General features: G+C 36.8%; 4 protein-coding genes across 5 annotated transcripts; 2 read left to right on the top strand and 2 right to left on the bottom strand.

The window, feature by feature from the left end:
- Positions 1-9,111: 9,111 nt before the first annotated feature.
- Positions 9,112-18,628, bottom strand: LOC140143698 (FAS-associated death domain protein-like). Its single transcript, XM_072165513.1, has 5 exons — positions 18,522-18,628; positions 15,658-15,947; positions 12,817-12,923; positions 11,921-11,947; positions 9,112-10,325 (listed from the first exon to the last, which is right to left on the bottom strand). Exons 2-5 carry the CDS (start codon positions 15,921-15,923, stop codon positions 10,096-10,098), a joined length of 630 nt encoding a protein of 209 aa, XP_072021614.1. The 5' UTR covers positions 15,924-15,947; positions 18,522-18,628; the 3' UTR covers positions 9,112-10,095.
- An 18-nt stretch (positions 18,629-18,646) lies between these two features.
- LOC140143699 (S-phase kinase-associated protein 1) lies at positions 18,647-32,629 on the top strand. The gene is made up of 5 exons (XM_072165514.1): positions 18,647-18,771; positions 23,585-23,681; positions 24,424-24,638; positions 25,602-25,742; positions 27,149-32,629. The coding sequence occupies exons 2-5, from the start codon at positions 23,585-23,587 to the stop codon at positions 27,182-27,184; spliced, it is 489 nt and encodes a 162-aa protein (XP_072021615.1). The 5' UTR covers positions 18,647-18,771; the 3' UTR covers positions 27,185-32,629.
- Positions 32,630-35,412: 2,783 nt separating this feature from the next.
- Positions 35,413-92,319, top strand: LOC140143668 (glutamine--fructose-6-phosphate aminotransferase [isomerizing] 1-like). 2 transcript variants are annotated; one of them, XM_072165485.1, is made up of 20 exons: positions 35,413-35,559; positions 52,196-52,303; positions 54,672-54,776; positions 55,359-55,484; positions 56,081-56,274; positions 60,597-60,747; positions 62,622-62,645; positions 69,888-70,058; positions 72,778-72,873; positions 73,469-73,564; positions 74,106-74,203; positions 75,505-75,625; positions 76,100-76,257; positions 77,426-77,540; positions 78,115-78,242; positions 78,497-78,625; positions 79,426-79,464; positions 79,982-80,143; positions 84,593-91,561; positions 92,165-92,319. In XM_072165485.1, the coding sequence occupies exons 1-19, from the start codon at positions 35,553-35,555 to the stop codon at positions 84,635-84,637; spliced, it is 2,073 nt and encodes a 690-aa protein (XP_072021586.1). In that variant the 5' UTR covers positions 35,413-35,552; the 3' UTR covers positions 84,638-91,561; positions 92,165-92,319. The 2 variants fall into 2 exon arrangements, with proteins under 2 accessions (XP_072021586.1, XP_072021587.1); XM_072165486.1 differs by lacking the exon at positions 62,622-62,645.
- A 12,043-nt stretch (positions 92,320-104,362) lies between these two features.
- LOC140143675 (uncharacterized) lies at positions 104,363-110,621 on the bottom strand. The gene is made up of 2 exons (XM_072165495.1): positions 110,339-110,621; positions 104,363-106,297 (listed from the first exon to the last, which is right to left on the bottom strand). The coding sequence occupies exons 1-2, from the start codon at positions 110,405-110,407 to the stop codon at positions 104,474-104,476; spliced, it is 1,893 nt and encodes a 630-aa protein (XP_072021596.1). The 5' UTR covers positions 110,408-110,621; the 3' UTR covers positions 104,363-104,473.
- Between the last annotated feature and the right edge of the window lie 1,660 nt (positions 110,622-112,281).

Here is a 112,281-nt window from a genome sequence, read left to right as displayed (position 1 = left end):
GGTCACCCAGGGGTAGGGCCTAATCTGAGGTCAAATTACTAAAAACTGTTGTATGGGCATGAAACTTGGTGGGTACTGTCAACATTTAGAGTCAAATTTTCAGAAGGTCATTTCGGGGTCATCCGAGGTCATATTAGTAAAAACTGTCGCATGGGCATGAAACTTGGTGGGTACAGTCAACATTTATAGCCAAATTTTTGGAAGGTCATTTTGGGGTCATCCAAGGTCACCCAGGGGTCATCTGAGTTTAAATTACTAAAAACTGTTGTATGGACATGAAACTTGGTGAGTAGGCCTACAGTCATCATTTAGAGGGTTACGGGTTAGGGTTAGGGACCACTTTTCCATGTTTTCCCCAAGGTCCAATTGAAGCCATTTGGTGCATTTTTTACACTTTTTCAGGGTCTAGAATAGAGATTTGATTATTTATTATATGACACACATCACATTATGGGTTTTGATAAAGGAGTGGGGGAGGGGCAGGCCCCGCTGGTCGAAAAAGTGAAGGGGGCTACTGCTGGCCCCCAGTTCCGCCGCTGATGCTGGCATGTAGGCCTATATGTGTATAAAGACGGGCAAGCAATTTTTGGCAGACAATTTTGAGAATTCACCACCCCATGCAAATGTTCCATTTAAACTGCGCCACAAAATATTTGACATCATCCCCTAAATTTGAGTGCTTCCACTGCTACTGGGTATTAGTCAAAACTTGTAATGTAATCAGGCCCGTAACCAGGATTTTTTTTGGGGTGGGCTGATTTTCAAAAGGTGGACATTTTTTTCAAAATTTTGACCTTTGACCAAAAAGACACTAAAAATTAAACCCCTATTTTTTCACTCGCTACGCTCGCAAATGGGACTTTTTGGGCCTTTAGCATCATCACATCAAATTTTCGCTGCATTACATGTAGCCTAGTGGCAGATATTTATTGTACGTCAGTATGTGAAACAGTATGTGAGATTTTTATGTTTTATGGAATTGTCTAGGTCAATTGAAGTTATTAATTAGTTTCTTACTTGGTGTACTTGATGATCTTGAAATTTAAAACTGTTGGGCCAAATTTCGTAAAAATTACCACCACTTTGTGTTGCATGAGCAAGATATGGAAGAGCAGCCTGCCTAGAAATCTAAAATCCAAGCTTTTCACCAACACAGTCGAATCAGTACTGATGTATGGTGCAGAAACCTGGACAATCACATTAAAGTTTAGGAAGGCGCTTGATGGTTGTTATACAAGACTAATGAGAAAAGCATGCCTTAATGTTACCTGGCAGTCACACACCATCAATAAGGAGCTGTACTTCAATCTCTCCCCAATCTCCGAAAGGCTGAAAACTAAGAAGCTGAGATAATTTGCTGGTGCCTGAAGTGAAACAGATGCAGCTTCCAGAGTTTTGCTGTGGCAGCCTACGCATGGTAAAAGCGGGGGTAAAAGATCAAGAGGACAACCACGGAAGGACTACATTAAGGAACTAATCAAAGATACTGGGCTAGAGAGACAAGACATTAGGAACTAAATGCAGAACAGAGTCGTGTGGAGAGCCATCAGCGGAGTCCAACTAGAATAGTCAACCTAAGCAGGGAAGTGCCACTAGGCAGTAACTATAAGCAAAGTGTTGCGACTGAAGACTTTTAACATAACCTAAAACTATCTAAGGTTTACTTTACAAGGAAACTCTTACGTACAAGATTATGAGAATAAAAATGAGTTATATTAAGTGTATAAATCACAAGTTTATTTTGACATCAGTAACTTTGGAATACAATGTAACATTATCATTAATGCATGTTACCCTACAAAATTAATTAATTTCACATTCAGTTGTGCCACATGATTGTGAATTAGATTTGAAAAAGAAAAAAAATGGCAAACCACACAACAAAGGGTTAGCACTTTAAAGTCTTAATGTACGATTTCCTTCAAAATTGTTATTATATACTCAAAATGCTGAAATAATGCTAGTAATAATTATCAGGAAGGGTTTCTGTCCATTTTGTGCTGAAATAACAAGGTAAAGTGAAAGGAACCCTGCTGGCTATTTTGGCCGTTTAACACGCAGTTCTATAGGAGGACATAATGCCATAAAATTTGGCTGATTCCATTTAGGTGCAAGTTGGGACAGTGGTGCCACGGTAGCGTGGGGGCACCGACCATGATGGGGGACCGCGTCTGATGGGGGGCACATGCTATTTTTGGCAATTATTCTATGGGATTTTCTAAATTTTGCAATCAATGCTGTATAGTTTTGTGGCATGTTATTTGCATATTTATGAATATTAATGAGCTTATTCGCATATTGCATAACATTTTTATTAACCTTTGTTATTTACACACCTTTGTGTGGGGGCCACCTTAATTACGAACCGCGTAATTCTAGTTTTATTGTCTAAGTATACACCATTTTATGCAGTGCAGTTTAATTATGTTTGTGCCGTTGTTGCTAAAGAGCTATATATACACGTGTACAAAGTGATTTATTTAAAATGACTCTAGTATTTAAAATTGTTTTGTTTCGAAATTTATTTATTGGAAAATTTTGAGATAAAGATGCTCCATATGGGAGGGTGCAATCTGTAAAGCAGTGGTGTAGTATTCTAAGGGGCGGGGGGGGGGGGGGGTTATGTGCCCGTAGTTGATTCAGATAACATGCCACAAAACTATACAGCACACCAGGCCACCATATCCAATCACCAAACCAAGTTTGAAGTTGATCATGTTTAAGCTGCAGAGTGGATTAATGACAATTTAGGCAAAATATGCAAATAAGCTCATTAATATTCATAAATATGCAAATAACATGACACAAAACTATAGAGCACATCAAGCCACCACATCCTATCACCGTACTAAGTTTGATATAATATTGGATGGCTGAGCATGATACCATAACATATCGGATGAGTCATAAAAATATCGGACGAGCCAACGGCGAGTTCGATATTTGTATGAAGAAATAAGCCATCCAATATTATCATTATTAGGTTTTCTTAACTCTTAATAACCCTGAAAACATAATAATGAAGTTGATCGGTTATAGCGTTGGAGCTGCACAGTGGATTAAAGGAATTTGCTTCCGCCCGGACAGCCAAACAAACACAGAACCAAACAAACAAACAACCATCTGAATGATAACATAAGCCCCACATATATGTGTGGGGCCAAAAATCATAAAAAAGTTGGGTTTGTAGTATAGACTGTGTGCATTTCATTTCTGGAGCAATTGTATCACATTTCTTTTTTGTATAATTCAAGAATTTCAAAAGATTTTTTCTCATAGAAGCCATACAAAATACATAAATCCTATGGAACCCCGGGATGGAACCATGATATAATTATTCTAAAATATATTTTCGTACGTAATTGCCTTTGCACTGACTTGAGATTAAATGTTTGTGATTTGAGGCATCATAATGAAAAAAAAAATGCATTTCACACTTTGATTTTCAAGTGCGCTACAGGAAAGAAACTTGTTTTTTTTAAGCCTTAGTATGTTACATATACAAGTACGTTCCACATTTGGCCGGTGATGCTTTATTTAAAAATTTACTGTAGGGGCATGCAAGTGCTAATTTAACAGATATTGTTTAAATTCAAATACAAATAGGTCCACCCAGTGCCTTGAGTTAAGGCAACAGTGTCAAAATGAAAATACCTGAAAATGAATTAGTGCAATGTCAAAATTTCACAAGTATCTAATTTTATTTTTAAGTCATTTAGTGGTAAGTCAACACCAAAAGCCCAAAAATAGGTGGCATGTTACTAACAGTTTTTAATTCTGGGACAGAACATGTACTGAATGCAAGCTGTCCCACAAGCATGACCCTGCATACAACCAAGCATACAACCACACCACGCAACGTTGTATCCAGGCAATGTGTCTGTGCTTCCATATAACTTAACACAAGTAGCCACACAACTTTGCCAAACGCCCCGTATGGAAGGCATGTACACACAAGTGGCCAAGTTTTTAGATTTCATTAGGACATATGCGTGCGAAAAATTTCAATTTTAGACTATTTTAGCCCGAATTTAAGCTGAAATTTGCTATACCACAGGCCAGTGCGCGCGAAGCGTGCAAAATTTTGCAATTTTTGTAGGCTATTTTGGCCCCAAAATGGAAGATGTACACTACACAGGGCAATTTTGGGGGCCCCAAAAATTTGGGGGCCCTGGTCCCGGGCCCATCTGGCCCTATGGTAAATCCGGCCCTGCCTGAGAATGATCTATTTCAACGTATTAAGATATCTGACAAATAAATTTGAGCTTTTGAACATCAAATGTTTAGACATTTAAGTTAAAAACATTGATGCATGTAGTTATATACATAATAATCTCATCTTTACACATGCAAAATGTTTAATGTAAATTTGAGGGGATTAATAGATGATTAGATATCATCAAAAAGAGTTCCATGCATTCCTCACCATGTGCTTATCAATAAGCTAATGATAAAATTATTATATAATATACACACATATATGTGGTCATAAGGAAGAATAGACCTACCAATTGCATTGTGTACCCACCACTGATCTTTTAATTGGTATAATTCAGTCTAAACTATTATTAACATCGATCTAATTGTTTCTTTTTATGAATAAGATATTAGGTTACATATTTTAGCCAAAAAAACAAAAATAAAAGTTCTTAATTAACTGCTTAATTAGCACTTAATTTCTTAACGAGGCACTCATATTGGCCTGTAATGCGTAACAACCGAGCTCATGTAGCCTCACTTATTTGTAATTTTCTAAGAGAATTTGAAGATAATTCCTAACAAATAGGGTATCATAGAAAAGCTAAGACTCTAAGCGATATCCCTGAGGCAATGATTAAGGGGGGTCGATCTTTTGTGCGTAATTATAGAGGGCCAGGGGATTCACTCTATCATTAAAAAAATTATTTGAAGGAGTCAAAGAGCCCTAGGAATAAAAAAATTAGCGTAATTCACGCCAGATATAATTTCTTTATACGACAAAAATTAATTTTTGTAATCGATCAAAAAACAAACGTTTTATATCAATTTTAAATTTAGCCTGAATCCGTAAATATGGTACCTCTCACCCTTTTTTGAGTTAAGGCTATTTTTACCTTTATGCAGCGAACCATTGTTGAAGCTATTTCACATACATGTACAAAACATTCTAGAGAAAGATTGAGGACATATAGTGTTGAAATATCTTTTGTTGATTTCGAATGATAATGTCATGAAGTCGTAAATTTTAAGGTCAAATTCCTAAAACCAAAACAAAACTTTGCGACGCAGATAATTCCCCACTTACGCAATTTCATCATCACATCAGTGTCTTTATTATTTGTTTGAAACCTTTCCCAAACGTTCGTGCTATTTATGCATAAACGGCTAATCTATCTTTACAAAACGCGTCTTTTTTAGTAAACAAAAGGCTAAAGATGGCATTATGAGATTTATCTTTTATCATTACACTCCATCGCTCAACTGCCACGGTGGCTGAGCGGTAAAGCGCTAGACGCGTAATCGAAGGAAGTTTAGAATCGCTGGTTCGAGTCCCAACGAAGGCTGTGGAAACTTTTTTTTTCTTCAAAATTCATGATCGCATTCCGAAATGAGTCACTTGTCGGTAAATCATGTATTGTATCCTTAAGTTGTGCAAGGCAAGGACCTATTTTTTGTGAATGAAGTTTTTGATGTTGAGTAATGTTATGTAATGGTTTCCAAAGAAAGTGAATCAAAGTTTGTTAAACTCACCCCTGGATGTGAAAAGTGTAAAAAATTCGGCCAAAACTCTATCGTATGAAATGAACAAATGATATAGTTCAAAATAAACATTTTTAGGATGACAAACAAAATGCTCCAGGAGCTCAGAGGAGATGATTTCCATGATCAGTCCACTTTTCAAGACTGACTTTAACAGTGATTACAAGGTTTGTTTCTGCTTAAATTAACCCCTGTAGTAGCAGTATTATTCTACTGTTGTTCTTAAAACTTTTACATACTAAAGAACATGTGATTGGCAGTAAGTACCGAAAAAACAAAGTAGATAGCTCTTTCCAATAATTTTTGACACCATTTTTACAAACATCAGTCCATTTTCCAAGATGCTTGTTCAGAGACTTGATATTTAACAATGGACCAATAGTCTATTTCTATAGTTAACATGGTTAACATGTACAGTATTATAGGCCTACAATATATTTCATTAAATTTTAAATGCTGTCATTATGATTTTCTTAAATGACATTTGAGTTTCAATATCAATTCTATGGTTTCATTTTAGCAAAAACATAGATTTCTTCATATAGATATAGGTGGAAAAGCTGAAATTGCAGTGTGCATCTTAGTGTATCTGCAAACAAGGTCACACTTGCACAATCACAATAGGCATACACAAAAGAATTTGACCATTTCTTTTGTGCTTACCTACACACAAGCAGTGTGTGCTATTTCTTGTTACTTCTGGTTGTTACACATTTGGTCGGTCTGATCTTGCTTATGCATATACAATATGCACAGAAGATGAGAAGATGAAAACCCCTTCCAAGGGTCCCCTGCAAATTATTAAAATTATGAACTTAAATTATAACCTAGTCAAGGGCATAAAATGCTGTCCATCTGTTTGAAAGAATTCTACATACAGTCAGTTTCATATCTGTGTACCATATTTGACCTAATTAGCACCCGGGTGCTTCATTCAGTCATTTTAAGGGTGTGCTTATCAACATTATGAAATGAAAGTTATGAATAGAAATTTATATGCAGAAACATGCTACAGTGTATCTGAAGTCAAAATCTTAAAATGTCCTAAACTTGAAGGTTTAGAAGGTATTTTTTTATAGAAATTTGATAGACTGTGTGTAGGTGCATTGAAAACGGGGCACTTGTAGTCCATTTGGCTTCCATAAGATAGAGGCATCTGCGGTGTGATACACATGCGATGAAAGGTGGTGTATCTGGGTGCAGTCATCACACCTCTCATTGTGCCTTACATGTACGGATTCACATGATATTTGATCATGTACGTGTGTATCACACACAGACTCTCAAGGAAGCAAACTGGACTATCGACAGTTGTCACTTAATAAATTTTCATTTCGTGTACACATCCTTAAAACTTTTGAATGCACGCTTTTTCCAAGTTTTTTTAGCTTTGACAGCTAGTTGCCATGGCAATTGCCATGGGCATGAAGGTTAGTCTTAAAAACACAGTGGTCAACCTGTCATCATAACCAGCTGGACTTGGGTCACCATACTTTATGCCCTCTGGCAATTCCAGCGCTGAGACTAATTTCAACCACTATTTTTATCAATTGCATTACGTCATGCCACTGGCCTGCCCAGCTGACCTCCAGACCACCAGGAATGTGTTGACATGCCAAAGGTCAAACATCAGCAGGTGTCGAGGTATATGAGATCAAATTATGAAATCCAATATCGGAAAATGAAACCAGTGGAACAAAATTTATTACCCTCGCTTTTCTCTAATCGAGGGTATAATTTTGCTACAGTTCTTTAAGGACCCGTCGACGAAATGTATAGGGGAAGCAATTAGGCCAAATATGGTACATGTATTTGAATACATGAATACAAAACCCACCCAAGTCCATACTTTGGCCAAATTGAGTTGAGCATGGGAAATTGTTGTACATAGGCCTATAATACGTATAAAAGTTGAACTCGAATCCAGTCTCTACATGCGACGTGCGTCTATGTATACCCAGCATGTATGATACACATTTGTTTTTTAGTTTTTTCAAAATCACTTTCTGTGGACTTGGGTGGGTTTTGTAAAACTTCAGGCATTTGCAAAACTTGGTTAGTCAATGAATTCATACATGTCTGAGGCTGTGTTGATAATATAAGACAACATTCCTATTTGTAATTTTGCATCTCAACTTGTTTTGCTACAGCAGACAAACAAAATTTAAGGAATTTTAAGACACCCCAAACTACCCTTCACACATTCTAATACACAGGCCTGGCATATAGCCACAGGATGTTCTCCCAAATCCACTTTTTGTTGTTGACATATTCAAACTAAAATTGTAAGAAATACCACACATCAAGGGTCAATTTCTTCCATTCCAAATGTTCAAAGCAGACACAAAAGGTCCACCTTAGAAGTTTTAAAGTCCACTTTTTACATACAAAATGTGATTTTTCCCTCCTTAATAAAGACCACTTCTTTACGTTCCACACTCCTTCAAAATAATGGCTATTACCCTGATAACATCAGTTTGTGAAGAGAATTCTGAAATTAGTGCTGGATATCTTAAGGGCAGGGGTATGAACGTTTGGACAGTATTTATTGTGGGACATCAGAGCACATCAGACATATCGAATTGCATTCTGAATACGAAGAATGTCATTCTGATATCAAATAATTTTGATTTTTTGAAATTCGCAATGTAATACACATTTTATGGCAAATCATTAAAATTGATATTTTTGATATTTAACAGTACTCGAAGTAAACTTTATAAATCTGATGATTTATACTTTAAGTGTATGTAGGTGGGATGAAAAGCCGACGATCAATTGAAAAATTTGACCTTTCGTATTGAAGATATGGATTTTTTTTCCCAAAACACCAAAAAAAATTAGGGCTTTTTGGGAAAAAAAATCCATATCTTCAATATGAAAGGTCAAAATTTTAAATTGATCGTCGGCTTTTCCTCCCAGCTACATACACTTTAAGAATATATCATTAGATTTATAAAATTTACTTCGAGGGCTGTTATATATCAAAAATATAAATTTTTTATAATTTGTATTATATCGTGATTTTTAAAAAATGAAAATTATTTGATATGAGATATACATGCTTCGTATTCAGAATGCAATTCGATATGTCTGAGGTTCTCTCATGTCCCTAAAAAATACTGTCGAAACGCTCAAAACGCTCATTCCAGATCCCTTAAAAGAAAGAAAATTTTGTGTGGCCACCATGGGTATCTATGGGGAATCTAACATACTTGGATTGTCCCTCATAGCAAGTCATCCTCCACAAGTCAACATTTTTTATTTATAGGTTAATGAACGTGTACCACTTGTTGCTCGAGAAATTAGACAAAATAATGCACTTGCGCTGATGTTGATGCGTCTAATGCACGAGTCCCGAAGGGGGAGTGCATTAGACGCATCAATTTTATGCTAACAAACCTGTTAACCTCCTTGAGTGACAAGCAATCTATGCCTGCTTTTAACTTTCTTGATAATCTAGAATTGCTTTTCCAAAACTGGCCCAGTCCACCACCACTGTTTTCAATATTTTACATGTTTGATCACAATTTAATAAATAAGAGATGTGGTGATCATTTTTTAAATGGTTAGTTGGTTAATATATTTTTTTAACTATACAGAAACATTCTACATTTTAATGAAAACAGTCAAAACATATATATTAAGAATTGCTATTAAGCATCATTAATTTGATCTTGTGCACTAGTTTGTAATGTTTGAATGTTTCTGTGTTCCAGTGTGTGATGTGTAAGCCTCTTCCCCTGTTTGTAGTCAAAACGCATTCAATTTTAGATCAATGTGTTGTGTTCTTAGCAAGGCACTTAATCTTGTTTGCTTCACTTCACCATGGTGTAATTGGGTACTGGTTTATGATAATTATGAAGGTACTTGTTGTGTGTGGAGAAGTGTTAGACCACCCCCTCACACAGCAACATAATACAGGAAGGAGTCTCAAATCACTTCAAAAGGTAGATGGACTTGCCAGTTTGTAAACACATGTATGAATCTTTACCTAATGGCCCAACAATGTATAGGCCTATGAGTGACATGGGTGTATTTCACTAAACCTTTAACCCTTCGCAGGTTGCAAATACCTTCCTACTACATGTAACTTTACGAAGGGTACCTGTAGTAAATCCCTATTTATGAAGGGTACCGATGTTAAGTCATTTTAGTGAAATGGATTTTATGATGCGTTGTAAGTAAATTACGACTGCTTTTTGAGACTTAAAAAGCTTTGTCAAGTTTTGGGGAATGGACCCATGGGGATGGTGGACAAACAAAGTTTTGGAAAAGGCTTCTCTCACTATGCAATTATATATGTCAGTTCATCTTATCTGCCATCCTTCAACACGATCTGCAATATAGTTCATTTCACATTGTCTTAAGACATTTACTAGGGTTTTCTTTTTCGCAAGATCCGGATTCTTTTCTTTCCACATAAGTAGCACCCCCCCTAGACTGTTCCCTCAGATCCCTACTGTGTCTATCAGTAAGAACCTCAATTTCGGTTTCGGTAATCTTCCTTCCAGGAAGTCTTCTTGCCAATCTACGCCAATCACGTCCAATGTTTTCTACAATGATGTCAAATGCTTCGCTCAAATCTGTGAATGAGAAAACAAATTGATAAATGTTTTTTAATCTTACTATTATATTTTAATTTTTAATGATTATAAAACAGATTAGAAAATATGTTTGCAAAAAATTAGAGTACATAGTCTGATATTTGAATTTAGTAGCTCATGAGCTAGATAATATGTGACGTGTCATGTCAAAAGGAGACACTTTTGGACAGGTTATGAATTTTGATGTTTTTACATATCTTAAATACAGAGCTATTTTGCTCCACAACGCCGTTTTCTCCAATGAAATCGGACATTCCTAAGCGAAGATATTGAGTTCGGAAGTTATGATATTATAAAATTGGAAATTGAGATATCGGCCTTTAAAAAATATTATTGACAATGTTCAGAGAAGGAATTAACTTGAAAAATGTCTCAAAAATACAAAATGCCAGTTATATCCCAGTCTGAATCTATCCGACAATATTTCAACATTTATTAACATCACAAATTCGCAACAAACCCAAATTGTGCAAAAATCACCCACCGGCAGATTTTTGGCTATATCTCCACTTACGATCCTGCCCAAAAGTGTCTCCTTTTGACATGACACGTCACATATAAGGCCCCCATGCACCCCACTCCAGATCCTCTGCGAGTGGTATCATTTTTGTTCCTTGGGCCCTTTTGAGTGATATTTAACATGTTAACATGGAAACCGTAGGGATGAACTCCAGTGGCGGCCATTTTAACAATGGCCGCCATTTCAAATTTAAAAGTTGCTCAAATCTGGTTAACAAGCACACTAAATTATTCCTCTCATTGCAAGGATTCAGAAAAAGTATAGTTTGACCTACCTTCGACATACCGTTCTTGAATTATAAGTAAAAAGGTCAAATTTGGGGGGGGTCAATTTTTTTGGCCACACAGGCATATTGTATTGATTTGAAGTCAGCGCGAAGATAATGGCAGGTTTTACATGCTATAATGCTTGTGTACTAACCATTCAGTGATTGCTGAAAACTGCAACTTTTAAATTCAGATTTTTTTCTTTAAAAGCACTAATATTGAACGACATTGGACAAATGAAGCATCAAAATGCGAGTAAATAAATCATCCTTCTTTCTATGTTGAAATATTGCGAAAATAATTATTAGTTATAGGCATATTCATAACAGCTGCATTGTGGCATGTAAAACCTGCCATTATCTTCGCACTGACTTCAAGATAGCAGTCAAGTTAGCTCAATCGTTACGGCATTCGACTATGGTGCGAGAGGTTGTGGGTTCGAACCCTGGCGGTCCCTAGTATGCACTCATGGAAAAATTAATGAACACATTAGGCAGCACCATTTGAAACCCACCCTCCTTCTGTGGATAATTCAGATTGAGTCGTTCTCAGATGGTGTATGAAAATCAAATGGAGATGCCTAATTGTGCTAATTCCATTTGAAATTCATACTCCCCCTGTGGAACATATTTCCAAAATCTTCCACATGGGTAGTGTGAATTTTCAATGGAATATAGCCTATTACATGGGCCATGTGAACTAGAAGACAGAAAAGAGAGAGGGACAAAGACATGAATAAATGGACAGCGAAAGAGTAAAGAGGTAAGGAAATATGTGAATATGCTTACCAGCTTGTTCTGGTTGTATGATAGGTCCTGTAAGAAATATTAAAATGAGTGTAACTAAGGTTGACAAGGAAGACAATTGAATACCTGAATACAACAATTACCTATTATAAGTCCATGACAGGTGATTCTGAGAAAACTAAAAAAAACCTTCATATATATATATATATATATATTTTGTCTCACACTCACCCCCACACCCACAAGCACATGTTATCAAATTTTGTTTGCAGTACAAAGCCATTGTTTTGGTTGCTACATCAAGATTGCTACCCGCCTTCTGCAAAGCACTTAAGACACTTCACAGGCTATATAATATGGTAAAAAGTTACTATAAAGGAGTTGAACCTGCATATTTTTACAGACAGAGTGCCCATCTCTTTCGTTAGTGATTAGGCCAGACTCCACTGTGAAATGTTGCTGTGGATCATCACACCTCCTTCCAAGATTTAAGAATTCCGGTACCCATTTATACACTTGGGTGGAGAGGAGTAATTGAGATAAATTGCCTTACTCAAGGGCACAAAACGATGGTGTCGCCGAGGCTTGAACCTGTAACCTTCTGATTATGAGTTGGAGCCTGTTCCGCTCGGCCACCATGCTGAGCATGCTCCCAATAATATGAGCACAATTTAGAATGATCTGATTTTCATTGGTATGTGTAAATCACATCAATGCATTCCACAATTGTTGATTATATAATTGGCTGGCTACCTAATGACTTGACAACGTACATGAGCAATTTGAGCATAGGCTGATACAGGATTTGAATAATGGGCAAACTATAGGAGGTTGAGAGCTCAGAAATGCCTCAAAATTGGTTTATTTGCATGATTTTGCAGATTTGCCATGGGGCATCAAGTGATGAGTAATATCAAGGAAGCCAGCACAGAACTTACCATCTGCATGTCTTATATTTGGAGGTACAGATGAATGTCTGTCACCATATCCTTGACTATGTGGTTGTTGTACAGGTTGTACACTTTGTGCTCCTCCATTCTCATATCTAGTGGTCAAAACAAACAAATCAACAAATATGTGTTTTAAAGTGATTTAAAAGTACATTTGTGACACGATCTGCTCCAAAGGAGGCATTTTTGAAAATTGAGAATTATTATCTTAATGTTTGTACATTATAGGTTGTCATAACCGAAAACACTAGAGTTCTGAGGTTTTGTGATGTGTATTTTCTTACACATTTTCTTGCTTTTTTTACTCCATATTTTTGCCTTTATCTCAATTTCAAATTTGCCAAACTTTGGCCCCATGGACCAGATTGTATCACATTTTAAATATAATAATATAAAAATCTATTTGAGCACAACTTTCCTTCAATTCTGGGTCACAAATCAATTCAGTTTTTATGTGAATTTTTAACACAGATTTTGCCCAGGGTTTCTTTATTATAAACTTTTTCCTTAGTTGTCATTTGAAATATAAAGAATATGATATTTCTGTTAGGCAAAACATGTTTGTAAACAATTAAAATAAATAGGTGTGAATTGGGATATTTCTGCACTGTATCACAATAGTAAGTCATGTTTCAAAACAGATTAGAAATGTGAAGAAACTGTTTAAAACCTTTTTCTCTAGAATTTCCAAAATTATAAAGTTAGTATTCTTTTGCTCAATGAAAACTTTTTTCTAGATTTTCCCGGTTAGGGTAGGTGGAGCGCGGACAAGCAAACAATTAATTTTTTTAACTTGATGACTGGATAAAATTTATTGAGGGGTTCTCTTTTTAGGTGAAGAATGTGCATAGCTGTAGATAGAATATAGTTGTGATTCCTTAATGTTTGCTAGAATAGATTTATATGACAAGTTGAGTTTTAAAAAGAGTTGAAACACATATAATACATGACACACAGGGCTTGTATACCCAACTTTGGTTAATTTAGCCATTAGCCCACATTGGACCTCTCCCATATCATGAAAACAATTCTAGCAGCTTTATAGATGATATGACTTCTGACGTCAATGTCTGACAGTATGCGCACGCATCATCACAATTTCCATTGTTTTTTGCCAGACAGCAGGGATGGAAAAAATGAAAATTTCCCTGGAAGATGATCAAAATTTCCCTTCAAAAAGACAAGTTTCCCTCCAAATTCTTATGTATTTCTTTGTTTAAGGACCTTAATTTCCCTCCAAATTTCCCGGGAAGGAGCTTCCCACTTTCCACATTTTTTCCAGGCCTGGCCAGACAGTATGCACGCGCATCATATTTTGTTCAGGGCTTGTGTTTTTAAAACTCCCGCCACATCACAATAAAGGCGCGTTCTCACTATGCCTGTTTGATACCAGGACGTGGACTCGATCCTACATCGAGTCCACTTCCAAGCATAGTGAGAACGCGAAATAAGTGGTTTCGATCCTACATCCAGGATGTAGCATCGAGACCACCTCATTGAGGTAGTCTCGCACCTAGGACGTGGTATCAAACAGCATAGTGAGAACAGCGTTTACAAGTGGACTCGATCCACTTATACCGAAATGTTGTATACACAACCTTGATGGCCGTCGTTGTACTATAGGCCTATACAATATACATGTCTACATTATATAATTTTCCATGATAAAATGTAAACATGCATTTTTAACTTTAAAATTCGTAGCTGGTATTATAGAACAAATTTATACATGCATGCTTTAATTCATGAATTTACAATATTTATTTTTTATGCGGAAAAAAGTCGAGGAGAAAGTGGATATACACGGACGTTCGTTCGTTCGAGATGCTTGCCGTAGTTTGATGAGCAGCATGCTTCTCGTGCAGTGTGAAAACAACGGCATCGCGGCAAGATACAGATTTTATCCAGTTTCCGAATTAAACAAAACGACATTGGGCTTTACAGTATAATACAAAAGAATATTCAGGTGTAATATTCGTTTTTGAGGTGTACATTTTGCTAGACTGAGTTAAAATTACCAATCAAAATTAGTATTTTTGATACTTAGAGGCGTGCTTGACCAAAATCAGAAATAACAACCCGATGTATTTCTCTCATTTTACACGTATAGGCCTATATAAAATAACAGTTTTAGAGGTGTTTATTTCAGATCTTTCCAAATACATGCATATATCACAAAATAACATATCCATAGATTGAAGGAATATATCAGGGGCCTGGAAATAAAACATGATCTTTCCAAATTGATAGTCTATAGTAAAGTTTGATTTGTGCTGTGAGTTCGGCTCAAAACATGCATTGGAACAGAATTTGTGACATCATGGTCATCATTGAAGCGCTTGATATTATAACATCCGGGTAAGTGGAGTCGATCCTACATCAGCATTTTGGTGTTAGTGAGAACGCGAAATCAATGTGGACTGAGTCCATTTGTATGTGGACTCGGACCTAGGTACGAGACCCCATGTCTGTAGTGAGAACACGACCTAAGACTATTAAACAGTGTAGTGGTTGCATGAGGTTCATTCAAGCATTAAAATATACCAGTCCCTTGCCTTTGTTGATAAACATTGAGGTCACCTCATCTATAGGCGAGCATTTTTTATACGAAAACCATAATGATGCATTGCCACAATATCATGAATTCTGATCATGACTGTGTCTACAATGTATACTAAAATACACAAGCTAGAATATGATATTGTGACTGAAAAATATAACCTTAACAATGTCACATGAATGCTTTCTGCTTGAAGAAAACTTTTGACAAAAGTCTCGAAAGTTCACAGAAAGGAAACATGTTTTTTTATGGCCTGATTTTGTCTTTACCTCTCTAATCTCTTCACACATGCAACCAGATTACAAGATGACAGTATATCCTTGAGGTCTTTGGTGTTGTCAATACTTAACATATCCAACTGTTGTAGCTTCTTGTACAGGTGGGTCACAGACTTAATACTCTCCAAATCACTAGCAGAAAACCCATCAATGTTACCACAGCAGAATTTGATGTCTTCTAATATGGATGGCCCTATCTGGTCAATGTTGGCCTTGATATCCATCAAAGCTGCGTTGTATTGTCTTGTTCGATCCATCTTGTAGAAGTGTCAGAGTGCTAACTGTGTAAAGTGTAAACATATATAAAGTGTAAAAATATTTGAAAACAAATCTGAATGTGTTGATCCACAATCAATTGATGAATGAAGAGTTTTAAAAATGGGGTGCAAAATTGCGATAGAGCTTTTTCATCTATTCTGCTGGCTACGTCAAACTCTGTATAAATGTAAAACCGAAATTACATTGGTTACTTCTGACAGATTTAATTTAAGACATGTGAATCTGTAATTTATACTTATTGTGTTTATGTTGTTTAGACCATTGCTAGGCCTGTCAGAAATAATACACAATTTTGAAGGCCAAAAAATGCAATTGTGTGTATATTTTCAGGAAATCTGGCTTGATCCTTTTACAATTTAACCAATGTATCTCAAAAACGTGTATTCTGAAAGGTTATTGTGTAAGGATTACAAAAATGATTATGTACGGTAACACCAAATATACAGGGTGAAACAAACAAAAAGTTTGTTACCATTGTGAGAGAATAATTTCAATCTATTCAACCAGATCAATCCAAACATACCTTGGAGTACCCACCGTTATGGTCAGTACCACTGACCTTCAGCTGGGTTGTGTTGTTGAACACCTTGAATCTGGTTCAATAGATTGGAATTATTCTCTCATTGTATGATTCCCAGATGATTGAGAGTATTCACAAAGCGACCATTATGGTTTACAGGGTTGTCAACAGGACCAAAAAAGTACTGGTTAAAATATTGAAGACAATTGAAGCGTAGCAAATCTTTTTAGTGAACGCTAGGGATCGGGGAATCTAGGCTTTGAGGGTAACACCCCGTAAAAAAAAATTTTTGCTCTTTTTATGATGAAATATCATCATCCACTTCCTGAAATGTAAACAAATTTAAAAAAAAAAAATTGAAATTAAATTTTTTTTTTTTGTGAGTACCGGTAGTGACAACCCTGGTGGTTTACTATTTTCCATCTACAGTAAACAATATTAAAGCAATTATATGATACATGAATGGGTTTAAGATGTAGCTTATGCCCACACTGCCACACATACCAAAATTAATTTTGTCTATAGTCCATCATGTGTACAGGGTGGTCAATTCAAATTAGCTTGAAAGAGTTGAATTTGGACTGGATAAACACAATTAGGATAAACAACAATTAGGAGAAAGGAGGCAATTAACATAGGAGAACCAACAGTGACAATTGTTTATTTGCATATACATGTAAATACAATATTGATCACTGATACTAATATACTACATGTAGTCTCACGCTCAAATTCTAAGCTCAAAATAATTTTTATTTTTTAGTCCAAATATTTCTCATGATTTTGATATATGAACTGTAAAATCACAAATTTTTACTAATATAAAAAAAGAAGTGGCTGATTTTATCCATGACCATATGTTTAAAAACCATTAAATTTGTAACACTTGATTTGACTTTTTTTTCTGAGAACAACAACAGTATACGTTCTGTGCATTGAGAGCGTTTACAGTCCCTTCTCTCAAAGCAGGCACATCTCATTTCATGATGACGTCAACTTTTTTCTAGGTCAAATCTGTCTCGTTCGAAGGAACTCACCGCTTAAGTTGGTTTTTGCGGAATATTAATTTTAAACGTCTTAATTATTTTCTCAAAAAAGGCGTCATTTTCTTCATAATTTTGACTTGCCAATGATATGATGTTGTCCAAGCAATGTATATGTGCCCTTTAGAAAGGTTAAACTAAAGTTAATTTTTTATTACTTCCGTGGTCCGGGTACGCGCGCGCTGGTGAATTGCGATCGCGTAGAAGTGACAAGGTCCCCTACTATGCGCCGCGCCGACGACCAATGCATGGGTCAACCGGCTTGTTGTCAAGTGCGGCTGCGATCAGCAAATCAGCGTGATTGTTTATTTCTTCTGTGTGTACGCTCGTCTACGCTTGGCGCACAGCTTAGACCATGGAAGTTAGACTGCGGAACTCAGTCCTCAATGATAGTCAGTCATTTATCTTTTGGTCGTTATATGACTATCATTTGAGGGACTGAGTTGTTATAATATATCTTCCGAGGTGCAATTTCAGACAATAGCTGGGGATTAGTGGGGCAGAGGTTATCTATTGAATCCTTTCATGACCACTGAAGCATAGTCAAGTCTGCCAAGGACACTCAGTACAAATTGAAAGACCATCACAAAAGAATGCATGCATGTCAGGTCATCGACACCAATTTGGTGTTTGTTATGACACAAATTTGGTGTCTGTTATGCACCTCGAAATATGTACCTTAAAGTTAAAGTCTGTATCTACATGGAAGTATACTATTAACTTTAAATTAAATTAAAACTTAAGTTTAACTTTAAGCTTACTTCAATTCGGGTATCTCTCTATTGCGGGACAGAATATTTTGCAATACGTAAGTGGTAACAAACATCCGTAAGTGTCCGACTAAAGAAGTCTTGCTATCCAGAGATGTCTCACGAAAAAACTGTGCGCACGTACTGAATTAGTATTTAGTTTATTTCAAATCAATACATGTGAATGAATGTTATTGTGTGGATGGCATTTATAATTTAAAACATGATGTACTGCATTATATACATAAATCACAAAATACATACCAAATTTTCAAACGTTCAATCAGGAAAGCATTGAAATCATGATTCAGAAATCTAATGTTGTTCCGGGAAAATCCCAGCTGAATCCGTCGTGACCTATGACCTGCGATTTGACCTTCTTTGTCACCTTCACCCACAATGCACTGCGAAATTCATGGTGACAGAGTTGTTTTGTCGTCATTTTCCGGCTTTTCCTGTCAAAATTCATTCGTGTTTTGTCACTTCCAGACGATAATTTAATTGGATAAGAAAGGTAATCGTTTTAGATAAGATTTATGTTAAAGCTAAAAGATTGGGATTGTGAATGAACTTTGCTAGGTATTGTAAAATTGATCGCAAAACTTCCCAAATTCATGAATTGAAGTTGAACACACGATCAAACAGAAACATGGAAACACACACTGAACATGTCTACTTGTATCAAAGATCTTTTAGTAAAGCTAGATGAGAATAAGTATATAGGTATGCTAGGTGAATTCAAATTTGCCATCAAACTGCATTTTACATATCAAATTAAAGCCCTTGAGTAAAGAAAGCCAAAACTGAAAACATTTTTGTCAGACATACATGACATAGCACTTCAGTGACTTTCCGTAACAAAAAGTTACATCTTGTCAACAAAGATTGACTTTCATCAAAAAGATTCTGCTAGCAAAATTCCCCAAAATGGCATTTAGAGGTGTTTCTAGATCTTAGTCTCATGGCGATAGCAGCTTTTTTAATGGAACTGCTATCAAAATCCTCTAAGTAAAATTCCATAATGCGACTTGATTATCACCATAAAAAATCATTTGGGTCAAGTGAAGTATAGAAAACATATTTATGTAGGTTTCCTTCACCGACCTATTCTCGAAAAAAATTCAAATTTCTATGTAAATATGCATTGTGTTTCGGCCCCGGTCTCCGCGAATTTCGCTGACGAGCAAATGTGTTAACTAAGGTTTGCCTGGGTAGGCATGTTCATAAAATTTTGAAATTTAATAAATTCATCCAAAATTGCTTTCATTAAAAAGAGAATCATTTAACTTAAAAAAGGAGGGGTCAATCATGTATGTAAACCTATAATTGGCAATGTTATGAGAAAAAGTATGCTCGCCTGAATGTCCCAAAATGGGCCAAAAAGTGTGTCCCAGCATTATCAATGGCTTCCTATGTCATAACATGTGTGTATGTATTTTATGGCTAAATTTTTGAGCATGAAGGGCCATTTTACAAAACTTTCGCAAATGTTTCATGAAATGTGGCTTTCATTACTTGATACTTTGGTATCAAATATTATTCAAATGCAGATTTTTTAAAAATCATGCTACATTGGAGTTTTGAGGGTCAAAATCCAAATTTTCTTCATTTTCCTATTGGATTACACAGTTAAGACAGGATCTTGGTGCACAAGTAAGCTTAATGAAGCCCGCCCTCACATGTTCAAAATGTGATCATGTCTAGCCTGGGATACCTAAAGTATATGTGTTCACGTAACCTCCTTCAACTCATTTGCATAGAATTGGATACCAAGATCGTATTCTGATTCGTCGAAGTTCGAATTAGGCCCATTTCACGGTTAGGCGCCACTTGTTTTAGTGAAAAAAACTCGAAATTTTCAAAATGGATTAAATTTAATTTAATAGGGGTTTTCTTTTCCAAATAAGACCAGATTTTCATAAAAATATCATTTCCCAGCTTAAATCTCGCTACTTCTTGAAGAAAATTATGATTTATTATCTCATGTTATGTAATTTTTTAACAAATTTGATCAATATTGAGTAGTGTATATTTATACTTTGACTGTCCAATACATATATCATAGATATTTAAAATAAACGAGTATGTCATAGGCTCCCTTCTGACCAAATTTGGGCAAATTTGGTTGTGTAATGACAAATTTATGGCCACTTTAATGTAATTTTTGTGGTAAAAAAGGGAAATTGACATGAAAAGGTTTACTCAACAATTTTAATAATCAATGAATGACTCTGATATTGCACAGCTTTGAAGGTCATAATATGGGTAATGTTCACAAATAATATCAGCCAGTTTGAAAACACAGGTCAAATTCAAGATTCTTCTGTTTGTGCAATTTTGGATGTGACTGATGTCAATGTGAACGGAAACCACACACTGTAAAGCAGAGTATGTTTCAGAAAATAATGATTCAAAGAGTTTTCACACACTCAGTGAATTAAATGGGATATATTGAAACATATCAACCTGTGTTAGTGTTCATTTTAAAACATTGTTTACAATTTATAGTTCTAAGTGGATGTGACATTTTCAATTGTGAACGGAATGTTTCATTATGATAAACAGTTTGCTTGTCAAAAATATAAGCTTTGGGCACTTCTAACACATATATTTTGTGAGATTCTATTGAATTGAGCAATGCTAAAATGTATATGTGTCCTGACCCTTTATATTTTTGACAAGCAAAATGTTTATAATTTACTGAAATGTTCCGTTCACAATTGAAAATGTCACATCCGCTTCTGTAAATTGTATACAAAACTGTCCTCTAAAGACAAAGACAAAGCTTTGAAATAATCATATATGACATGTACAAAATAATAAACCTATTTTAGAAAGTCAAATATCATGTTGTTTAAGTATTTTGGCCTAAAAACTACTAATTTTGAGGATGTGACATGTGATCGGAAATTGAAGCTTTTTGAATCTCCTGTCACAATTAAAGAAGGCATACTGAATTAAAGATTTGTTGTGCCTTTTGATCCCCACAAACCTGTAATGAAATAACTTCAAACTGGCATCCTAGTCCCATTCCTGTCTTAGTTCTTTGAAGAAACTATTTTGGATGTGACAGGTACCATGGACGTGACACATGTGAACGGAAACTTTGAAATGACATCTGCAAGCTAAGTTGATGAAGGAGTTTTCATTAAATGGTGTCATTAGATAGCTCATAGCAGGAGATTTTTAAAAAAAAGGAGAAAAAATTCTGCCACATTTTGTTAATAAATTATACTATTTGGAAAATTAATCGGATGTGACAAAATTGTGAACCGAATTTGTTGGCAAAAATTCAAAATATCGCTGTATCTACATATTAAGAGCAACAAGTGTAATTTGTTCAACAAATAGTAACAAGACTCTGAACTTTACTAAAACACACTAGTTTGCCATTCATGTAAAGTATTAGTCGATCTATTCCACATTGAATAAGGTACATAGATGTGAACGGAAAATGTCACATCCGAATTCAGAAATTTAAATGGTTCTCATGCCAGTTTAACTGACAATTTGTTCATGTATGGCTGTATAGTGCAACTTGTTCACTACATAAAAACAACAAAAGCAGCTGGTAGGCTCAACATAGTTAAAAGTGGCAGCATTGGAAAATAAATGTCTGTTTCCAGTTGGCTAGTGAAATGTGGTTTTTTGACCACTTCTGACCCCTGTGCGCCCTGAAAGATAAAACTAGAAAGGCCGATTAAGCTAATGGAGGTAGGCCATACAGAGGCAATGAAAAATCACCAACAGTAAATTCTGTAACCCCATTATTTTTTACACACCAGGCCAGATATGTTGAAAATCAAAAAGTGGCGCCTAACCGTGAAATGGGCCATTAGCATACTTTTGGATACCTCCATATTTGGGTTTTATACCTAATTAATTATTATTTACCTAATTAATTATTAATGACGATTACGTTGTTTACATCATGACGTCATTAGAGCTTGTCACTCGTCCGATTCGAAACACGAAAAGCATTTGCACTTTTCTTCCCATTAATGTTATATCATGAAATACCATATAGCGGAGGTGTTAGTTTTTTATATAAGGAAAATATTCAAACCGATGACCCCATGTTGACAATGGCTAAATATTCATGTTTTTTGTGGCGTTCAATATAGGTATGCCAGGTGAATTCAAATTTGCCATCAAACTGCATCATTTTATATATCAAATTAAAGCCCTTGAGTAAAAAAGCCAAAACTGAAAACCTTTTGTCATAGCACTTTCCGTAGCAAAGTTACATCTTGTCAAAGATTGACTTTCATCAAAAAGATTCTGCAATGCAAGCAAATTCTTCAAAAGAGCATTTCGGTGGTGTTTCTAGATCTTAGTCTCATGATGATAGCAGCTTTTTTTAATGGAACTGCTATCAAAATCCCTCTAAAATTCCATGTGCGATTGTCTTATCACCATAAAAAAATCATATATTTGAGTCAAGTGAAGTATTATAGACGACTTGACATCATTGTTTATCAACGAAGACGAGGGATTGGTCTGTCGATATGCCCGAACGAACCGCTTCACTGTTCAATGGCTTTCTGGTACTATATGAAATGTGGTAGGAGATTTAAAATACACCTCCCCTGAGCAGACTATGATGCGCACGCACACTGCAGGGCAAAGAACAATTGATGGAAAGTACCATAATGCGTGCGCATACTGCCGGGCAATGACGTGGCATGTCAAGTGGTCTATAGAAAACATATTTATGTAGGTTTCCTTGACCAGCATGTTCTTTTAAATTTCTATGTTACAAAATATGTATTGTATTTTAGGCGAATTTGGTTGACCAGCAAATGTGTTAATTAAGGTTTGCCTGGCATACCTATTCAATAGCTAAGTGGCTAAACAGCGATGCGGAAGAATATCCACCATCACCGGGACTGAAAAATGTGCTACATGTATTTTCGATGTTTGTACTGGAGATTTTAAGACACAGAGATTTTTACAAATTCATCCAAAGGTAACCAAAGGCACTGGCGTGTCCAGGATCTTTTCCTGCGGGGGGCTCAGAGGAGCTTTCAGATTTATGCGGCTTTCATGATTTTACATGTTTTTAAGTGCGGGGGACTGTAATTGGTGTGCATGTCACATTTTGAATAGTGAGTGAGAAGTGACCAAATTGGCTGTCAGCACAAGTGTCGGGTCTTATACTAGGAATAGGTTAAACTTCAGGCGGTATTAAAAAACATTTACAATGTTATATTGAAAACATCATTAGGAAATTGTATTTTGATTAAGTTATGGTTTAATTTTGAAGAACATTGTGTACCATACCAATACAATCATTTATCAAATTGGTGATGATTTTATTTTTTTAGATGCCGAACATCAAATTACAGAGTTCTGATGGCGAGATATTTGAGGTGGATGTGGAGATAGCAAAACAATCAGTAACAATCAAAACTATGTTAGAAGGTTAGTAAATTTTTTTAGTTTACTGTAGTAAATATACTGTATAAGCTGAGTTTTGAGAACATCGTTTTTACAAATACTAGTCTCATTCCCAGCTGGCTTGTGATCGTGATCCTTTGTCACTAAGCAATGAAGTGCGACAATACTCATACATATGAGGGAGGCACTTATAAGGAAGAAGAAGAAGGCACACAACTGCAGGGGTAGCGCTAAGTTGCTTTTTGGGGTCCCGGACCCACCAAAATAGAGTTCGGACCCCCTGTTTTTAAATTTTCTGCAAGTTCAGGGGTCCCTACAGACCCCCAGTTTTTCAATCTAGCGCTATTGCAGATATATGATGCATTTGTGCAACTCGGACTCACCAAACTCTACTCCGCACCCCCTACTTTTTAATTTTCTGCATGTTTGGGGGTCCTTGCGGACACTGGGGTGTTTAGTTCTAGCGCTACCCCTGCACACAAGCCACCTGGGACTATGTGCAGTATATGTTCCTGACATGGCTGGTGTTTAAAGTGAGGAGTTTCCAGACCATTGACTGCACAGAATTCATATGCCAAAGTACTGCACATCATCTCCCACTATACATGTAAACACATTTAATGTGAAGTGTATTTTGTACATGTACCATAAAATTTAATAAAATGTTTAATTAATTGAAATCTTTTTGCCATTCCGGACCCTCAAAGTTTGATCTTTTTGGATAACATAACATTAACCTTAATTGGATGACACAATTGATTTACAGATTTAGGTATGGATGAAGATGATGATGATGCAATCCCTTTACCCAATGTAAATTCAGCCATCTTAAAGAAAGTAATCCAATGGTGCACATACCACAAAGATGATCCACCACCGCCAGAAGATGATGAGAACAGGGAGAAGAGGACGGACGACCTTTGTGGCTACGATATAGAATTCCTTAAAGTGGACCAAGGGACACTCTTTGAACTTATCTTGGTAAGCATTTTTTTAACCTAAAGATCTCAATACAAATTTAGACCTACCTCAAATTTTCTGGCACAACTTTGACTTTCATGAGGAGACTGGCAACCCATGTCTAGGTATCAGTGACTTGACCCCAAATTTGGGCTGTACACTTTGTATTGGTTCCCATCATGGCTCAGTGTTGGTTGATTGATCATGACTCTGATGTAAATTGCCTCCTTCAGACCACTTTCAAAGTATCTTGCATCCTGGTCAAGGATTGTAACTTTGTCTAAATCAACTTGTTGGGAAGGAGATTTAATGGGGATGTGCTGACACATTTTCGACGCGTAAGCATGTGGATGTGCCTATGTTATCACATGATGTTTTACACTGAACATGGAAGCCCATCTTCCAAACATTCTTGTTCCAAGTGTAGTATTAAGTTTCTCGGGCAGTTTTGGATATATTAGAAGAGAAATAATGTACATTTCAGTAGTCTATATGAAAAAGTATTTGCACTTGAGGTGGTAAACTACCCTAGTACCCTGCAACCAATGCTTGTCTTCCTACCATCTATAGTTTGATCAGCTTGTAATAGGCCGGAAATGTTAGGCTTTTACCACTACGCCGAAATGTAGACCCAAGTTAAGAGTGCTAATAGTTGACCTGTCTGGTCTATATTTTGTGTGTTAAAGAAAGTAGACAATGTATTATCCTTGAATTAATAATTTGTGATACTTCTGGCGAGATGTCAAAAGACAATTCTTAAAATAAAATATTTTGATATTAAGGCCCCCCAATTACGAGCTGATCAAAGTATAAACAAAGCAACTCAGGCCAAATACTTTCCTGAGGTAATGAGCAAAATGACCTTTCTGATGTTGAAAATTTATTTTGATGGGGATAATTTAAAGTTGAAAATGAGGTCAGTTGCATGACTTGCATCACCCAATATTAACATAATTTTGTCTTTTTTTCCTACTATATTGACAGGCTGCAAACTACTTAGACATAAAAGGTTTACTGGACGCCACATGTAAGACAGTAGCTAACATGATTAAAGGCAAAACACCAGAGGAGATCAGGAAAACATTCAATATCAAAAATGACTTCAGTCCTGCAGAGGAAGAACAGGTGGGTAAACTAATTATGAATAAATGTAAGCATTATATAGCACCTACAGAAAAGAAGCACCAATGCAGTGAATGCACTGCAGCCAGGGCCTGACGCCCGAACTGACCTCGGCCTTCTCGGCTTTTAAAATAAAGAGTGAGTGTATATTCTGTATTCTGAACAAAAAAGTAAGCTTGAACTTCAAGCAAATTTTGACCTTTGAAAGTCGTCAATACGACTATTTGGGTGGTGATTAGTCGACTTCTAAAAAAGCCTATGTCATGCAGCCCTACCTGACAGGGTTCAAACCCCCAACCTTGTTGTGATCACAAGCCAAATGCTCTCATTCTTTCACCTAAGCACAGGTTGAAACATTCCCATACTGTGGGTCATAACCAGGGTCAATAATTTGCATGGACAAAAATACCAAATTGCCGGAAATAAATGACAAATGCATGGGAAAAATACCAGATCAAAGGAAATTGTAGAAAAATGGTAAATTTTGAGGGGTAAAATGTGCAGAAAGTGATATATCGCTTAGAATTGCATGGCTAAGTTTGTGCATTATGTGCAGAGCTTTGACAACGTCAATCAAACAAATTCATTTGAAATGCATTGATTTTTATCATCTTAAATTCAAGAACCATAGAAAAAGATTTATAAGCTTCTACAAGATATACATATTTAGACTAAGAGCAATTTACCCTTAGGTTTATAATACCTAGAATCAACAGCTAGCTGTCATTTGATTTTCTTTGAATAAACAAACAGCAAAATGTAATAGTAACACCGTATAGTATAGTGAATTGCACAGAAAATTCAAATTGCACAGACCAATGCATATTCAAATTTTGTAGTGTGATTTCACACAAGGAAAATAGCACAATTGCTGCCAACATTTCATCACAAACTTTGAAAAACATGCTTAGGGGTATTTACACCCCTCGATAAATTTGTGTCTATTTTTGCATTTTTCTCAAAACTAATAACACAGTGGTAACAAAGTTACGCATATTATAGGGGCAAGGAATCCAAGTACTACACTGGAATTTCAGTGACCCAAGACAAGCGGTTCGTTATTTATGATTAGAAATAAGGTGCCGCTAGGATGTACCTCATTTCCTATCATATATACTGAACCGCTTGTCTTGTGTCACTGAAAATTTCAGTGTAGTAATTGGATTCCTTGCCCCAATAATATACATACCTTTTGTTACCAGTGTGTTATTAGTTTTTGAGAAAAATGCAAAAATACTAACAAATTTACCACAGGGGTGTAGTACCCCCTTAAATGACTGGATCTCTAATTATGTTGAATAAGATACTTGCTACAATTAGTCTGTAGCCTATTTTACAAATTACAGGTTTGAAGCTCTAGGCATACATATTAAATAACACTTTGTTGATGTTTTTGTTTCTGATTTCAGGTACGGAAGGAAAACAGCTGGTGCGAAGAGAAGTAGATATTTTTACGTTTGTTGTCTTCAGCTTTATGACCATCATTGTTGTTTCATTGGCTTGTCTCAAGTTTATGGAAAAAATATGTGTTTGTTATTGCTTATTACCCTGGATTGAAATATTAATATTATTATTGTGTAAACATGCAATCATAGACAAGCCAGTTAGTGGTGCCCAGGATGTTGTGTGTTGCTTGAGCCCAGAGATAGAGGCGAAGGTTATAGTCACTGAGTCACATTCCTGAAGCTTTTTGTATAGTGTTGTTCTCCTGTTTTTATGAAGGCTAATTGTTACCATCATGCCATTTTGTCAACATTTTGTGTTATTATACAAGTGAGGCCTGACCCAATGTTCCTTTTAAGGCCGTATGGCAGGCAATTGGCACGGGACTTTCCAGAATTGGGAAGAAGAATGAGGTTTTCAGTCAAATATGACCATTAAATTTTGGACCCAAAGAATTAGGATTAACAGAATTCTCAGAGGGAACACTGGACTGAATGAATGCAGGCATCAACATATACCTAGAGATTATGATTGGTGTAAGTATACTGAACACCATAAGCTGTTTTGAACCAGACTGACCAAGAACAAAATAGCGTGAGCTGCATGTATAAGGCTAGTGAAGTTATCTGCCTCTGGGTAAATTTTAGCTCTGCTCATGCACAACATCCTTGACATCACACCATTTTGAATAAAGCAAACTGGGCTATTCCATTTGAAATCCATACACCCTTTATGAAAGACATTGCTTTAATCTTCCACACAAGGGGTGTAGATTTCAAATGGAATCCCTCTTGCAGGCAACCCTATTTGAAATTTGCACTCCCTGTATGGAAGATTAAGGTCATGACTGTCACAGGGGGTGTATGGATTTCAACTGGAATTGCTCGATGGCTGCATTCACTGATGTAATCATATTTTGACTGATGTGTTTCATAATTATACAAAATTTGAAATGTGTACATTGTTTGGTAAAAATGTTTTCTCTAGTTTACAACAATTTATGTGACCTGGTGACTTGATGGATCACATTCACAAGGCTGGTGAATTGATTTAAAACTAAATTAACTGTTTTTTATGTGCAAGTTTATCCCTAGGTAGACCTGTTGGTTTTTGCCTTGTCTTGTGTTGTTGGTTGCATTGCCGCATTTGCCGGCAGTTAGATTAATTCCTCAGTCCGTCAAAATCAACTTGAGCATGGAAGTTACCTGATTTTACTCAAATTTTTACTCCCAAATAGTCGTAATTAATCATCTAGTTGTCAACTGCTAGAAAAGCTGATGTAGTGTAACTCTAAATTACACCAACAATTCTACATGTAGATGCATCATGAGCAGCTCTGGATATGCAGTCAATTTTAAGTCTAAGCTGCATCATTCATGTGCGAATGTACATCTGAAATGAAAAGTTGTTTTCAAATAGATTTTGCCACTTGCTTAACCAAAACTTTAATATAAGAGTTAATTGCTTATTTAATTAGACTATCTAGAATATTAGGTTTTCATGGACAACTGGAACAGGTTACAGAAATCTCATGTATCGATTTTCAGGACTAGAAAATCTATCCAGTTTAAAATGAAAGAGGAAGAACAGAGGCACTAAAAATGTGATCTTACAAAATTGTATGCTGCCAATAAAGTGCACATGAACTTTGATGATAAAAGGCATATCATTTCATGATTTTGACATGGGAAAGTCATATCGATTGTCTTTTCCTGACAGTGTAAGATCTCTGCTGCAAAATCCCCAGTATTTAGTTATGTGATTTATCAAATAAGTGGGCAGGTCACAAAGTTGTGTGCTCTGAAGTTTAACATTTACATGTAATATCTGTGCTAGTTTGATACGTTGCATATACACACACATGTCCCTAAAACAATAAAAATAATCTCATTCTGTATATTTATGATTGCCAGTAGAATGATAAGCTACATTTTGTATCTTTATGTCATGTGTTGCAAGTTTGAAAAAAAATGGGGAAACTTTTTTTTTAAATGGGAGAAACATTTTTTTTTTGTAGAATGCACAAAAAGTTTAGATACTAGATACACTACTGGAGCTATTTCCATGCAATGCAAACTGTTGGTTGTATTTAGTTTTAAAACTGGTCCATGTCCTCCCAACGGGTACAGATTGATGTGTCATCGTTGAAATTCAATTTCAATGTTATTGACCTGTGCCTGCTGGGCTGTGAGGCAGCTAACATCCATCTTTGCTTCAAACAAACAACTTGGGTCAGGCAGCTATGGGTTTAATGTATAACTTAAACAGGTGAAATAGTTGTAAAGCTTATCAACATCAAGTCAAGTAAACATCACTTCCCCTTCAATGAATTTTGCTGGTTTGCTACAAGATGCACCGGGCTGCAGTGAGTTTAACATCTAAGACCATTTTTGGTCCTGGGTACTCCTTCTAAACTAGTATGAACACAAAGGAGTTGTGAGCATCTTTAATCACACTGCAAATAAGAGATTGTTGGGCGTAGATATTATTGAGACACCTTAAAATTAAAGGTTCTCCAACTCTTTCATATTTTGTTTTTCAAAATAAGCTTAGTTCAATTACAGGTATTCAAACAACAATCTTAATTAGCAGAGAGCTGTTAGCTTGGTACCAAAGGTGAGAAAGTAATACAAATATAATGTAGAGGCTGGTGTTTTTACCTATCAGCTTTTGAAACTCAACTGCCATAAAGAAAACTAGTATAATCGGAATACATCTCATTGAAGATAATTTGGTTACTGGTCTGCTCCCTGAATAATTCACCTGTATGTTCCTCATATGTTGTAACTTAACTATTAGCAGCATAGATTGGCCAAGGATGCTGTTATGTGTTGCTGATTACATGGACAACCCACAATCAACAACATTTGTGCATCTTTGGTATAATAAGCGGTTGCCAAGGCTATAGCCATAGGGAAACACATTTGTTTAAATTACAACAGGTGTAAATACTCATCAGCCTTGTAGATACTTGATCTGTTTTGCTGCATTTTGTAGTTCACCATCTGTGGTATTAACACTTCCTTATTGTGTCATGTGCTCTTGTAATATTGCTGTCTATTTGGGTCAGAGGGGATGTAACTTCTGGGGTTCAGTTCTGTCAAGTTTTGCGAGAATCAAATCTGATCCCGGCAAGGTTGCAAGCATATTCAAAATATTAACAGTTTTCAATCAATATGCTGCCTGTACATCTATTTTGTGAAAATCACTTTACAAGCATGGATTCCCTAATTCACCCCAAATATCAGACTTTGATCTAAACATTTTGTCAGAATCTACATTCAGGTACAAGCATCTTATACACAATCGTCCACTTTTAGGGGACTGAATTGCCCCAGGGGTTTACACCCCTCCCCCAGGAATTTCAGATTTTAGACCCAGCCTACTGTAATATACATTGAAAACAATGAAGTGTGGTATTTTGTCTTTGTAAAGAAATGAGAGTATATAAAATCAAATTGATTTGTGGTGTAAATATGGTAACATGAATGGATGAGCAAAAACAAACATTAATGTTCTGAAAACGTATCTTTTGATCACCAGATCCTTTAAGGAGATGATGATTTAAGTCACCCAGGTTATTGGGGAGCATATAAATGTGTAAACAACAACCTAAACTTGCTATGTTGTTTTAGCAACTTGTCAGAGCACATCCATGACTTGCTAAACTAGGGGTGCATTTCACTAAACTTTATGATGTGTCATAAATCTCAAATCTGTCGTAAGTTCCGATGTATCATAACATCCAATTCGCAGAGGAGATTTACAATATTATTGGTTCTCATCATAATGGGTAGTTGTAAAAGGAACTTGTCATAAAGATGCAATGAGTTAAGAGTTATCGTAGCTTTACGATGAATTTCTTACGCTATGATGGGTTAAAAGTTGAGTGAAACAAGCCCCAGGGGTGTATGTGTGGAGGTTGTGCGGAGCAGGTGCCAAAATAGCATCAAATCTGTAAAATAATGTGTAGTAACAATCGGCCCATTTTAGCTTCTATGTCCAATTTTGAGTGAATTCAACATGGTTTGCAAAAATAAAACCTTTTACAAAATTAACAAATTTGGTCATTTTGCGTTATTGCAATTATATCTTAAAATATGGACCAAGTATGATATAGTTGTTGATTTATTCTGTAAAGAAAAAACTAAGGTATGTTATCAGAATATTATAATATTTTAGTTCATGATCAACAATTTTGGCAGTGTATGACGAAGGTTACGACTTTTTATATTTTAGTTTGCATTGTCACAGTTTTATGGAAAGTGCAGAACAAAATGAACTTTAATTGTAGATTTTGAATGCACTGGTGTACATGTATTATAAAAAAATTGTGTAGATTAGTATTTTGTATTTACAGGCCAGTGGCAGTTTCATTTAAAGTGGGGAATAAATAAACTTTGAGATTACTTACAAGTGGTTAACATAAAGCACTAAACCACTTTTTTGATGGAGAGATTTAAAAAATTTTACATGGCAAGATGAAGTTGAAGAATATACTGGTGATTCATGAAAAAATGCACGACTTACCAAGTTTTAAGACATTTGAACTAATTTCACAAAGCTGGAACATCAATGATTGGTCTGAGCACTATAAGTAGCTACCTTAATGTTTTTTTAAGTATTTTTTCATCATTGTGACATAACTTCCAAATCATGACACAATTATGATTGATGAGAGTGGGCACACTGTCATCACTTAGGGAAAAACACTTGTTTGACCCAGGTCTTAGGATGAAGGTCAAGCAGAAATGTATCAACATTTTTGTGAAACTGGTTTGTAGTGAAATATTTATAGTATCTGTTTGTAAAGAAAAACTTGGAATCATCAGGATCTTGAATCAGACCTGTGATAAATAGGTTTGTGCTGCCATCTAGATAATGATGAAATTTTAAAGAGGTGTCAAGTGAACTCATTCACAGTTTGTAACATACCATGGAATATACAACATGTAGTTATCAATAGCATAAGGCTGTATGCAGACTCCGGGTATTAAACGTATAATACTACGTTATTTAATCTAGTCCCATTCTATTTCCAGTAATGTTTTAGTTTTAATGATTGTTTAATGATGTAAAATCGATAATATGTTATGTATAATATCTGGTAGAAATATAATATTGATTTTACGTCATCAAACATTCGTTAGAACTTAAACATTACTGGAAATAGAATGCAATAGATTAAATAACGTAGATATGTCTCATCAAATATTATACGTCTAATAAAAAGTCTGTATACGGCCTTACTCTTGCAATACTGTTATTATTTTTGCAACTTTATGTCCAGTTACCATGGTTACAGCATAGTAGATGTCCAGTTACCATGGTGACAGCAATGTAGACAATTGTTATTAGACGGGTTGTATTATACCACAAAAATCTTTGTGTATTGTGTGTGTGGTTGTTTCACAGCTATTAAAAGTTGAACTAGGAAAACAAATGTTTATGGAATTATATTCTGTTGTATTTGATTTTGGTGTCAAATGAGTATCAAAAATTCTTTAACTTAAGTTTCTGCAATCTTATTGGTTCTTTAGCTTACCTTTTTATTAATTTACCAGGCTTCATAAGTAATTTAATCAATAGGGGCAGTATGGTGACGGTGCATTCAAAATTAGTCATGTAGCCAGCCTTTTAGTGTGTATGTTTGTAGGGGGGTGTATTTTCATCCCATGTTGCTCCCCACTGGCTATGCGAGATGTTTGGAATTCTTTATCAGCAAGTATAAGAGCTTTCTTTAATGAGAGAACTGAAATATTAAACAATTGAATGTGACCCCTCAGGCTATAAATACCTAAAAATAAATTGAGGGCTTTTTGTCACCATTGATTAATAAGAAGAGGGAGAATTTTTTTAATAACTTAAGTTCATGACAAAAAGGAGAATGAAAAGAAAGTGAGAAAGGACTTGAGAGCATAACTTCATTTTCTTAAAATAATCATTCATATACTATTTGTGCCAGTGCAAAAGCTTTTGATAGCAGCAGCAAGATTCAGCAGCAGCCGACACAATGTTGTGAAGTACGCCCACATACAATGACATACAGTGTATCGTTAGACTTGTTTCCAGACTTTAATCCTGCATGCTCATGATGCAATGTTGTGATGCAATATTGCAGGGGAGTTTCATATGGAGTTGTGAACAGTCAAAATTAAATTGAAAACAAATTATTCAAAATCAAGTTTTGTGGTTGCAAATCGCCTTGGGGGAAAAATGTGAGACTCTGAGGAATGACCAATTTTGAGGTCTTTGAGTTGAAGCCATCAAAATCAAGGGTCAATTTTTCAGTGTTCTTTGTGTTATTAAGTTCCCCTTCCAGGGGTAATAATGGACCGTTCACAAACACTTGTTAGGGGGGCCTGATGCAAAAAAATTCCATCGCGAAAATTTTTTTGGGCCCCCCTTTACAGGTATCGGGCCCCTCTAACAAGTGTTTGTGAACGGTCCCTAAGCAAACTTGCATACTTGGCTTGTATGGGTCATGACTTAATCAAAATGAAATGACTTGACCATCAGATTAGACCAATTTCCCCATATGAATAGGGCGACTTGGTCTGTCACTCGATTCCACTTAGAAAATAGAAATGACATCTTTCACAACACCAGCCGGGTGGTGGTGATGAAGACAAAATGATTGACAAAGAAAGCAAAGAAAAGATTGACGAGTGCAGTGCATGCATCATGTGCCTATTACAGAAGCTCTTGGGGAGGCCTACAGTAGGGGTTAGAATTTAGGTAAGAATTTAGGAACAACTACTTGATAAACTTTGATTGGCCTTATAAGCTGGAGGCGGGGCAATAAGAGATAAGATACAAAGTAGTTGTAGGTGCAAGTTTTTACAGTATTGGGTACAAAATGCAGACTGCCCTGCATGATTGGAAAGGGCCTTTTTCTGATTACAGTATTAGAGCAAATGTAAAAGGGTCTTTGAGTGACGGACCAGTGTTCAGAAAAAATAGGCCCAATGCCCGGACCCAATGCAATCATTTGGATGCCATGCCAGCACTATTATAGAAGCTTATAGAATAGTGCCTGGGACCGGGAGAAACTTGCTTCTAGGAGCTGTGCAATATATGAGCCCCACCAGGGGAGGGTAACATTTCCAAACTTTGTGCCAAAAAATGCTTGCAACCCCCTCTTGCCCTGCCAAAAATCACTTGCCCCCCCTCGGCCTGCCAATCTTTGCCCCTCCCCCTTGCACATTTGTAGGATCCTGATTTCCAAACTGAATAGTCTAGATTAGGCCTATATTGGAGCAGGAAAGTTGTAAGCACCTCCGTTTCCTAAGCCTTTTTTGGAGTGTTTTAGTTTCAAGGCACCCATGTGCCAAAAATTGATTGCCCTCGATCCCCTTGGTTAGGGGTGGTGCAATAATTAGTGTACCCCAGGGTGGTGAATTATAGGGGGAGCAACATTTTTTGGCAGGCCCAAAGGGCCATAGGGGGGGCAAGCATTTTTTGACAGGTCGAAAGGGGGTGGGTCAAGCAATTTTTGGCAGGTCGAAGGGGAGAGGGAGCGATTTTTTCCCTGATATTTTAGGTACCGTACCATTTCAATATTATGCCATAAAAGGTGTAAATTAATGATGCAAAATTTCTGGCTCACTGCGCTCACTTTAGGCCCTATAAGACAATTCAAGGCCATTCGGGTTCCCCAAAATCCATACTTTTATATCAAAGATTTTTTGGCACGTCAAAAGGTTGGGGGCAAAGATTTTTTGGCACGGCCAAAGGGTGGAGGGCAAGCGATTTGGCACAGGTTGAGAATTCACCACCCCAGAATACACATTTTTTTTTATAATAACGTTTTTGTTTTTAATCCTGTCCAATTAATCCCATGAATCATAAAATATCAATATGGCCCTTATTTATCTGGGTCCCCTCCCTTTCCAACTATTTCCCCACTTATAGTTCTTTGGTTGGAGCTTTTGGCATGCAAAAAAATAAAATAAATAAAAGCCTTGATACAAGTCTACAACATTTTAGAGACGTGGCTGTGGATTGCCAAAGGGTGTGTTTCTAAACAAGAAAAAGTCTAAATGTATTAATTTGATGAATAATAAGACGTTATATATGTTGCTTCACAGAGATTCTTTTTCCAACAAAATTGTAATTGGAGAAAAAAAACCCAAAGTATTTATGTATACTTTTAAGGGCTTTGAGGTGATGAGATTATGTTTATAGAAAAATATTGAACAGCTTATAGGAACACCCTGGAGTAAACAATCATTCATCGATCACTGCATTTGGAAGCCAAGTTGACACATAATTTCTGCATTTTCAGGCCTGTGCTGTGCATTTCTTCAGTCCTGCCTTTTAAATTAATACGACTTGTTTGAAAAGGAAACGAGCAGAAGAATAGCAATAATGTGTGGTAAGTAGTTTACAGGACACATGTCATATAACGACAGTAAGCTTTATACTCATGTAGTCATGATGATTGATGATCATATAAAATGCTAGTCCGAATAATCAGACCCAGAACAAAATATTAATTTCTGACATGATCCTGTACCCTGTTCTGGGTCTGAACTGTTTCCATATGAAATCTTGATGGCAAATTGGACAATAGAAGCACATGGTTCTACGTCACTGACAGCTTGTTCGAAATGTTCTAACTTTCGTATGAACAACCGATAGCTTGTGATACGAAAGTTAGAACTTGCAAGGATGTTATTGTATGTAACGTACTTGTTTACATGTATGCGTGTGATACATGCGCAGTTGCCATACGGAGTACAATTTCATGCATATGAATAAAACTTCTTCCTCAAGTTAGTTGTTGTCTCCAAAATATCATGAAATAGTTCGTGACATATTACCGACACACTGTACTATAATATTTTCTTAAATTTTCATACATGTACTTATTTAAAAACGTCAATATTAGTTTCTCCGAGCGGCTTCGATCAACGCCGTGTTTCTGCTGTATATGTATGCCTGCCACTTCCACATACTTGTGCATAATACGGAAGGTCGATTTGTGCCCATAAATGTTTAGGCCTATGTTAAACTGTATGTTATACAAATTGTACAGCTATCATTTCTACCCTATGACGAACCGACATACCTGTAAATCCAATAGCCCACAAAAAACTGGTCATCGCTGGTATTTTTCATGAAGAAAAACGACACTTTTTTACGCCCGAACATGTCCAAAACACGTCAGCTGATGTACAAGCCTCCCCACGCATGTACATAAACAAGCCGTGTTCATTGTTTAATTGTCACCTGCAGCTGTTCGCAAGAAAACTTTCTGCATAAAATTACCTGGGGTTAGTTATCAGGCCTGAGACACACTGGCGCTAGTTTGAGGACAGTCACTATGAGTTACTAATGTCGGCACATGCAGAAAATGCGTGATGGGTCGCCATTTTGTGACTCGTGCAAACTAACACAAACAAATTATTGGACTTAATAATCTTTTCAAGTTTTAATAAAGCGTGCATCTATCATGATAATATTACATTTTATTATTTTATTATTTGAATTACATAAGCTATGTCAATTTTGTGTCCATGTTAATTTTTATATGGATTTACCTGTGTTAATTTTAAACTGTTGTGAACGTTGAGCTACGCAAATTGGCAGGCGATTACCCACCATGCAATGCGAATACACGGAAACGATCCAGTTTAGGATGCATCGCAGTTCCTGTTGTGTAAACCAGGCGTAAACCGCCCATCCAACCTGATCGTGTGCACAGGATTTGTGCTGGAGGCTAGTTAATGCGCACAACCAATGCGCAGAAGAAGACCTTGATACTAGGCGGAGCTTACGTTTCACAAGAATGATTGACAGCTGTGAGTAAGTGAAATTCTGTTCTGTGATTGGTACAAAAATATGGTTCTCGTATAAATGAATATATTATCCATGGCTTCAAAATTACGAACCGTTTCTTCCACAGAGCCCTATATAGGGCTCTATGGTCTCTACTCATCATACACGACCGTAGAAGATCTGGCCAGCTGACGGCGCTTGCCAATCAGGCTAGCTATTTGTACGGCGTGGCCTCTCATCCTTTTATTATCTCTGGTCTTGTCACGCTGGTAGATTAAGCCCACCTGTGATTACTGACCTGGATCTGACAGAAGATTGTGGAATTTACGATTTTCAGCAGCAGGATTTTATGAAACTGCCAATATTTGCAAGTATTCTGAAGGATCGGTAATAATTAAAATATTTTTCATGGTGTCGGTAGTGCAAGTTGAAGTTAGTGAATTTGTGGTTTTGTATGTTATGTGCAAGAGTGTTTTCAGGAAGCGTAAATAGGCAGGCCGTTATGCTAAGCTCTCCATGTTATATGCAAGTTCGGCGACGAACTGGACACATCACACGGTAGTGTGATGTGTCCAGCCTGGATATACTGTATATGCACCCACTGACCTCCAGCAGTGTTGCCAAAAATGTTAGCCCAAATCGCGAGTCAAATAAATTAAAAGTCGATCGATTGTTTTTAAAATTCATACATTGGTATCTATGGGATAGCAAAATACCATAAATTGCCTATGCCAGATTTGAAAAGTTGCTCAATTACTTTCTTAACCATCAATTGGTGTCTATTGGACAGGAAACTGTAGTGTGGAAAATCTTCAAAAGTCATCCTTTTGGGCTACTAAGTCGCTGCTTTGCCAATCCTGAACTCCGCACGTGCTTATTCCACCAGCCGTCTACACTGCGCATGTACTGTGACCACTGATCAGTGACTGTGACTGATTATGACCCGGATGTACCCAATTGAAAAAGGTTGTCTCTAGCGTGTACATCGGTGACAGTAAATCGGCCATGATCATTGCTCGGAGCATCGCACTGCTGTGACCTAAAACATCTCCAGAATGTACTTCAAAGATGTATTTTTTCTCTAAAAGTAAGCAACCTTGAATCCAAAGATACATTATGTTAGTCCAGGAAAATTGTAGCCAAAAGTGACATTCGGAAGAATGTTTTTTACTTGCGTTATAAAAAGTATCAACGCTATGCAGACGCGTTTTCAAATAGCCGTAAGTTCTATCTTATGCACACATAACTCTCGTGTCGTCGTGCATAAAAGATAGATTTTTCGATCAACTGACAGCTTTTTAATCCCTATTCATGTTACGTGAATCGCGCTATTGTGGACCATCCTTCTGTTCTGATACTTGAGTGTTTGGACAAGCGAACGGTCTTTTGTCTACCTCTCTGTTTGTAAACAAACCAAGAGGTCGAAATCGTCCTCCTCGCCGAATACGAAAGTCAGCGTAATAGTACGGCACTAATAAAATGCTACTGTTTTAGCCTACTCAAGTTACTGCAGTGCAGTGACATATATTGCCCGGGGGTGCCACTCATATACCATTGCATGTTGTCATCACTGACCAGACACTTTTATTTTTCACCCAAAACACTGACATGCCCAAGGGCTGAAAGGTAACCCTTACCACTGACCTGCTATGAAAAAAGGATACCCAAATCACTGACCACAGCCATGGTGCAAACAAAGGTACCCATATCACTGACCTTACATGTCCCAATGACCCTTTTCACTGACGAAGGTAGAATACTAGAAAGCAATATTTACCTAGTGTATTTCCAATCCCTTTACATACAATTTCTGTTATAATATGAAATAGCCTGGAATATCATCCTTAACACAAAATTGTGGTCATACACAACAAACAAGCTGCAATCATTTCATTGGTATCCAATTAGTACAAGTACATCCTGGGAAGATCATACACCAACAGGTTATTTGTAGTGGAAAAGTTTTATTTCCTATTCTTGGCAATAAATACATGAACCATATTAAATTCACAATACTTTTGCATGATGTATAATCCATCTTGGTCATTTAAAGCCCTTTTTTTCCCCGTTTAACTTCGGTTTTGCGCGGGTGACAAACAGCGATGGCAAATGTCACTTCACGATTTCCAAAAGGCATGGTTCCTGTCATATCTGGTTCAGCAGTCAAGCGTATGTCGTAATCCATTCCGATTACACAGTATCTGTACCTTGTACAAAATTCGTAGTCTCTACGCCCGCCTCTACGCAGCCCGCTCGGCAGCATGCACAAACATCACCGAGTTTTAATCATGGTACAAGACCGGGCACAAGACTAATATATTACACTTACAGACCCGGAAGTAAGAAGTTGTTTACAATCAGGAACGAAAACAGCGGCTGACGTCAAATGCTGGACTTTGATTTTCATGAACCCAAAACGCCGACATATCTATTGTAAAAAGGTACCCTTTTTTCCAGAAAACACCAAAATTGAAACCCTTTTCGCGTCCCGCGCGGGACCTGGCCTATGCTTAAAAAGATACCCTTTTACCGCGAAATTTTGGTCGGTGAAGACTTCATTGACGGTTCAACTGGCACCCCCGGGATATATTGTCAATTCTCAGTCATGCTGTATAATGTACAATCAGCATTCAAGTTTCCTGGTGTCGCATCGCAAAATGCGGCACACTTTTGAATACTTGCGAATCAATTCTACAATACATGTAGTACAAACGTATCACATATAACATAAAATGCGCGATATGCGATGCAAAATATTCACCATTTTTATTACACTGATGTCGCGGCGGCGCTTATAGCCAAAATAACAATTTCTCGATCATGAGAGGATGTACCTTCTGCGTCAGCGTACTTTTCATAGAATAACACGATCGCGCGACCTGCATGACCGAATCTTGACCTTGCCTAGCAACGACTAGACTGTGTGATTGGTCAATTCTCAAAAGCTGTGTTTGCGCCGTAAGCGCCGGTATTTGCGTAGTACACTCTGCGCAAATAACTGTGCGTACCCAAGTTGGCTCTCATGATCAAGAATTTAATATTTTGGCTATAGCTACAGCTAGCTGTATGTTATGTATAGGCCTACTATTGATTAATATTCTGTGATTGTATGGACCATCCCCCTGGCAAAATATTGGGGAATTTATCCCCGATCTACGCCTAGATGGGTTTTCCTTCTTTTCTGTATTTTTATTCCACTTATTGTTCTTCGTCGACACTTAGTGTTACTGTTTTCTGTTTCTTTTGTCCTCTCTTCTATTTGTGCTTCTGTTTTTTCTTTTTTCCTTCTGTTTTTTTCACCGACCATTTTCATCTTCCTTTTCTTCGCCCGTTTCTTCTTTCTTTTTCTCCGTCCTGTTTCTTCTTTCTTTTTCTCCGCCCTGTGTCTTCTTTCCTTTTCTCTGTCCCGTTTCTTTTCTTTTTCTCAGGTTTTCCTTTTCCGCCCTGTTTTCTCTATCTCTTTTCGCCCCCTTTTTATTTTTCCTCCCATTTTTTCTTTTTATCCGCCATCATTTTTTCTCCCTTCTTTCTCCATTCCCGTTTTTTTTCTTTTTGCGCCCCTCTGCGTTTGCCACCCTAGGCGAAGCCGATCGCCTTACCGAGTGCGTTGCTATCGTTTTTTTAATAATTTTTTCGTCCAAATATTTGTAATCAAGTTGATATACATATGGGCAATTCCACGGTAACTCGTGCTACACTTTTGGGTGTCCTTTTGCATACTTTGTGCTCCAGCTTTTAAATTGATTTGATTGGAATCTGTATTTTTTGTATTTTAATACCCAACATTCAAGGCTAGATCCTCATAGTATTGCTAATTCAGGATATCAACTTTTGTATGTATGGGACAGCTGTAAAAATCGGTAACTCGTGCTACAGGCAGAGGACATGCTTAAAAATCACTCATTTTTATTTTGATGGTGTGCTAAAACAAAAAACACTAAAGCCTTATTGATTATATGATAAGTAATTGCTATGATAAGGTTTGTTTTGGTATACCTTAAAAAGTTGTGCCCCTCATAGTTTTACATTGACTGGCAAAAACATGGTAACTCGTACTACGGTAACTCGTGCTACAGTTTGTCCGCCATATATAAAATGGTATTGTTCATCTAAATGTCAATTTTTTTTTGATAACAATTCCTCAACAAGTGGTGTAATGATCAAATAACTCAATATATGTACAAATAACCCCCCAAATAACCCATCTATGTACAAATAACACTATTCAGTGTATGTACCAGCATACAATGTACCACACACATTACATACAAACATCCCAGCCTAACATACGCCTTGCTTGATCCTGTTTGGATATTTTATTCTAGGGCTTAAATTTAAACAGTTAAATTGAACAGTCAACAATTGATAAAACTTTTACTTCCATGTTATAGACTCTAAATTCCCTCACAAAACTTGCAATGTTCATGGTTATTTGCTCTGTAAGTTTTAAAAAAAATTGCTTTCTGAGTTAAAGAATGTTTGGTCATCTTTTGGTTGAGACCATTTCCTGCTTGGTGCAAATACTCTACAGTTTGCCCGATTTCAATCACTTCACTAAGCTGGAAAATGAGCCTCATTACACTCAACAACATTTAAACCAATTTCCAATACAAATCTCAGAACTACACAAATCTCAGTATCAACAATGTCACTGTGGCTGTTAATCTCAGGATTTCCAGTATCTATTTTGTTTGTTCGTTTTATTTCTTCTTTTGCCTCAGTTACTCATTCAGTGGATGTTTCAAGGTATCCTCTGTTCTTCCATGAGACCCATATTAATTGATTGGTTCTTAGGCTAGATCCTAGGGGTGGAGGGCTAAAATTTTGGTTGCATCATTTTGACCAGGTATTGATAGTGGGATATATGCTAAATAGCATGTTTTTTTAGAGAGACTGTACAATGTTAAGTCTTTGAGCTTAAAAAAAAGGACTTTATTGGTGTGTGCAAAAATTTGGTATAAAGAAATTTACACTATTTTGGCACATGATCGGGGTGGAAACTGGCTCCTTGAATCTTATCTCTATCTTTGCCTTCCATATTTTTACTTTAATTTTCCTGCAACAGGAGGTCACTTTTCTCTTTAATGTTTGGCCCCCACACATGTGTGGTTGCCTGGTTGTTTGTTTGTTTCTTTCTTTGTTTGGCTGTCCGGGCGGAAGCAAATTCATTAATCCACTGTACAGCTCCAACACAATAACTACAAACTTGGTACCGGTATGGTGATAGAATGGTGGCTTGATGTGCTGTGTAGTTTTGTGTTATGTTATTTGCATATTTATGAATATTAATGAGCTTATTTACAAATTTTGCCTACATTTTCATTAATCCACTTTGCAGCATTATAAACACAATAACCAATCAACTTCAATTATTATATCTTCAGAATCTTGCATCCTATACCTTTGTACATAACCTGGCTGTCTGATAAATTTGTGTATCGGTCACCTGGAGCTACAGGGTTTTTTCATATCTGTAGCCTCTTCATAGAGTGCATAGTTCATATACTTTATGTGCAAAAGTCTCTTTTGGTGTGATTTTTTTTTGTAAATGTGACAAGCCATGACCAAAAATCACATTTTTGACCAAAAATCACATTTTTGACCAAAAATCAAATTTTGACCAAAAATCAAATTTTGACAAAAAATCACATTTTTGTCCAAAAATCACATTTTTGACCAAAAATCATGTTTTTTTACTAAAAATCATGTTATTGACCAAAAAAAGATTCTGAAGACATAATAATGATAAAATTGAGACGGATAATTTAGCATGATACCTGAATTTATCAGTCTCGCTAGAGTTTTCAAATATCACGCTTCGACTTTGTCTCGCATGATATTTGAAAACTCTCTAACTCGATTTCGATAAATTCAGGTATCACACTCAATCCGTCCAATTTTATATCAAACTTGGTTTGGTTGGATATGGTGGCCTGATGTGCTGTATAATTTTGTGTCATGTTATTTGCATATTTATGAATATTAATGAGCTTATTTGCATTGCATATTATTTTTTATTTACAAACCTTTGTTATTTACACACTTTGTGTGTGTGTGTATGGGCACCTTAATTACGAACTGCATAATTCTAGTTTGTCATGGGGCAGGCTGCCCCTCCCCCCACACTGGCTACACTGCTGCTAGAAAGCTGTTACCAATATCATGGTCAGATATAAATGCATATTCATGTAGTTGGGAGATCCTCTATTGTTGCCAAGTGGTAGATTTTGCATTACCTTTGCTGGTACAGGGGAAGTGGGCTATGGTAACTCGTGCTACATCGGTAACTCGTGCTACTGGTAACTCGTGCTACAGTTTTTAATGGGTCATTATTATGTGATGGATAGTGTTTTGTATATTAATTTCTTATTTTTACTCAAGGCACTACTAGTAGTAGAAGGAAAATAATAAGTGGCATCAATTAAATTGCCAACATTTTGAAAATATATAAAAAAATGCATATTTCGGTAACTGGTGCTACGCCATTAGTGCTATGAAAACACAATGAAAGAAAAAAATTAGTTACCAATACCATGGTCACATATTATGCATATTCATGTAGTTGGGAGATCCTCTATTGCTGCCAAGTGGTAGATTTTGCATTACCTTTGCTGGTACAGGGGGAAGTGGGCTATGGTAACTTGTGCTACATCGGTAACTCGTGCTACTGGTAACTCGTGCTACAGTTTTTAATGGGTCATTATCATGTGATGGATAGTGTTTTGTATATTAATTTCTTATTTTTACTCAAGGCACTACTAGTAGAAGGAAAATAATAAGTGGCATCAATTACATTGCCAACATTTTGAAAATACATAAAAAATGCATCTTTCGGTAACTCGTGCTACGCCATATTTAGTGCTATGAAAACGCAATGAAAGAAAAAAAAATTAGTGGGGATTATTTAAAATGTGTTGGATGTTTCTTGAAGACCATATTTCAGAGATATAAAATGTATCAAATTTAAAAGAAAAGTGCCCATGTTTAATAAAATAGGCCCACTTGGAAAATATCTAAGTTGAACAGGAGTTTTTCACTTAAAATACACTCTCCAAAGAAACTTTTAAAAAAAACCCAAAATGTTAGAAAAATGCCGAAAAAAGTTTATAACTTGAACCTTGCATCTGTTTGGAATAATATAAAAGTTAAAAGAAATATATATTGGCAATTTCATTTTTTTTAGTCATGTCCACTTTTGCTTGGAATTGCCCATATGTATAAATTCTAATATCGCAATTTACTACGGTAATATAGCAGCGGCCTGATTTTATCCCATGTATAAAAACCATCAAATTTGTAATACTTGATTCAGAGTTTTTTCTGATATTAAAGGCCCTTTGCACCTGTTTACCGCCCGCATCCAAAATTGAAAATCTGAAAATAATTCATTATTTTATTTTTGTTTCTAATTTTCTCCTTTAAAATAACTTTCAACTACTTCTACATGTACTTGCCATTTTCTGACTTTAATAATATCAACAATAATGATGAATAAGCAAAGAGTAAACTCCACCTTCACTTATTTCTAAAATCAAATATTGTTGTGAAATAATTAAATGCCTGCTCTAGTCAAAACGAGTCAATAGTTGCTTGTAATAGTTCAATCTAAATAAAGAAAATAAATGATAATTAATAATTAATAATTAAAAGTCACCTTGTCCCTTTTTCAAAATCTTTAACAGGAAACTAATAATCAAGTGCGAAGGGCCTTAAACATAAACAGTATATGTTCTGTGCATTGAGAGTGTTGACAGTCCATTCTCTCAAAGCTGGTACACTTCATCATTTCATGACATCACACTGGTTTCTAGGTCAAATCTGTCTTGTTCGAAGGAACTCACCGCTTACAGTTGGTTTCTGCAGAATATCAATTTTAAACAACTTATTTTCTCAAAAAAGGAGTCATTTTTATTGTCCTCATAGTATTTAATAGCTTGCCAATGATATGCCTTTTAATCCATTTCAGGCAGCAGGATCTTACAAGAATTCTCCACCATTTATTTGTCTTGGGCGGTACAAATGTAGGTTTAAAAATATATTAGATTCATGCAAACCAATTCTGCATGTTGCTGAGGCTTGTGGGTTTATGCTTTGTAAAATGCATTTATATCTACCGTATTCGTTCCAATAAGCGCCCATGTCCCAATAAGCGCCCACCCAGGGTATTTTCAATATTTACTAAAGGGTACCATTAATGTTGAAGTGACAGATAGACGTCGATACAGTGAAATAGCTGCAGACTACAAGTCCTGCGTACACTTGAAATACATTTTCTGCATCAGAAAAGCTACTAGAACGTCTCAAGACCCTTTTACAACATACGTAAATTTGTCTCAAATAATCGCCCCTTATGAAAAAATTAGGTAAATGAGGTAAAAAAATTAGGGCCCACCCAAAATGACTTTGTTAAGTGCCCTGGGCGCTTATTGGAATGAATACGGTACATGTGATTAGGGCTCTCAACTAATGGGTAAATGGGCTATTTCATTATAAATGACAACATTGAGTCCCAAAAGGGGTCAAAATTCAAACTCATTTATTTCATGCAAATTCATTATCATTTCAAAGTTCAGATGGTGTGTCAATAATTCTCAAAATATTAGAGCGTCAAACCCTCAGGAACCATTAAAAAAATTAAATTGAATTTTTGCTGTGTAAAACATAGCTGCCGTCTGGAGGGACATTTTTTAAACAATTTAATACACAACTTTGAAAGAGTATATGTAACCAACATTGGGTTCATACTTATTCATATTTAGTCTGTAATAATTGTTGTATGTTCCTTTACACTTCAGTGTCTTAAATATGCCAGTTTCAATATAAAACAATTAGTAAATTGATACTAATCCAGATAAATGGTGCAAAATTACTTCATATTTTTAAGGATAAACTTTATCTTCACATGAAAAATTCATGAAATAGTCATTTTGTCCTGCCCAATAGCTACACTGATGCATAAGTGAGTATTCTGCGGCCAATCTGTTGTACTAGTCATGGAAAACCTAAAATAAAAGACCCTCCTGTGTCATTTGTTCTGGATAGGACACATTTTTAACACATAATAAAGCATACTTTAACTTTAGAAATAGCTGCATCAATATTATTGCATAAAAGATCCCCAGCATTTAAAATCCACTACAAACAGGGTTAATATTCTGGTTGATTGCAATATTGCAATTTTTAGCTAACCGAAGTTCAATGCAGAATAATATCATATGTGTTCTCAACAACTGGACAATAATTTGAACACTAAAGTGGTTTGTAAGCATAATTTGCAATAAAATGCAAAAATTTCTTGTAGGTTTGGCTCTTTGAAATTTTTATTTTTTAGTTTGTTTACCAATTCATGGAAATGACATAATCGTGCTGGAGAGGACATTTGTTAAATTGCAAACAGAATCGTGGATACAGGCTTGCAAAAATGCAACAAATACCAAATCATGTGCCACCTTGGTAGAAGGAAGACCACTCTTCCTCTACAAATTTCACATTCTATGATATAACCCTTCTTATTTCAACAATTAGTAATTAACTTCAGTTCTGGAGAGGACAAATTTTTAACGCGGAACTGTGGTATCAAGAACAAGTGGTCTACTGTATGTAAAATAAATGAATTCCTCAATCAGTGCCCTGTCCCATCAATTGGTAATATAACACAGATTATACAGGTAGGGTAAGGGTTTATATTTCCTCTTTAATGTTAACAAAAATGGAGGCATGAATTGGAGAGGACACTCATTTTTTTATTTAACTTAATATGCCAATTTTGCAAGAATCTACAGAATTTTAACATTTTGCACCAATTTTCACCATTCAACTTGCATGATGTTCCACACATATCATATTTTCATTGCAACAAGCACATTGCCATAGAATGTACCTAATTTTTCAAAGAATTAATTAATTCAGAATACATGGGCAAAATGAAATGGGACTCCAAAATTGGGTTAAAAATGTACCTTTTGGCAATTTTTTTATACAAAAAATAGACAGAATTCTGTAAAAATGCTCATGTAGCTTGTAGTTTGTGGCATACTTAGAATTAAGTTAATAACACTGCATTATCACCCTAATTATATCAACCAGATATGATAAAAGCCATTTTGTGAACGTGTCATTTATAATGAAATAGCCCAATTGAATTTTTGGGCGGGAATCCTGGTACCCAAAAATAAAAAAAATAAATAAAAAAAGGGACACATTGAATACCGGTATGTACCGTATTGTTTGTAATAAACGCCCCGGGGCGTTGCATTTTTCCAAAAGGGGGGCGTTTATTGGAAGTGAATTGTCAGTGAACAAAGCGGCTTAAAAATTGTGTTCAATTTCCCGATGGTGCTCCTATTAAAAGGAGGGATTTACACTATACATGATGGCGGCGCCCACGGAAAATGATATTTTTGTGGGGAATACAACAAAATTACACCTGTAAGTGCATGGAATTAGTGAAATTCTACCATAATTAGGCAATGAAATGGATGGGAGTTGAGTCATAATAGGTTTTGTCCATTCAATTTAGCGATCGTAACTGACATGACTGATGCAAGTTTTAAGCTTACCTACACGATATGTCATGGAAATGTTCGCATTTTTGTCAATTTTTTACAGAAAAATGGGAGGGGGGGGCGTTTATTAGAGGGGGAGCGTTTATTACAAACATTACGGTATATTTGCTAGCTGTTCAATAGAAGCAAAAGTAATTAAAATGTACAACTTTATCCAACTTTGAAAAAAGAAATAACAGTATTTCTATCTCTTGTTTTCAACCTTGAATAACAAGTAATTTAGGTCCATAACTTCTTTTTTTTTGGTCAAAATTGTGTAAAACTTGTACCATAAACTTATTCTGTTGCCAAAAGGTGCTGGATTTCCTATGCTAGAATTTTTTTCCAATCCTACCCCCCAATGTCAAAAAGAAATCTATGCCACTGGTTGCGCCTTAAACTTTGCATAACTGGGTCTTTGCAAATTCACTCTAATTTTATAATTGTAATGCCCGATCATTTGTGTAAGGATGACAATATGGAAGGAATGGGGGTAAATGGGTAAACATGGTCAAAAGAAAGGAATTTTATTCAAGAAAAGGTGAAATTGGGCTGGGAAAGCATCGATCGGAAAAGGTAAGAAAGGTAAAATTGAACGTAATTGAGTATGCCCATGCCTAAAACCAGCGGGCCAAAAGTCGGGCCCATGAATGAAATCCATAAAAATATGCGGTTGGAAAATAAATAAATTATAACCCCCAAAAGGGTGAAAATGTTGCATGAAATGGCTTCATTTGTGCTTTCATTTTGATTTTTTTTCCAAATTCTGACGGGGCACATCCCCCTCAGACACCCCCCTGCATAGCGCAAGCATGACGGGCAGCGCTGTCACACACCCCATAACAATCATTCAAAATTGTACTTGCCCCCCCCCATATCAAAATACCCTGGCGCCACCCCTGTCCATGGCCAATAATTTTTCTTGTTAAAAGTTGCATCAGTTTTGTTTTTTTGACATACAAAATGATGAAATTCATTTGGTAAATGTACACATCAAATTATCAATTTGATTTGTTGCTTATCTGTTATGAGTAGATAACTCTGTAAACAGCCTGTCATTTGCAGCTGGCTGTCTGTGGTGGCAATGAATCCAACAGACCATAGTCTCTGGGTGATATGAAGGCTTGTTTGCACTCCTTGAAACCGCAATGTACTTCTTTGGTCAATTTAAGGAAAATATTGTATTTTGAATATACTGCGCTGCACTGGTACATTCACGCGGTACCTCTGCATTGAACCATATCATGCGGATCCCTCGCACTGTAAGATTAGTATCTTTGAAAAGACTGGTATTGTATTCAATCTAGGATTGCAGACATACACAGGTGATGAGTGCAACCTGCTGCGATGTTACCGATGTATTCAAAAATTGTTTTCACATTTTGCTACGGTAGTTAATCCGATTATTGCATCACTTTGCCAGCGTATAGGTACGCTAAATATCGCTCGCTGTGAACCACCCAAAATTGATTACAATTTAAAACAGTTTAAGCATTTTCAGTGTATTTAATTTATCGGATTAAATTAGCCTTCCTATTAAAAAATGGAAAGAGAGAGAGGCAGAAAGAGAGTTTCAACAGTGTTTCATATCTGACCCAATCTGACCCACTCGGGCTAAAGTCGGAAAGTTTGACAATTGAGTTACTACCATTACTAACTTGCTCAGTACCTACAATTACTGATATTGAATCCCTGGGTCTCTTGAATACTTGGTTGCAAAGTAAATGTAACCTTAACCATGTCCATTTTCTTCTGTTTTTATTGTTTTCTCCTCAATTTTTGCTTATTCAGTTTCATTATTGCCGACTAGCCAGATGTGGTCACATGTATATCTTTCACACGTCACATAGTGATTTGACCACTACATACTATTACTAAAGAGTAATTCGACCACTTGCCTAGCATCATGCTAGCGAGTGATTGACCACTTGCCTTTAAAATCTAAACTGCAAGGCCTGGCTTAGACTCCAGTCCACAAACATTTGCATTAATACACAATTTGCATATATACAAAATTTTACATGCAACATCTGTGTACCATATGGGGTCATTGAAAATCCATAAAAATATGTGAAAAAAGGTTGTTATTTTTCATGAATGATTTTTGAAGGTACATGTAATTTCAAAACCAAATATAAAGCCTGTAAAAATATTCTTGACTCGGGGATCAATATGTATGGTCTTCTTTGACATCATGTGTAACCCACTTAGCACTACCTACTGATCGAACAGTACCTCTCAGATTGGTCAGTTATGTGATATCTTCACTTTAATCACCAATCAGAATGGAGCTTTGCAAATATAATTCACCCCAATTTTTTTGCATGGTGAAATTATTCTAACAATGTTGCAAATTGATAATGATAGCTTCTTTTTTGACCAATAGGCAGGTAGTTCTCAAGGGGTTAAATGTATTGTGTATTGTCTTGAAACCATGATTTCATAAAGCAACACCCCAACTGGTGCAAAACTGCTTGGAACTGAGACTGGTTTTTAATGCATTGTCTAAATTGATAGGGGCATGTGTATTGTGTAATTGTCTTTGAAACTGTGAATAAAACAATGCAACAGGTGTGAATACTTGGAACTGAGAAATTAACACCCACTAATTATATCCTGCTATACAATGTTGGTTGCAATTGCATGGGAATGGATTCCAGGTGGACACATGTTTTCAATTTTTTTTATGTGTATGTACGTACAAATGTATACTATGTTTTTTTTTTTTTTTAAAGAGCAGCAGGCAAAGTAAAGACTTTTCTATTGTTTCCAAGTGAGGTTAAGGAAATCATTCTGTGGGTTTTCATAAACCAGCTAACTGGGGGGGGGGGGCTCAACAAGTAACAGTATACATGTGCCTGTCAATACTCAATAAGCCCCCTTTTTTGAAGTCAAATATACCTGACAACCTTTAAGTCTAAAAAGTCATACCTGATGACCCTCTTTTTCTTTAGGTCCGGCTACGGGCTACCCAGTGACCGCCTTTTTTTTCTAAAATTGTATCATCAAAACGCCACAAAATAATGCAGAAACTTTAATTCTGTTATTTCAGCAAATTTGTATTTGAAATTTGGGACAAGAAATTGAATTTTGCTCCCATATTTCAAAATTTTCTACCTGATGACCCTTTCTTTGACATTTTATACCCCGGTTGGCCCCTTTTTCGCTATATTATACCCATTGACCCCCTTTTTCATTTTGTTTGTACTCAATGACCCCCCTTTTTTAAAACAATGTTTTGTACCGATAGACCCCTACTTTGGAATGCTGGTAGGCACATACCTGTCACTACTAAAGTCGAGTCCCCTCCTCCCCCGGGCAGCTGATGAAAGTTTAGCCCCAGTATTCAGAAATAAAAATGGCCACTTCTCCCTTTCTGCTGTGAGTGCAATGTATTCATGTTCCTTTGAAGCTCTACATATGACAGCTGTTGTTTCAGACTGGCCTGATTAATATTTGTATGCATCAGAACTTTAACAAATTGTGGTATTGAGTTTGTTAAGGATGCATTGTCAAATAATATAAACTTCTAAATGTAAATCTTTGGATGCCATCCCCATGTTTCGCCAGATATAAATTGCTCAAATCAGTACAAATTGCAGGCCTACCAATCTTTCATAGCTTCACACAAAATATAAGGGGGCTATCATTTTCTTCGGAAGGGAGGGTCCCAAATATACCAGAGGGTCATAAATTTTGAGTCACAAGATGTTCACAGATAGTGTATTTTATTCAAAAAGACTGATTTCAATATAATTTTAGCCTGTTTAGGGGGTAAGGTGTATCGGTGGGGGTCATAAAATTTTTGTTGCCGAAATAGGGGGTCGCAATTTTATTGATGCTGACTTTTTGTTAATTTGGGACCCCTTCCGAAGAAAATGATGGCCCCCTAATTTTAAAAGGAACATATTGTGATCCACAACCTCACCCTATACCCCACTTACTCAAAAAAAGTTGAGATTTTTATACCATTGGAAACCTAGGACTATATGTCTGTGAGCATTTTACCTTTCTTAGAGATTCAGTCATTTGGCAAAGACATTGTCTGTTAGCAGACAGAAATTACAACACAGTAGCATATATTGATCAAACTGTAAGGGCTCATATTGAAATTCCCTTACACAGGAAGGTGTGCGCCATCCTGCAGCTTTCCTGTGCTGGCCTTCTTTTGTTAAAATCCTGGGCAGGGTGTATCACTGATGCATATAATCCATCCGTTTTATGACCGAGCTTTCCTGAGGCACGCACTTAGCGAGGGGAATCCTGCCTTCTTTTTGTGTGAAAACGTGGTAGGGTATTTCAATATGAGCCCTAAATACATTTGTACATGTGTAACCGGGGGATGTGTAACTTCCCCGAATCTCCAAATCAACTGAAATTTTTGAAATTAAGCTTTTTTCATGGATTATTGAACCATATACCGGGTACCATAAAAAGAATGCTAGGATATCAAAATGCCCAATAATAGCATGTAGTCCTCAATTGGAGAAGGCCACCAAGACCATCTGTCATTTTCAATGTTGTGTTAGTGCCAAGAACTTTTGTCCAGTTTCTAAGCATGATTCAAAATTGTTAAATTTTATTTGAAAAGCATTTAGCTCGATCATGAATTGTAAATCATTGAAGATAGTGGTAGTTTGAATGAAGCTTGTAATTTTGACTATAATTTTTGTTGATTTTTTGTAGGTATATTTGCATACATAAACTATCTGGTGCCTCAGCAACGTAAGGCTATCTTGGAGACTCTTATCAATGGCCTCAAACGACTGGAATACAGGGGCTATGACTCCGCAGGTAAGTGTCGTGAGACATTTGTGAGACATGTGAAACTGTGATACATTTATACTTTATCCCGATAAACTGAGGATACGCCTGTAAACGGGGATATCCCCATTTTTTACTATGGGGCTACATACATAACAATATTATAACCCCCCTAGAGGGCGCTAAAGACATTAGTTAGACATAGGGCCTATTAGGGGAGGATGAGGTCCCCTATTGCATTCTATCTAACTGTGGATACACACAGAATTTTTTCCAGCAAAGTGGGGGATATTCCACACATGCATATAATTAAAAGACAGAGATAAAAAGAATTTATCGCGTCTGATGTCTCTAGTCAATTACGATCCTTGATTGGTTTACACAGGTTAATAGCGGGTAAAAGGAACACAATCTATCTGGTGCTGATCGGAGAAAAGGAATAGCAGCAAATGGCAAAAAATTACGTACATTTACAAGGCAAAAAGCAGCTTTTCTATGCATTGTTGACATGGTGCCTTCGCAAAAGAAAGTTTCCTACTATAAAGACCTAACTTTTGAGATGGTTTGCATGTTTGAAGGTGCAAAATTAACAATAAGGTGCCCGGTTATACCGCTGCGTTCAGCAAGTCCTCATCAAGACACTTGTAAACAAACCGTGCTCGAGTTTGATTGACAGATGACGTCAGACACGATAAAATCTTTTTATCTCTGTCTTTGATAATAACAACATAAAGCATAGTTGCGGTTGGATAGTCAGTGATAGTCCCAGTTGGCTAAACGCCACAGAATTAGAGACAGAGAACCGTGACTCCCTATACCGCCACATACAATCGCGCCATCAGTTATGGGGGGAAACAAAGTCGGCATGGTTGGTTGGAGACTGCTGTGGGTTGTATGGATTCAGTTAGATTATCGAAAAAGTCATGGAATTTTAAGTTTGTGGGAATGGTCAACCCCTCTCCCGCAGCATGTTGTGAAGCAAAACAGAAACTTAACCTAGAATAACGTAATGTGAGTTACCTTCAATTGATTTGGTTTCCAATCACATATTATTATTTCATGTTATCAACTGCCCAAAGCATTTTATTTAAAAAATATGAATGTTGAAATTTGATATAATGTGTCAATTTCCAAGTCTATTTCCTTTTTTGTGATAAGCTATATATGTAATAGAAACCAAGCAGTTGTTACAATGTATATTATAGTATATTGCAGCAAGAGATATGAAAGAAATAATGATTGTTCAATATTAAACCAGGTTAAAGAGCACATGAAAAACCCAGGACATGGCCAACATGCCAGTACGGAACAACAGCATTGGTCAATGCAGAGAAAACAAAGCAAAAACAAACAAACAAACACATACATGTACAAAACGTATTTAAAAGAGCCAATTAAAGCAATGATCTCTTTGAGGTCATCCCACAAGGGCTCTTTCCTACAATTCTAAAGACACAATCTGGTCCATGGGGGTCAAAGGCTGCAAATTTGAAACTGGGATAAATAAAGGTAAAAATATAGAGTAAAAACCAATAAAATACATAAGAAAATAGACATCAAAAAACTTCATAACTTTAGAACCAAGTATCCTAGACCTTTGGTGTTTTCAGTAAATGATAGCTATATTGTATGTACAGTCCAACCTCTTTTATCCGGCCATGGTGGGACCAAGCATTGTCCATATAAGTGAAAAATCCGGATAAGTGAATTAACAATTCAATGTAATTCTGCATTGACTGACCAAGTACTGAAATTGGGACAACAAAAGATAGTTTCAACATGGGGTAATAGCACTAATAGATGGCATTTGAGTGCTTTATGCAACATAGATATATGCCATTCTAGACATCCAGAGCATGGAATTAAGGTGTCAAATTATCAAAAACATGTTCTCCAGTGAAGATTTCAAAGCCGGATAACAGAGAGATCCGGATAAAAGAGGTCCAGATAACAGGTTGGACTGTATAATAATGTTATAATTACAGTAACTCAATTTTCAAAAATGCCTCCTTTGGCCCCCATGGACCAGATCGTGTCACATTATGCTATACCAGCCCAACAAAGCTATTTTAGAAATGTACTGGTTTGTTTCCTTTTTAGTCACTAGCTTTGCAAAATTTGTAACATCGACCACAAGGAGTCTCTTGAAACGTTTTAGGCCCTTTGAACTTAATTATTAAAAAACAACATGTTAGCTATTTTTAAGAAATCAGAGCATAACATCCTGTACTGCGAGCTATGTCATAAGTTCTTAATTATGCAATTTTATTTTGAAAAATAATGGCCATTACTAAAAATGCATAAAGATATTTAAAAAGTTCCACATTGTTTTTATAAGCACAATGTTCATTATTTCTTTGTGTGTTTACAGTTTTCTTTTTGTATTTCTGACACACAGGTGTGGCTATTGATGGTGGTAATGATAGCAATGATGCCAAACAGTCACCCCCACAGATAATCAAGAAACGAGGGAAAGTCAGGGCACTGGAAGAGGAGATATACAGTAAGAATTTAGTGGATGTATGTGATGTGATCTCTGCCAACCCTTCATGTGTTGCATTATCTTATTTTTGTTTTATAAAGATAATTAGAGGCGAGAACTATTTCTTTCTTTTTAATCCTTCTTTGCTCATACATAGTAACTTTTAATGTTGAAGTCATAGGTACATAGGAAAATAGTTCTAAATTTTCATGATTTTATCTGCAAAACATGTATGTTAATGATTTACATTCCAGTTCGTGTACATCAATATCAAAACGATGCACTTGTCGGCTGCTACAATGTACATGTGTCTCATTTCACATAATAGCCAGGAATAAATACCAGCCTCATCTCGAAGTGGAGGTCACTTCAAATCATCCCAAATCACATGGTTTAGGAATACAGAGAACATTCCTTAACCATGTGACTTGGGATGATTTGAAATGACCTCCACTTGAGATTAGTCTGTATTTATTCCAACTATATGTGAAATGAACATATATACATGTAACAACCGACAAGTGCATCGCTTTTGATATGGATGTACTACTAATAAAAGTTTAAAGGTCTAAATACTCATTTTATTTACTTCTTTTTTCACAGGTAAAGATGATCTTAACCTAGACCTTGAGTATGATATTCACTGTGGAATTGCACATACTCGATGGGCTACTCATGGTGTACCCAGCGCCATTAATTCTCATCCACAGAGGTCAGATGCAAATAACCGTAAGTAGTTACCATGAATAGAAGAAAAAATTGTGAACTATGACGTTGAGTTTTGATATTCAGTATGATGTAATGCAATGAACGTTTATAAGGGCAGTGGAAAAACCTGATGATATTTGGCATATCGTCCCCTGTTTCTTTTCTTACACTGAATAAATTGTATACATAAACCAGCGAAAGGCATGTGATGTCCGGATTTTCAGCTACCTTAAGTTGGTTTCAAATGCAATTGTGAATTCATAATATATTTTTCTGTGCAATGTGCACATTGCACAATTATTGTACAATGATATACGACCTATCACCAGGCCTCACATAATTTCAAAATTTCCACTTGCCTGTTGGGCGCGTCCACTTAGAAATCCTCTTGCCCGGCTTGATATTTCAAATTACTTAAAATGTAAAAGGTTATGCATCAAATAAAATGAACAACAAACAAGTGATTCATAATGAAGCATAATTATGCAACAAACTCAATATCAGAATAATTTTGAATTACTTCATTGTGTTTGAGACATTGAGTGATGTCAACTTTTTTGGCAAGATTAGTGTAATGTGATCTTTGACAACTATAGTTTGATTTGTTTTTCCACTAGAATTTATTGTAGTCCACAATGGAATCATCACAAACTACAAGGACATCAAGACTTTCCTGGAGAGCAAAGGTCATGAATTCGAATCCGACACTGATACTGAAGTGATAGCCAAGCTCATCTTGTACCTGTACAACACCAGAGATGATGCCAAAATGTCGTTTAGAGAGCTGGTGGAAAATGTGATCCAACAATTGGTAATGCACTTTTGCTTCAGTTTTACCCTTCACTGGCCTTCAGGATGGCCCAATAAAAGCTGCCATCAACAAATGTGCTGGTTCCCTGGTTTCTATTGCTGGTTTCATACTTTCCTGCCGCTTGCCGCTCTGAAGATGATTTTGCTTCACTGCAAATTCGTACCAGAAATGCTAGCGGTGACCAGCGGCAAGCCGATATATATTGATCTTTCCATCACTTTGTCCAAGCGGCAACATCACTGGGAGTTGAATTCAAGTCAGCTCTGACGTATGAGAACAAAATACGATTTTGGAGCAGTGCTCCGCTTGCAGACAAATGCAATTGGCATGATGAAGCATCACACCGCTCAGCGGCAAGCGGCAGAAAGTATGAAACCAGCATTAACAGATACAGGCCTCAAAATTAACAATGAGCAAAGGGCGCAAGTTGTACTGAAGAATGCTTTGTAGATGAGGGGCATCAGGGCCAAGTCTAGGGCAATGGAGGTCATGGCCTATGTGACCTCCCTGAATTTTGAGGCTTGTACCTGATAATTTGGCTCTAAATGGCTTCTAACCATTGGTACAGTTCAAGCCTATTGTACTTTGCCTCATTTAAAAAACGAAGCTTTTTGTAATTTATTAAGTTTTCCACTGAAGAGCTATGAAGCAAATGCAAAAGTCCGGAAGAGAGCTAGCAATCAAATTTGGAATGTTTTGTCATAATAACCAATAATTACATAATTAGTGTGTATTTTCCTATATCGTTGATTGAAAATCAATAAATATTTCAATTGCTTCAAAAGATTGCCCCATGTTGTACACACACACACACTATTAAAATGGAGGTCATTCAAAGTGACATGTGGTGCAAATTTGTGCAGCTTTTGTAGGTACATCGTTTGCATCCTGCCAGATGTTGCTAAATGTCATGACAATTATGGATTATTTATCATGTTGTGTCAAGTTATATAAATTTTAACATTTTTTATATTAGAAGCAAAAATGTTCCAAAATGCCTGGGGGAGGGAGGGTACTCAATTTTGGTTTGGGTAGAGGTATGCTGCTGAGAATTAAAGTGGACCCATCAATATACCAATTTTTCAAGAAATTTGGAACCATCGATATACGAAAATTCAAAATGTTGGGCAAAATTTGTCATAATTTTTACTTTTCTCCAAAATTTTTGGAAAATTATCCCTTTCCATGGTGGATGAGGCCATCACTTGTTCATTCATAACATTATAAACGGAACATATTTCGGGCTTAAAAATTCTCTGGGATTATGAGAAAAATATGAACCATTTCCTATGTTAAAAGCTGTGTTTTGATATTATAAAGTGGGGTTGAGGCTGTTGATCTTAAACCTTCAATACTGTAATAATAAGAGATCAAAGTTTAATTTTTCACAATTTGGACCTCATTTTCATAACATTTCTTTTTTGAATCAATGAAGAGTTCAGATGGAAATGTCATATTTACCATTTTTATCAATTATTATTTTGTATCTTAATTTAATAGACATCAGTACTGTATTCATTGTAATGCCCTTAATTAGCCATTACAAAGGTATCTCTGTGGGAACAGTCCACTAGTCCATCATTAGTCTGAAAGGTTATAACATTGACAAAGGTTTCATCCTTACTTTTTCTCTAAAGTAGGCCAACATGCTATGTTTACCATAATATTACTACTGTGGTATGCCATGTCCTGCTCGCTTATTCTTAGGCACATGATCAGATCTATGTTGTGGACAAATTTTGCAAAGTCACCCATGGTGTATTATGTAATCAATTACCAACCTTCAAGTCCTTATGGCTAGCTAGAAGGAAAGGACAGGAAATGGGGGTAAATATGGTAGGGGCCCCTGGCAGTGCAGTCTGCCCAAGAGTAATGGTAGGATAAGCTGGGATGATGCTATAATACAGCAAACAACTGTAATTAACTGACATTTAATGTCAATGGTATTCCACTAACATAACTAAAGATGAACTTGGAAGAACTTATGCAGTTATAGCTAAGCCAGAGCATGTTATAGGGCATTCATTAACAATGGAAGTTAATTGCACAGCTGTATTTTACACAGGCCTATAATATAGTGTTTGGATAACTCATTTAGATTCTGGGAAATAAAGACCAGGGTCTGTGGAAAGACACTACTTTTGAGAAAGCCTACCCGGGGATGCATACATGTACATGTACATATAATTTTCATTAACTAACTAAGGATGCACAAGGACTTGAAGCAAGTCTATTAAAATTAGGGTCTAGGGCATGTTATGTTAGGATTAAGGATATCATTAGGGATAACATTAGGGTTAGTGTTAGGTTAGGGTTAGTGTAAATGTTAGGATTAGAGTTATTATTAGGTTTTGGGTTATAGATAATTAGGGTTATGGTGAATGTTGGGATTTGGACTTAGGTTATAGGTTAGGTTAGGGCAATGTTTAGGGTTAGGGTTTATAACCAAGTTATTTGTTTTTCAGACTAATGACCTTTCAGACTATCAACCTGTAATATAACTCTGTATATAAATAACAGTATATAATACACAAGGCAGCAAATGGTGTACTGTATTAGACCTCAAAAACTCTGATGAGAAATTTGTCTCACTCGTTGCCCTCCTTGACCTCAGTGCTGCGTTTGATACGCTCGACCACTCAATTCTTCTTAGACGCCTTGAAATCACTTTCGGTATCAGTGGCAATGTTCTTAAATGGTTTCATTCATATGTGTCACAAAGATTCCAATCTGTCATTGTTAATGGTTCTACTTCAAATCCGTGCCCACTTTTGTACGGTGTTCCACAGGGCTCTGTATTGGGGCCAGTTTTGTTTACATTATATTCCCAATCCCTCTCAGATGTCATCAATCTTCACAATTGCTCTTTCCATAAGTATGCCGATGATACCGTTGTATTTCAAAGTGGTCCTCCTGAGAAGTTTGAGGTAACTAAGATCGCAATTCAGGAATGTATCAGTGACATTTTATGTTGGATGGACAGCAATAAGCTAATGCTAAACACAGATAAGACCGAGGTTATGATTGTGGGCACCACTTGGCGTGTTAAGCAGGTTGCTAGTAATTCCATCACAATTTTGAATTCTGATATCAAAATACAGGAGTCTGTTAAGTACCTTGGGGTGAGATTGGATCAAACGTTATCCATGTCCAGTCACATCAGTGAAGTTTGCCGTTCATCATTTTTGTCTTTAAGACGTATTGAGTGTATTCGGCCTTATCTGTCTGATAAAGCTACATCATGTCTTGTCAATTCAATTATTACATCACGTCTTGACTTCTGTAACTCGTCCTTGACTGGTATCACCACTGACCAACTTAACAGACTTCAAAGAATACAAAATTGCGCGCCCGTTTAATCATGAAGAAAAGGAAGTATGAGCATATCACCCCGTCATATATGGGCTTCACTGGCTGCCATTAGAATTTCGGATTCAGTATAAGTTAGCTGTTCTTGCTTTTCGGCACTTTGAAGATACTTTACCAACTTATCTGTCTGCTACGCTCTGCGTACAAACCAGCTCGATCACTTTGATCTTCTACTGAAAGATTATTGAAATCTCCTGTGTAAATCTAAAATCGGCTGGTGAACGCTCCTTTCATTTCGCTGCCCGGCTGTTTGGAACTCGCTTCCAAACAGCCTCCAGAATTCTACATTAAACTACGCAGTTCAAAAAGCAACTTAAAACTCATCTTTTTCTTCGTGCTTTTCCAGATTCACATATGTAACTTGTTTGTCTTTATTGTTTGTGCGCCTTGAGTTCTTTTGAAGATTGCGCGCCTACTAAGAACCCTCCATTATTATTATTATTATTATTATTAATTAGCACCCAGTGCTTAATTAATTGGTTCTTTTGGGGGTGCTTATGAAACTGATGAAATGTAAGTCTAAATTGGGAATTTGCAAAAGGTCAGTGTATCTGAAGTCAAAATCAACATTTAGTTGTACATGCAAGTGTATTGAAAGGGGGTAGCTTGGACAGTTGTCCCTTTAAAAACCTGTTAGGGTGCTTATTAGGGAGAGGCGCTCTAGACAAAATATCTTATTCTCGATCATGAGGACCAACTTGGGTACGCACAGATATTTGCGTCGAGCGTACTACCCAAAGGCCACATGCTAACAGCACAAGTACCTCTTTTGAGATTTACCAATTACAGTCTCTGGTCGCGCGATCGTGTTGATCCACAAAAGTATGCTGACGTGACAGCACGCATGGGAGGTACATGCTCTCATGATTGAGAATTAGATATTTTGCATGTTATTAGGTGTTTTATGGTATACCACATTTTTCATCTTCATATATTTTGCCTACCTACCCCAGGAAGGAGCATTTGCATTGGCATTCAAGAGCATCCATTACCCAGGAGAATGCGTAGCAACCCGTCGTGGTAGCCCACTGCTGATTGGTATCAAAGCCAAGAACAGACTGACTAGTAATCATGTTCCTATACTCTATCCAGGAGACCCAAGAGGTAGGAGAAAACATCTCAATTAGTGCAAAAATGTTGTAAGTGTAATGATATACAAAGGCACTTACAGCATTTATGCATTCTGTTATTGATTTGATTTATTTAAGATGTACATTAAGAAGTGTTGGGATGCGCTCACCTTCATTTCAGATACAAGGTAAGAATTTGTCAAGGAATTTTGTGGGAATCATTTGATTTTTGCAAATTTTCTACTGCTTGAGACATATCGAAATTCCAAGATGAAAGGAAGAGGTAACGTTTGTATAACATTAACAGCATTAAGTAATTCAGAAGAGGAAGTCACACTGTATGATGCCATTAGCAATTGCTGCTAAATAAGTGAAGTATGGTTCTTGATGAGAAATTTGGCTATGGCAAGAGCCAGGTTCACCAAACCACAGTAGGAATTTCAAATAGACAAACACATGCCCACCACTCAACCATTACAAAGTGCCCACAGAGAGGTTACTTGACGCAGCAAACGCACGCAATTACATGTGCATTTAAAATGGCAAAGCATGTTTCATTCATTTGAAATTCTTTACAGTACACATGTATCATGTAATCCAAGCTTGAAGTTAAATTAACTTATCATTCACCAAAAAAGAATTACTCCATAATTTGTGACCAGTTTTAGACCATAAATTTCATCTTCATCTCTGGCATACTTCCCAACATCCCATGAACACAGCATGACAAATTCATGCCTGCCACATCATCATTATGAGGAAACCATTACAGTAGATGGGGTCTTACCAGAGTCCCCTTAAGTTCCCTAATATACTGCATACAAAATAAATGGCAAATTTTCATTAGGGGACACTGGGAAAGATCCAGGTTGTAGTAATGCCTTCAGCCAAGATGAGATAAGTTTCAGTAGTGTGAAAAAAAAAAACCAAGCTGGGTCAGGCTTAAGGGTATACGATGTATTGTTGGTCGAAGCAGCAAAAACAAAAAGTAGTTCGCAGCATCTTGCGAATGGTAGCGAAGCTTTAGCAAAAATTGCATTGCTCAATTCATAGCGAAGCGTTTAGAAGAATTCAAATATCACAGATATGCTTTTGTAGGTCCTGTGGTTCTTGAGTTATGTTGTAAAGAGGGCTGAAACAACAACACTTTTGTAAAACTTACATAACTCATTAAAAACAATAAATTAAGCAAGTTTTCAAAGTATATGATTTGTAGAACGAACTTTTGCAAAACACCAAAGTATTATTTTTCAAAAATATAATGATTCAGATAATGAAAATTGATATTTTTTTGGCTGCTTCGACCAACAATACCTTGTATACCCTTAAAGTGTTTTGATCACAGAATTAAAACCAGAGAACCAGGACTCGACTGCCATCTTGATACAGGCATGGAGAAAAATTGAGGGTATTCAGTTTCCCTCGGAATGTGCTCGAGGCATTCGTTGTCATGCAAACGCGACGTGGATGATGGGCGCATTTGAGAAACGCATTTGATGCAACCTGCACGCGAATATCAAGACGCTTCAGATGAGACGCAGAATTGTTTTCGTTCGTCTCCGCGCGACTGTCGGCAAGGACCGAATACCCCAATTTTCTCCCCATAGCTGACGGGCGCGATTGTATGTCGCGGTATAGGGAGTCCCGGTTCTCTGTATCTGATTCTGTGGTTTTGATAGATTATAGTGACAGACTACAATATCATTCAAGTGTTCACTAACCAGAGCTCATACTATAATTATATAAAAATGTCCTCTCAGTAATAAGGGAATGATGTGCATGCTGTATGTCAGATACTGAGTGCCAACTGTATTATTCATATGCCGTGTGCCAGCTTGCTATCTAATAGCTTAATAAATGCTCTGATATATTATTGACAACACACATCTCCTACTTCATTTTCTTCAGACTATGAGAATCACCAACACACAGGTACTGTTTTTACTTTTCATAGATAAAATGATATTTCTCTTTTCATTTTGTTGACTAATAATATAACAATGCTTTATTCATTCATAGATTTCTGGAGATAATATTTAAGGCATAAAAACAATGTTTACAAAACAAGTTTGCCCCACAGGATTTTCTTTCATATGAGAAATCCAGAAAAATATATTTCCATGCAGAAATATGGCTAAGCAAAATATTTTCTAATACTAATCATTTTATTCACAACAATCTGGCTAAAAGAAAAAGTAAGCTTCAGTTTTCCACAAGCTTTAATAAATGGGCTATTCTAGTTGAAATCCATATACCCCCTATGGAAAACATTACCTTAATATCCCACACAGGGGGTGTAGATTTCAAATGGTAACCTCATTTGAAATTCACACTCCCTGTGTAGGAGATTAAGGTCATGCTTTCAATTGGAATAACCCATTTCTCATCCCATTTTGCAGACTAATAATATAACAAGGCTTGCATAACCCATTCAGAGACACCTGGTAGATAATAACTTAGGCATAATAATAATAACATTTACCAAACTAGTTTGTTACTATAGTTTTTTTTTCTTTTATTTGAGAAATCCAGAAAAAAATGTATTTCCATGCAGAAATTTGGCTAAGAAAATTAATTTTACAAATGATCAATTATTTTCCGACATGGAAAAAACAGTGGCATGATCAAATTGCAAAGTGTTTTACAAATCATTTTGTTGAAAACAATCTGGACACTTCAGCCTAATGTACATATAACATCTGTTGCTTTAATTTGAATTTTGAATATGGTAATACAGTTTCACTGTACAGCTAATTAAAGCCATTATGTACAATCTGTTAAAACAAAATTGGCTCATTTTTTTTCAAACCTGATATTTTTGCATATTTGTAATGTTTACACATGTGTCAACTGACATCTAAATGGACTCGGCCAAATTTGTTTTGTACTTATGTTTGTAGGGCAATATTTGTGGAACAACAGAGCAATTTGAATTAATGTCTTAATCAAGACATTTTAGGGGGATTTAAAAATTTGATGGTCTAAACAATTTGATTGGAATGGATAATACAGCCATAGTTATTGAAGTATATACCATAGATAAACTGGATGTTGAATTCTGTTATGACAATGTCATTCACTATTGAAAACTTCTGTTGCTGACACTTGATGCAGTTGCAATGATTTGTAGCTGAAAATATGTTTAAGATCTACAAATCATCAAAAGGACCAATTTTAATTAATTTCAGATTCAGATTTTAAGAGTGTGACCAAACTTACAGGATTTAAGCTCAAATTTTGGATTATAGTTGGAGCCTTTGATTTGTAGGAGTGGGATTACAACTAGTCAGTATGTTATTTATTTTAAAGGGAAGTAATTTCAGACTGAAGGGTGATCAGGAGATTATACCCAAAGAGTATACTGCCTTAAAATTGGTTACCGTAAAACCCCGTCTACAAGCATATATAGTGTTTTTTATAAAAGCTAAATTAATTCGAAGCAAGGGTTAATATACCAATACAATAGATTGGTCTTAAAATAATACTTGTTTGCATATGCTTGGATCCGTAATTTATTTGCTCAAACTCCATAATGGCGCCTGGATTAATGTAGCTTTCATCAGCAGCACTCTATATGCTTGTAGACGGGGTTTTAAGGTATATGTACATTTATTGAAAGGCAAAGGTTGAATATGGAGTTATGCACTTTATTCATGTACTACAATAACAAGAAAATAGTGCATGGCTAAAGTGGAACTAAAACATAACAACAATCATATTAGGCAATTCCAGTTGAAATCCATACACCCCTATGGAAGATATGACCTTAATCTTCTCCACACAGGGAGTGTGAATTTCAAATGGGGTTACCTGAATGGGCGATTCCATTTAAAACCTACACCCTATGTGTAGGAGATTAAGGTCATGTCTTCCATAGGGGGTGTATGGATTTCAATTGGAATAGCCCATATCCATTGATACTTGTTAGGATACAATTTCCAATTTTACTTTTTGTATCCCATCACATATTAATATTGTAACGTTCATTGCTTTTGGGGTTGTTCACTTGATCATCTTGGTTGTTTTTGTTTATTTTGTTCACAGCTGATCCTCCACCAGAGAAAATAATACTACTAACTCTGGTAAATCACACAGCATGAGTGCATAATATATCACTGGTTACCATGGTTACATGGCAATGATGGCATGATTTCTTGCCCATCTATAGCCTGATAGAGAGATCAATTTAACAAGTTATATGTATTTGGTACAAAGCTAATGCATTGTGATTGGTCAGTTATGTAAAATGGCCAAATCATAGTGTTGAATATGTATTAGATGCAAATTACTTTCTTATTTAGATAATGCTGTCTCTTACTGTATATCTGCAGTACCTTATTTAGTTTCTGGGCTATACTTTTTCAGTAATATAAGTTTAACAAACTGTGTTTGTTCCATTAAATACCCATTCCACAACTACTGTCAAAATTAGAGACGCACCGATCATGATCGGCAGTTCTGAATCGGGGCCGATATTTGCCTAACTGGTTCTGAATCGGGACCGGCAAAAAAGTAAACATTACCGATTATTGCTACCGATCACACCCCAGCAGCTGCACCAGCCTGCTTTTTAAGCTTTCAAGCTCACAAATCAACTTACGTTGTACAGATGGATATAATTCCTTACTCTTGGTCCATAAAATTTAAGTTATTTAACAAAAACAAAGGTGAATTCCGGGGTGAATTACATGCACATCACAATGCGCGAGCCAGTTCTCACGCTTGTGTTGGTTTGTTGCTGTTTTGGTCGCTGTTTTGCTGACGTGACCTTGGGCCCTGACCTGGGGAAACCCCAACCAACTTTGACGCTCCTGTCATAGTACTATGTGTGGCGATCGCTCCAATTTAATTGAGAATGGCTTACAGCGCAAAAGACCCCGGAAACCAGCACGCCCACGTGGCCTCGACGTTTTGCCATGAATGGAAATTAGGGCTGTGCCATTGGGAGAGTAGGCGTGTTTTGAAGAAAAAGAAACAACAGCAGTATTAAATGTAATTATTTGAACAGAAATGTGAAAAATAAATAAATAAATAAATGAGATTGAATTATGGGTATAAATGGTCATCGCTGATGCAAGTATGAATTGATGTGTTCGTATCGACACAAGAACAATACTAAATCAGTCTACCGAAAGGCCGAAGTAACCAACACAGTGGCATGCATGCCTCCGAATTCGGAAGTCATGCACGTAATTGTACTATCTGGTTCTGGTTCTGAATCGGCCGATCACTTAGCAACATAATCGGTAATCGGGCAACAGAGGCTGATCGATGCTTCCCTAGTCAAAATAATGAGAGAATGATTTCAATCTATTCAACCAGCTTAATCCACATACCTTGGAGCAACCAATGTTGCAGTCCCGATGACGTAAAATACTTCCAATAACCTTATCTGGGATGTGCCCACCCAAAATGAATTTGTTAAGTGCCCTGGGTGGATAATGGAACAAATACGGTACATAATATGGCAATCATGAAAATAGAAACTTTTAGGTTAGTGGTCTGTCACGATTCCAAACCATAGTCCTAATCCTAACTTTAATCTCACAATCCTAACCCTAATATCTCCTCTAACCTTAATAACCCTAACCAATTCCTAACCGTAATCCTAACCGTAATCCTAACCTACTTCATAACTCTAACCTTAAAACCTAATCCAATTACTTGGGAGTGGAGATAGTAATACTAAAGTTCTGTTCATGAAACTACTGCAGAAGCATAGGAAAAGGAAGTTCAATGCACTTCTGTTTTTCCCATCATGCATCAGCATGAATACATTACAGGGTATTTTTGTTGTGACCAGGGCTGGATTTACCTTTTGGGGGGGCTGAGCTATAGGCTAAAATTTGGAGGCCCCAAACTCACTGTGAGAAAGGCATTTGCACTCAAGTGGCCAAGTTCAATTTGGTTTACGTATAAGATCGACAGTACATGGCAGCAGAAGCATTAAAATGTAGAGGTGAACAAGCATATTTTGTTCTGATTTTACTAGGACAGTTTAGAGCGATGCAGAAAATTAAATTTTGACTTTTAGCCCAAAATGAAGGTGTATTTTGGTATTTCAAGAGCCGGTGCATGGGAAGCTCACAAAATTGTGTAATTTTGCCCTATTTTGACCCAAAAAGATGGGCTAAAAAGGAAGATGCACATAGCAATTTTGGGACCCGGACCCATCTGGCCCAATGGTAAATCCGGCCCTGGTTATGACTTTCAGATCTTTGATACATAAAATGTTGCTTTTTGTGGCCTTGAACCCAGAGGATATACTTTCTACTGTCCTTTGGCATTTTCCAGGGTCTTACATCTATAGTATCTTCCTTATGAACTTGATAAACTGAGTATGAAGTTTAGGAACTCTTTAGACAACATATGGTTTCCATTCCCATTATCTCACAACAGACAGCATGTTTGAATAGATACACAGTACTTGACTCCTTTCTGTCCTATTCCAACAGCATGACATAGCAAAATGGGTCATTTTGTCAAGCAAAATCCTAATTTAGTTTTCAATTTCATGGTACATGTGTTGCATTTTCTGAGCTTTATTTCAATGAATACTCTAGCACAACTGGACTTTCGGTTCCAGAGGTATGGTAATATTAGTGTTGCTCAGAACGATAAAGTGCATGGAAAGGAAGTTGAATGCTATTTTTGGCTCTATATCAAAATCGATGTTTACAAAGGACTCATTTAGCTTGATCACATCACAAATATCCCACAATGCATTATTTCAGGAGGTTGCATACTTTCATTTGCATGCATCACATGTGTATTTTGTATGTGGCACATATGCAATTTGACATTTAAATGTGAGCATATTGCATATTGTAGAAGGTAGGCATGTTGCCCATGTGGGTTGACGATAAGTGAGGGTGCATTGGCGAACTCAAAAAAAGCGCAAATAGTGTGAGCATACACAAAGTGAGTTTGCGCCTAACACTAACAAGTTGAGTGTTCGGTGTACGCTCAGATGAGCAATGTCGCCAGGTCCGAATGCTGTATACTGGCCTCAGCTGAATTCAAGCATGCACAGAGGGCACAGGCACAGAACGTTCCAATCTATGTATTTATTAATCTATGATATTGTCAATATCCCTAGAATATTGCATTGTGGGAATTATGTGAGAAACAGTCGGATATATTTGGTAAAGATTTCTTCTGTAGCAACCAGAATTCGGATTATACAATCCATATTTTATAGATAATCTTTTATGTAATCTTTAATGTAACATTATAAAATCACTTTTAGAATTCTATTTCTTATCTGTAGTATGGTTTTAGATTGGCGAACATTGGTTTTATCTGAATTAGAATCTTATTTGGGTACATAGAGGCAGAACAGTGTTTTGAGCATGTATTAAGTATCAACACAGAAAGTAGACTGTTAAGAACTGGGAGTCCTTCACCAAAAATGTTGGAAATCAACCATATTGCATTGTCACTCATGGGAACAAAATATTGCACCTCCAGAATAGCTTTGTAAAGGCCTGAAATCATGATAATTGACATCTTTGAGCATGATCAGTACAGAGCATTGTACATGTTGCATGTTTTGGGCAGAAAACATTGCAGGCATTATGGCAGATAGATGGTGAGATATTCCTGAAGTACACTACATACATGATTGATGTGCAAAAATGGCGAAATCCAAGTTCTTCTTAGAATAATTCAATTCGGAGAGGCAAGTTGTGATTTAAGAATATACACTGTGTGAATTGTGTCAATGTAATGATATATAGGGATGTAGATTTACTGCTAAATAAGCCTATTTTTAAGTTTATCTACATCAGTAAATCTTACAATATTTGACCCCTCAGCACAACTGAGCCCGGATGTCGCCAGTGCCACTATTGAGATATGCTCCATTGAACTTAACAATAAACAATAGGAAACAAAGGATTTATTGACTGTTTTATTGATTTTCACTACTTAAAGGAGGATTTCGTGATCCTAGCATCCTCTTTTTATGACATTTTTCAGTAGATATCCACGAAAAAAGCTTATTTCCAAAATTTCAGTTGATTCCGATTTTGCGTTTGCGAGTTATGCATGATTATGTGTATTACACTGCTCCATAGACAATGTGTTGTAATTTCGTTCTGGTGCAACAGAACGAAATTCAAATTTGGCGATATTTTTGCTAAACTAATTAATCTGCAAGAAATATTTGGTACATAAACATTATGTAGCCAGAGGTATCCAGTGGTGTAAAAATCTCAACTTTTTTTGGGAAAAGTGGGGGATGAGGCTGTGGATCACGAAATGCCCCTTTAAATGTCAAGTACTATAGACACGATATACATCATTTTAAAGCTAATTTCAAGCAGAATATTTTGGTTGAATATCTCAAAAATGATGATTGGCGACTTCAGGGCTCAGTTGTGCTGAGGGTCACATATATGGAATGGGAGAAATCTTCCATGGCCCATGTTTCCCACACAAATGTAAATTTCCCCAAGCTGTATGATATGAAAGTATTTGTGAATAATGACACTTATGATATCTGTATTTAGTTGGCAACATCTGTAGATTAAATTAGGCTTTCACTCTCCCCATGGTTCATATAGAATTGGGTGAATGGACCATGAGGGTACTGTGTCCTTTGAAGGAGATGGTAAGCTGTCGGTACCTTGTATAGAGAGCATATTGCAGCCAGTTTCGTAAAGAGTAGGGTGTTTACCCTGGTCTGTTACCATCAATCCATCCCAGTGTCATGTTCAAAGGATCCCTTAAGATTAGCCTTGCTATTTGAGTACCCTTCTGCTCAAGCTGTAAAGTTAAAATAACTGAATAAAATTGTTAATGCTTGCTGGCAAGAACGGTTATGAAAATTAAGCTTGGGGTGACTTTATTATGTGTTGTAAGTGATATTTATAATTATTTTTTAAGAAATATACTTGTTTTTCAACAGTAGTGGGTTCCCCCGTAATGTTTTTTTGGTCTACATAATCTCATGCATCTATTCTTATGTCAAATGTTAAAAACCAAAATTTGAGCTTTGTAAAGTTTTGACAATATTTTACAAACGATCGGTCATTGGCGCAAGCTTTAAGATTTACTAGTAGGGCACAATAGTTGGAGGAACATTTACTTGGGAAGAAAAGAAATATATCCATCTTACTTTGTGACCATTTTACACATGTTCCTTTGATTATTTGTGGATTGTATTTACAGGAACTGAAGGTGTAACATTCAAACGCTCCCAGAGTACTACAGATTTTGAAGTTCTAGGGGAGCAGAAGGAAGTTGAATACTTCTTTGCTAGTGATGCCAGCGCTGTTATTGAACATACAAACAAGGTTATCTATCTTGAAGACGGCGATGTGGCGGCTGTCAGAGAAGGATGTAAGTATGTGCATAAATACATGCACGTAACACAGAGGAAGGGTCAGTAAATCTAGTGACATCAGTTCTGATATTCTTGGAATATGCACATGTGTGTAAACTTCCTCAAGGCTGCTTGTAATCAGGGTTAAACTATTGAATAATGTCATTTTGGTTCACTATATGTGACACGATCTGGTCCATGGGGGCCAAGGGAGGCATTTTTGAAAATAGAGTTACTGTAATTATTACGGTGGAAGCTCTATAGTCTGACGGTTCTTTATTCCGACGGTTCTTTAGTCCGAAGGTTCTTTAATCCGACGGTTCTTTATTACGAAGGTTCTTTATTCCGGACGGTTCCTTATTTGAAGGTTCTATAGTCCGAATTTTAAAAAGGTTCCCTAATCCGAATATTAAAAGAGGTTCTTTAATCCGAATTTTAAAAACGGTTCTCTAGTCCGAATATGAAAATAGGCTCTATAGTCCGAATTTCAAAAAGGTGCTCTAGTCCGAATATAGAAACAGGTTCTCTAATCCGAATTTGAAAAAAGGTTCTCTAGTCCGAAATTGCAAAACGGTTCTATAGTCCAAAACGGATACCGTGTTCTTTAGTCCGAATTAGTAAATGGGTTCTATAGTCCGAATTTTATTTTAATCATTTGTTTCAGTGTCAAATCATCAATTGTTAAATACAAATCCGCTGAAGTTCAACATGGTTGGTTTCTCTGGATATTTTTCGTAGCATACATTGTCGTTCACCTTTATTCTGGTGATATTTTCTTCATTTTTATCCGTTTTTCATTCCATTATAATATTATATACTAGTAATACTCTACGATGTATTCGGGCATTGTCGAGTTCAAATTTTCATAGCGCCATCCCGCCATGTAAATGCTGCTTCTGTTTCATTTAAACAAATTTTAGTCATTTAAACAAATTAGTTTACAGAATAGTATAGTTTTATCTTGCGATTGGGGGGGGGGGTGGGGTGGCGTGCCCGGGGTATAAAATGTTTCAATGTACTGGTAGTCTTGTGATTAAATGATCATCATTTTCGACCCGTTCTCTACCCTGAAAACCTGTTTCTGGCCATTTTTCAATCAGAGGGCCTACTTTATTCAAAAATTGTGTTATGCAACTTTTTGGGCGATCCAAGTTCATGTGTAGGTCTCAAAAATTTATTTAAGCTATAACATGCCTCTCTTTTTTCCACAGAAAGGCCAAAATATCTCTAAAAAGATTTTTGTTTTTACCGAATCCATCTACATTACATTGTCATTACATCGTGATTTGGTGGTGTGCGCCCTTTTAACAGCAGTAGCGTCATCCCGTTTGCCATAGACTCTGCTTTAGTATTATCTAGCTAAAGAGCGCAGTTTCTGTTAATGTTTTAAAAATTCGGACTATAGAACCTTTTTACTGATTTGGACTAAAAAACACGGTATCTGTTTCGGACTATAGAACCGTTTTACAATTTCGGACTAGAGAACCCTTTTTTGAATTCGGATTATAGAGCCTATTTCTATATTCGGACTATAGAACCCTTTTTAAAATTCGGACTATAGAGACTATTTTCATATTCGGACTAGAGAACCGTTTTTAAAATTCGGACTATAGAACCTTCTAAATAAAGAACCGTCGGAATAAAGAACCTCTTTTGAATTTTTTTCCGGACTAGAGAACCTCTTTTAAAATTCGGACTAACGAATGCTATGAACACGTGTTCGGACTAGCGAACCTTCGGACTAAAGAACCTTCGGATTATAGAACCTTCGGATTATAGAGCAGTCCCCATTATTACATTATACATACAATAGGCTATCATTTACTTCATGTTATCATCAAACACCAAAGGTCTAGCATACTTGGTTCTAAAGTTATGAAGTTTTATTATGTCTATTTTCTTATGTATTTTATTGTTTTTTACTACATATTTTACCTTTATCTCAGTTTCAAATCTGCCGCCTTTGGCCCCCCATGGACCAGATCGTGTCACATATCAGACAGTCATCAGGGTTATAAATTATTAATTTTAAATATTCATTTTTGTGGAATAAAGCTAAATAAATATTTTTAGCTTTATTCTGTAATAATCAGCATACATGTTAAATTATAATCATGCTTTATTTTATTAAAAATGTGAGAACATTAAAAAATGTCCTCACAGTTTTTAGATCGACCTCGAATTGTATGTGGAGTACCTCTACTTCCATGAAGATACACACACACACCAACAGACAAACCCCTACCTGCCTGTACCAGCAATCACAGACCTTGTGTATTGCTTTCAAATCAAGGATGTCTGATTCGTATAGGCTGTGTATGATACACAGTAGAACATATCTCAAAAATGCAGTTGGCATGTAATTGCAACCTACTGCCGACCTCCATGAACTGAGGATGCATGGTGCTTGTTTGCAGGTCACAGGCAGCGATCGAAATAGGGCCGGTCAGCCGGCCATTGGCCTGTAACTTTTTGGCCTGGCCGGTAACTTTTCTGACTGGCATCTATTTGCCGGCCCGGCTGGCCGGTAACTTTTTAAGGTCAAGCCTGGCTGGCCTGTAACTTTTTGAGGCATATTTCGAACACTGGTCACAGGTCCATGGTTTAAATGTGAAGTCATGTGTTTGTCCTCGTTTGTAGGCAAACACTGACAAGTCTGACATTATTCCTGCACCCAAACATACTCTCACACACCTGTGTTACATGAAGGTATAAAATAAATTCTTTTTTTTAAAGGCTTATCAATTCATCGTATCACAAGGAAGAAAGAAGATACTGCCGTCTCCAGAGAAGTGCATACTCTTATGATGGAAATCCAACAAATCATGAAAGGTAAGCCTACTGCGTCTAAACTTGAACTACTATAGACAGTCATTTGGCTTAAGGGCTCTTTTTGAAATTCCCTTACACAGGAAGGTGTGCGCCATCCTGCAGCTTTCCTGTGCTAGCCTTCTTTTGTTAAAATCCTGTGTGATTATAACACTGCAATTACATTTTGTAGCCACTTAAATTAGGAGCGCGCTTTCCTGACCGAGCTTTCCTAAGGCGCGCGCTTAGCGAGGGGAATCCTGCCTTCTTTCTGTGTGAAAACGTGGTAGGGTATTTCAATATGAGCCCTAAAAGTAAAGGAGAAGCCAATTAAGTATGAAAAATATCTAATTATATGGATACCATGTATTCAGTCGCTATATGATTCAACGCTTGAATAACATAGTGAACCGCTAAAGATAACATTGTTATAAGTTGATTTTGATGGGACAATGCTAGTAATATTCTTTTTCTACATAGATATTTAATTCTGAAGAACTTTAACTATAATTTTCCAAAAATCTTGAAATATCATTACACAGTTGTGTTAAATTTTTGGAAATTTAAGCTTCAATGTCAAATGATTTTTATTGTTCACTTTTTGTTTCTTTGGTTTTAGGAAGCTACAGCTATTTCATGCAGAAGGAGATTTTTGAGCAACCTGATAGTGTTGTGAACACGATGAGAGGCCGTGTCAACTTTGAAGACAACTTGGGTAAGTGGGATGTCTATAATGTATTACAGTTCTCATCAATGTCCATTCATACTTGCCTATGTGTGCACTGCGGTCTTCCCATCAGTCCGATACACCGTCAATCTGAACCCTGTCAGTCCAAAAACCTGTTAGGGTTAACCCTAACCCTAATGGATTGATGAGGGTTCAGATTGACAGTGTTTCGAACTGACAGGTGTCCCCTGTGCACTCTGTTAATTGTGTGATAAGAAACAGATCATCATGCCATGGTCATGCGATACTATGCAGCTTGTTCAGTGACTAACACACTAGGTGCTGATATTTAATGACATGCTTCAATTCTCCAGGACCTCATTTGCGAAGGAACTTGGATAAATAGACCCTGACAGTGGCAGTGTATGAGAGATTCAAGTCACTGCAATTATGACAAATGTAATTGTCTATTTGTTTCTTTCCATGCCTCCCCTAATTAAAGATAGTCTGTCACAAAGAGATTTGCACATTGTATTCTCCTTTCTTTTTTGCTATGCAACTGATTCTTGTATATTTTTTTATCTTTCAGTCACATTGGGCGGCCTGACAGAGCACATGTCAGAGATAAGAAGATCTCGTAGACTGCTATTCATAGCCTGTGGTACGAGTTACCATTCTGCATTGGCTGTAAGTTTTTGACTCTGATCCCATACTTATATTAACTAAGTATTCAATTAGGGAACAAACCAAAAGATCGATGACGTCCTATAAACGAAACTAGTTTCGTTTAGGGGGGAGGGGGTAAAAATACTCGATTACGTTTGTATAAAAACATCGGTCTGAAGAATGTGTCATTATAATTATTATGTCAAAATTCTCAACATTTCTTTATTACGTTTCTAGCAGGGAGGGAGGGGGTCTGCTGAGAAACGAAACCAGTTACGTTTATAGGACGTCATCGATCTTTTGGTTTGTTCCCTTACCCCAAGGGTAAACTATTCAAATATGCCATGTTCAGCTGGTCTATAGGTTATTTAGAATAAAATTCCCCTTGGGATCCAACGCAATAAATCATAACACGTTCTAATCAGAGTGTAATGGGAAAAGCGAGGAAAGGCGAGGTAGCCTATTAAAAAAGGCAAGGAATGGTGAGCAGTGTTTGAAATTTGCTTTAAAAAGTAACAGCCCAAATTTTTTGGAGCTTTAAAATAAACAGGAAATTAAGCCGGGAGTATGATTCGAGATGAAAATAATGAAAAAGTATACTGCAAGACGTGCGATTTTTATTTTGTACAGCATGATCATGAAGGAGTTCATATCATAACTTGTCTTGCCTACTCTTCTACACATGAAACCTTGAGTTATGGAGAACCATTGACCATGGAGAACCATTGACCAAAGCATGTTTAAAAGGGTGTCTCGTTACTACAAACCAAGTATGGTAAATACATTGGCAGAACTTAGGCTGGTCAAAGCGGTGGTTGAACCGTTGAAATGTTTCTTGCGAGATCAGGCTTATGTTATACCCTGCTTCGTAAATGATTTAATAGATAATGACAGATTGACGATGCATTCATGAATATTTAAAAAAAGTATACTTAGAGCATTTAAAAAAAGGTTGCCAGCCAGCCAGTTGGCAACTAGACTGCTAGTCGGGAAAGTTACCGGTCAGACCAAAAAGTTACAGGCCAATGGCTGGTGGCGGCATTTATTTCGAATGGTGAGGTTGAGATAATTAAATTAATTCTTGCTCAGATCCTTGGCAAGTTTGGCGAGGAAAGGTGAGGTACATCCATCACATCCAGACATTTTGTCTGGAATATTTTATTACACTCAGCCAGAGAGCCCATGAAGTAATTTGGGCTTCTACCTTTTACCCACTAGTTCAAGCCATTATAAACAGAACAAAACATCATGAACATTTAACCATTTCTTTGAAAGGCTAACCTAAGATAACTTAAATCTCTAATTTCTTTTATTGTTTTCAGACACGACAACTGATGGAGGAGTTAACAGAGTTGCCAGTTGTGGTTGAGCTAGCTAGTGATTTCTTGGACAGATCTACTCCCGTATTCAGAGATGATGTGTGTTTTTTCATCAGCCAGTCTGGTAGGTGCTATTTAATAATGTGTCTTGTCTTGTCTGTTTTGTAGCCAAACTTTTCATGTTTAAAGAGTAAAATTAATGCATTTCCAATCGTCATGGTCCTGGCAGGGAACTTGTCAATGAAAGACTCTATTGATGCAAGATTAGAATTGATTTTGTTGGGTACTCCCTATAGATTTGACTACTTCCCAAATTGACTCAAATATTATGATATCAAGTCCTATTTTTTCATTTCATTTGTATCCTTTATCAAAACAGTTTTTATATTCCGCTGCTGCTAGGATATATTGCACCATTTGGCAGCCAACAATAATGTTACAGCTCCCCATGTTAACCCGGGTGGAGTGGAACAAGCAAGATAAAGTGTCTTGGCCATGGACACAACATGGTCCTGGTGGGTTCAAACCCTGCATAACCTAATGTTCATGAGTCAAACCTCTAACATTGTAATTGTATGTTTGCTTTGTTTTATCAAAGGTGAGACAGCTGATACACTCAACGCAATGCGATATTGTAAGAAGCGTGGCGCCCTCACTGTTGGTATCACAAATACAGTAGGAAGCAGCATATCAAGGGAAACAGCCTGTGGTGTACATATCAATGCAGGTCCTGAGATTGGTGTGGCATCAACAAAGGTATTCATCTTCGGATAATATATGTAAAGAACACAGGAGTGGAGTGTAATATTTGTCTGCAAATGTTGTTTGATGGTGATGCTAGTTACATTTGAAATTGGGTTTGAGGAAATATCAGTTTGATATGTTACATGGATCATATTTTTATAAATTGCTTTCTGGGCCCCCAGCTGGAATTACAATCATTGTAATTATACCTTTGTTTGGTGTTGCAGCTTACATAATTTTGATTGCTATTTTATTTATCATCATTGTGAGCTTCCAAAAGCGAATTATTCCCACTAAAGATGACTAGTTTGTGTCTAGCGTCACTGTCAATCAAACTCCCCATGATTCTTGATTGGTTAGTAGGGTGTAAAAGGGGAGGTTGATTCGTCTGGTGCCTTCATCAGAGAAAAAGAATTACAGAAAATGTCCAAAATTACAGTGCTTTTACAGGCAAAGAGCAACTTTTCTTCTAGGCATTGTTAACATGGTGCCTTCAGGAAAGAAAATTTCCTATTACCAAGACCTAACTTTGGTTAGTATGTTTGAAGGTGCAAAATTAATCATAAGGTACACTGTTTTATCATTGCATTCAGAAACTCAATCATCACAACAACTCGTAAACAAATCGTTTCTGAGTTTGATTGTCAGGTGACGACAGACGCAAACAAGTCTTTTTAATTCTGTCTCTGATTCTATATGATATGGACCAGGGCTTATTATTTGCATGGGGGTGGGTGAGGGGTAAACAAAGAAGTCATCATTTTTGCAACAGTGTAGCAACAAATTATAGGTAAATAAAGTAATTCTTGGCCAAGCTCAAACATACCTGTTCTAGCGTACTAAGTGTGTACGCAATGTAAGGCATGTGCATGCTTTGTGCGTGTGCATGCTCTCTTCTGTACCATGCTATGTACATGTGTGTTTATCGTGGAGCCATTAGCATTCCCGAGTGTTCGAGCTTGGCCAAAAATTACCTAATTTACCTGTAGTAGACTTTTGCTCTTGTGAGGAACTCATTCTGCACATTTTGCTGGATTTAATCTTGGTTGTTGGGGCCAGAAGGAGACAGTTGTTTATGTGGATGTATACTTCGCCTACCATAGAAGGACTATGTTGTTGTAAAATGTGATAATGTATTTTGTTTTTATGTTTACACTACTCATTATTTGTTCATGTCCAGGCTTACACCAGTCAGTTTATATCACTTGTTATGTTTGCTTTGATGATGGATCAAGATCGTATCTCCACCACACCAAGACGACAGGCAATCATGCAGGATCTGAAACGATTACCAGGTAGGTCAGGAATATGTATAAATGAAACTTTTGAAACACATTCTTGTTTGTAACATTAATATGTTGCCAAATAAGGCTGTATGAAATTAAACATTTTGGTTCTACTCCCCGCCTGCACCGTTTTCTGGACTTGTTCCTTTTTTCCAATTTTCAAGTATTATTTAAGCTCCAGCAAATCATTATGCTGATAAAAATTTTACCAGAATTCTTCGAAAAAGGATTACGACTGCTAGCTAGCATTGCATTCCCCTCTAAAAAAACTTCCTCAAACAAAGGAGCAATAAGTTGCATTTTTTAACCTAGTCACCTAAAAATTCATAGAAAGAATGGTGACTGTATGAAATTACGGAGTAGAGTGGAGGAACAATTAAAAAATTATTTTTTATCTCATAAACTAGACAAGATTTATGCCCAACTCAAAAATAGACAGCAACCAGGAAGTTTGGCTATGTCATCAAGACCAGGCTGTGTTGCCGCTTCAACAAGTATCTAGAAACACAAGAGTAATCAAGATAGCTGAAAAAGAACATTTGATGCTAATATTTCTGTCTTGTTTTTAATAAATTCATTGCAGAATTAATCAAGGAAGTGTTAAGCTTGGATGGCCAAATAAAGAAACTTGCAGAAGAATTGTGGGAGGAAAAATCTATTCTCCTTATGGGCAGAGGTTTCAATTATGCGACCTGCTTAGAGGGGGCTTTGGTAAGTACCAACCAAGCATACTGAAAACCATTTTCGTTGCTTTATAAGTTTACCAGATTTTCAAATTAAAGTTTTCCTTGAAGTTTAGGACCAGATTGAATCATCTATAGTGCAAAGAATATGGTAAACAGTGGAGCAAAACTTGGGAGTTGGTTTCAAAGTTCTCAAATAGATACAAATACAAAGAAAAGTTGCATTGAATAATGTTTACTTTTTGCACTGATATTTTGATATTTTCCTTGTTTATCTTGCAGAAAATCAAGGAGTTGGATTATCTTCATTCTGAGGGCATTCTAGCAGGAGAGCTGAAGCATGGTCCACTAGCATTGGTAGATGAAGACATGCCTGTCATACTCATTATTATGAAAGACTCAACATATGTGGTAAGTACCTAACCTCATACGGATGTGTGAGCTCAAGAACATCTTATGTATATGCACAGACAAGCAGTAACTTATGTATGTCCAATCTTAGGGCTAATTGCAGCTACAGATAGGATGTCCCTGCAGTCGTCACAGTTCTTGCTCTTTCTCCACCAGTCTTGCTGTTTCTATTTCTTCAGGTCCTTTTATACCACATCACTCCACCTGGTTTGTGGTCTTCCCTGGGGAAATGAGCTCAACATGATGCAGAAGGGCATCTTTATTGGTGTTCTGTTGTGGTCCATTCTATTAACATAGATATATTGCTGATCGAGATCGATGGGCAAACGTAATGCATCCTTCCCAGCATGCATCAATTTTGCCTATCGATCGCTATCAGCAATATACTTTATGACCCAACCACCATAGTCTTTGTTGAGGTGACCCACCATAGTCTTTGTTGATATGGTGTCAGTCACTGGGGACTGGGGGTTGCCTACATTTATGCTGTATTGTTTGAATATGGTATCTTAAAGAGTGATTTAAAGGATACATTGTATCAAAATCTCAACCATCTCAGTAGCTGCCAAGTTTACAATATTTCAGTGAACCAAATTCTTACAATCAATGACACACATTAGTAAATGTCAAAGTAATAATTGATGGAAGAGATTAGACCCAAAGAGAGCTGAAACATTCCTGAATTCTGGTTAAAAATATTCCTACAAACAGCCTATGGCTGTGTATATGCTCTACTTTATGCAACTATGTAGAATTATTTATACAAGGTTTAATCATTTTCAATTACATTTATTTAACAGAAATGTCAGAATGCTCTGCATGAAGTTGTAGCTCGCAAGGTGAGTCTTTATTTTTCATATTAGCTGGGCCCATTTAACCATAACAGTTCTCTAGATATGCAACCTGGATGATCCTAGGCCCCCAAAAACTGTTATGTTGCCCTCATTACAATTTGTTTTTTGAATGACAATTTTGACAGATATGTTCAAAAAATCAATGTTTTCCACTTAAAATTGATATTTTATTGAAAGACTAGTCTTGATTATTTAACAAGTATCCAAAGTCTCTGATGGAAGAAGCATTATTGCTAATATTATTGGGAATTTTTAACACTGAAGGTTTAAAAGAAAAGAAAAACAAAAAAACAAAGAAAAAACAAACAACCAAAAACAAACAAGCAACCAACCCAACTTTCCCACTTGAGGGGGCAATACAACAATTTTTTGGGCCTAATAATTCTATCAATAGCAAGCTTGTCACTGATTGATATTATTTTATTAGTATGTGTAGTGTTTGCAAAATTTTCAGTGTTCTGAGTACCCAGTCGTCACTTTTGTATCATTTTAATCTTCACAGTGCCGGCCCATAATCATCTGTGAGAAAGGTGACTTAGATGCGCAGAAGGATGCATCTTCCATCGTTGAGTTACCCGGTATGTCAGACTGTCTACAAGGAATCCTGTGTGTAATTCCATTGCAGCTCCTAGCATTCCATATTGCAGTACTCAGAGGATTTGATGTAAGTCAAAGTTTCTCACTATCATGGTATACAAATATAGACTCCTATGAGGAGCATGGTTAAGATTATAGGACCAAGGTGATCTCAATACCATGTTTCTGCCTCAGGTCATGTATGGTTATTCGATCACATGGCCTATAATTTAAACCATGCCCAGAATAAAAAGCAGTCATAAATTGTAATTTGTTTTATATGTGCCATAGACCATAAGCGCAGTGATTTATAGTTCGCTAAACACAGGCGCAACGGTTAGATGTTGATCCACAAGCCTCAGCACACTTTACAGGTTTACCATCGATCCGAATTGGGTAGACGCTAATTACATACATACAAATAATTTTTGTAATATGCCATTTCAAAAGATCACTGTGCAGAAATAATAAAACATGCGTGAAAATACAAAAGACAATAGGAAAAATCCTAATACAGCAAAATATTACATTTGTGAAAACAAGTATGTCTGTAGGCCCTTTTTGAAACTACAATCTCAGAAAATATTGTTCGAACACTTTAAAGGCCTTATTGGAAATAGTCCCCTTCTACCCCGCATACAATGTTGGCATACCTAATATGCTCATCTTCACATATCTTCTCCCAACATTGATTGGTGGGGAAAGGGAGGGATATGCTTAAGATGAACATTGAGAGAACTCTATTATAAATCTTAGTTTCCAGTGACTCATATAGCGTCGCACTATACTAAGATGAACATGGGAATTACAGTCGGTGTTCGAACGCATAACGGACAGGGTAAGAGCGAAGAGTACGGAACGAGATCATCTGATTTTGGTCGCCGGACAATTAACTCTGCAGTTACGCCATCGATTTTAATGCAATTTGGCACACATGTTAGACATATAATTTGCTATCATCCCACAAAATATGGAGGAAATCAATGAATATTTTGATAGCGTTCTGTTAGTATAGATTTAACATAGCGTTTTGTACACAAATACAGGCCTAAATTATTTATGTGCCATGTTTATTGAGCATATGTACATGTGGTATAATTAATTTAGAGAAGGTGTTAATATTTTATATTCAGCTAAAAACTGACATTCCTCTTGAATTTAATGTTATGTATTTAAATGTCACAAATTTACCACTGTGTGATAAATCGGAGGGGGGGGACTAGAGAGAGAGAGAGAGCGAGTGATAGGAGGGGAGAGATACACACAGGCTATGCACATTTATTGTTTTTAAAAACATTACTTGACCAACATTTAAGAAAATCAGCCTAATGTGTGAAATTGTGTTCATTAAACATTTTAAATACACCATGGTTAGGATGGACAAATGGTGAATCATAACGATTTACACACATAGACAAGCACGTATTTCCAACGATTCACCATATAATAGAAAAGTAAATCCTATTATTCTTTATGTTTTGTGGTCAACCGTGCACAATGTGTGTTTTCAATGGGGAGATGTGCAATGATTTACCTTTACCATGAATAGGCTTTCACACTTTCAGTGTACACAGTTATACCCACTGAAGAGACAACGCATAAATCATGTTTAATGAAATGTGCCAATTTGAGATTGCATAGGCCTAATAATAAAGGTCAGTATCTATAATGCTCATAATGATCGGTGTTTGTTTAACTGAAAAACAACAATTTTGAATTGTTTATATTTTCGTTCTTTTTTAGATCAAAAATAATGACAATCATGAAATAAGCCTGAACTTGCACACCAATCATTGACCATGTTAGTTAAAATATTATTGATTGATGTGTCCTATACATTGCGCATGTGTCTTTTAATGTAAAATTGGACTTGAACTTGAAACATATTGAACAGCAAGTGACATTTGCACTTTTTATTCTTCCTTCTTTTTAATGCATTATTTTCCTTTTACTTAGATTTTTTGTTTTATCTTCCTTTATTTAATTTTGGCATTTTCTTTCCTATTTTGTGTTGGTTTTGTTTCTTTGTTTCTTATATCTTTCATTATTATTTTTTGTGGGGGGGGGGGGTCTTTAATGACTTCTTTTTCGTTTTATTTGCTTGAAATCTTTGAAGTTTATTTTTGTGGGGTCAGGAATTACTGGTTTGGAAGGAGAAGTTTGGCAATGCATTGGACATAGGATGGTAGATGTCGTTGCATTATTTTGCTATCTACTGCAGATAGCATTGACAAATTTGCATCCCACATCCGTGTGATGTTTGATTGACGGTGCCCTTAGTGTTATAGCAAATATAAAAGATGGTCCATGATTGTCCAAAAACATTGTCAACTTTTTAGCTATTCAAATTGCTATGTTTTAAACTGTTTGGGGATATGTATCAGGTATTTTACGTCTTATTCGACTTAAATTATTCAAAATTTGATGAAAATATATGTTTAAAGTGACCGATCCCTGAAATATTTGTGGATGTAATGTAATATTATTTATTGCATGTGTCCCTATTATATATAAACTAACATGTCCAAGTTTCATTTGAATCGCTCTACTGGATCTGAAGTTATGATCCCAAATGTGAAAAAGCAAACACTGATTTTAGAATTCCTCAGACAATCTCAGAAAATATTGTTCGAACACTTTAAAGGCCTTATTGGAAATAGTCCCCTTCTACCCCGTACAATGTTGGCATACCCAATATGCTCATCTTCACATATCTTCTCCCAACATTGATTGGTGGGGAAAGGGAGGGATATGCTTAAGATGAACATTGAGAGAACTCTATTATAAATCTTAGTTTCCAGTGACTCATATAGCGTGCGCACTATACTAAGATGAACATGGGAATTACAGTGGGTGTTCGAACACATTTTTTCCGGGATTGTAGGTAGTGAGTTGGCATTGTGTACAAGAAACAGTAAGCCATTCCAGTGTATTGGAGCACTCTCTTCATCAGATCGATATTTTTTACAAACGTAATCAAGTATTTTTACCCTCTCCCCCAAACAAACCTAGTTTCATTTATAGGACGTCATGGATCTTTGGTTTGTTCCCTTATACTACTTCTTTCTATCAAAAGTTCACTGTAGATTTTATCAACTTTATCCCTAAAGTATACAACAAAGTGATCACATAATTCTTGTGGGGAATCATGTGTAGGTAAGATCTTATTATCACTGTTTAGCAGACCATGTACAGTTCTGAACATAGACTTAGAGTAAGTGTCTTTAAATTTGCACTTTAAGTAACCTCGTTTAGAGTCTTCAATCATTATATTTACAAGCTTAAACTGATCAAGATAGAGTTGGGGGTGCACTTTCAGACCTGTTAAACAGTGTTTTCCACCATTTTTTCTCATACCGGCGGCAGACTCTTCTTGCCTGATGAATCTTGGTATTATACCATGGTTGATATCTCATTTGCTACGGGTTCTTTGAGTAGCAGGAGCATGTTTGTCTAATGTTAGGGTTATTGCTTTTTAGTATCCATTGTATGGACTGTAAGTGGACTTTGTTGGAGTTGCGCTGCAATGTTATATTAAGCTATAGCTTGTTTCAATGCCCTAGGCATAGTTCATTGTGACAAAATTCTGTAAAATAGTTTATACAGTGCCCACTTTGAAGAAATCAGGTGACAGGAATCTATATGTTAGGTATAATAACTTTTTGCATGCTGATTTCCCATCAACGCTGGGTAGGAAAAAATTGTATTTAAATTGTCATTGTTGCTCATTTGGCACAACAGGGAAAAGTGCAAAATGTCAAATTTGAAGGTATTATTGCAGGGGACATTAAACACACTTACCTAATAAAAAACAACATCTTTGAACATCTAGGCAGTTTTGCATCCCTACAAAATGACAATACATTCAAATTGGACAAATTTTTTTGTTCTGTTCCCTGTTTTGCCAAATGAGTAACAGTGACAATTTACAACAGAGGACCAGCGACACCATGTAAAATAACTGTGAGCCCCAATAGATGAAACTAGCATTCCATATTAAAGTAGTCGGATTAGTTGATGCAACTTCAGCAATCCTGTTGCATCATCACCCCTACATCAGACAGAAAATAAAAAGGCCAAGAATTTTCTTTTGGTTAGAACTTGTCAAGACACTTAAAAGAAAGATTTGTCCTTTCTTGTACCCTTGTACCCTACCATAACTGTAGGAACAAAAGACCACTTTATATAGGAAAAGTTAAAATCAAATTCTGGAATTGAAATTTGAAACTTACATGTGACAGTTGCATCCGTTAACTCCAAACTACATCTACATACATTTGATTGGTCATGTGACAAACATAGGGAAGATTTTGCAAAGATTGGTCCCAGGCATGTGGTAGTTGAAAGCAGAGTCCCCAATTTTTGTTGATGGCTGGCTGCTCCACTCTCTCCCAAATGGCTTCCCTGACATGCTTGGAAGGTGATGAATCATGATGAAGTCTATTGTGTAAGAATTGAAGTAGTGTAATCAATTATGTATGAATGATGTTGAAAATACTCTTTAATCACTGATTTTTCTGCTTCTTAAATCTTTCAGGTTGATTGTCCCAGAAATTTGGCCAAGTCAGTTACAGTGGAATGAAGCAATGGAATTGCTTGGAAGAGCAAACTACTTCAGTGACAGTGGGAGTGATGAAACTGAGTGGAACAGCAGATAGGGTGTAGTGAAATTTGAATTATTCAGGGCTGACATTCTAACACCAAGCTTGTGCCAATTCTTTATCCACCGTAATACGTAGTGTGCAATGGTATTAGGCCTTTCTTCAAATAATTGTAAAAATATCAAATATTTTGGAATTAAATTTCTGTACAGCTTCACAGAAATTGTGTATATGATGAATCTAATGTTTAAATGACAATATTTATATTATATATATTTTCTACGATATATAAATACTCACAATTTAGATCATGCAGAGTTTAGTGAAAACTAATTCATACATACTCACGATATAACGACGTTTCTGATTGGATTTGCGCCCTTTTTTGCTGGTCATAAATACCGTTTATGACCAGTACGCAGGGCATAAACAATTTGCGTCACGCAGCGTTGGAACCTAATAAACACAATCCATGATTTGCTAGTGTTGCGTACACGCGCATGTCACCGCGCCCATCTCACGCGGAGCGCAAAAGATGACGCGTTGACTCCCGGCCGTTGACCTCATGAGTCGAGCTGCTTCCTGCAAGTAGGCCTACTCATTTTCTTCCAATTTATGAAGGAAAACGGTATGGAAAAGTTATTTAAACTTGTAAACCCTTATTATTTTCATCTGTATTGAATTGTTAAGAATGTTGGGTATGTATGAATGTTCATAGGAGTGAGGGCATGATCGCTGTTTATGCCCTCAATCCTATGAATGAACCCCTAAATGATGTCAACTCTACACAGCTAAAAGACAATTCCAACAATAATTAAGGAATTTGTTAAATTTAAGGGGAAAAATCAAAATTCAAAATCAAATTATTTATAATTTGTTTTAGTAAGTAGAAGTCTTCAGAAGTTCTACGTAAGCAGTAGTCATTGTGAGAGTTTCAAAGCAAGCTTTCAGGGTGCTTTTGGCAAGAAAAGTTTTAATATATCAATATATAAGACAATCAACAGACCTTTGCGAAGTAATCTCAATACAAGCATCTGCTTGCAAAAGTGTGTGTTGTTTGTGTATACAGTATATACACCTTTCATGTAAGTCCCTTCTGAACTAATAAGTGTGTACTTTAAAACAACACATTCCAAGGCATTCTGTTACAGCAGAAAAATCATTATTTAATTATATGTATGTGTTTGCTTTGAGAACCATTTTGGCAGCTCGATAGTGTATAGGGTCAATGGCTCCTCTGGAGTTAATTCCAAGAAAATTTTGGGGCAAATTAAAAACATGCAAAATAAAACTTGTGTCACATATCAAAGTGAAACTCGCAACTGGTATATTGAATTTCAAGAATAATCTTTTGCTCATAATCTTTTTGATTTAATTATTTACTAAGTGGAATCGGTAGAAATATTTGGTTACTTTATATATCTTTAAGAGGTTGCAAGATTCTAACATATGGACCAAATTATTTGAGTATTTTATTGTCATTCCAGTATTTCACCGTAAGCTTATTTACAGTGTGGAAGATATTTTAGTAAGTAAGTAATTAAGGTTGACAAGTATTATTTTTGAATAATAATATGTTCAGCTCATATTGAGTTAAAGTTATACCCCCATTGCCTCAAAACAGTTGTTCCTTGGATGTGTAAATTTGAATTCCAGCAGTGCTGTATTACATTTTGTTTGTGCATGCCTCTCTCCACCCAAATGTATAAATGGGTAGCAGCTTATGTTGGGAAGTTAACAGGTTGGTTTTTAAGGTGTAGCAAATTACTCAAAATAACTATCCATTACAATGTGGCTCAAATTCCATTTGATGGTATGATGCATGCGCTGACCTCACATGAAGAAAAGACCTGGGAGAGGGGGGGCATATCTTTTTTTTGTATGTTCTGCAGGGAACTGGAAATAGTGGGAAAGAAATGAGAGAAATATGGTAATTTTTTGAGACTTTTAGAGCTGAAATTATAAAAATCAAGGGTCTTTCAGCACTTTATTTTCATAAAATTCAGGGGTCTTTCCAAGATGCATGGTTCAAACATAGGTATATCCAAGGGGAACATACGCATTTGGAGAAAGAAACTTGTAGATATAAGATGTAGATCTAACTAAAGACTCCATCCCAACTCATTTTGAGAATGTAGATGATGTTTGAATAGGAATAAAGGTTGTGATGAGTTAGTGCCAGTCACAACATCTTGTCACATGACACCATGAAATGTCATGTGACAAGAACACAGTTTATCAAGGTCAACATTAATTAGAAAAAGTTATTTTTAGAATGTACAATGCATAGCCTTGTAAATGGCACTAAGATTTTGCGTGACCAAAGAAATGATTATGATAATGGGATGTTATGTAAGCAATAACAGGTCAGTACTTTAAAATACTTGAGATGACTTCCAAAGAGTGAAGATTGATAAATAGGTAAAGGAATTTGGAATGTAATTAAAAAAGAATTTTAAAATCGTGGAACAAACTAGGCTTGTTTAATGTCTAGAAAACAGTTACCATGATTTACTTACGTATCACATGACTTCTGCAAGGTAATCCTTAAAGGAACATGTTACTGTCAAAACTCTGAAACATTGGTATGTGATGTTTAATGTTTGATGGTTTAGTTAAAGTAGGATGGTCCATTTTCATCACATGAAGTTTTCACTGTAATTGAATTACCATACCTCCCACTCCTTATCTTTAATATGAGAGCCAAAAATGTGGATAACACCGTAGAAAAGCGTAAGAACGTTATATGGGTTCAACCACTTTAGACACATTTTGGCTTACAAAATCCAAACTAAACATCTTTTAGCCCTAATATTTCACAGGGTCTATGAGATGAATATGGGCTTTCTACTGATGAATTAGGGGTGAGGTAGTTTATCGGACCATCCTCCTTAAGTTAGTTGGTAATACAGAAGGTGGAGAACACATGAAGTGCACACATTTATAACCTATATGTGTCACAGATACGATGTAATGCAATATACACCGAATAACACAATAGATATGTGAAGAACAGACAACAAAAAACAGATTACAAAGTGAACATCTCAAAATATGTGGACATTACAATCAAGTATGTGACCATCCACCACAAAGGGACTCCAAGGTCGGCACAACTAGTTCTGTGATATGGTGCATTTAACCTGTCAATGAACAATAGAAAATAAAGGAAAGGATTTCTACAGTACCTTTCTAACAAGCAATATGGACATACAGTATATCATTGCAAAGCTTATTTTGATCAAATTTGCATCTCCAATACCTCGAAAGTTGCAAATGCAGACTTTCCAGCTCATTTGTGGTGGACGGTCAAACATTATTTCAGTTTTTGGTTAAAAACATTTAAGTTTTATTTGTGATTATTATTTTTGATGTAGTTTATCAATATCATAGGAGTATTAGATTATATAATCATATTTGTCAAGTGCCTTCAAATTTTTGCATGAAACTTTTCTATATATTTCGTTGTTGCATGCCAACAGTAAGTGCATTTTCCCTATAATGTGGACAGGTTTTCTATATTTTACAAGTGTGCATTAGTTGCTACTTGGGTGTTTATTATCAGCATTTTTTATAAGCATTTTGCTTCCTATATTGTAGTTTCTATTAAAGGCCTATTCAGCAATTTTCTGTATAAAATATTTTATGAACTGCACCACCGACCAATTAACAATTATGTATAGGCCTATTTGATAACTATGTTATCGTGTCTGTTGCATAAAACATGTGAATAACCTGCTCTGAAAGTCTGCTTGCTACTGTACCATGCCGGATTTGACAGCCTTTAATAAATAAAAGTATGAGCATATTTTTAAGGTCCGTTCATACCACACTACAATTACTTGCGGTGCAGTGCGTTGCCACAGCAAAATACTGCATTACGGTATCACAATAAAGTTAAATACATTTTAACTTGGAAATGTGACAAGTTGCATGGATTGCGGCAAAAAGTAATCGATATTAGGGAGGGCGAGTTAGCGCAGCGGTAGTTCCCTCGCTTTGCACCACTGAGGTCCCGGGTTCAAGCCCCGGCGCGGCCCAAGGACTCATGTGCACTTGGTTTATCCCGATTCCATGCTCGCTCTCGCAGGTTTTCTCCAGGATCTCCGGTTTCCTCCTGCTTTAAAAGAAAATCGGTGATTAGTTGTTTGGTTATCAAAAGCTTCCTTCACCCAATGGAATTTGGGGAGCTGCACAGATAATTGGTGGATGTTACAATATAAGTGCGGATAGGTCTGCGCCTGAGGTTCGGCTGCAACTGGCCTAGATGATGCGATCTGATTGTGATGATTCACCATGGCAGCGAAATTACAGCGCTTTGAATCCTTCAAGATCTAGCTGGAAAAAGGCACTATATAAATCCGAAATTTATTTATTCATTTTATTTATTTATGATATATTCGCAACGCAAAGCAATTGCGGCGTAGTATGAACCGACCTTTATTCCATCATCATTTTGATGTCAGATCTTGTCTTTATCTGCTTTCTTACACATTTGCCATTTGTCCATTTCAGCAGCACATATCTACGGGCTATTCCATTTAAAATTCACACAACCCATGTGGAAGATTATGAAAATATCTTCCACAGAGGGAATGTGAAATTCAAATGGAATGAAGACATTATGCAGCTCCATTTGAATTTTATTCTCCGACTGAGAGATTCAACCTGAATCTTCCTCTAAGGGAGGGTGAGTTTCATAATGGAACTGCTAATGTGTGCATTCTATTTGAAATTCATACTCCCCCTGTGGAAGATATTTTCAAAATCTTCCACAGGGGGTGTGGATTTTAAATGGAATGCTTGTTCCAAAAATCTGAATTTTAGATTGTTCCAAAAATCTGAATTTTAGATTGTTCCAAAAATCTGAATTTTAGGGTGTTGTGTTTCAGCAAATCACTGAATAGGCCTTTAAATTAATACAAATTTTTGTATAAAGATATATTTTCATTCTATGTGGTGCAGTGTGTACATTTTATTGTACATTTTTTATAATGTATTCTTCCTACCTTGTAATATTTAATGTGATTGGAATTACTTTATGTAATGTATGGTAGTGAGTTCATTATGTATTTATGAAATTAGGCATGTTAAGTATTACTCTATTTGCAAAGACCTTTCGGCCTGGCCGACCAATCGTGTTAAAAGAACATTGATTGGAAAATGAGGTGCTGGTGTGATAATGATGCGATTCAAATCAGTAACTGACTTCATGTTTACGCCGCAAGTTGCACTAATTTGGGTTGTGCGAAAGGTCTGCGCAAAAAGTCTGCCACTTTTTTCCTCTAAAGTTCTGATGAGGGGCGGGATGAGTGGTACTATAGTCTGTATACCTTTCTCAAGTCAGTAATATAGATATTGTTTTCTATTGTATCTCTAACTGTAATGATGAGAAATATATAAAGGTATATATTTTCGGAACGGAAATGATGCAAGGAATCAAAGTAGCAAAACAGATTCCTTAAACATTAACAGTTTTTGAAAAAATCTCAAAATTTGATTTTACTTAACTGACTCAAGGAAGGAAAAATAATTGTGATGCCATCAAGCAAAATGAGTCTGATGTCGATCCAAATCAAAATTCAGTTTTGAATTTCATTACATGAGCCATTCCCAGAGCTTTATTTTGCTGAAAACCCCATCCATGACCATTTTAGTGTTGCTAAGAACAATAAAATACAAAGGATGCTGAATACTTTACTGGCTATATCTCAAAATCAATATTCCCAACATCCGACTCATTTTGCTTGATCACATCACCTGACTATAGCCATGCATGATCTGCATACCAGGATGAGCTTACTTGATACGAGGAGACATTTAAATATTTGTTGTGGCATTTGTTGTCATATTTTTTCCTAAACGTTTGTCATATTTTTTCCTAAACGCACAATCAACTGTCATTATTAGCCTATTCTTTGGTTTGTCTCAAGTTTTGGTAATGACTTGGGGTGTATTTTGCTGATCGCTGTGTGTAAAGTCAGTATCACAGAGCATACACACACACGTACAGGGCGGTTTGTCTTTACGCTTGTATTGCAATCGGGAAAAAGCATTGATGTATGTCACTACCAAACTTGAAGTGAACTAAAGAATAGGTAAAGTATCACAAGGCAACACTTGTGTCACAGTATGTATCACAGTGAGATATTCCAGTTGAAATCCAGAAGACATGACCTTAATCTTCCACACAGGGAGTGTAAACTTCAAATGGAGCTACCGGAATGGGTAATCTATTTGAAATCTACAAACTCCTGTGTGGGAGATTAAGGTCATGTCTTCCATAGGGGGCTGATGGATTTCAACTGGAATACCTCATTTTGCCCAAACTTGTTCAGTTAGTGCTTGTCACTTCTTTGATACCAATCAGTGTGGGAGGGTGTGGGCACATACTGCCGGCTACATCACATACTGTCATATCAAAATGCTTACCTTGTGTGATTGTTATTTATCATTGTTGTATTTCATAGTGTTATTTTATATTTTGGCATGCTACTTTCTTTAATGAATGGACTTAAAAGGGTGATCCACAGCCTCATCCCCCCACATTTCTCAAAAAAAGTTGATTTTTATACCACTGGATACCTCTAGCTACATAATATTTATGTACCAAAAATTTCTTGCAGATTAATTTGTTCAGCAAAAATATTGCCAAATTTGAATTTCGTTGTGGTATACCAGAGCGAAATTACAACAGTGGCCTATGGAGTAGTGTAATACACTAAATCATGCAAAACTTGCAAACACAAAATGGGAATCAACTGAAATTTTGGGAATAAGCTTTTTTCGTGGATGTCATAAAATGTCATAAAAAGAGTATACTTGATCACAAAATCCTTCTTTAAGATTGTAATATTGTGATGATACCTCAAAAGTTAATTTTATGTGCATCTCATTACAGTTAGGTGTAGTTCCAGTAACTGTAACTCGTCATACCTAGAGTTACAGTGCACTCTATTCTTATCTTTTCCACAAATAAGAAACATCACAATATGTGGGCTCCTTTTGGGCTCTAAGGATGTAGCTGAGGAACTCTCTCAAGGACAGTTTGGGCATGCACTGATGATTTAATCCCATTGTACCAGGGTTTGGGCGTGCCTGGATGATTTTAATCCCACTGTACTAGTCTATACTCACAAAGTTGAGGTGATTGATCTCATCTTTTGGGTGAATTCAAAATTTCCTGAGTTGGCAAAACCTGCAATCTTCATGGGAGTAATTTACTTAGTGCAAAAGTGGTCAAAATATTGCTCTGAAAAAATGTCTTGATTGTCATGATTTGGATTTATCATATTGAGCAGCATTCTACTTGTGATGTTTCTACACTGTGTAGAGAGGGTCTACAGCATCTCTGAGGTAAAACAAATAGAAGGTATATTTCTTGATGCTTGAAGTTTGGATTTCTTAAACGTACAGTGCATCCCTATGTACCGCTGCAAGACTTCAGGTCCGTAGATGTCATTATGTTTATGATAAAGACTGAAGTCTTGCTGGCAGGACTAAGTTAGGTGGTGATAGTAAAATAATCACACAAGGCAGCCTTTTGAGATACAATAGTATGTGACCATTACTATCATGTGGTATTTGTATTCCTTGGTTGGAATATTTGTAAAGTAGAAATTTGCATGTGAAATAAAATATAATAATTTATGATAATTATAAATGATGGAGTCAAGTAATTTATTATTTAAACAGGGAATGTTTCCTCCTTTTAGATGCAAAAAATGTTATGCATTATTGCACGGTGCTGCCATGCAATTCGCAAGGAGAGTCTAAGATCTGGTAGCATACATAATAGAACCAATCATATACCATCATGTCAAGTATAATGCAATTCTTTCTTTCACTATCGCCAATTTGAGGCTCTCTTTGCATATGGAGGAACTGTGCATGTGCATTGGGCAAATTACTAGCCATGGCTTGAGTTCAGGGGGTGTGAACCCAATAATTAATATCTTGTTTAACCCATTTCTTGATTTGGAGGGTAAAAACCATGCCTGAAGGCAGCTACAGTAAAGTGGTTCGATAATACAAGTCCAGAAAGCAGGCTTGAGAATTTTCAGGTTTGAACCCACATTCCAAGTTTTCTGCCATGGGGCAGATGTGCCATCTACTGAACATAGCACACAAAGCCATGTGGCAGATGTGCTGTCTACTGAAGATAGCATATTGCAAAATTAAGCCATGGAGCAGGTGTACTATCTACTGAAGATAACAGACAGCCATGGGGCAGGTGTGCTATCTACTGAAGATAACACACAACAAAGCCATGGTACGTCAGGTGTGCTCTCTACTGAAGATAGCACACAAAGCCGTGCAGCAGGGCCGGGGTGCTAGCTACTTGAAGAATACACACAAAGCCATAGGGGCAGATGTGCTATCTACTGAAGATAACACACAACAAAGCCACGAGGCAGGTGTGTTATCTACTGAAGATAGCAACAAATTGATGGGGCAGCAAGATAGCAACAAAGTTATGGGGCAGGTGTGCTATCTACTGAAGATGGCACTCAAATTTCTCGGCCATATACTGCGTCTTGAAGACGACGAGCCTGTGAAAGAATATGCCCTTTATATTCCACCACATGGGAAGAGGAAACCGGGACGGCCGCGCACACTGTACTTACAGTATGTCCAGCACCTCCTGGGAGATACTGAAGGGGTGTTGCAGCCAAACAAAATTGTTTTGCTTGCCCAAGATCGCAATAGTTGGAGAAAGCTCCGCAGCCGACTGATGATGATGATGTGATATCTACTGAAGATAACACACATCAAACGTAAAGCCATGGGGGCAGGTGTGCTATCTACTGAAGATAACACACATCAAACGTAAAGCCATGGGGGCAGATGTGCTATCTACTGAAGATAACACACATCAAACGTAAAGCCATGGGGGCAGATGTGCTATCTACTGAAGATAACACACATCAAACGTAAAGCCACAGGGGCAGGTGTGCTATCTACTGAAGATAACACACAACAAATGTAAAGCCACAGGGGCAGGTACACGCTATCTACTGAAGATAACACACAACAAATGTAAAGCCATGTGATATGTGTGCTGTCTACTGAGGGGCGGGGGCTAGATGCAGAAGATATTATACAGATTCGTGGGACAAGTGTGCTATCTACTGAAGATAATACACAGTTAATGTGTTTTTTTTTTTTATTATAGGGCCTATACGAATTTTTTCGTTGAACCAGGAGCAAACAAGAGGAGGAAACGCGAATTTTTTTGGCGATATTTTTTCCAAAATTCACCCTACCGTACATTACGATCGGTTCCTAAACTTATCCTTGGTGTTGTTGTTTTTTTAGCTTCCTGAATAAGCGGCGCTTCTTGGTTGCTGCTTGTTTGCAGTGTAGCCCGGGAGTTAAGCCTGGTGGTCATCAAACATGTCACCAGTCTTCTTACAAACAAACTTTGCTGGTAGGCCTAGGCCTATGAGGATCAAAAGTTTTCTCTCAACATTTTTTTATATTGGTGTTAGGCCTACCCCCTACCACCCCCATAACCCTCGCCCCCTGCTGGCAACCATAAAGGTATATTTTCATTCTTTGCATCTTTTGTAGACCTAAACATTTTTAAATTTTCTGCCCTTTCTCATTAATAATTCTTCTTGACGCCCCTTTTCTTTAATAATTCTTCTTGCCGCCCCTTCTTCTTCCGCCGTCTCTTCTTTTTTGCTGCCTCCTGCTTTTATATAGTTACCCGGTGGGGGTCCCAAAAGCCCCCCCATAAAAAACCGCGCATGTATATAGGCATTAATACCAATCGCTTGTCGCTCAGCGATGAAGTATAAAATTCAGCTTAATAATAGGCGTATGCAAAAGTATATACCGGGGCGATGCATCGCAAAGAGAGCGATTGCCATATACATCGCCTTCAATCGCTCGGCACTCACTCAGCAATCGTAAATATTAAGTTGAATTCATACTCGATCGCCGAGCGGCAGCAATTGGTTTTTCAGTGTTGTAGTCGAGTCCTCGTCATCCGAGTCCGAGTCCTTGGTGTCCGAGTCCAAGTCCGAGTCCTGCCAATTTCTGATGTCCGAGTCCGAGACCAAGTCCTCAATGTTCGAGTCCGAGTCCTTATGTATCAAATTCAAGCCCCGAGGTTTTCACCAATAGGCCTACTTTATCAACGTATAGCCTATATACTTAATCAGAATTTTAGTTCTATATTATTTTCTTGTAGGCCTAAATACATAATTTGCTAGTCCCACCTAGCATGCCTAGGGCCTAGTATTGTTTTGGGGCCGTGCAATAATTATCATGAGCTTGGGGAGGGGTGAATTGCAAAAAATGCTTATCCCTTCTCGGGCTGCCAAAAATCGCTTGCCCCCCCCCCCCTCCCGGCCTGCCAAAAATCTTTGCACCCCCCTTTGCACATTCCATTTGTTGGGGATCCCAATTTACAAACTTTACCGGTAGGCCTAAATGGTTTAGATACCGGTAATTATGTTGTGAGCGCAACGAGCAGGGAAATTCGCATTTATGTAAGCGTTTCCGTATAGGCCTATATGTTTTCAGAGCCTTTTTAGAGCGTTTTATTTGAAAGGTGTCCCATATATACCTCTCGGCTTGCCAAAATTGCTTCCACCCTCACTTTCGATCGGTCAAAAAAATTTTACGCTTAGGTAGCATATCTTGGAAACAGAGTATAATCACAGACTCACAGCGCAGATCCTGGAAATATACACAGTAACTTGTGTTTTAGAGAGGCAAAAGATGCAATATTACAATCAAAATATGACGTCACTACCAAACCCCAGGTGCCAAACGGAGGTGTTGGATCTGGCTGTAGGCCTATGTAGTATTATTCCGGGGATGGGGGGGTTCACTCACATGTAAAGGTGGTACGGGTATGTCCGGCGGTCAGGGGTCCTTTTTCAGGCTCTCCGGCAGTTCCTTAACACATTTACATCATGCTCCAGTTTGTTGAGCCAAACACTCTGAAAATTGTAGCTCTTTATTTTGAATTTGTTAGCACCAAAGCCTATAATTTGGCCCAATTTTAGTTCACAGACCTCCACAAAAATGTTGAAATAAAATTTCAGTTCATCAAGCCCCCAAATCAGTTCTTATAGTTCCCAAAGTTCGGCGCTGCACACCCCTACCGGTACCAAAATTTAACTTGAGTGCCCCAGAGTAGGCCCTATTATAATTATTCATGTACATTCTAGACTTGAGTCTAACAAAGCAGTCATGTCAAAACAAACGAATATGATTAGAATCCATTTAACCATGGAAATAGTAGATATCTTATCTACTATTTCCATGATTTAAGGGGGTACCACTACCACACCCCTGGCCAAGTTTGAGCCTATATTAGGCCTATAGCGCATTGGTGACAAGTAAGATATGTATATTATAGGGGCAAGGACTACAACTACTGCATTGAAAATTCAGCAACTCAAGGCAAGTAGGCCTAGTTATTGATTTATTGATCAAATATTGGTTTCCCTCGTTTTTGACTGTAACTCCACAACTGTTGTCTGTGCTGATATAAAATTTCCAGTGCAGTAGGCCTACCAGTGTAGTCCTTGCCCCTATAATAGGCCTAATGTAGGGCCTACATATCTTAGGCCTACTTGTCACCAATGCGCTATAATTTTGGAGAAAAATGCAAAAATAGGCACAAAATTGGGGTGTAGTACCCCCTAAACCAATTAAAAATAGGCCTATAGGCCTAACTGAAAGCAATCTTGCTTTTTGGTTGTAGGCCCTACTTTTATTTACAAACTGAATTTATTTGTATGTAAAACTACTTAAATTAATCACGTGATCATTGATCAAGCATAAGAAGAAGTTTACACTGAACGAAAATAAACATGATAAAAGACCTAAAAAGACCCTATTTTGCCGGACTCGAGGAGGACTCGAAGCCGAGTCCCCGAGTCCTTGGGGTCCGAGTCCCAAGTCCTTTATCTTCCGAGTCCGAGTCCGAGTCCGAGAAAAAAGGACTCGAGTCCGGACTCGAGTCCGAGTCCCGAGTCCTCCAACACTGTGATTTTTAGCCAATGAGATAGAGAACTTTTTGTTGCGTCATACTTGCGTTCAATCGCTCATTGTTCAGCGATGAAGTATAAATTAAGCTTTACAATTTTGCGCATGCGCAGACAGGAAATCACATTTCATGAAATCCGTCCTTCATCATAATAAATTGTTCGTCACGCTGTATTTCGAGCTGTGTAATTTTTGTCAAATTCATTATATGATTTAAAAGGCTCCTTTCCATGTAAACTGTAAAGGATACTGAGTGAGACTTTTCAAGTTATTTCAGAAAACCAAATTGACGCAGTTCATGATTGAATTTGAAGGTAAGTCAGCTGAAGTATAGTTAAGCTTAGCATGCTACTTGCTAGACTAGACCATGTAGGCATGCTAGGCCTACTAGGCTAGCATCATCATCATGCATGCATGTATACACTTGTTTTCAAAAAGTTGGGTAGGTGGGCGTAGCCCTAAACCCTTTTTTAAAAAACTAGGCCATGTAGGCATGCTAGCCTAGGTCGTGTAGGCATGCTAGGCTGCTCATCATGATGCATGCATGCACTTGTTTTCAAAAAGTTGGGTAGGTGGGCGTAGGCCTACACCTTTTTTCATCTGCTATTCAAAAGCCAGAACGTGTCTAATATAATATTTATGGTATATTGGATGGCCTAGGGAAAGTTAGCCCATATTAGCAAGACTATCCTTGCCTCTTCATGGTGAAACAAACCTACCCATGTTACCCCTCATGGGCTAGCCTGGTGTCAGATCTTACCTAGGGAAAGATGACATTCCAATATATGCCTTTAACTCAGTAAAACAGTTTTTACTGTCATGACTGTGGGGCTTACATGCTTAAGCCTATGGCCTACAAAATAATTACCGTTTTCTGACTCTGAGGGTCAAAATTTCTTGCATTAAGTTTCCTCCACTGGCCGCTGCCTTTTGGTTTCCTACCATTCAAGTGCATATGCTAGACTAGGCTAGGCTTGGCTGGTATGGCAATTTTGTTTGCGTCGCATAGGTTTAAAGTTAAATCAGGATTCAGTTTTTACTGTGGTGTAGGCTTATAAGTAGTAAGCCTAGTCCTACAAAATAATATTGTTTTCTGAAGGTCAAAATTTCAAACTTTGTAATCCCAGCTTTCATTTACAATCCCCAGACCCCACCAGTGCCGATGGGATGGGGTGGGGTCATGAGTGGTGGGGGAGCACTAGTACATGTTAACTGAAAATGTAACCTACAAAACAAGAAATTGGAAAGTCTGGTCTCAAGAAAAGGAAACACGGAAACCACTCTTAAAATTTGACATTTCAAGTTGAACATTAAACTATTATTATTAATTGCAGCCAAGCAACAAGAACAGGAAACTAAATGCAAGAAAAACATGGCTTTTAAAATTAAGTGTGCAATATGGAACTGAACAGCAGAAATTGTATTTTAATACATACACGATCAAAACCTACAACTGAACCCTGTATACATATGTATACTTAGTTCAAGTTCATAATCAAATATCTAAGAATTCTGTCACTTGGTTATCACTCCATAGATCAAAGAGTGCCAACATTGATTATGAAAGAATAGTCATCTTGAAATTTTGGTAACCAATTCTTTCTTAATTTCTCTTTTCAGAACATGGTTAACAAGAACCATTATTGGATATCTGGTGGAGGGCTACCACTGACGTTGGTTTCTCATTTCTGCAAGTACTGTAGTCGATGGTTTGACAATACCTCTCGATGGTTGTCACATCAGCAAAGACACAAAAAGCTCATTACACCGTACTGGTATAGTGGTAGACCTTCTCAGAAGTGTCCCGTTGCTCCAAAAGACCCTGGTGGAGACAGCAGAACTCGGCGTTTTCGACCAGATATCAAGCAATACGACTGCAGCTACTGCACCCTGAGGTTCTCCAAACTGAGTGACTTGCTGGAACATGAAGAGGAAGATCTAAAAACGAAACCGCATGTTTGCATATTTTGCGACAAGAGATTTCGACATCCCAGTCGATTGAGCCAACATGAACGGATTCACACAAAAGAAAGACCTTTCAGATGCAGTTTTTGCCCCAAGAATTTCAGCGTTGCAGCCAACAAACGATTGCACGAACGAGCTATTCACACCAAGGAAACGCCTTATAAGTGTAAATTTTGTAGTAATCGGTTCAGTGGTGGGTCTGAAAAGACCAAACATGAACAAGCTAGACATGGACAGCCAATTAAAGAAAAAAAGTATGGTTGTATCTATTGCGGCAAATGGTGGGCCACACTCACTCAAAAAACAGCGCATGAAAAAACTCATTCCAAGTTGAAACCATTCACTTGCAACTTCTGTGATAAGTCATTCCGGACAATATACCTCAAGAATGGCCACGAAAAAGTACATAGTTTAATCAAAGAAAGGCCATTTGAATGTTCTTATTGCAATAAGAAGTTATCGACCATGCAAACAAAAGTTCAACATGAAAGAATACACACGAAAGAAAAGCCATATAGTTGCGACTACTGCGATAAAAAGTTCACCGCTTCCACTCAAAAGATTGTCCACGAGCGTATTCATCGCAATGAAAAACCGTACGCATGCACGCATTGTTCAAAAACTTTCACCAGCAGCTCTCAGAAAAATGTCCACGAACGAAGACATAAACAAGAAAAGAATTTTGGCTGCTCAATTTGTGGCAGGAGATTCATCACTAGAAGAGACATGCAATCACACGAGATAACTCATACTGATCAGACACCATTTTCCTGTAAATTCTGCGGGAAATGCTTCAGGTCAAGGACTGGAAGGACTAACCATGAGCAAAATATACATACAGGGAATATTTCTTCACTGTCTGGTTGTGGATCTCTTCAGTATAATACCGGACTACAGTATCCTTATGATCGACCTGTTTTGGGAAGTAACACGAACATTTTGAATTTGGCGCCAATCAATCAAAGGGTAATCTGTGGTGAGGACATGAACGTTAGGTATGCGGGTACTAACAACGAATCTGGAGACATGCACAACCCTTCAGTTATATGGTTAGTAAAGGGAACCATGTGAACATAGATCAGTTTTGGATTACAACAAAGACGAATCAGTTATCAGTTTCAGTTGCCTACAATTTTGTCCCAGATCAATTCTTAGCCTTTTACCACAGTGGAAGGTAAAAGTCAAAAGGTATATTGTATTATCATACAGAATTCTGACCGTATAGGTATGGGATCTTTAATTAAAAAAAGAAGAAATCTTGAAATATATTTGGTCATGTTGGTTCGACTATCTTTGGGAGATGTACCTAGCTTTACTTCAAAAATTAAATCAACTCATTCAGTTAAATGTTAACTCAATCACTGGATTAAAGGTATTTTTTGGACTTGTCAAATATAGTTAACATTTCTCTCTGTACACTGTTAGAAAAAAGGTAGAACCTAAATTGTTTCTTAAACTGCCCTACTCCTGTATGTATATGACTATTAATATATAGCACTTTAAACATCTTAACATCGTTCTTATAAACAATTCAGGTAAAAATGTTGTTTACTCGCATTTTTAGTAATGTTTCACAACTACACTAGTGGTTTCATCAGATTGGCAACTCATCACATCTGACTCGTTTCCTTTTATAGGCGACAGGAACCACCGTTGAGGGTGTGATGAGTTGGTCAAAGATATTATTGAGTGAATAAGGTTTATTCAGACTGTCTTTTCATTTTCGGCATATCCAGATGGCTTCCTGATCCCTGATCATTCTATCAATTGGGGGAGAGGGGCTTTAATAGCAGTCATTGACAAAGGGAAGTCAGAGAAGCTGACAAGACCACTGGATGGCTGAAAGAAGCCATCTGGGTACGCCGAAAAGGAAAAGACACTCAGAATAAGGTTGAGGGGTTAATAATATCTTTGATAACCTCATCACTGCCTCAAAGGCGATCCCTGAATGTCGCTTATAAGGACAGATGTTAACAGAAAAAGAACAGTCAGATGTGATGAGTTGCCAGTCTGATGAAACCACTAGTGTAGTGGTGAAATGTCACTAAAAATGTGAGTAAACAGCAACATTTTTTTCCGGAATTGTTAAAAGAACCATGTTAATAACATTGTAACGTAACATTATGTTTAATTAAGTGTTGATAAAAGATGTTTTAAAAATTTTAAAAACATTAACATTTGTTGAGATCGTTTTTTTCGACGTGCATTGAGACAGTAAAGTATTAAATTATTTTAATATTTTTTGAAAATGTGTTAAAACACTATTTTGTTTTTCTGAGAATCGACTTTTAAGATTAAAAATCGAAAGATGCTGTTATATGGATTGATAACTTTGATGTTTGATAATGTTGATTACTGTTGCTGTTCAAATTTTATTTTGCTATTTTGTATTAATTTTATTGTCAGGATTTATGACACATTATACTGAATTTATATAATTATAAAAGTTAAAATCCCATTATTGTCAAACTTATTGCAATGTAGGTAGAATATGGATACTATTTTATATGGGTTTATATTAATTTTATCTAGCTTGTAAACAACTGAGATCTATAGAAATATAATTGCTCAACGCATGAAAATATAATTGTCTGGTTTTTAAAAACAAATATATTGAAAATGCGACGAAATTGCTACCAAAGCGAAATGCGAGAGCAGGCTCGTTCTATCAAGGTGGCATAACCAGACTTTCGGAGAGTGGGCAGATATAGGTGGGTGTGATGATTGATCATTTTCTTGTTGTATGCATGATGCATCACTTGTTGTTTCACTGAACCACTATATAGTTTGTATAAGGGCTCGGGTAGCAACGTTTGCACAGTATTTTTCTGGGACATGAGAGCACATCAGACATATTGCATTATGAATACGAGGGATGTCATTCAGTCCTCGAAGTAAACTTATACATCTACGGTGTATGTAGTTGATGGGAGGACAAGCCGACGATCATTTAGAAGTTTTGACCTTTTGTATTGTGGTATTGATGATACATATTTCCCCCCTAAAAGATTTATTAAGTTTATTTCGAAGATTGTTAAATATCAAAAATAAAAATGTAATTTATTGAAAAAATATCAAATCTTAATAACTTGCCATTTAACTTTATGTTATATCGCGAATGCCAAAAATCACAATTTTGATATCAGAAGGACATTTCTCGTATTCAGAATGCAATTCGACATGTCTGATGTGCTTTCATGTCCCATAAAAATACTGTGTAAACGTTGCTATATCCGAGCCCTTAATGTCAGTGTGGTATAGTGTGTAGTGTGGGTTATCCGTTGGGGGGCGCACCGGGTCTGATTGGGGGGAAGCCGTTTCTTGGCAATTTTCCTATGGGATTTTCTAAATTTTGCAATCGATGGGGGGGGGGGCACGTGTTTCTGTAAAGAAAAGGCTGCTTAAAATCGTTAAACAATATTTGAGCTCTCCCATCTGTGGTACACTTGAGGAATTTAACAATACTAATCATGACCAATCCAAATTTTGCCAAAAGTATGCAAATTTATGCTCATTTTAATGCTTATTTAGCTGTCCATGGGTTTTTCTGAGAATTGAAATTAAGGACGCACAACCATATAATTCTATTTGGTGGTGTGAAATCTAAAGCACATCATATAAAGCCATATGTCATAGTTATGTCAGAATTTCGGTTTTGATTGCACAATTTTTCAATTCTGACTACCAATTTTGTCAAAATCAACTCGCGAATGTACCCATGGATGGATGACTTTGCAAGCTACAATAGAAATATCGATTATTTCTGCTGGTTATATTAGAAATGAAGTACTGGTTGGACATTTTGGCAGTTGCAAGTGAAAAAAGGTGAAATCAAAACGGATATTCTGACCAATATATAGACATTAACGATGTGCCTTACAGAGGTGGGAACATCTTTCTTTAGCAAACTATATTGGTTTGAAACGCTAAAAAATGAATTCCGAAAAAAGCTCGCGGGCGAAGTTAAGGCCTATAAAAATTAAAAATCTTACACTAAAAGACATAATTGCATGCCTAATTTTAACACCAGTTTTTTTTAATGTATATCCAAGCACTATGTTTTTAACTGACATTTCTGAAGGAAAAAAATATATTGCTTTATGTTTGACCGAGAAAATTCATTTCATTGCAAAAAGGGATATCTCTGAATTGTGCCGATTTCAAGGTATCGATCGACTTTTAGCGTGACTATGCATAACAATAGATGCTGGTGACTAAAGTTCTGAGTGTACAATTAACTTATTTTTGTTTTCTTCTTTCCAATAAATATAAAATATCACGACCATTTTGCTTTTTCTGGGACACTCTGTACCGCGGAGTTCAATTCCAAATCTGAGATCTAAATTCACTAGTAATAACCACAAGTCCGACAATTAAACACCCACTCACAAAGAATAAGATATCCTCAATATATTACTGGCATACCATTCACTTATTTTTCAATTGTTTGTTACAGTAAAGATAAATATAAAATATAACGACCATTTTGCTTTTTCCGGGACAGTGGACACCCTTTACCGCGAAGTTCAATTCCAAATTAATCTGAGAGTTTTTATTGGCACTGGAAACTGGATGTCCCATATGGTGCGTATTTCTTATATTAACCGAATATATTTCTTATATTTCAGTTCCTCTTCCTAGCTGTAGTTTTACGATGCACTTTCCGTTTCTATAATTAATCGAATCCATAATTGAATGACTGCCATAAAAATTAGTAAGAAGGTGTTACATTTTATCTTATTCCAGTTCCTCTTCCTATAATAAATTGGCTTTGAGCTTTCGTCGCAACTATATAATTGATTCCATATCAAGTTGGAGCGATGGGAAAAGGTTAGGGCATAAAGGGCATGATTTATCTTTTTCATTTTAAGTGATCAGAATCATTAAGAATGGTTTAAATTGGTTCTGTTCGTATTAAGGGGTCGAGGAATTTTTGCCTAGAAATATTGATCACAGGTTCAAAATTGATGGTGCATATCAATGACCAAACTCTATAGTTTCATATTTTAGCATGATCACTTGTGTAAGGTCTTAGGAAATTATGTAAATAGGCTTGAATATTTTATGTTAGCTCACGCACTTTTTGTTTGCAGCCAAGATTTCATAAATTTCCCTGGTGGCGATTTTCCCACAACTTCGTTACTAACTTCAAACTTTAGAGAACGGTATATGCCTTAATGTTTCATTCACCATGTTCACCCAAACAATTAACCTCAATCACTCTGCGAAAATAACGCCACAGGCTCATCTTTGCCGTACGCTATCTACATGATCTAGATCTTCTTCGTTATAAACTGGATAATTTATAGCACATTGCTTACACAAAACAAATAATGCCTGGCTCATAAGTACCTTTCCTTGGCGGCACATAGACTCCAACAAAAATAGAAACAACAGAAGTTTCATAAGTCTGCCACGAAATCAAGTTTACATTTTCTTATATACTAAACACTAGGAAATCCCCATTCTATTACTAGCTCACTACTAGCTCACTACTAATTCACACCCAACATACATGTACATGGCATATAAAAGTAACAGGTTCACATGTTGCAATGGAATGACTGCACCAACCCTAACCCAACACTCTAAACGTTTTCAGTTTATGGTATTAAATAATGATGAAAAAATAGGTATGTGACTTTTAATTTGTTATATACAGTTATTTTCATTTAATATATTTGAAGCTTTGTTTCTAATATAACACGTTATCTTGGTTAATGTTCCTAAAATGATAAGCTATATGTTTGTTTGGCATACAAAATAATCTTTAGTCTTTCACCACGTTCACCTTATAGTCTCAGCTGAGTAGTTCATAAATAGCTTTGAATGTTTATGATTAATCATATCTTTTTTACAATTTCAAAGGAGATAATTGCAGCGTGGAAGAAATAAAACTCGAGCATTGGACACATGACTAAAGCGAACAGCTGCGTGGTCACATCTCCAAATACTTGAGACATCGCCGGCAGAAGTAAATAATTATTAGGAGAAGTGGAAAACCACTCGCTACTTAAACTTGCCAGTACCCAAGATGCCACATTCAGTACCCCGTTATATACTAACCCGTAGCGTTCAAAGTTGGACATTTCTATTCCTGTTCTCTGAAGACAACTCCTTGCAATGAGATAATAGACCTCAAACCAATGGTAAACTACAACCAAAAGAGTAAAACCTAACAGAAAAGAAAGCTCTTCTGTCCTTAATGGCTGAGATGACGTTTCAAAAGATGTCAAAAGAGCAAGGGGAGCGAAGAAACGCAAAAACCAATAAATATAATTGGCAATGTTTGTGGTAATCAGAAACAATTCGGAACAGGTGAGGGACAATATCGTCAAGCGCATTTTTAGTCGTTTCATGGTCTTGTGAGTAAGTATGAAGAACAGAACCATAGGGATATGAAGCACTAAGTGAATGCTATTCCAGATGTATACATTTGCATTCTCCAATAATTTAAAGTGACCACTTAATATGGTGAACATGGCGATGTATACAACACAAACAAGTAACGACCCAGCTATGACAAAATTTATAACTCGTGTCTTCGTAACATCAGTCTTTCCAACGGTTTCTGGGCTCTGACCATTGACGTCTCCATCAAGTTGGTCAACGCTATTGCAGCACCTCAAATTTGCGCGATTGATCTTATCCATCGTACCCCAAAGATTGAATAGAATACCTAAACTGATAATTAGAAACTCACCAAGGAATGGCTTGAGAAGACTTTCGAAGTTTTCGAGCAATACAAGGACTATGTCGTCGGTGGTATTTTTGTTTGTTAAGTTTGATGAAGAGCCCGAAGGTGTCGATTTGTTAGAACAGTCTTCAGTAAAGTGATAGATCGGAAAGAGTGTTAGAGTAAACCAAGCCCAGAGTTCTCCAGTAATCATCAAAGCGATGAAACAATGGAACATAGCACAACCTTGTAACGCAACACCTTTAAACCTGGCGTAAAACACGATCTGAACAGAAAACGAGGCTACGTATAATACATCAAGTATTATGGCATAAATGCCAAAAGAACTGTTTAGAAATGGGTCTCCTTGTTTAAGATGAGTATAGAGAGTACTGGTTGGTTTACAAATCAGGTACACAATCCCGCCAATGCCAAAACCTACGACTGCATAGGAAACATGTGCCTGATGAGAACGTGGACGCTTATCAAGTTCTTGGATAGTGTCTTGTGACTCTGCAATCGAATTGTCATCTTCATGGGATGAACACCGAGAAATATCTGAATTATTCATGTTATCTGAAATACCAATAAGTGCTGTATTAGAAGAAACACGAATGCGTCCCTCTCGGATCCAACGTTTCCTTTTAAACAAGCCAAATGTACAAAACGCGGTAGCCATACATACATAGATTCCCTTAAACACGTAAGATAAGTTATAGATATGGTTGACAAACCGTTGCGAGTTATGTGTGCATGATACCATTATAGGGAGAAGAGACACGGCAGCTCCACAGCTTCCTAGGAGGAATATGATCATAAGGGAGGCATTGTAACTTTCGTGACTTTCACCTGTATCAATCTCAGGTTCATCGCGGTGATCGTGACGAGGAGAGTAGTGCGTAGTGCCAATGACATTGTTGTGACGCTCTCTGGGAGTTGGTGACTCGCTACTAGATGATTGCGTCAGAAGCGGAGCAGTCTCATCAGCAGTCTGTAATGCAAAGAAAAAAGCGAGCACAAAACCTGAATAACTCTACAATAGAGGTCCGCATAAAGATATTATGTCACTAATATTGTATTTTGTTGGCCGGCTCCATGTGGCATCCAGTACAGGGGCCAGCCCCATACAATTTCCACGTCGTTGGACAGATGTTTCAAATGGACAATCATCTATTATAAATTAGGCAGTGTGACGAATTTGTAAGGCTACATTATTTCGGGATTTTTTCCCCTTTTTTTTGCGATGTGAAGAATAGGGTCGTCCGCACTCCAATAAAACGTCAATTGTTTTTTACGTTAAGAGGGATAAATTATATTTATTGGTTTCAAAAGCGCTTAAAACACCTTGTTGATTAATTCACCTCCAATAAGCTTGCCATATTTTTTACTTGCACGTCATTTTTTGTCTGATACCCGGACACTCAAATCATTACGCAGGAGTAGCTCACAGGTAATCAAAATATTGTTTATTCAATTTTATGGTGTTTGTTGGACACACATCTTGAGCCTATTTAAGTGTCCATTATTTTATTTACACAATGATGACAATAATATTGCGTGCTTATTTAATGCTTATTTATAAACCACATGTGGAGGTTTTCTTTTCGTTTCTTTTGTTGTTGTAATGTGGAGTCCTACAGGGGAGATATTTAATTTGTTTTACTGTGTTCACCTAACAGTGGGCATGGCGGGGGAGGAGGTCGGGTTTTTTTGGGCGTACTCGCCGCAGCGAGTACGCACTCATTATATTGTCACTTTTGGCCTTTAATGGCGTTTAGTATGAGATGAAACTTTCGTCACAATTTTTGAAGTCTGAAACGACGATTGTGCGATGCAGTTCCGATGGAGTATTTGTATACTAATTACTCACTATAACATTAACGATCCATTACATACAAGCTAGACACGTACCTCGCGGTGATCTTTTGATAGAAGTAATAATTATTGGAAATAATAGAATCACTTTTGATCCATACCGGATCTTGCAGAGAAATATTATGGCCGTAATATTTGCACAGTACAACCATGACAACGGGCAGTACAATTGCCAGATTTTTGTCCACGTTTTCGCCCAATGAAAGTGCCGCTGTTTGAGAACGGCAGACAGGTTATCAGACATAATCAGCAGTATCAGACACTAATTTTGTCCCAGCCTCTCAGATAAGGACCGTGCACTATACATTCGAAAAACCCGTCAAATATTATGTGCACAACATTGTAAAAATATTGTCTTATGTATCAAACTTACAATATGTGTTGTACAGTAATTAAATGCAATAATTGTCATGCTTAGCCTACATGCAAAATTAAAACTTATCATCCGCAGTATATTATAGGCTTATAATATGTAGGCCTATTCTTACATAACTTTTCTTCTTTTGTAGCCCTGAGCCCCTAGACCAAAATTATTGAGGGGCTAAGCCCCACAAGTCCCTTCCTCGGTTCCTAAGCCTATGTGGACACACCTGCAACCGTAGACATCCACGCTTAAACAAAGACAGCGCAAATAACGTTGGGGGTTCAATACAAATCACAATTGCATAGCATGTTGTTGGGTGTTGGTAAGATACGTAGGTCTGCCGTGATTCAAGGTATCTTTTATCAATTTGTATCCCCATTTTCATATAGTAGGTCTATGCAAAATGGGGTCCTTGTGTGCAGATACTTACAAACAGGGGTGTGTTTGCAATATACAAAAAATACGTTTTAATCACACTTAAAAACCTTTTCAAAAATCGTAAAATACTACACGTGCTTGATTGTTTATCCCAGTTCACTCATTCTTACTATTATTTCCAATACTTATGTCATAAACATTTATAATACCCTACATCATGCGCACTTTCTCTGGTACGCCCATTTCCTTTTTAAAGGAATTTTTATACAAATAAACATTAATTTTCGCCAGGTTCGCCGTCGCAAATTATAAAGGAGACAAGGAGAAAAAGTGAGCCCGCCCGGAAATCGAACCCAGGACCTCAGGTTTACGAGACCTATATGCCTTAACCTATGGATGGCGGAAACCTTCAAAATACGCCTAAGAATACGCCTAAGAATACGCATAACCTTAGACGTCTAAGATGCAATCTTAGACGTCTAAAATGCATTCTTAGGCGTCTAAGATGTAATCTTAGGCGTCTAAGAATTTCGCGGTTGGCTTAAATCAACGAATCACAGGACCGGAAATCCAAAACAACCAATCATCTTAGGCGTATTCAATTTTGACCAATGAAATCTTAGACGCCTAAGATTTTACACGCCTATCGGCAGAGAGTGTTCCCAGAGATTCTCTAGACGCAATTTCAAACAGGTAAATATATACAACTTCGTACAGCTATACATGTATGGTGATATCCGAATAATCAGACCCATCCGAACAAAATATTAATTTCTGACATGATCGTGTTCTGGTAGGGTTACATCGGATATGGTCTGTGCCGGGTGTCAAAAGCATGGAATGTCAATGTCATTGTTTATGTGATCAAATCTGTGATTACACCCATTCAACATAATCTTTAAAACTTATAGTTATAAGAATGTGATTTGGTGATACCGTCCATCACTAAAATATCAATCTTAGACGTGTAAGAATTCTTAGGCGTGTAAAATCTTAGGCGTCTAAGATTTCATTTGTCAATAATTGAATACGCCTAAGATGATTGGTTGTTTTGGATTTCCGGTCCTGTGATTCGTTGATTTAAGCCAACCGCGAAATTCTTAGACGCCTAAGATTGCATCTTAGACGCCTAAGAATGCATCTTTGACGTCTAAGGTTAGGCGTATTCTTATGCGTATTCTTATGCGTATTTTGAAGGTATCCGCCATCCACAGATACCTTCAAAATACGCCTAAGAATATGCCATTCTTATAACTATAAGTTTTAAAGATTATGTTGAATGGGTGTAGGCCCCCCTAATCACAGATTTGATCACATAAACAATGACATTGACATTCCATGCTTTTGACACCCGGCACAGACCATAGCCGATGTAACCCTACCAGAACACGATCATGTCAGAAATTAATATTTTGTTCGAATGGGTCTGATTATTCGGATATCACCATACATGTATAGCTGTACGAAGTTGTATACATTTACCTGTTTGAAATTGCGTCTAGAGAATCTCTGGGAACACTCTCTTTTTTAGTCACTCTGTAGTTGTACGGGGGACTTTTATTCTTTACGGGGAGGGGCTCATTCCCCTCGCGTCTTCAGCAATCTTATCATTCAATGGCCGCAACAAGTAAAACTTTCTAACAATCGAATCAAGCCCAAACACAATGCATTTACTAACCGCGAAAGACGGTGCTAGTGTCAAAATGTTCAGAAGAGGCTATAGAATCTTTTATGCCATGTTGTCAAATTGTAACCCGTGCATTCTGTGACGTAATGGAATTCAGGAACGGGACGTGAAATGCATGGCCATAAACATGACTTGCGAGAAGTGTTGCAAATAGAATTTTGATTGTTTATTGCATACTTGCATTATTGTATGTTTTATGCAAAATACGAGAATGAAGGCATGATTAACGGGTATTAGTAGCCTGCATCGCCTCATTTTCAATTCTTTTTTCATTGATATTTTCTCCAAATAGTTTTAGAACGATGGTCTTTCAGAATATACAACAACATGAGCTACAACCTTTTAGCTTTAACATTTTCTTGGCCAATTGAGAAGCAATAACTTTATATTTTTCAGTTAATGTCATAAGAAACTCATAATGCTTTATTTTATGACACTCGGCCAAAGCCAGGCAAAGCCCAACCGAGCACTTGTGTTTCAGATGTACATTTTATTTTTGAAAAGAGCATACAATCAGTGACATATAGGCCTAATAAATAAACAAATCACAGCCTCCTCTCGAAAACTAGTGCATTGCATATGCACTTGCAAAATTAGCATTGTGTGTAAATTTTATTACAAACTTGAATGGCGTTCATTTTATGAACTGAAAGTGTATACAGTGGAGAAGGCTGGAATGTGCACTATATCCTCATTTAAGGCCATTTTAGGCATTATAAAGAACTCACCTCAATATGCCTTTCCGTTCTTTCCATGTCACCCATTGTGTATCGGTACTGTTCTGACGTGTGTTTCATAAAGCTGTGTGATCTACTGGTGGTTTATCTTCGATCTCAGAAGTCCCCAGAACGCCACTAATCCAATTGCCCCAGTGAACTCAGTCTTACTAGTATAGGCTACATAGTATAGCTGTAACTATTCTACCCATAGCGGACATAATTATACTGATATATGTTCAAGGATTTTAAAACAGAAGACTGTGCTTCAGTAAAGCACTATTAAACTGAAAAAATGAACCACATCATTCAAATTTCAATCAACTTCGCGCAACGCGGAAGCAGAGTGAAAACAAATAATTTATATCTGCACTCAGAGACCCCTTCTGCAGCACGGAAAGGAAACATGCAGTTCCAATTTCCAAATTCAATTCATCGTGCTGTAGTGTCTTGGCATGGAACGCGTGTATGGATGTGGGATAGGATCTAGGAAATGATATTACCAAACGTCACTGCTCACCAGAGATGTTAAAAATTAAAAAAACTCACTCTCCAAACGAGCGAGAAGAGTGAAAATCGCACCAAAGCTCTTTCAAGATATGATAAGGGATCCGGGGGTGGGGGGTCTTCAAAATAATTTGTACAGGGATATGCTACTCAGACTTTCGGATGCTGACTCTCTCTATACCTACTTTTTTGCTGTTTTTGCCACCCATCAGTACACAAATTTTCACCCCCCCATTTTGCCTACATCCATTTCAACCAAACCCATTAGGTCTATATCCACTACGTCCAATTTGGTCCTATAACTAGTTGGTACGATAACCATTTGGTCCGATAGTTGGTACGATAACCATTTGGTCCGATAACCATTTAGTCTAATAACCAGTAAGTCTAAAATCATTTAGTCTAACAACCATTAAGTTTTGGACCTTCTTTGATATTTTTACTCTGGAAAGTGCACTTTTTACGATGGCCACCCGCACCTATACCGCCATTTTTGTTTGGTGGATTTGGGCCCCGCCCCATACAGGCTTGCCACCCCAGCTACGTTACTGACTTGTTGTCTGTTTTCAGGCAATGAAAAGTAATTATCAACGAGACGTATATTTATAGCCTGTTGTTCCTCTTCCTATAAAAGCTTTGGTTTTACAATACACTTCCCCTTTCCACCATTAATTATCCCTAGAACTACTGTCTGAGCCATATTTTGTAACACGGACTACGAAGGGGGAGGGGGCTTGTTGCAACCCCTAATTTTCAATTATATTTGGTACCAATGTATAGCTTTGGGTCTTCTTTATCCAGTGATACAAAAATAAGCACAAACATTCCCCGCATAATATCGCTATGACGTCATATTGTGAGGACACCCATTCAAATTTAGGAAATTCTGGCTATGTGCAAAGGTATAGGCAAAAGTAATTTTGGCTAAAAATTTTCACTGAGTTTTATTCTATATATAAAAGGAAATGACTATTTCAAGCTAACTAAGAAGTAAAAAGTCAGTAGCTCTTTGAATAATTTCACAAGAGCAAAATGACCCCCACCCCTTTGTGGTTATTTTAGATGACCTGTCCTACCCCCGGGTAAGGTGCTGGGGTAAATATTTTATCACTAAAATGAGCGCAAAGGATGGATCCACGATTAGCTTAGGTCGTTTGGGCGTAAACGCACGTGTTTTTGTATGACGGATAAAAACTCTTAGCGGGTGGTACATCAGCCCCTTCGTAGTTCTAGGGTTAAATGACAGTCACAGAAATTTGTTAAGTACTGTCCCGGGGGAGGCACTCCCTATCTGAAATGGCAGGGATGTGCCTCGGCCATGTTAAAAGTAGGGGGCATTCAGGTCAAATGTACAATTACAAAAATATGGGGTAATTCAGTACACAACCTGAATAAAACTGGGGTCTTTCAGTATGAAAGGATGGTCATTGGGGTAAGAAAAAGTAAAA

The sequence above is a fragment of the Amphiura filiformis genome, unplaced genomic scaffold (assembly GCF_039555335.1).
Source record: "Amphiura filiformis unplaced genomic scaffold, Afil_fr2py scaffold_25, whole genome shotgun sequence".
Taxonomy (NCBI): domain Eukaryota; kingdom Metazoa; phylum Echinodermata; class Ophiuroidea; order Amphilepidida; family Amphiuridae; genus Amphiura; species Amphiura filiformis.
This window is presented reverse-complemented; position numbering and strand designations above follow the sequence as displayed.

What these genes read in the sequence shown, in the direction of transcription:
- LOC140143675 (XM_072165495.1), bottom strand. Translation starts at nt 110,407, where the DNA reads ATGAAACACACGTCAGAACAGTACCGATACACAATGGGTGACATGGAA. An exon ending in GAACGGAAAGGCATATTGAG is followed by an intron (nt 106,298 to 110,338) that starts GTGAGTTCTTTA and finishes TTTGCATTACAG; the next exon opens with ACTGCTGATGAGACTGCTCC.
- LOC140143699 (XM_072165514.1), top strand. Translation starts at nt 23,585, where the DNA reads ATGCCGAACATCAAATTACAGAGTTCTGATGGCGAGATATTTGAGGTG. An exon ending in CACTCTTTGAACTTATCTTG is followed by an intron (nt 24,639 to 25,601) that starts GTAAGCATTTTT and finishes CTATATTGACAG; the next exon opens with GCTGCAAACTACTTAGACAT. An exon ending in GTCCTGCAGAGGAAGAACAG is followed by an intron (nt 25,743 to 27,148) that starts GTGGGTAAACTA and finishes TTCTGATTTCAG; the next exon opens with GTACGGAAGGAAAACAGCTG.
- LOC140143668 (XM_072165485.1), top strand. An exon ending in GGCGGCTGTCAGAGAAGGAT is followed by an intron (nt 70,059 to 72,777) that starts GTAAGTATGTGC and finishes TTTTTTTTAAAG; the next exon opens with GCTTATCAATTCATCGTATC. An exon ending in TGAAAGACTCAACATATGTG is followed by an intron (nt 78,626 to 79,425) that starts GTAAGTACCTAA and finishes TTTATTTAACAG; the next exon opens with AAATGTCAGAATGCTCTGCA.
- LOC140143698 (XM_072165513.1), bottom strand. Translation starts at nt 15,923, where the DNA reads ATGGATCGAACAAGACAATACAACGCAGCTTTGATGGATATCAAGGCC. An exon ending in TGTGTGAAGAGATTAGAGAG is followed by an intron (nt 12,924 to 15,657) that starts GTAAAGACAAAA and finishes TTTGACCACTAG; the next exon opens with ATATGAGAATGGAGGAGCAC. An exon ending in CATACAACCAGAACAAGCTG is followed by an intron (nt 10,326 to 11,920) that starts GTAAGCATATTC and finishes TCTCATTCACAG; the next exon opens with ATTTGAGCGAAGCATTTGAC.